This window comes from Ovis canadensis, chromosome 20 (assembly GCF_042477335.2).
Source record: "Ovis canadensis isolate MfBH-ARS-UI-01 breed Bighorn chromosome 20, ARS-UI_OviCan_v2, whole genome shotgun sequence".
In the NCBI taxonomy this organism is placed as follows: Eukaryota; Metazoa; Chordata; class Mammalia; order Artiodactyla; family Bovidae; genus Ovis; species Ovis canadensis.
This window is the reverse complement of record NC_091264.1, coordinates 66,700,091-66,842,413: the sequence shown is the minus strand read 5'-3', so window position 1 is coordinate 66,842,413 and position 142,323 is coordinate 66,700,091. Positions and strand designations below refer to the sequence as shown.

General features: G+C 50.0%; 1 protein-coding gene and 1 long non-coding RNA gene across 14 annotated transcripts; one reads left to right on the top strand and one right to left on the bottom strand.

The window, feature by feature from the left end:
* Positions 1 to 75,619: 75,619 nt before the first annotated feature.
* LOC138425752 (uncharacterized) lies at positions 75,620 to 84,859 on the bottom strand. The gene is made up of 3 exons (XR_011251372.1): positions 83,322 to 84,859; positions 76,912 to 77,000; positions 75,620 to 75,922 (listed from the first exon to the last, which is right to left on the bottom strand). It is a non-coding gene; the product is annotated as an uncharacterized lncRNA (long non-coding RNA).
* DUSP22 (dual specificity phosphatase 22) lies at positions 83,895 to 131,326 on the top strand. 13 transcript variants are annotated; one of them, XR_011251371.1, is made up of 11 exons: positions 84,342 to 84,398; positions 89,342 to 89,387; positions 93,909 to 93,942; positions 94,815 to 94,848; positions 98,586 to 98,668; positions 124,310 to 124,384; positions 125,741 to 125,862; positions 126,512 to 126,683; positions 126,886 to 126,958; positions 128,024 to 128,171; positions 128,699 to 131,326. XR_011251371.1 is itself a non-coding variant. In XM_069564028.1 (9 exons), exons 2-9 carry the CDS (start codon positions 89,355 to 89,357, stop codon positions 128,743 to 128,745), a joined length of 567 nt encoding a protein of 188 aa, XP_069420129.1. In that variant the 5' UTR covers positions 84,111 to 84,398; positions 89,342 to 89,354; the 3' UTR covers positions 128,746 to 131,326. The 13 variants fall into 13 exon arrangements, 10 of the variants coding, with proteins under 10 accessions (XP_069420125.1, XP_069420126.1, XP_069420131.1 ...); XR_011251369.1 differs by lacking the exons at positions 94,815 to 94,848; positions 125,741 to 125,862; positions 128,024 to 128,171 and adding an exon at positions 116,004 to 116,053 and having other exon boundaries at positions 84,111 to 84,398; positions 128,699 to 129,021; positions 130,285 to 131,326; XM_069564028.1 differs by lacking the exons at positions 94,815 to 94,848; positions 125,741 to 125,862; positions 128,024 to 128,171 and adding an exon at positions 116,004 to 116,053 and having other exon boundaries at positions 84,111 to 84,398.
* Positions 131,327 to 142,323: the final 10,997 nt, after the last annotated feature.

Sequence of the window (142,323 nt, the reverse complement as noted above, 5' to 3'; positions counted from 1 at the left end):
GCTGGAACAGCAGGGAAGTCCCTGTCTGCCTTCTTTAGGAAAATGTCTATTCGGATCTCCTGCACATTTTATAATTGGACTGTTTTCTGACTGTGAGTAGTATTCATTATTTTTTTAATTTGGATATTAACCCATTTGAGGTATCATTTGTAAAGATCCTCTCCTATTCAGTAGGTTGTAAGGCACCTACTATTGTGTTTGTCCAACTCCTCATTTGCAAAACATTTTTGTTTTAATCAGAGCTGTCCCCAACTCCAAATCACTGTGATCACTGCATATGTATTTTCAGTGATCCTATGAACTGGTTGTCTCTTTCTGAGCAACTTTGCAACTTCCCTTACTTGATGTGAGAAATGAAACTGGAGTCCCTAATACTACCTAAGTATAGGTAACAATTCTGTATCTTCTATGAAATTTAACGCAGGGCCCTCTTGTTCCTTCCTCATTTGAATGCTAAGTCTCACGTTGGTCGGCCATATCTCTGAAGGTTTCTTTAAAGAAAAAAAAAATCTTCAGGGACTGTCTGGGAATTCTTGTTATTTCGGAGTGTAGCTCTTTTTTTCTGCCTTTTTTTTTTTTTTTAAGAACAAAAGGCAGAAACTCGTTCTCTCACAGCTCTCATACCAGAAGTCTGAGATCAAGGTGTTAGAGAGCTGGCTCCAGCCCAGGGCCCTTGTGTTTTGCTGACAGTCTTCGGTGCACCCGGTCCCTGCCTTCACCTTCCGATGGACCCTCCCTGTCTCCATATCTCCCCTCTTCAGGAGGACTACAGTCACGTTGGACAGTGGCTCACCCTCATGACCTCATTCTATCTGTAAAGACTGTGTCCCCCAGTAAGTTCATATTCGGAGGTTCTGGGCATCAAGGCTTTACCATAGGGACTTGACGGGGGTACAGGTGGCACCATAACAGCGCCCAAGCTAGGAGCCTCAGGCTCGGCTTTCAAGGTCCCCTCCCCTGCTTGCTAGCCCCAGTCTCCAGCCAAGAGTTGTTGCTTCTCTCCATGTCCACCCCCAGTCTGCACCTTCGTATTTGGTGACCCCTGCCCTCTGATTGATCTCCTCCAGCAAGTTCTCCCTTGCAAACCACTGTCCACTGCCCTGAAATCACCTGGTACTAGGTTTGAAAACATTTTTCTGGTTTCTCAGGGACAGAGTGACTCTATATGAATTCGTTTGCTCCATAGTAGCCACATTTAGGGTTTTCAGTGTGTAAATTAAATGAATTAATACATGTATTGTGCTTAGGTGTCAGGGACATGGTAAACACTCTGCAAATGGCCCCTGTTATTATCGGGGCCAAGTCGCAGTTGGGCACAGTTACTGCAGGACATGTTTCCTAAGTCAAAGCCTTGCCTGAGACAGCTCTGGGGGAGGGAGGGTTGCACAGCCTTGTCTGTACTTTCTAGCTTCTGAATTTTAAAGAAGTGGAGCACCTTGGGGCATTCCCACTGACGACTGACTCCTACACACAGCGGGGCATGATTTCCCTAGAACGTTGTGACCAGTCTTCCAGATCGACTACCTCTCAGACCAGCACCTTGCACGTTTCAAAAAAGTAACTTCCTTAACGCACAGCTGTTAGGCTTTCCTTCCTCTCTCCTCCTTGTCTCCTTTTTTCATATTTAAACTTCTGAGCATATTAACAAGAGTGAGAAACTTTTCCCCAGCCCCCTTCTAACTGCAACCTGACTCAGCACACTTCTGATCACTCTTTTATTCTGGATGCCTGCTTTCTTGTGACCTTTTCAGGGACCTAGTTCTGTGTGTTTGCTCTGTGTGACTTGCTGTGTTGCTGGAAATGGACTGTGATTAATTACAGGGCTGCTGCTCTCTTGCCGAAGCCACAGTCACACTAAGGGGCACTTGTCATTTGCCGTCTTTGGGGCACACTTTTGTGGGCTGTTAGTCTGAAGCCAGGACTCAAGGCAAGTATAGTTCTCATAAAGAGGTAGTCGGATGCTGAAGGAATTTGTTTAAGACTACAGAGATAAAATTGGTTTTCCCAACAAATTAGTGCATTGAATTTGATGCAAGAACAAAATGTCAGCAAATAGAAGAAGGCCCAGTTGTTTTGTCACAGTGGAATTGCATTCTTCTTCTGTATCTCTGGGGTTGATGCTTCGCTGACGCTTTCTGGGATGCAGTATTATGTGATGAGAGGTGAGAAGAGCAGGGGTGATGGGTAACGGCAGGTGCTGTTTCCTTCCAGAAGGGAGGTGGGGATCTTTATGGGAGAAAGCAAGAAGAGGACTAAAACCTCATAATCACTCCTAGAAAATATGAAGATGGACCAAGAACTAGAGGCATTACTGTTGTTAAGGATTACAGTAGCTTGTGGTGTCATTACAAAATAAAATATAAGAAAAGCCATGCTGTCTGTAAATACTTAAATCTGAAATATTATATCAAAACTAAGCTAAATAGATTAGAAGAATAAAGACAGAGGTCTCTATCTGACTTTAAGAATTACTATAAAGCTATATTAAAATCGTGTGGTATTGACCTAAACATAGATAAGTAGATCAATGCATTAGAATAGAGAGGCCATCCAGAAATAGAACTATACAAATATAGTCAGTTGACAATTGACAAGGATACATAAACAGCTGATAGATGGAGTCTTTCCAGCAAACATGTACAAAAAGATGAGCCTAAACCCGCACGTCACACGCAGGGCCAAAGATAACCCAGAATGCATCACAGCCCTAGGCGCAAAGCGTCGGCTATGAAGCATCGAGAAGCAAACAGCCCAGCTTTGAGCACTTGTGTAGATGTCTCTGCAGCATTCTATTCACGTGCAAGTGTGTCAGGCTGTACGCACCATGCTTCTAGCCAGCTTTTTGTCACTTAACATTGTATAAATTAGCCTTTCTCAATTTCACTGAAAGTCTCCTCTTGCCTCTTTATTGAAGGCCATCCTCTGGTTCTAGGATAGAGGAGAGCTACAAAACAGGCAATTCATTCAGCACTTTGGGTCCTTGAGTGGAATTCAGAAGCACACTTGGTGACCCAGCTCATCCATCCTGTAGGACAGCCTCAGAATGAAGAACACGGACATTTTCCAGGGGCAAACATCAGAACTGGGCTGGGTCATGTACCACACAGCAAATCCTGAAATGAAAATGCCTGAGAAGAGAGCTGTGCTTCCTGAGTCGCCTTCTGCGACTGTGAGGCAAGAACCCTCTGGCACCGAGAGTGTTTGGCCTTTTCTCCCTTTGGTCTTCCTGTTTGTGCTTTCCAGACCACAGCACCCTGCAGTGTCAGAGTCTGTGCCTGTTACTGTCTGAAGAAAACCCCAAACCACATAAAATGTAATAGATGAAGACATTTTGAATTCTACCCTTTAGGTTTATTATCACATGTAAAATTATGTCTTGGGTGTAGGTTGGTTCATAGCGATGAATTCATCATGGGAAATGGTCATGTGACTTCCTTCTGGAGGAGAGGCCTGTGGGGAAGGGAGTGCTTTGGCCTGAGTCCAGGGGACACAGACACGTCTAGTCTCTCGTAACCATGAGCTGCTGGGGGCGAGTCAGACCAGACCTGCTCCTCTGTGAGTCCCTCAGGTGCCCTCGACCCACTGAGCAGATTCTATTCTCTGTCTCAGGTTCTCCACCCGAATGTAAGATCCATGACGTGGGAGCAGAGGTTAGACCACCTCTCTCCTATTCACCTCTGCATTCCAAGTATCAAGCAGAGTGCTTGACATCTGATGGGTATGAAGTTGAAACTGTGTCAGGTCGATAAATGAGTGGATGGATGGATGGTTGGATGAGTGGGCGGATGGATGGATAGATGGATGAGTGGATGGATGGGTGGGTGGGTGAATAGACAGGATGAGATGGTACTGATTTGTTGGTTCTGAAGTTTAGTGAGAGGGCTTTACTGAAGTGAGGCACCTGGGTGTCACACACCCCACACAAGGCTTCAGCTTGTGCAGTGTTTTCTTAGTCGCAAAAAGAGTGCGGTGAGCGCTCCTGCGCTTTCCGTCTACTCCTCGTAAAGCCCCTCAGGTTGCTCAACCGCAGCAAAACTGCGGCACTCTCCCTGCAGCCCCACCCCTTCGGGGGCTTCCACAGAGCAGGGCTGTCTTGCGGACCGCCTGCCGCTGCTCACGGGAGCCACACGTGTGTCCCTCCTGTCAGGTGTCCAGGTCAACCAGCCACTTTCAGCCCTTTGATAATGTGGGCCAGCCCAACCGTGACACTGCTGGCGTCCACTACCCTCGGGTGCCCAAGCAGGCAGACCCTCCCCTGTGCTCTGGGTCTGTGTTCCTCTGTAGCTGCCAGTTTGCCTCTTTTCTTAGGTAAGAGAAAAGCTTACAAGAGGTCCTAAGAGAAAACAAAGAAAACATACTTTGGGGCCATTTCTGACAGGCACAGGGATGAGGCAAGCCACCTACTGGGCTTTGTAAGGGACTCCCATTGCGATCTCAGCACATCCCTTAGGGCTGCCCCTCGGGGAACCCACGTTATCAGACTCAACCAGCAACATTCAAAAACCACTTGTTTCTAGTTCACCTCAGTGAAGGGTTATTGAGGGCTGGATGTGGCAGGTCACATGAATTCTTGCTTCAAAGGAATCACAACTTGGTCAAGCATAAAAGACGATGGGAGTAGGTGTGATCAGAGAACAAGGCAGACCACCCTCAGCAGCTGCACCCACACGGCCCTGGTCCAAGAGGCAAGGGCGTCTCTCTCTGCTTTCAGGTGGAGAGTCATAAGGCAACTCCTAAAGCTAACCTCTCTATTAAAAAAGGGAAAGTTAAAACGTATATAACACGTAGTGCAGTCACACAGACAACTTACATCCACTCAAATATAAGTCGGAAATGGTTGATAAAATGAATCTGAACTTAAAAAAAAATTCAAAGATTTGGGTTTCAATTTCAACTCTCTGAAATTTAGTTGCAAATTTAAGGGTAAATAATAAAAGCTCTCTGAACAGAAAATCAGATGCAACAAGGTTTACGTACCCTGCAGAAGTGAGCGCCACCTTCATCCAGTTGAAAGAAGTATAACATTCCTGCTTACTAGACAAAAGTACTTAACAGAAGATATTTAAAACAGAAAGAATGTTGCTAGAGATGTAATCTCTGAATTTAAGAAAAGAGCTTAAAGTGAAGGGCTCTATAGCACTATTTTATAGTATTAGGCACAAGGACTCAAAAGACAGAATAAGACATTTACTGCTCAAGCAGCCAGTCTTACAGTTTCAAGGCTCCTCAGTGTAACATGTTTCAAACATCACCCGATTTTCTAATGTGATGCTCTGTATATAACAGTAAGCTACATGTTTGGAATGCTGAGTCACTGCTCTTAGATATAATGGTATAATTGATGATTTAATTTTCAGATTAGCCTCTAAGAGTCAGTGACCTCCATAATGCTACTGTAATCTTTATAAATTGCAAATAACGTGACAGAAAACAATTCTAGAGCCACATTTTAGTTTTCAACATGTGAAAGCCACATGGCAATACTAATAAAACAAGCCCATCGTTTGTTATTCTCCCCAGACTATCACCTTGTCCAGAGCCCAGGCCCGTTTCATGGAGGATAAATCTCCCTTAGGACCAGTACTTTTGCTTAATTTCCCACACAGATCACCGGAGTCCAAAACGGGTAGAAATACGGGCTGTGAGTGTTTCCTATGAAAACACGGAGGGAGGGCTAGCACTTGCCTCAGTAAGGCCAGAAGAGAACCTCAAAGGATGAGATGGTTCAATAGCATCACCAACTCAATGGATATGAACTTCAGCAAACTCCAGGAAACAGGGAAGGACAGGGAAGCCTGGCATGTCACAAAGAGTTGCACATGACTTAGCAACTGAACAAAAATGAACAAATATGGATTTTAAAAGCTTTTCATCCCCTTGACGATCAGGGATATACAAATCTGATAACAAGGCAGCATTTCCACTTATTAGGTGAACACACCTTTAAAAGATCACCAATATCCACTTTTGTGGAGAATGTAGGCCATTGTTTTCATGAGCATCTGTATCAGAATTTTTTGCTGGGTTTATTTAAGACAGTCACCCGAACTTGGAAGCAACCCAGATGTTCTGCCAGGGTTGAGCTGATGAGCAGTGGCACGTCCTCACCAGGGGCACACTCAGCAATGGCAGGAACAAGCTATTGATAAGGCGGCAGCTTGGGTGGAGCTCAGTGGCGTTGCTCTGAAGGAGAGAAGACGGTCTCACGTGTTGCATCTTGGGCGATTCCAGACTCAAGAAGGGAAAAGAAATGGTGGCAGAGAAGACTGGTGTTCACCAGGGGGGTGCGGCGGGGAGTCTGTAAACATAGCCAGAGTAAGCCCACTGGGGTGATGGGACTCTTCTGTACCCCGACTGTGGTGGCCACACAGATCTGCTATCTGTGTGAAGTTCACCACCTCCTCAAGAGTCAAAAAGAAATGGACAAAAAGCTTGTATGTAGCCCACCTCAGACCTAAAAATCAAAATCTGGGCAGTGGAGTTGAGCCAGTGAGCTTTTCCTCACAAGCTCCCAGCGATCCTCATGGACACCAAGTACTGAGCTTGCCTGGCACTCGTAATTATCCATGTGAGTGCAAATTTGTACTACATTCTAGAAGATAATTAGGAATGTCTATCAGATGGTGGAATATGCATATGGAAACGCACGTGAACATGGAAATCCAGTTTTAGGAGTCTACTGTGCGGATCTACTCGGATACACTCTCACGGGTTTGGAATCACATACAAACACGGTCGCTGCAACTCTGCACTAGTGAAAATTAAGAACAACTTGTCTTACCCCAACAGCAAACAGTAAAATAAATTATGCTACAGCTCTATCGTGTGCTAGAAACCAAGCAGTGAATAATCCACCTATAATTTCAGGTACATATTTACATTCTAATACGTCTGGAAGGAAATTCCAGACATCAGTGAATATGAGGCAACCTCAGGGAGTGGCTTCACCTGAACTCACCCTACCCACCAGAAAATGAGAATGCCTCCATTTAAAGAAACAGGAAAGCCTCACATTCAAGGCTGGATGCGCTGTTCCTTCTGAAGGCCTAGGCGCCCCGGCAGCCGGTGTGGCTCACACGCTCTGCCCTTTCCTCAGCACCGCCCTCCTTCACGCTTGTTGTTGGCTGTGGGAGACCTTGAGGCCTGACCCACCTCACAGGCTGCATATGCAGGTGGGCACTGCTTCAAATTGTGTGCTTTGATTTTTTTTTTTTTTTTTTGTACATGAACCTGAGTGAATTGAAATTGATGTGAAAGGTCCAACAGAATGATTCAAATTGAATCAAAATGAATGTTTTTATCATCATTTTTCTTCTGGGGCATCCTCTCTGTGACAAGTCTCATTCTCAAAACAGCCTTAGGATGGATTTCATTATCCTCTCTACAAATGAGGAGGGCTTCCCTGGTGGCTCAGCTGGTAAAGAATCTGCCTGCAGTGCAGGAGACCCCCGTTTGATTCCTGGGTCAGGAAAATCCACTGGAGAAAGGATAGGCTGCCCACTCCAGTATTCTTGGGCGTCCCTGGTGGCTCAGCTGGTAAAGAATCTGCCTGCAATGTAGGAGATCTGGGTTCGATCCCTGGGTTGGGAAGATCCCCTGGAGGAGGGCACGGCAACCCACTCCAGTATTCCTGCCTGGAGAATCCCCATGGAGAGAGGAGCCTGGTGGGCTCAGCCCATGGGCTCACAGAACCGGACACGAATGAGCGACTGAGCGCGACGTACCAGTGAGGAAACCACGGTGCAGAGAGGGTGAGTCGCTGGCCCAAGGCTCCGCCCACCCATCTCTGTCCCCTTGGTCTCTGCCTGCATTCCCAAGTAGGTTCTGTATTGACAAAATGATCCATAAAACTAAAGTGCAGCCAACATATATGCATATTTCCATCATTTCACAGTAATTGAATACACATTTACTGAATACAATAGAAAGCATCTCTTCAGACATTATTTAAACGTTTGAGATGAGAAGCATCCATGCTGTTCTCTGGACCTCACTGGCTATGTCCCCAGGTGAGATCTGGGAGTCTTTTGCTCCTTGTCCGTAGCCCTCTTCCTTCTGACTGGACCGCCGTTCTGACGGTCTGCTCCCTTGCTTGCCGGTGGTGCAGCCTCTTGGCTGCCAGCCCTCGTCACGTGGGTGTTTGCTGTGTGGGTCCTCCCCAGCCCATGCCGCGCCTCCTCGTCCTTCACCTCCGGGGCCATGCCGATTCTTAGTTTCCAGGCATGGCTCTTGTGTCCCATCTCTCTTTACTGACCTTCTTCACCACCCCCTCGATCTAACAGCTCAAGCTTCTGCTCCCATCCTCTGAAAGCCCCCCTGCCCAGCCACCCGGTGCCCCCTTGGGGTCTCCTCTGCCCAGACGGTTCTGCAAGTGCTGGCTTCCTGAGGGTGGCCACAGCTCTGCTTATCTTCCCCAGCAGATGCAGCACCTGTCGCCCACTGTGGGCTAAGTGCGCACGGCTTGACCCGGAATGGCGGGGGGGAGAATGACACAGGGCAGGTGGAGAGTGATCAGACGAACAGCACTTACGAGAGGCTGGGCACGCGGGCACACCTCTGACGTAGCGGACAGTGGAGCTCGGGCTCTGCAACGCCGTCCCTTACCGGGCAGTTGCAGGAGCGGCCCAGCTCGACCCTCGTGAGAGGAAGGGCAGTCCCAGGAAGGCTCTCACAGCTCCACCACCTCCTGGTGCCTAAACAGCCTAGCTGCGGCACAGTTTCTGTCTTGTCCATGAAGTTGCTGCAGACAGACCCGGAAGGAGTACCAGCCCCACTCCCCTCCAAAGCTCTGACAGCCCTTCTAGTGACCACTCCCAGAAAGAGGCGCTAACACCCATTCAAGCCTAGAGTCAGCGGTGTGATGCTAATGTTGTGAGACTGTCACTTTTACCCACAAGGCATCTCTGTGAACTACAAAGCCCACGAAAAGAGGCGCCCGGAGAAAGTAGTGCCGTGGAGGCGGCTCCTCTGAGGCCTTCACTGCACACCTCGAGCCCGGACACCCCCCGGCATGCATCCTGTTTCTTCAGTTGCCTTCAAGGAATTTTCTGAAATTGAATACCTTCTCACTGCCTCAAACTCAGTGTCAAACACAAAACTCAGCCTTCCCACTCAAAACTCAGATGCCACTGTCTCTAATCTCCATCTTCCTGTCTTGGACCTTCGGTAATCCGTCACGCGCCTCCCCTGAGCCCCATCTCTGCTGTGCTTAGTCAGGAAGTGCTGTCCTGACGAGAGGCTCCTTCATGGCAACTCTTAGGCTTGCTTCTCACCACACATCTCCTCGGCCACGAGCAAGCCCAGGCCCTCCTTTCCCTCCTATGATTTCTGACCACCAACGTCTACTGGCAAGGCAGAGCTCAGATTTCACCTCCAGGATTTTCCTTTGCTCTCTGACCCTCTGGATTCACTATATTACACGTCACGAAATGCCTCTAACCTGAGCTTCATTTGCCTGCAGCCCAGGATTTGGGTTCTCACGTGGACCAGCCGGGGCCTCCCCTATGGCTCAAGCGGCAGCAAGCCCGCCTGCCAGCGCAGAAGACGCAGGAGGCGCAAGTCCAATCCCTGAGTCAGGAAGATCCCCTGGATGAGGAAGTGGCAGCCCACTGCACTCAGCGTGTGGTTCTTAGCTGGGCAAGTGTGCCCCAGGGCACCTGTGGCAGTGACTGGAGACATTTCTGGTTGCTGCAGCGGCGGGGTGGGTGCTGCTGGCGTCTAGATGGGGGAGGGCAGGGACGTCACGAGCAGTGCCAGGACAGCCCAGCCGCAAGAGCCTTCTGGCCCCAGTGTTCGTAGGGCGAGAAGGCTGAGGAGCTCTGCCTGCAGGGGCCTGTCCAGCAGCAGTCAGTCCTGAAGCTTCTCAAGTCCCAACCGCTCCCTTAACTTGCACAGCCCCTCGAGTCTACCAGCACCTTCCCTTCCTTAGATCCTGGCCTGCTAACATCTCCTTACCACCACAAACCTGCACTCGACACTCACCAACATGTTACCAAATCATGCATCTGTTTTATCCCGTATCCTCAAGTAGGCTGTGAAATCCTCAAGGACAGCGATATTTATGTTTCTATAGGTATGAGCATAAGGTAAGTGTGTAGTAAATACCTGCTCTCCCAAGTAGTTTCCAGAACCACTGAACAAAATAAGTAAACTGAAATTCTAAGTTGAATTAAGCCAGTGCTTGAAGGATATCAGGATATGGAAGCAGAGGAATCTTGTTTAAATCTAAAAGGGAAGTTCTAGAATTTCCACAGAACTTAAACTTCTTATTCTGAGGAAAATACCTGGAAACGGAACTCAAATACCATCTAGAGCCACAACTGTCCTTTGAAATTTAAATAAAATTTGACCCAACCCTTCAAGGATGGAGGAAATCAGCACTTTTCCCACCAGGGGCCCCCTGGGAGTTAGGCGTCCAGAAGTCAGTCCTCTCCACAGTCTCCTCTGCTGATGCCCGCTCGCCCCTTCCCTCCCAGGCTGCCTCTCCATCCTGCCTGGCCCTCAGCTCCTCTCCCATCTCCTAAAGCCTCCCACAGGGTCCTGAACGAGCATGGAAGTCTTCAGGGAAGGTTAGACAGACAGGGTGGAAAATGAAATGGTAGAAAGTCCTGTTGCTGTTTTTTTCAGACAGCCGTATTTTTAAAAGCCCTTCAGTAAACCCAGTCCAGGAGTTTTTCAGAGACCTGCCTTTGGCCCCAAACTTCAGTCTGTCGACCTTCTCTGCCTTCTGTCCTTTTCCTAAGATCCCCCAGCTCGTCTGAATCACTTCTGCAGAGCAGCCAACAATTCTGCACCCCACACGGGCTAGACTGGTCTGACCCTAGGCAAACACAACTCTCTTCCTAAAAAGCCCTCCTGTCTCCCGCCCCCTCCGCCACACAGACGCAGGCCTGAGTAGGGGGACAGTCGTGTGGGCTCCACAGGAAAGGGCGGGTGTGGTGGGCTGGCCTGAGGAGCGAGGGGCTGCTGGGATGGCTCTCACAGCTTCACTGTGTGTCTCGATGATTTTCTTTCCATCCACACTTTGGAGGGCTGGGGACACCTTTAAAGCCCCTGGGCCCCTCAGAATCAGCCAGCATGCCTCTGGCCACACCTGTGCCCCCGGGATGAATTCAGATAGAAGCCTCGCTCACACTTAAGTAACACAGACAAACACACCATTTGGGCAGAACTCACTTTTGCCGATGTGCAAAAAGTGCTCGGTGATGCACAATGAGTTCTGTGATTCTCATTCTGTAATTGATAAAGCTCATTATATCCTCACTGGGAGAAATTACCTCTGCAAGCATTTTAGTGCATTTTCTGCTCTGAAAAGGGTGCCTAGGAAATAAGAGAAATGCTTGTTATGTTCACTTTTACCCACGAAAATGGCCCTTCTTATTTTACAGGTTCAGAAAACCCATCTTCTCCTACTCCTGGGGAGTGTCACAATCCACCCTTTAAGTTAATGTTCATACATTAACTTAATATACCCCCAGGAAACTCAGAGGATTTCTCAGTCCTCCTGCCCTTTGGAATTGAGCTGTTCAGTGAATATTTACTGAGTGCCAACAACTGTTGCCAGATGCCTGTCAGCGTGACAGGGACCCGAGTGGCAGGCAGGCCCTGGGGTTCTTCCCTGTGGGAGGAGGGAAGGAGGTGGGCGTTTCCTCCATTGCTCCCAAGCAAATGAACTGGGGAGGCTGGACCAGAAATTAAACCTCTTCAGATGGAAAAATCACTGAAATGCTTGTATTTTTTAATGTTTATTTGTTTTTAATTGATTGATGGTTGGGTTATGATATTGGTTTGATTTCTGCCATACATTAACATGAATTAATCATAGGTATACATATGTCCCCTCCTCTTGAATCAGTGAGAACAGCTCTTCAAGGTTCCTTTTTTTATCTTTAAAATTGTAATGAGCTCTGCATTTTACTTCCTGATATGTCCAAGTGTTTTACAATATGAAAACAGCATTGAAAGTGATTTATCAAGGAGTAAAACTCATGCTCTTGGAAAATATGCCTTAATTATCCAATGACTACACATTGACTCAGACAGACACTCCACCTTGAGAAGCAGGACTCTTCCTTCTCTGGCAGAACATGGGAACAATTTCGTCTGACGTTTTCTTGACAGCCGGTGCAGTAGGCAAGATATCCGGACTCGTGGGGCTTGAGGTGGGCAGAAGAAACCACTGAGTGGGAACAAATTTTCAGAAAAGGGAAGCTAAAGACAAACTTCCCAGTTGCGCCTCAGACAGGCCCCGAGGTCTGAGCCCTGTTCCCTCGGTCCTCGGCAGATGAAATGACCTAACGCGCGCCTTACTGCTCCCAGACTCTCTCCAGACCCTGGCGCAGCGCTCACAGCTACCCCGGGAGACAGCTGGTCTCTGTTTCACAGACCTGAAAACACAGTCGAAGAGGAAGGGCACCCTGCTTGAGGCCACGCAAGGAGGGGACTCAGACAGTGCCCCCAAGACAAAACTGGGTGCGTCTTCCCTATACTCCCTCTCTGAGACTTACAATCCCTATCAATTACTTAGAAGGCAGACAAGCTAAAATGGCCCCAAAGTGGCTTTGTGTTTTGCTCACTGTCAGGTAGCAATGACGTCAAACCAGGTGCCCAATGGAAGCCCAGAGGCCATCTGGGAGCCAGCTGACCCAGCGCCCCCGTGTCCCTTTGGCTTGCGTCTAGATGAGGAGCACGAGTCCGTGCTCCACAGGTGGCTGGGGAGCCTCCACGCCCGTTTCTCCCGGCCCCCGCCTCACCAGCAGCCTGGCTAGTTTCAGTTGACCAGGCCCTCTCCCTGAGCCCTTTTCAGAGTAACCAGGATGTGTGAACCCTGCTGAGAATCCTCTAGGAAGAAGAAAGACTTCTTCTTAGAAGAACTTCTTTAGAAGCTGAGCTCTATAGAAACCTCAAGTGCTCTCCACCAAGCAAGGGCTTTTGTCTGCCTGAGTGATCAAGCCACAGCTGCTGGGGTGGGGGGCGAGGGGAGGCACATTAAGGAGCTTGGTGGCATGCTCATAGCATCCTAGCTTCCTGTCAGCCACTGGCCCTCTGTGTCCCCGTTCCCAGGTAGAAGCAGCTTTAGTTTCATAATCTGTAAAGTGGGAACAATAATAACCTACTTCAGTGGTATTTTCCTTTGAGTTTTGAGAACTGAGCCTAATTATCTTTAGCTTCATTCTCCTCCACTCATGTCCCTCATTTGAAATCTGAATCAACAGTTCTCAGAATAATTCAGGTTTGGGTGTGTGTGGTAGGGGAGGGGTGGGGAGCCTGATCAATGGTTTAGAACTTTGCAGAAAGGTTGGCGCTGTCTCATCGACTGTCAGCAGAAGTGTGTGAGAAGTGCAACCACAGAGCTGGGCAAGGTGAGACTCCAGGGAGGTGGTGATGAGCAGGGGCCTCAGGAACACAGGGAAAGAAGGAGAACAGGAGGGACTTTCTCTGTGACCCACGAGGGAGCTTGTCTCTGAGGAAGGGGAAAGCACAAAACTGACCACTGAGCAAACAGCTACATCGCATTCATTTTTCACATACTGGTGAGATCAGTAAAAAGAGAAAGGGAAGGAGACCACATACATCGTGAAACTAAGCCATGAATAATGAAAGTACCAGTTACTCCCTGTTTCTAACTGACGCTTTGTCAGATGAGACAGGTAAAAGGGGGAGCAGGAGACCAAGGCAGCAGCCTCTCTGGGGGACGATGTTACCAACAGCACGTGAAAGCACGCCCCCTGCACCGGTGCGCATGGCGGGCCAGGTGCCCGCGGGGTCTCTCTGGCCTGGAGAGACGCTCGTAGCTCCCTCCTCGCACCTCACGTTCTGCGGGAGGCCGCGTGGTCCCACGGGGTGCGGGCCTCTCCCGGCCACTGCTCTGAGCTCACAGCCTGCCCGGTCTCAGTCCCACAGCCGCCCCGTCCCTCTCCCCACACGGACCCAACATGGAGTGTGTTCCTTTGTGAGTCCTAACCCTCCGCACGTGGCCCCTGATGCTGGGCGTGCTGCTCACACCGCGAGCTCCGTGTGCGGGGGCCCATGGGCCGGGGGCCTGGGCCTGGCGGCCACTCCTGTCGCCAGCCCAGCCTGTGCCCAAGCCAGCCCTCAGGCCACCCCCGCAGACGCCCCCCGCCTCCTCCGCTCTCACGCCTCTCAGGCTGGCGCCCCCCGCCTCAGCCTCAGCTCAGACCTTCCCCCTCTTCATCAGATACCCAGTCATGCCTCTGCTAAAACAAATGGTTTATCCTTCAGTAACATAGAGAGGTTGGCAGATCCTTTGAAAATTCCAGGTTTTCCTTTCTCCCCAGCCAGCTCTCTAGATGCAAGGAAAGTATAGACATTCTCCCATTGGTGACAAACTTTGTGCCTGGTCTTCCTAGAATGCATGAAAATAAGCATTAATTTTGAATAGCCGATAAACACCAGGGAAGTCCTAAGTGAAAAGGGGTCCCGTTAAATAATGCACCATCGCATGACTTGTTCCTAAAGTGACACCTGCTGGATCACAGTCACCTAAATGCTTACTTTTTCTGCCTCCTCAACACCTATTTTCCACGTCCTCCCCTCCACCTCCGCCCCAGGGAGTGTCTCTTCCTCTCCTTCTTCCGCCATTAGAGTCCCACCTTGCCCACTCTGAGATGAACACCTGGCCTCCCGTGCTGGGCCTGCTGTTTGCTCTCCTTACAGTCTTCGTTTCGTTATTTCACGCAGCTTTATCTTCTCTCCTTGATTTCAAATGCACTGCCCAAGGCTTCACCAGTTTTAAGCCTTGAGCTCATTTTCAAATATGTCCACCAGCCACGATGTGTCCTTGGGTTTATAACTCCATTTGATCACCTGCAGAAAGGACATGGAAATAGTACCTTCCTCAGACGGGATGCTGTGAGGATTAAATGAGACCATGCTTCAAAGAACCATGCATGGTGCTGACACAGGAGATATTCTCCCGAAACACCAGCTCATTAGGCTGTGGACGCCGACCAGGTCAGAAGCAGGATGTCAAGATGAGCAGGATGAAGCAGGTGGCAAAAGCCTGGCCAAGGCCGAGGAATACCTGACGGGTCTGGCAGGGGAAGCACGCCAGCCCAGGCAGCCATCTGCTTTATTGTGGGTCAGAAAGAAGCCAGGCTGTTAGCTTGACTCGCTAGCTTTCCAGCCTGTGATGGCATGTTTGGCAGATGATATGGCTTCTTGGGAGACTGTCCAGTCACTGTGAAGAGCACAGTGTGTCTGCTCTGCAAAAGCCACTCTTGGCCAATTGTAAGAATAGGAAGTGATGACAATGATCAGCTCACTGGCCAACTGGAATGGAAGGGGAATTCTTCCACAGATCATTGTAATTCCCCAAACTGACTTGACCAAGTAGCCAGAAGGCTCAAAAGGGGCCTCTCTGCTTGTCAGCCCATGGCAGCCTGGGTGGGTATCAGTATGAGCATTTTCAGTAGCACAGGCTGGCATGTTGCTTCTGACCTGACTCAGGGAACTGCTCATGACCTTCTGACTCACCAGCACCCCTTCCTGCAGCTTCTTGATTCGAGATTCCCTCCCCCGAGGGCTAACCAATGATAAAACTCAGAACCAACAGTTATTAAACGTGTACTAGGTGTCAAGAGCTGCGTTGTTATATCAGCACAGCAACCTTATGAGGAGCCTGCATCCGTTACCCACTTGTATAGGAGAGAAGGCCAGGCTGTGATGTCTGGGTGAGTCGCCCCACATCACATTCGTAGTGAAAGGCAGCTCTGTGCTCCAGGGCTCCACAGTCCGCATTCTTAACTGTTGGACAAGGAGACTGGGCACTTCTCAGCCCAATAAATTTATGGTGAGAGTCAGTATCATAGTTAACAGATTAAATGAGTGCATATCTGATATGATTTGAAAGGCAGTACGTAGTTATTTAAAACAAGCAAGCCACAATTGAAACGTCATCTGGATGTCCTGAAATCCTTACATTTCTCATCTCTTTGGATCAACTCCTTAAGACTCTATGCAGAGTCTTCCCTTGTGGTCCAGTGGCTAAGACTCCATGCTCCGTCTAGATCTCACATGCTGCAATTAAGACCCAGAGCAGCCCCATAAATAAATGAATTAATATTTTTAGAAAGACTCTATGCAAGCACTACCTACAAGGGCAGGAAGGGTGTGTATTAATAGGCATTGCGTGTTCAGTACCTGTCAGAGCTCCTGAGGGATGCTGGGGCACACTCAGGTATGAGACCCTCTGTCCTAGAATCTCTGCGTCACCTGACTCCCCTGCAGGTGACTCAGAACTCCCTCCATCCCGAGCTCCACCCTCACCTTCTGGTGGCCAGACAGCGTGTGCACCCAGCCCTCCCTCAGCCACTCTGTGGGCTCAAAGTCAGACTTCTTTTTACCCTCTCGGACTTCTCCATTCTAGTCGGTGTTGACACCGTGTCTTCTCCACGCAGGCTGGAACCCTCAGTCTCCCGGTTCTCCCTTTGACTTGAGAGAACCAGCTGAGTCCTGTAGATTCTCCTTGGAAGCCTCTGCCCCTGCTTCCCACTCCTGTGATTTTTGTCCTGGCTCAGTAGCCCTTTGCGCTCCAGCCGCCCACCACCCCGCCCACAGCAGCACAGCTCTGGCCACGGCGCTGCACCCCCAGCATCACCATCGGACGCAGCACTGCAGGCTGTCCACAGGGGGGCGTCCCCTTCCACCTTCTCCAGGCCCCGGGCACGTCCTTCCTGCTCTTCCTGCCCAACCGCAGCTCACAGTTCTCTTCTTTGGACTACGCCTGCCCTCTCTCCACATGAACACTCCTGAGTTTTTACTAAGACCCTTTCAAGGCACACTTTCCCCAGGGCTTTTCCCAGTGGCCCTTGCTGCTCTGTCCCAGGAGAGAACCACAGGATTGAGGACAGGACTCCAGAGGCGGATCCAAACCCAGAGCTTAGCAGCTCAGTGGCCACGGAGAAGCCACTCTGCAGAATGGAAGTGAAATGGGATGGGGGTGCAAAGTGGAATAATGGAAACCAGGCTGCTTCAGGCACCAGAAAGACAGCATACACATAGTAATATAATACATAGTAATCTTCAGTCCAGTCCAGTCGCTCAGTCATGTCCAACTCTTTGCAACCCCACGGACTGCAGCACACCAGGCCTCCCTGTCCATCGTCAACTCCCGGAGTTCACTCAAACTCACATCCATTGAGTCAGTGATGCCATCTAGCCATCTCAACCTCTGTCGCCCCCTTCTCCTCTTGCCTTCAATCTTTCCCAGCATCAGGGTCTTTTCAAATGAGTCAGTTCTTCGCATCAGGTGGCCAAAGTATTGGAGTTTCAGCTTCAGCATCAGTCCTTCCAAACAATATGCAAGACTGACCTCCTTCAGAATGGACTGGTTGGCTCTCCTTGCAGTCCAAGGGACTCTCAAGAGTCTTCTCCAACACCACAGTTCAAACGCATCAATTCTTCGGCGCTCGGTTTTCTTTATAGTCCAACTCTCACATCCATGTACGACTACTGGAAAAACCATAGCCTTGACTAGACAGACCTTTGTTGGCAAAGTAATGTCTCTGCTTTTCAATATGCTGTCTAGGTTGGTCACAACTTTTCTTCCAAGAAGTAAGCGTCTTTTAATTTCATGGCTGCAGTCACCATCTGCAGTGATTTTGGAGCCCAAAAAAACAAAGTTTGACACTGTTTCCACTGTTTCCCCATCTATTTCCCATGAAGTGATGGGACCAGATGCCATGATCTTCATTTTTTGAATGTTGAGCTTAAGCCAACTTTTTCACTCTCCTTTTTCACTTTCATCAAAAGGCTTTTGAGTTCCTCTTGACTTTGTGCCATAAGGGTGGTGTCATCTGCATATCTGAGGTTATTGATATTTCTCCTGGCAGTCTTGATTCCAGCTTGTGCTTCATCCAGCCCAGTGTTTCTCATGATGTACTCTGCATAGAAGTTAAATAAGCAGGGTGACAATATACAGCCTTGACATACTCCTTTTCCTATTTGGAACCAGTCTGTTGTTCCATGTCCAGTTCTAACTGTTGCTTCTTGATCTGTGTACAGGTTTCTCAGGAGGCAAGTCAGGTGGTCTGGTTTTCCCATCTCTTTCAGGATTTTGCACAGTTTATTGTGATCCACGTAGTCAATAAAGCAGAAATAGAAGTTTTTCTGGAACTCTCTTGCTTTTTCGATGATCCAGCGAATGTTGGCAATTTGATCTCTGGTTCCTCTGCCTTTTCTAAAACCAGCTTGAACATCAGGAAGTTCACGGTTCACGTATTGCTGAAGCCTGACTTGGAGAATTTTGAGCATTACTTTACTAGCATGTGAGATGAGTGCAATTGTTTAGTAGTTTGAGCATTCTTTGGCATTGCCTTTGGGATTGGAATGAAAACTGACCTTTTCCAGTCCTGTGGCCACTGCTGAGTTTTCCAAATTTGCTGGCATATTGAGTGCAGCACTTTCACAGCATCATCTTTCAGGATTTGAAATAGCTCAACTGGAATCCCATCACCTCCACTAGCTTTGTTCGTAGTGATGCTTTCTAAGGCCCACTTGACTTCACATTCCAGGATGTCTGGCTCTAGATGAGTGATCACACCATCGTGATTATCCAGGTCGTGAAGATCTTTTTTGTACAGTTCTTCTGTGTATTCTTGCCATCTCTTCTTAATATCTTCTGCTTCTGTTAGGTCCATACCATTTCTGTCCTTTATTGAGCCCATCTTTGCATGAAATGTTGTCTAGGTTAGTCATAACTTTTCTTCCATCTTAGCTCCAATCATTGGTAGCTGTGTGGTCATAGTTAAATTGTCTGGACTTCCATTCTTTATAATTTGATTTTCTCACCTGCAAAAACGAGGACAAGTGTATCTCTTTTAGAGAAGTTTTAGGAGAATGAGAATCAACAAATGCAAAGTGCTGAGCCCATGACTCCCAACAATGGCATTTTACTGTGTTTAGTTTGTTTCTTGTCCAATAAAGCCTCACACGCAGTTACAGTGATTACTGCTCTCGGCCCTTTGCACCCCCCTTAAAGCCTTATCTTTCTCTGCCACGTTTTCTACTTATTTTAAGACTGTCTTTCCTTTGACTAAGACTGGAAGAGGGACTACTTACTTGTCATTGCATCTGTTGTAGAGGCTAGCAAAGTGCCTGGCACACAGACCTCAGGAATGTAGGATTTGGTTAAATTTGAGGAAGAAAAGGAGCCTCAGGCAGGCAAGGAGGGTGGGAGGGGGTGTCCTTTGAGACAGAGCAGTGGGGACCTCCGAGCCTGAGAACAGGCACAGGGGAGGGACCCAGGCTGGCTGGGGTCATGGGTTTTCAGAATGTGGCAGCTTCACAGTTTGCCTCCTCGGGATGATGAGAGGCTCGTGCTGCGGTGCTATGTGACGTGTGAGAAGGAAGAGATGCTTCGGTCACCCAGGCTTGGATTCAGATTTGGATTCTGCCCCCAATTGCTCCCTGAGGCTCAGTTCTCTTTCCATACAATGAAGAATACGATGACTAGCTCCGGAGAGTTTTGAGAAGATGAATTCTATGCAAAACGCCTTACAAACAGATTTTCATCTTTGACTGTGATGACTGAGAGATGTGAGGGAAAATGGCCAAAGGGCAGGATTAACCTAATCGATGATCCTGTAGAAACCCCACCGCAGCACACCATCTCTTTGGTTGTAGGAAACCCCCCTCTTGGTCCCTGCCCTCCCATGGGCTAGTAACACAGATTGCAAGTACTGGAAGTGACGCTGCGCTTCATGTGTCATAACCACCTGCATGCAGGGCGTGCCCATCGCGGTGGGGGGTGCAGGGGACACGGGCTGGGGCCCACTGCACCAGAGCCTGAAATGAGCTGTGAAGTCCACCGGTGGCCTAACGCTGAAGGAAGCCTCAGATCCAGGCTTGTCCACCTTCAAAACCAGACTCTCTCCTTGAGGCCGTGTTGTCCCAGAGATGAAGGAGACTTCGGCCCAGTGCTTGGGAAGCTCACAGTCTAATCCCAGCTCTCGGAGAGGGAAGGAACTAATTGATGTGACCAGAAGCAAGAGGCATCACACGCCCTTAATGATCAAAAGTAAAACCTCAAAAGCCCCCAGATGCCTTCCTGATCAACCGCCTTCTCTACTCCAGCCACCCTTTTCTCTTCCCCTCTGAGTAGGGAGAAGGCAATGGCACCCCACTCCAGTACTCTGGCCTGGAAAATCCCATGGACGGAGGAGCCTGGTAGGCTACAGTCCATGGGGTCGCTAAGGGTCGGACACGACTGAGCGACTTCACTTTCATTTTTCACTTTCATGCATTGGAGAAGGAAATGGCAACCCACTCCAATGTTCATGCCTGGAGAATCCCAGGGACAGGGGAGCCTGGTGGGCTGCCATCTATGGGGTCGCACAGAGTCGAACACGACTGAAGTGACTTAGCAGCTGAGCAGGGGAGCTGGGCGAAGACCAGGCAGAAGCCTCTCCTTTTGTCTGTTTTCCAGCATCTATGGAGAGAGGTTCTGCTTCTGAATTAATCAGAGCCACTTGAGAGATTTCTGAATACCATCATGTGACGTGCCGAGTGTGTGTGGTGCTGTTTGGTCTGGGCATCTGATTTTCTGAAACAAATTCCCTTTTAGTGCCAGCATGCACACCAAAGCGAGGCGGCAGCACCTTGCTGCCCTGAGGGGCTGAGAAGGGGCAGCGAGCGGATCACGGACGCTCCTGGGGAAGGGCGTCAACCTGAGAAACAGGGACGACTTTCAGTTTTGAAGATGCTTTGGCTCCTCATGGGCTTACATACTGAGGGTTTACCTTGGAAGAAAGGACCAGGCTGGAAGAAAGAGGGGACTGTGGTGCCCACATGGGATGCACACATGCTGGCTCCTTGGAAGAAAAGCAGTGACAAACCTAGACAGCATATCAGAAAGGAGAGGCACCTCTTTGCTGACAAAGGCCCATCCAGTCAAAGCTATGGCTTTTCCAGTGGTCGCGTGTGAGTGTGAGAGATGGGGAGATGGGCCATAAAGAAGGCTGAGCACCAAAGAACTGATGCTTTTGAACTGTGATGTTGGAGAAGACTCTTAAGAGTCCCTTGGACTGCAAGAAGATCCAACCAGTGAATCATAAAGGAAATCAGTCCTGAATATTCATTGGAAGGATTGATGCTAAAGCTGAAACTCCAATATTTTGGGCACCTGATGCAGAGAGCTGACTCATTGGAAAAGACCCTGAGGCTGGGAAAGATTAAGGGGCGGGAGAAGGGAGCGACAGAGGATGAGATGGCTGGAGGGCGTCACCGACTCAATAGACGTGAGTCTGAAAAAACTCTGAGAGACAGTGAAGGGGAGCCTGGTGTGCTGCGGCCCATGGGGTCGCAGACACATGACTTAGCGAATGGCCCACAACAACAACAGCGACAACAGTGGCAACAGACCCGCGAGCAGCCTTGGAGACTCTCAGTCCAACCTCTCACCTTCCACACAAAGAGACCAAGGCCAGAGAGGGGGAGCAGCATGCCTAAGGCCACACAGCCTCTACGGGCAGGACCCCCATTCTCTTAGCAGCGGTTCCTCACTCTCCATCACATGGAGTCACAGAACAACGCCAAACAGCTCGGTGGGCAGCGTGGAGGCCCAAGCAGCCTCCACAGACCCCAGACCCTCCTCACAGTCGGCGTCTGTCGCCTCCAGCCTGGAGCCAGCGCCCCCGACACCACCCTCGAGAGTCGGCTGTTTCCCGGGGCTCCCCAGCCCCGCTTCTCTCCTGTCGAGGCCGCACGTTGCTGAGACTGGGGGGCGGGCGCGGAGGGCGCAGCCACTGTGCCGGGCCCCGCGCGGCGAGTTAACCGAGTTAACCGAGCGGATGTGAAATAAGAGTCAAGGAGTGAACTGTCTGCGTTTCCTTTTTACAACCTAAGTTAGTATCCTTCCTAACTAACAAAAATGAATGAGTTTCAAAAATATAGACACAAGAAAAAAGTATTTCGCAGCTGCTCACTCTTACGTAACGTTTTTCCCATATTCAGATTATACATACATCCTTAAGCATTATTTTATACATTTTTTCACGTAAGTCCTGTATTTTAGTTATATTTATTCAAATTTTAAAAAAAGTGTCAAACACACAGAAAATACCAAGGAGCACCTATTTTACCTTTCACCCTGGATCGATCGATTGTTAACAGTTTGCCATATTTGTGTTCTCCATCTCTTTCTCTGACAAACCATTTGGAAGTAAGTTGCACAAATCAGATCACTTCACCCCTGAATACTTCTGTTTGTCCTCTCTGAGAACAAGGACATTCTCCAACATGACCGCAGCAGCACTGTCACACCCGAGAATGTTAACATATAAAGATGTACATGCTTTTAATGTGATTTACATTTCTGAGAAATGTAAGCTCACACTGCTGCTACCTAGTCGATTTGAATCGGCAAAGTGTCCTGCCAGCCTGGCTCTGCCACGGCCTCCACCACCTTCCCACCCGACAGATGCTGTTGACCTTGAACCCCTCAGGCACAGGGGTGCCAAAGAAACAGGCGAGAGGAGACTGCCTCCTTTCTCATATGGGGGCTGGCTTCTAGGCTCCGCAACCAAAGCCATGAGATGTTAGTATTAGGCTAGCGTGAAGATGTCTGGGAATCCTGCGGGAGAAACACGTGGCGCGTTTCCACCTGCGGAGCCCCCTGCTTTCCCTCAGAGCCGAGCATTGCGCTGATGTCTTTCCCGCGTGAACGAGGTGCGCTTCCTGGCTGCCTTCTGGGGTGGCGTTTCTACTGGAGGGTGCTAGCAAGGCGCCCGGGTTTGCATCAACGCCTCCGCGGCCCCACGTAGCTCCGTGTGGCCCTGCAGCTGAGTGGTCAGGGCGGCGCAGTGACACAGGGGAGGACGAGCGGGCGCTTCCAGACGCACACCCAAGGGGCTCACCTTGACAGGAGCCACAAGAAGCGTGAAGCAAGGACCGATCTTTCCTGAGAAAGGAGATTAGAAACTTCTAAAAAGCTTAACAGAGCTGGAAAGACACAAAGAAGCAGCTGGCGCCCTGCAGCAGGGTCCCTACAATGCCTCCCTCTCCAGGCTTCCTCAAAGGACAGCTCTGGGGAGGTCGGAGCACACAGCACCCTGCCTTTGGGAACTGAGTTGCTCAACTGAGGGATTAAGGAGCAACTGACAGTGTGCCCCTGGGTCGGCTGCTGGCTTTCTACCCTCTGCATCAAAGGCCTCAATTTCAGTTCTTTAAATGTGTAGAGTGGCATCTGGGGAGAGAAGATGCTTTCTGATAAGAAAGGAAACCCATTTTTTCAGAAACTGGTAAAAAAAAGTTGTCGAGTTTGTAATTCCCAGAGCTGAAAGAGCTATATCACAAAAGGAAGTGAAGACTCTGTGGTCCCGAATTTGTAAGATGACTAACAAAACAAGAGAAAATGAATGAGCTCACAAGCGCAGTAACAGACACGAAACTTCCACTCGGCCTTCTTTCCTAAAAGCTGTTTTAATTTGTCCCAATATTTTCCTCAAAAGAAACGCATGTGAGTAGGTTGTAAAGAAAGATAGCTGGCGTCTGTTAGGGTAGAAACTACCGGAAACGGGGTTTTGTAATTGTCAGAATAGAAACATCAAACGATGCATGCAAGCTGAGAACCTAGCATCAAGGCGCACACGGCAGGCTCACTTTTCAAGAGACAAGCAAAGTTTTAAGAGCCTTCAAATGTAATAGATCTGTTGAGGGTGGAAGTATAGACAGCTGTGTTTGAGCCTTGGGAGGTGGACATGTGCTTCCAAGGTTCTCTTTGTGTGTGTCAAGGGCCAATGGTCTTCCTTTTACCTAACAGTGGAAAATGTCATGATGACATATCCAATCAAGCCTCTGCTGACTCTTCTTCTTTCTAGTATCTGGTTGAGCTCACACAGTTGACTTCCCATGTCCCTGTGTGGTCCAGGGAGTGGAAATTCCGAGAGGCCTCACAGGGGGAGTCCCCTTCGCTCCCGCCACCTCACACCCAAAGGCAGAACAGGGTGCTGCCTGCAGCCTCACTAGCCTGGCTCTTGAAAGGACCTTCTATTCCATGCATTTTCTTATAAAAGCGAGAGGGGAAAGCCGGCACAAAAGTGGTTTAATAAAAAACACATTAGAATTAAGTTGCTTATGCTCTCATGCTTGTGGTTTGGTTCCCAGTTGACGGTTGTCAGGACTGAAGCTGCGGGGTTTTGCCCAGCAGCGACACTGACTAAGCCGTCTCCCTCTTCTGTGTCAGTCTGCTCAGAATTTGGGGAAGAGGGCTTTGGCTTTGATGAGTCCTTCCATCCCAGGTGCTTTATGCAACCTCTCCACAGCCAAACACAATGGCCAGTTACCAGAACAAACTTATGCTCCTACTTCAAACATAGACTCTTTGTTAATATTCATTGTAGGAGATGATGGTTCTCCTGGAAATAATTTTGAAGGATGTCTTCCAGCTCATATGGCCCTTACTAGGCTTACTTGGGGGTTAAGTCGAGCAACTTTAAATGGTTTTGTCACACTGCCCTGTCTCCACAGTGAAGGTTAGGTTTCCTGGATCTCACTTCATCTGTCTCTCCACCTGCAGTGTGGGAAATGACTACCTTGACCACAGTGCAGGCTCTAGAAGGTTCAGGAGGCTCCCTGTGCAGTCTGGATGGGAGGGGCAAGGCTGGGACTGGGTGCTGGGAGTCAGACCCCGAAGGCAGCATGTCTGCCTTGTCTTCAGGAAGCACAGGCGCTTTCTTCTGTGTGCCCCCAGGCTGATCACCTGCAGTGCGGGGCAGCCATGTGTCAGGCCCAGATTAGACACTGTGGATACTGCATTCATTAGGCCTTTACAGTGAGCCTAGAGGGTAGAGAAGGCCACCATCCCGTTCCAGAAGAGGAAGGCCAGGCCAGAGAGGGTTCACGGGGGTGACACACTGAGAGAGGGTGAGTGGGGCTGGAACTCTCTTTGCAAGAGAGCCCTATAAGGGCTGCGTAGTGGATGTCCTCAGGAAGCCTGGCCACAGCCTGGCCATGAGGGTCAGGCAAACAAAATGTCTCATTCCTGCAAGTTTGTATCTGAGTGACCTCATCATGGCCGCATAATACTGACCCTCATCTCTTTTATATGTAAAATAAGGCTCAGAGATTTCATCCCCCAGTTACCAGGTGAGAGCTTCTAACTGAAAGCCAGCCGGGTCTGCCACAGGTGCTCAGCACGTGGTCACTGTGTCCTGCTCATCCCTCTCCCTCCACCCCAAATGCCCAAATGATTTCCCTCGATGTGCAGAGAGTTGTGCCAGCTGCTGTGCCCCGGCTGCCTCTCATAGCCCATCTTCTGCCAGCCTCGCAGCAGCGACACCACCTGCCCTCCTGCTGAGAGAGGGTGTCAAGGTGAAAAAGAGTGTTCTCTAAGGAAAGTGATGTGAAAGATTCCCAGGTGCTGACTTCTATCTTTCAGCTCATTTACCCCGGTGGGAATTTAACAGCTGCTGAGGGGTTTTTTCCAGTGGTCATATATGGATGTGAGAGTTGGACTGTGAAGAAAGCTGAGTGCCAAAGAATTGATGCTTTTGAACTGTGGTGTTGGAGAAGACTCTTGAGAGTCCCTTGGACTGCAAAGAGGTCCAACTAGTCCATCCTAAAGGAGATCAGTCCTGGGTGTTCTTTGGAAGGAATGATGGTAAAGCTGAAACTCCAGTACTTTGGCCACCTCATGCAAAGAGTTGACTCATTGGAAAAGACCCTGATGCTGGCAGGGATTGGGGGCAGGAGGAGAAGGGGACGACAGAGGATGAGATGGCTGGATGGCATCACCAACTCAATGGACATGAGTTTGGGTTGACTCCGGGAGTTGGTGATGGACAGGGAGGCTTGGTGTTCTGCAATTCATGGGGTCGCAAAGAGTCGACACGACAGAGCAACTGAACTGAACTGAGGGGTGCTTAAGGGCTTCCACGACAGCTCGGTGGTAAAGAATCTCCCTGCCAATGTAGGAGACTCAGGTTGGATCCCTGGGGTCCACCAGGAGTCACTTGGTCAGCGTAAACCATCAGGGCTTATGGTGAGCTGCAGAGTCACTCCGGTTGGTGGGGAGGTTCCACGTATTTGGGGGTCTTCCCCAGGAAGCTGGACAAAGCCAAGTTGGAGGCTTTATTAGGCAGGAGTGTGTGTGTCTACATGTCTGAGTGTTCACACACATGTACATGTACGTGTCCATCATCATCCAGGGCATAAGCCACATCTGCTTCAAGGGCGCACGGAGCCCTTCACTCCTGCGCCTCCTCCTTCCCTGCTCCTCCCTCCCTCCTCCAGGACGCCAGGCCCCCTGCCTCCAGCTGGGCTGCTTCTCATCCTCCCTCCATCCTTCACCTCAGGCCCCTGCTCCTCCCCCCCCCCCCCCCCCGGGAAGTCCCTCCCTCACTCCTTCCAGCAGGGCTGATAGTTCCATCTGCTGGAGCCAAAGCTCTCCATAATTAACATTATTACTTTTCTATTTAATTTAATAGGTTTCCCCACTTGATTTCTAAGCCTGTGTACACATTAAGTGGTTTTTCGGCTATAAGTAGTAGAAAAATCTGACTTGAAGTACAAGGGAGCACTTGGTTTACTTATAAAGTCCAGAGAAGGCTGGGTCCAGAGTGCTTCAGCCACAGAGATGCTGCTGAGGATGGGCTCTTGCTGTCTCCAACATGGTCACCTCTGCTGAGTGCTCGGCATTTGATGTGGAAAGATGGCACCTCCCATGGTGCAGGGGTTGTATGTCTTCAAGGGAGAGGAGCAAAAGACTCTTTCCTCCACCATGTCTCTCCATCAGGAAGGAAAACTGTTTTGAGTAGCGCTTAGCTCACTTCCCCCCTTGGAAAAGGCAATGGCACCCCATTCCAGTACTCTTGCCTGGAAAATCCCATGGACAGAGGAGCCTGGTAGACTGCAGTCCATGGGGTCGCTAAGAGTTGGATGCAACTGAGCAACTTCACTTTGACTTTTCACTTTCATGCACTGGAGAAGGAAATGGCAACCCACTCCAGTACTCTTGCCTAGAGAATCCCCAGGATTGGGGAGCCCAGTGGGCTGCCGTCCATGGGGTCGCACAGAGTCAGACACCACTGAAGTGACTTGGCAACAGCAGCACCAGCTCACTTCCCCACAGATCTCACTGGGGAATCAGTTCAGTTCAGTTCAGTTGCTCAGTTTTGTCCGACTCTTTGCAACCCCATGAATTGCAGCCAGGCCTCCCTGTCCACCACCAACTCCCGGAGTTCATTCAAACTCATGTCCATCGAGTCAGTGATGCCATCCAGCCATCTCATCCTCTGTCGTCCCCTTCTCCTCCTGCCCCCAATCCCTCCCAGCATCAGAGTCTTTTCCAATGAGTCAACTCTTCACATGAGGTGGCCAGAATACTGGAGTTTCAGCTTTAGCATCATTCCTTCCAAAGAACACCCAGGACTGATCTCCTTTAGGATGGACTAGTTGGATCTCCTTGCAGTCCAAGGGACTCTCAAGAGTCTTCTCCAACACCACAGTTCAAAAGTATCAATTCTTTGGCACTCAGCTTTCTTCACAGTCCAACTCTCACATCCATACATGACCACTGGAAAAACCATAGTCTTGATGATATGGACCTTTCTTAGCAAAGTAATGTCTCTGCTTTTGAATATGCTATCTAGGTTGCTCATAACTTTCCTTCCAAGGAGTAAGAGTCTTTTAATTTCATGACTGCAGTCACCATCTGCAGTGATTTTGGAGGCCAAAAAAATAAAATCTGACACTGTTTCCCCATCTATTGTTTCCCCATCTATTTCCCATGAAGTGATGGGACCAGATGCCATTTTTCTGAATGTTGAGCTTTAAGCCAACTTTTTCACTCTCCTCTTTCACTTTCATCAAGAGGCTTTTGAGCTCCTCTTCCCTTTCTGCCATAAGGGTGGTGTCATCTGCATGTCTGAAGTTATTGATATTTCTCCCGGCAATCTTGATTCCAGCTTGTGCTTCTTCCAGCCCAGTGTTTCTCATGATGCGCTCTGCATATAAAGTTAAATAAGCAGGGTGACAATATACAGCCTTGACATACTCCTTTTCCTATTTGGAACTAGTCTGTTGTTCCATGTCCAGTTCTAACGGTTGCTTCCTGACCTGCATATAGGTTTCTCAAGAGGCAGGTCAGGTGGTCGAGTATCCCCATCTCCTTCAGAACTTTCCACAGTTTATTGTGGTCCACTGGCGAATGCTGAATCACGCATCCTCCCTCACGAGCCCCTGGCAAAGCAGGAATTTGCTACACTTTCACTGGGGCGGTCACGTGCTCCGTGAGCATAGCCGGGTCATTTTAGGGAGGAAGACGGTGTGAGTGACTGGAGGGCCTCTGACTTGGACCAGATGTAGATTGTGTCCTCAGACAACGGAAAGGCAGCAAGGGTATGGCTGAAGGGAGGAGGGAAGCAAGGAAGGAAAAAGGAAGCAAGCTAGAAAGTCGTGGTGGGAAGGGGACAGAAGGAAACAAGATAAACATTAAACAAAACCCAAAAAGCAAGGTTCTAGCTTGCAGAAATTTTTTATACTGGATTTATATTATGACTAAACATACCATCATGACTTAACTACGGCTTGACAGTTTTCAAGCATTTTGAAGCAAGCAAACTTTTATGTCAAATAAATAAAGTATCATTTTAAAAATTCTATGAGTCAATATAAGACAAAGACAATCCATTTTCCATGTGGAAGTGACGCATCACAGCTTTTAGGGTTATTCCTGATTTGGAGAAGGAGATGGCAGCCCACTCCAGTACTCTTGCCTAGAAAATCCCATGGACAGAGGAACCTGGTAGGCTACAGCCCATGGTGTCGCAAAGAGTTGGACACGACTGAGTGATTTCCCATCCACTCATTCACCTGATTTGCTCATGGGAAAGAATGTTCCTTGCCTTTCAGAGTGAAGATAAGCACTTTCCATGGAGACTGACAAGGATACAGAACAGAATTAAATAATAAATTTCTGCAAATTTAATATTTTTAAAAGGAGAGATTTCTCCCAAGCCCTCAGTGTGTAATGTGCTTGCTGAAGGCCCCCCTCAGTTCTCCAGCAGTGTTGGTGGAATCTCAGCAACCATGCCCTGGGAAGACTGACAGCCCTTCTACGGCACTGGTGTCGGAAGAAGGGCAAGACAGAAGATGCACGCTAGAAGCTGTTCTCCAGAAACCAAAGGACAAAGGTGCCCGGTCACGCCCCTTCCCACAGTGTCTGAAAGCAGAGACTCAGCCAGGCCGTGAGGGGTGGTATGTGGACCTAGTCTTACATTCCTGCTGCCGGGTGGGTCCAAACCAGTTTCAATGGTTTTGAAGTGAAACTCACCTGGGTGTGTGTGGTTCGGCCTCATTAGTCGGTCAGGTTTAGAGGCTCCCCTAGGTCAAAGTGAAACCCTCGAACTGGAGCCTTATAAGAGGCTGACCCTTATAGATTATGCAGTGTGTGCTTCAAATTCCCATCACCTGAAACAGGGGGCCTCTCACAGCCCAACAGGGCCCCCTCGCAGCCAGTGACCTCCTGGAGTTCTGAGCTGACGAGATGACTTTGTGTTTAGTGCTAACTCAGGGGAAGGCAGCTTGGACCCCAGAACAAACCCCCTTTACTCTAGACCCTGCCCGCTTTAACAGATTTCCAGTATTCAAAGACGATATACGTTCATAGAACTTATACCCAAAGGAAATCATTATAACTGTACATATATATATATACATACACGCACACAGTATACATGTCCGCACGCACATACGTGGTTCCGAATCTTGCTTTTTCACTTAATGACACAACTTGAAGACTTTTCCCTATGGTCATATTCAGGTCTGCCTCATTCTGTTTCAGTTCAGTTCAGTCGCTCAGTCATGTCCGACTCTTTGTGACCCCATGAATCGCAGCATGCCAGGCCTCCCCATCCATCACCAACTCCCAGAGTTCATTCAAACTCATGTCCATCAAGTCGGTGATGCCATCCAGCCATCTCATCCTCTGTCGTCCCCTTCTCCTCCTGCCCCCAATCCCTCCCAGCATCAGAGTCTTTTCCAATGAGTTAACTCTTTGCACGAGGTGGCTAAAGTACTGGAGTTTCATTCCTTCCAAAGAACACCCAGGACTGATCTCCTTTAGAATGGACTGGTTGGATCTCCTTGCAGTCCAAGGGACTCTCAAGAGTCTTCTCCAACACCACAGTTCAAAAGCATCAGTTCTTCAGTGCTCAGCCTTCTTCACAGTCCAACTCTCACATCCATACATGACCACTAGAAAAACCATAGCCTTGACTAGACAGACCTTTGTTGGCAAAATACTGTTTCTGCTTTTAAATATGCTATCTAGGTTGGTTATAACTTTCCTTCCAAGGAGTAAGTGTTTTTAATTTCATGGCTGCAATCATCATTCTGTTTAATAGCTGCAAAATACTCCATGGTATACATATGCAGCAATTTATCTAGTCTTCTATTTTAGGAAATAAAATAGGCTTCTTTGTAAGGCTTCTTTTTTTCAGCCTTAAGAATGGTGCTGCAATAAACAGTCTTAGGCATAGATATTTACAGATAGATACATAGATAGATAGATAACATTTACTTAAAAATACATATCCATGTGGTATATAGATTTGCCTTGAAAAGAACATTGCTTTTTAAATTCAGCAGGAATTGCCCACCAAAATTATCGTAACAATTTACTCTCCCAGCAGCACTGCAAGAACCCTCTGGGTAACCCTCACCAAAACTGGACTTTATCAAACTTTATTTGGCGCCATTGTTGGCACAGATGACCATTTGCATTGCATTGCTATTTTGATTTATGTCTTTAATTATGTGTGTAATTGAGAAATCTCTCCCGTGTTTGGTTGCTGTATACATTTTTATTATTATGAACTGGCTGTTGATACACTATTTTTCTGTAGAATTCTTCACTGGTTTTTACTGATACAACAGCTCTTCGCATAGTAAAGAGAGAAGCCTGTGATCTACTGTGTGTTGCAAAATTTCCCCAGTAAATTGTTCATCTTTTGGCTTTGTGTATTTTTTAAGTAAAAGCTTAAAACATTTTTTTTTGCAAAATTAATCAATATTTTTCTTTATTAATTCTGGCCTTCCTTTATCAAGATTATTTTTGAAATCAGCCATCTTTTCTTAGAACTCACAGTTATTACTAATTTTAACAGATCACAAAAATTTTAAAGGTGATTATATAATCTCAGTGGCTCCTGGGCAATGTTCCTGTGAAAGTTTTAGCAGTTGTAAGCAAGCTTGTGTCTTAAGTGACCTTTTTTCAAGGATGACAAAGTCAAATGCCATTAGCTGCCTGTCCTTCCTACCACGACTTTCTGAGGAAGCTGAATGCCACTTAAATAGTCATGTGAACGTTCATGGTAACAATTATCAATTTTCCTAGTTTTCTTTAATTATGAAAGATTCCTGGGCTATTACGGTCCTAACTGAATGTGCAGTGTATCTTATTCAATGGTGGTGTCATTTCTTTTTAATTGGAGTGACATTTCTTTTGCTGAAATACTTTGACAGCGTCCTCAGGGGCACACTGAGCATGCTCAGGCCCCATGTCTGTGGGAAGGAAGGGGGAGGACAGGCTTGGCTGGGCAGCAGCATCTGCATTCAGCACCTCTCTGATGCCCTGGGCCCACGCGTCCCTCCTTTGGAGCACAGCTGTGGCTCCGGAGCTTTAGAGATGGTCCAGGTCATGCTAAAGGCTGTGTGCTGGGAACGCACACCACACAGCGACCGGGAAATGGTTCTCAGTCACTCACAGCAATGCTGTGCCACTTTTTTCATTTCTTTTCCATAATTTCAATCCTTATGTAACGAATCAGTATTAATTTTACTTTTCAAAATGATAGTGGATGTGGGGAATAGTTGGTGTAGAAATTTAACTCTTGTTGGATGAACAGAGAAGATTCCTGAGTTCATTCATTTTGAAGCCAGTGTGGGAGGGTGAGAATACATGAGCTGACAAGGGTCCCTAAGGACCCCTGGCGGTCAGATGTCCTCACGGCCACTGAGGCGGGTTCTGCAGTGTAAGCCACGGGCCGGCAGGGATGCCCAGCAACCACCAGAAGCTGGAACAGAGACATGGCCTTGCCAACACCTTGGTTTTGGACTTCTGGTTTCCGAAGTGTGGGACGATGCATTCTGTTGCTCTAATTTACCCTATCTGTGGCAGCCCTGGAAGCTAATATACTCAGGCTCCTTAAGTAGAAAGTTTGACCAAATCCTCCCAGCCAGGATTCACACTGAGGTGCGCCTGATCCTGAAAAGACTCTTGTTTTTTCTCTACTCCACTCTCCCCATGGGGCCACACGAGGGCTGGTGGTGGCTGGATGGTGCACCTGGCCTCCCCTGCGCCAGTGAAGACACCACGGAAGGAGGCAGAGAGGAGAAGCCGCCTCCAGGATGGTACTGCTTCTCTGAGCTTGGCAGTCCTGCAGGCAGGCTCTTTCTCAGAGCAATGGCTGACACACTAGAGTAACTGTAACTCCACAGTCTGGCTAAGAAATATGTATCTTAGGAACACAAATCAGCTTAGGAAAGGCTCAATAATAATAATAAGAGCTGCAGTAGAAGAAGAGTCCGGTGGAGAGCTTGCAAACCCCGTGCTGCTTATTGCACCTTGTCCTCTAGCTAAACCTACCTCTCAGTGTTTCTTTTATGAGGGACCTGAGTCCCAGGGAGTGTACGTGACCTTCCTAAAGACACACAGCAGAAAGCTGGGGCTGTGACTCTTAACCCTATGAACTGACCCTATGTCAAGCGCTAACCTGATAGAAAGTTGTCGTAAGCGCTGAGCATAGGAGACAGCACCAAGGGCCAACAAGGCCACTGCCGCAGGGCTTCCAGACTAAGGGCTTGCTCTCAGCTCTTGGGGAAGATGCGCTTGTTATCCAGACTCTTGGCCCGGGAATCTTTTCTTTCACTAATTTATGTTGGGGTATAGCTGGTCAGCAATGTTCTGTTAGTTTCAGGTGTACAGCAGCGCGGTTCACTTATACACACACAGGAGTCTATTCTTTGTCAGTTTCTCCCCATGTCAGCTACTGTAGAGCATTGAGCAGAGGCCCCCGTGCTGCACTGTAGGCCCTTGCTGGCTGTCTGTCTTATACGCAGCACTGTGTGCGTGTCAGCCCCAAACTCTCGGCGTGTACCCCACACCCTTCTCCCCTGGCAACCAGAAAGACCCAAAGGGAGTGGCTGTGAGGAGCTGGGGGCTTCCCTCGGGCCCCAGCCTTCAGGGAAGAGGGGCGGGGCCGGGCCTGAGGGACGTGTGATGGAGGAAGGAGGCAAAGCACCCCTCCTGTGCCCCCCAGCATTCATATTAATACTGACTAGTCCCTAATATCCCCTCCTTCCACAATATCTGGGGTTTGTTGTTTGGGACCAAGTACCCCGATATTTCCTTTTCTCCTCCTCTCTATTCCCCTAAAGCTAAACGTGACAGAAACAGGTAGCACTTGGTGAGAGTGGAGTCGGGCGGGGGGAGATCCCTGCAGGTGGACGAGAGCTGCTGGCGCAGGCCCTGGGGGTGAGGGGCCGGTCCTCGCAGGGGTCCCGGGCCAGCCATCCAGGGTGCCAGAGCTTGCTCCACATCATCAGATCTTACTAACACAAGGGTGCAAAGCAATAACCCTCTAACAAAAAGAAATGTTAAAAGAGACTATTTTATTCATAAATTTTCTTCTCTTTTCCACAGTGAAACCAGGAAAGCCTAAAGAGATTTTAAACTCAGGTTTAAATCAAACCTCTGATCAGTGAACGTGAATAATTTCCCATTCGAAAAAGAAAGAAAAACGGAAGGAAAAAGCTTTTGGAAACTTCCCTGGTGACTCGATTTTCCTTCACCTGTGGTGCTCTCTTTCTCAAGGCCTCATTTTCCATTTTTCAGACATCACAAAGCAGAAAAGAAACTTATCTCACATGGACCCACCCAGGACGAGGAACCCACCCACACCCCGAAGGCTGTAAGGGGGATTGTGGTTAATCATTTCACAGAGAGAAACCTCTTTCTGGGGAGAAGAGAGAGAAGAGGCTGAAATGTTCACTCACTTGACACTGACAGAATGAAATTCGAGAACTGGGGCCCATAAGACCAAGAGGGACAGAGAAATGATGAGCGGGCGGCGAGATAGACTGTCCCAGCGGTGCATGCCTCTCACAGCCCCACTGCCCTCTCTCCACGCTCCTGGAAGCCCAGGTCTCTGGGGAATTTTATCTGGGATGTTGATAAGGAAACAATAGGGTTCTGGGAAGAACTGTTAAAACAAACAATGAAGAGTTTGCACTTCTGACCTCAGGCCTGTGTGGACAATAAATGGAACTTACTGTAACCAGAAGCAACTTCTGTTCCCAGACCCTGTGTCTTGCCTTTGGGAGAAACTTGTTCTCAGGCAAGGCAGGCCCTCACCCCTCCCACCCCAAGACTGATTCAGACACAAAGCAAAGCTCTGCCTCCAGCCCAGCTCAGCCGGGCCCTCCACGTTCAGGCGGTCGCCCTGCCGCCGGCACGCTGAGACCTGCAGAGTCCTGGCTTCTGTCTCCGTCTTCCCAGATGCGCTATTTCTATCTTTGCTTTCTTGGTGATTCCCTTTCACCCTCAGTCTCCCTAGACGTCACCTAGGGTTTCAGAGGAAAGCATATTGTGGCACAGAATGCAGTGGGAACTGTCTGCGAATCTGGCTTTTTGATCCTGTAAAGAGAGAGAAATCCAAGTTGCTGCCAGCCTGCCGGATTTTCCTGTCTTTCATGCTACTTCAAGACTCCAAAGCATCAGCTAAAAACGAGTCTTACCACAGAACCAGTAGAAGACAACTTTCCCTATAATATGGAAAAGCAAACACACACACAGCAGCTCTCGGTGCTGACGCTGCAGCCCCGTGGGGGTCTCTTTACTCGTGGTAGGAATACAAATGGCGCACAGCCCCTGTGCTGAGTGATGTGGCAGTAGGCGACAGAAACCCTTACCTGTGTCAAGCACTCGTCAATTACTTCTACTTGGAAAAAAGTTTTAATTATATGTTCAAAATGACATGTATACCCCCAAATATGTGTGCACAATATTTATTAAGTCCAGTGAAGTGAAGTCACTCAGTCGTGCCCGACTCTTTGCGACCCCATGGATCCTCCATCCATGGGATTTTCAAGGCAAGAGTACTGCAGTGGGTTACCTTTTCCTTCTCCAGGGAATCTTCCCAACCCAGGGATCGAACCCAGGCTTCTCACACTGTAGACAGACGCTTTACCGTCTGAGCCACCAGGGAAGTCCAATATTTATTAAAGTATTGTTTAAATAGTGAATGATTCAAAACCATTTGAAAATCCAAAAATGGACTCACTAAATATTTTATGGTATTTTTTTACAATGAGAGAAGTATGCAATCATTAAAATTTGTCGTAGATCAATACTTAACCACATAAAAATGTCACTGATACATTGTAAAGTTCATAGTACAAAATAATATTTATAGTATTGTTTTTATAGAAATTTATATTATGTGATATGAATAAAGCAAAGACAAAAAAATTCCCTTAAAAACTAAAATTCATCACTAGTATTCCTAGATTATGATAAATTAAACTTTTTTTTCCTTTTTCTAAAATGCTCGCAATGTATTTTGTGTCCGTATTGTATACAATTATAACTTTTTAAAAGAAATTCACTGGAGGGCCAGTTATAATATTCTTTATTTTTTAAGTACTTTTTAGTATTTTGTTCTTCATCACAATGTTCTCTCCAACATAAAGCCCATAGAAGGCAGCACAGTGCTCATTTCTACAGACTTCATTCAAACTTGAAGAGTACACTTCACAGAAATGAAAACCATTTGTGTTTCACACACCTGTTGTAAACTGGAGGCTAAAGATAACAGCTCCTGCTGAATTCAAAATAAGTTCACAAAAAACAAAAGCAGTCTCCTTAAGAAACAAACAAAACCCCCACCATCTACCACATACTCTTTCAGTGAACGTGAAATTCATTTTTTCCGGTCGATTGTCCAGTTTCTCCCATGATTCTTCCTGTAAAGTGATCACTCAAACTAGACAGCTTTTATTGATCACTGGCAGCACTGAAATCCAAGAATAGAAACTGCACAAACCTAAAACCAAACCTGCAAAGGACAGCTGAGAGGGCGCCAGCCGAAGAAACTGCGTGTGCACAGAAGCGCCGTTTCAGAATATGAACTATACACGCTTTTGCCTTTAAGAGTCTTTATTATACATGTGTATACATATGCACGTATGTACACATAAGAAAACAACCGTCGCTGGAGTGTCTTAGTGAAGTAAGCGGGAGCTCTGACTATATATCATTACATTGCTATTAATTAAGTTTAATTTGGGGAAGAATGCACTTCACAGAAATAAAATCACTTGATGCTGCAAAATGGAAAGACCTGATGAAGCAGCGTGTGTGTCTGACCTGAGTGGCGGCACCTCTGCTCCCTGCTCTGCCGCACCCCCGCACACCAGCGTCTCCAGGAGAGGAGCTTCTGTACGCCTGGTGACCGACTCTGTGCAGCTACCACCCAGAAGGCACCCCTGACCCCCTGGCTCTGTAGGCCAGGGGGTCTCGAGTTCCCGGGGCCCATGAGACTGCGACAGCTGGAAGGGCAGTCCTTGGCAGACACTGCCCCCAGGGCACCATCAAGACCCTAGGCTGAAACACACCCCAGTCTTTCTGGGAAGGAAGCCTATTCAGCTGGAGGGGTGGGCTCTGGTTTGCAACATTCACAGGGACCTGCACAGATGCTCCCAAGGAATGGAGACTGGTGGATACAGTCTTCGTACTCTGCCTTGCCCCAGATCACAGCATCTTACAGAGAGGAGTTTACACCCTTCTCCGGAACCCTGGTTTTTGTGGCTACTGCCAGGGGCCACCTGTGCTTTTCCTGGCCCTAATGTCCAGCAGGACTTCTGCTTCCAGGTGCCACAGGACTGTAACCAGTAGCAAAGAATACTTAAACAGCTACCACCCCCAGGACACAGCAAGAGGCAACAGACCCAGGAGCTCAGTCTTTCCAGGCAGAGGCCATTTAGCTAATCCTCATAGCTGTAGCTGGAGGGGCTTCTAATTCAGCACACACGCAAGGGCTGACTGACACCTCCGAGGGTGGGCACTCGGCACGCTCGCCTTCTGTTGAATGCCAGAGAGCCAGGGGGCTTTGACACGTGTCAGGTATCCCAGGCTTTATGTCCACACCCTGGCTTTTGCAGCTGCCACTTGGGAGAAGCCCTTTTGCCTTACTCTGTTGGCTGGGGCTTGCATCCCTGGGCCTCACAGGACTGCAACAATCAGAAGGAATATTCCAAGAAGGTTGCACCACTGGTGCCCTGCGCAGAGAGCAAAATGACAGAGGCCTACTTCCTTGTCCTGAAGCTTCAGCTGTAGAGGCGGGCGCACCTGGATCCGTGGACATGCTCACGGGGGACCTCAGGTGCTCTCCCTCTGCCTCATGGCAGCTCAACAAGCTCCCCGGAACAGGGCCTGTGCTCCCACCTGGAGCTCACCTCCCTGCAGCTCAGCAGACTCACCCAGAACGGAGCTTGTGCACCCACACGGAGCCCCAGCTTTGGCAACTGCAGCCCAAGGATCAGCTCCGGATCTCCTGGCTTCAAGGCCAGCAGGGCTCACAAGTGTGGTCGCACAGGACCATATATATTTGCGTTATTTCAGAGCTGCTACCTGATGGCCTGGCTTCCAGACAGCCTGGTCTAAGTGTTGGCCGAGGTCAACACTGAGCAGTCATGGCACACCTTCAGCTACTTGGAGATGTTAAAATACAACAGGTGCGTGGATGGTCACAAAGGCTTAGAGATACCGAAGGGCATGACTAAATGATAAGGTTCTCCTACACAAGGCCAGCCCTTTAAGACTGGGAAAAGCAGCTACTCTAACGAATGCGTAGAAACCAACAGGGAGTCGAGCAAAATGGAGAAACAGTGGAATATATCCTGAGTGAAAGAGCAAGATAAAACCTTAGAGAAACACCTGAATGAGACAAACACAAGTAAGTTACTTGATAGTGAATTCAAAATAACGGTCACACAAATGCTTTCCAAACTTGGGAGAAAAATGGATAAACATAGTGGGAATGTCAACAGAGAGATGGAAAATGTTAGTAAGTTCCAAATATATGTCACAGAACTGAAGAATGCAATAACTAAGTGAAGAAAAAATCACCAGATGGATCAACAGTTACTAGAGGAAGCAGAAGTAAGGACCAGTGAGCTCAGAGGCAGGCCAGGGCCTTATTCACGCAAAGAAGCGGAAAGAAGACAGAATGGGAAAAACAGTGAGGACAACATCAAGCGAATGGACGTTTGCTTCACAGAGAGACCAGAGTGAGAAGAGGGAGAAATGAGCAGAAAACTTCTTTAAAGAAATAACGGCTGAAAACTTTCCTAACCTGAGCAAAGAAACAGAAATCCAGACCCAGTAGCCCAGAGATTTTCAAAGAAGATTTACCTAAAGAGACCCACGCTATAGACACATTCTAACTGAGACGCTGAGAACCAAGGCTCAGGGGAGTGAAGAAGCCCCTGTTTCAAGGCTGAGCAGTCAGCTAGCCTCACAGCCAGAGCCAGCGTCTGAGCCTTCTCATTTCTAGCTGAGAAACACTCACCTCCACCATCCTCTGCTAGATCGCATCTCAGAGCAGAGACACAGCTGCCCTACCTGGAAATGCTCCCCTCTGCATCGCCTAGGCGCTCGAGGCTCTTGACTAAGTACTGCTGCCCAGGAGAGGAAGCGCAGTGACTCAGGGAGCAAGCCCATCACAGCTCACAGCTGGGAGTGCTGAGGAATCTCAGTGAGTATCGTGACCTCCCTACACACCTTGAGTTACCATGCCATCATTTCAGCATCCAGTTCAGTGGCTCGTTTCTTTGGGCAACACTATGAACAATGGCTTATCACTTCCTGTTATTTTAAAATCCGCCTATTGATCTCCCCTGGTTGATTTCTTTGTGGCCTTTGACCTGGAGTTTAAAAATAGTATTAAAGGACCTCTCTGGTGTCCCATTGGATAATAATCTGCCTGCCAACGCAGGGGACACCAGTTCAATCCCTGGTCTGGGAAGATTCCACACGCCACGGAGCAGCTGAGCCCGTGCACCGCCACAACTGAGCTGGTGCTCCAGAGCCCGCCAGCTGCAGCTGCTGAGCCTGTGTGCTGCAGTTCCTGAAGCCTGGGCACCCAGAGCTTGTCTTCCGCAACAAGAGAAGCCGCAGCAATGAGAAGCAATGAAGACCCAGCACAGCCACAAATAAATAAAGCTAAAAAAGAATTATTTTTTAAAAAATCTTATTAGATACAGTAATTCCTATACTTGGACCAATTCCGAGAACTGTGTTTTCCAGAACAGAGAATTAGTAGGGATTGCTTTGGCCTAAGTAGAGCCGAGAGTGCAGTGAAAGTGTTAGCTGCTCAGTTGTACCCAATGCTTTTTGACCCCACTGCAACCCCATGGACTGTGGTCCATCGGTCTCCTGTGTCCTTGGGGTTCTCCAGGCAAGAACACTGGAGTGGGTTGCCATGCCCTCCTCCAGGGGAACTTCCCAGTCCAGGGCGCGAACCAGCATCTCCGGCACTGTAGGCGGTTTCTTTACCATCTGCAGCACCAGGGAAGCCCTGTGTCTGGAGAAACAGCGCCTGCTTGCCTGTGCCAGTGGCCAGTGGTCTGTCTGTCATCACAGAAGGGGGACATCCAGACATACACTACAGACCAACCTCCAGGAGAGGCGAGGAGCGGAGCGACGGAGGGAGACGCTCCCTCTCACGCGGATTTTCTTCTTCTGTGCTCACGGCAGAAAAATGGTGATCATCCCCATGGTAGAAAAAAGGAAACAGGGGCTTGGGGAACTCATAACACCGCAGAGGAAGCCGAGGGTCGGGACCTGCCTCAGCCCCCTCACCTCTGACGAGAGCCCGCTCTCCCACAGGCCCGGGCGGCCCGGGGCCCAGGCCCATGCGACTCTGAGGACCCACAAAAATAAAAGCAGAAGAACCAATAAATAATGGTAAGTGCATAATGTCGACTCCAACCTGGACTCCGCCATTGAATCACCACACCCATAAAATAAGTTTCCAAGCACTTACACGCCAGGGAGCCACAAAGGCCAAGGCGCCCTTCACTGCATCTCGGAGGGAGCCTGTGCTTGATCGGAGGAGGCGCTGGCCCTGGACCCAGCCCCAGGCCCTAGCAGCTCCTGGGCGCCCAGGCCTGTCCCGCGGCTTTCTCAGCGTGCTGTCATGAGTCCCCCAAGCCCCTGTCTCCTTCTTTTCTCTAACACGGGGATGATCAACAGTCTTCGGCTCGAGGCTGCTGAGGGTAGAAGAAAATACGCGTAGGAGGAGGGGCAGCCCGCCTCATCCCTCCACGTCTCCCCTCTCCCGGCAGGCTGACCTGCAGCGTTTGCCGCGGACGTCTCCCTTCTGCGACCTCAGACAAGCTGCTGGCTGGGGGCACAGCTGTCAGCAGCAGCTGCCTCTCTGGGTCTCAGGTCGTCTTCCTCCCTCTCCCTAGTGAGCACATTCGGAACATCCCTAGAACCTCCCTGTGATGACGGCCACTTCACCACAGAGGAATTCACGTCTCCTGGCTTTTGCCTAAACACAAGCTAACCTCCTGTATAGAATAATCCACCTTGAGCATGTTTTTAAAACTTAGCTACATAACAGTTACTTCAACAATAAGAGACAGAGGAGAAATATATGTCCCATTAGTGGTGAAAATAACCAAGACTAATACATTCTGTAGTATCCTGAGGCCTGTCTTGCTCAGCTATTCATTTGTCATAAATATTTGTAAAAGGTTTTCAAGTGGGGAGAAAGTGGGTGAATATATGGTGCAAGTGATTCTTGTCACACAGATGCATCTTGCCACACAGATGCAGTTTAATTGAGCCCTTATTACAAGGCAATTGATCATTGTCCAAGAGAAGAACAGTTATAAGACTATTTGCATTGTACCCTGCTCATCTTACAGGCCCTTATTCCCTCCCTGCCCAGTTCTTCGAATTCTCCTGTGAACTGGCTGTAACATCTTCCTGGTTCCCTTGTTTAATCACTGAGCACAACAAGACCTTTGGTGCCCGTTCATTTCATATTGTGAGAGTCTCACTTTACTTTTTTGAAAATTATTGACATATTTTGTCACCATTGATGAGATAGCTCTTGCCTCCTTTACATAATCTTATCACGTTCTGACATGGACCAAAGCCTAAAACAAGGTCTTTAAATCATAGGCCCATGATAGGCCTAGACTATCCGACAGAAGAAAAAGATGTCAAATAAAATAAGTGTTATGAGAGGAGCGGCCTCGCTACAAGACATCTGGAAACCCAGCCTCTGATCACTGGTTTGAGATCATCAGATACACGTACTCTGCTTTGATACATGTTAGATCTGTGGGTGTGGCTGAACTACGTGAAGTTTCTATCGTACAGGGTGAAACGGCCCAACATAAGCACAGCCACAGCATTCAGTCTCATGTCTATGTACACACAGGTGCTCACAGCACACATTCATACGGAGCCAAGCCCTGAACAGCAGCGGAGTCTCCTGGGCTGACTTCGGAAGAAGCAGAGAGCCACATGTCTTTGTGTTTCTCTGTCTCTTTAAGCTCTTATTTCTGAAACTTTCAGTGAAATGTCAAGAGAAGAGGCAGGATAGTATTGTAAGAAACTTATTAATCCAGGAATTAAAAGACTTTCAGTCTAACTCTTGCTTGAAAATGTTTTCATTCCATTAGTACACATCACCTTAGAAGAACTGTCTTTGATGCGGAAAGACCTTAGTTTCTCTAGAGTACCTTGTTGATCGTCTGTTTTCCCTGAGGATCTGGAATGAACAGGAAGTAGAGCTGGAGCTTGCAACTCTGCTTTGCTTTTGGCTGGTTGGCCTCAGATTTTGAAGAAGATTCTTCATGTCAACTTTTGTCCTGATTGAGCTCCTTCTGCCCGAGAGGAGAGCGGCAAACACAGACGCTAACCGAGAGCCCTTTTAGCAGGGCTGCGGTGGTCCTGAGTTTGACCCTCCTGTATTTTCGTTTCACAGAACACTTGCCCCACACAAACACGCTCGCCTACATCCATCACGGTGAGTATGCCACCCGAGACGACAGTGGCTCGGGTGGCAGAGGGGCACCGTGTCCTGCTCATGATACCACAAGTAGCCTTGGTTCAGTCGTGGCAGAGACTCTCACTGAGTCATCTGCACCTTCTCGCCTTTTCAGCAACGCATGTGACCTTCAAGCACAGACCTTAGAAAAAGGACTAGGTCGAGGGCAAGACAAAAGAGAAAGAGTAAGCACTCTTTAATATAATGGCTTCATTGGGATATTATTTGCATATCATATAACTCAACGTTTTAGAGGGTTATAGCCAGTGATTTTAGTGCGTTCAAGGGGGTGTGTGATGATAGCCACTCGTTTAGAACAAACCACTCTTACTCATTAGCAGTCACTCCCTGTATTCCCCTCCCCCAGCCCCCGACAACCACCACTCTACTTTCCATGCCTACGGACTTGCCTAATCCTCGCATTTTATGTAAATGACTCACGCCGTGTGCGGCCTTTTCTGTCTGACTTCTCTCGCTCGCTGTGTCTTCAGGGTTCATCTGTGTTGCCTCAAGTATGAGCATTTCACTCCTTCTATGGCTGAATAATGATTCATTGTGCGAATAAACCGCATTTTGTTTATCAGTTCATCCATCAATGGACATTTGAACTGTTTCCATTCTTCAGCTATTATTTTAAAAATGCTGCTACTATGAACTTTTATGTAGGTGTATGCTTTCATTTCTCTTGAGTATCTATCTAGGAGTGGGATTTCTAGGTCATGTGAGAACTCTGTATTTACTTTTGTGAGGAACTGCCAACTGTCCTCCTGAATACTGTCTATCCAGATCCATTGTCCAGTTTTAAAAATAGGATTAATTTTCTCTTTACTGTGAAGTTATAAAAATTCTGTATTTATTGTGAACACAAGTCCCATATAAGACATATGGTTTGCGAACAATTTTTTCATTATATGGATGGTCTTTACACTTTGATGGCGCCTTTTGAAGAACAAAAGTTTTAAAATTTGATCCATTCACCTATTTTTTCTTTTTTCACTTGTGATTTGGTATTGTACCTAGGAAGGTTTTGCCTCATTCAAGGATATAAAAATGTACTCCTTGAATTACTTCCACGAGTGTTATAGTTTTAGCTCTTAGATTAAGCTTTTTTACCCAAATGGAGTTAACATTTGTATATAAGTAGGAGGCCAACTTCCTTTTTTGGTATGTAGATAACCAGTTCTCTCAGCGTTATTTGATGAAAAGGTTTCTCCTTTAAATAATTTTGGCATCCTTGCTAAAAATCGATTGACCACAAAGTGAGGGCTTGTTTGCAGACTCCAAGTCCTTTCCATTCATCCCTGTGTCTACCCTTATGCCAGCACCACACTCTCTTGCCTTCTGCTGTTTGGTAACGGGCTTTTAAATCAGGAAGATGAGACCCTCTTTCAAATTTGTCCTCATTTTAGAAGGTTGTTTTGGATTTTCTCTGCCACTTGATTTCCATAAGAATTTGATGCCACAAAGGAAAGCCAGCTGGGATTTTGACAGGCATCACATTGAATCTATAGATCAATCTGGGGAGTATTTTCACCCTAACAATAGATATTGGGTATTCCAACCCATGAGCACGGAGCATCTTTCCATTAGTGTAGGTCTCGTTTCATCTTTTGGATGATGCTTTGTAGCTCTCAGTTTGCAGGTGTTATATTTCTTGTGTTAAATTTGTCCCTACGCATTTTATTCTTTCTGAGACTACTAAAAATTGAATGATTTTCTTAGTTTCATTTTCAAATTGTTAATTGCTAGTGTATAAACTGATTACCTTTTATATACTGGTCTTTCACCCGATAACCTCGATGAGCTCATTTATTAGCTCTAACATTTTGCTTTGTGACTTACTTAAGATTTCTGTGTAGAGGATTGTGCCATCTGCAGATAAAGACAGTACTAATTCTCTCTTCACAGTCTGGATGTCTTTCACTTCTCTTTCTGGCGCGGTTGCCCTGCTGACCCTCCAGTTCAAGCTGGACACACGTGGCGGCAGCGGTCATTCTTGCCTTGATTCTAACCTGGGGGGAAAGCATTCAGCCTTTTACTGTATAGCATAATGTTTATTTTGAATGTTTATAGAAACTCTTTATAACATTGAAATTTTTCCTTTATATTCTTAGGTGTTTGGAGCTTTTCTTATAAAATGATGCTGAATTTTATAAAATTCTTTTTCTCCAACTATTGAGACGACCATGCTGCTGCTGCTGCAGCTGCTAAGTCGCTTCAGTCGTGTCCGACTCTGTGCGACCCCGTAGACGGCAGCCCACCAGGCTCCTCTGTCCCTGGGGTTCTCCAGGCCATGAAGTTTTGTTAATTATTTTTTTTTATTATGGTGTATTACACTGATTGCTTTTACAATGTAAACCAATCTTAGATTCCTTGGGTAAACCTTATTTGAATTAATCCTTTCTGTAAATTACTGGACCTAGTCGTTAGTATTTTGTTGAGGACTTTCATGTCGGTATCCTTGGGGAATTATTGGTCTACAGTCTTGTTTTCTTTTTTGTGGTGTTTTTGTACCAGTGTGATACTGGCTTCATGGGATCACCTGAAAGTTCCTTCAGATTTTGCATTTTGAAAAGTTTGTGAGAAGTTGGAAATGGTAACGCTTTAACGCTCGGTAGAATTCCTCACTGAAGCCATCAGAGTCTATGTGTTCATTGTGGGGAGGTTTTTTAGTCACTAATTCAGTCTCTTTACTCATCACGTGCATGTTCAGATCCTCGTCCCTTCTTCCGTCACGTGTCCGTCACGTGCATGTTCAGATCCTCGTCCCTTCTTCCGTCACGTGTCCGTCACGTGCATGTTCAGATCCTCGTCCCTTCTTCCGTCACGTGTCCGTCACGTGCATGTTCAGATCCTCGTCCCTTCTTCCGTCACGTGTCCGTCACGTGCATGTTCAGATCCTCGTCCCTTCTTCCGTCACGTGTCCGTCACGTGCATGTTCAGATCCTCGTCCCTTCTTCCATCAGTGTTGGTCGTTTGCTTCCGATGCACACATGTGAAGAGAAAACCTTAATCTGAAACCTCTTTCTCTCCCTCCATCTACTTTGTTAATTAGGTTCATCTCCCCTACCGTGACTATAGAAAGAAAGGGAAGGAAAAAATACTATTTAAATATTTCAGATTCCTTTAGATTTTGCTGTGGTTTCTCTTCATATACAGGGCCTCCTTTTAGCTACTGCTCCTTGTCTTGAAAACTACTCAACTATAGACGAACAGAAACACTGGGGTAGGGGAGGGGGAACCCATGGTGGGCAAGAGACGCTCCAGTGAGATCTGAGTCTATTTGCCCTAGCCATGTGGGTAAAAAATGGGCACATCAGATTTCACTAATGGGCCAGCCCACGTGGGCATTTTAAAGCTCTTACAGTGAGCAACTGTTAGAAAAGATGTGATGATTCATAATTTCAGCAGAATTGAGAACATGAAATTCTATATTTCCTTCCTCTTTAGAAGTGTCCAGAGGAAGAGAATACTGCTTCTTCTATGAAAGTTAATTGCACGTTTCCTTTCTTTCTGAATGAAATGTCACATTTATTGATGGTGAGTCACTTTCACAAAGAACTAGGTAAAAGAATGTTACAGTTCTCATATGATACCAAGGTAATTGAGCAAAGAGGCCTTATTAGAAGGAGATGAATTATTTTCCCCTTATTGTACCTTAAAAAACAAAAACTAACCACTACCACCACCACCAAATACTCCTCAAACTTGTGTTTAAACTGCAGTGAGAATAATTGTGTGTGACCCTAAGATAAATATTCATTTTTAAGCTCAATTCTATAGTTTCTCTTACACTTTCTTAAACCTGCCACTCTTTTGCAGTTATGAAAATAATGCTCACTGTGATGTCTAAGTCTCTGAATGAGGCTTTCATGTCGACTGTCAGTCTTGTTCCTCTGGCACCTGTGTTAGAATTTTGCCTCGTTTATTTACTTATAGACGTTACTTTGAAATCAATTCAGATTTATGGAAAAGTTGCAAAAATAGCTCAAAGGACCCCCATTTTTCCTCCACCAGATGTACCCAGGTGTTACTATTTTACCAATCTATTTTGCCTATGCTCATGTTTTTTTAAAAAGCAGTGAACTCTAGGATGGATTATGGAACAAAGGCTCTCATTCCATCAAGCAACAATCAACTGCCAACAAAATGTAAAGCGCTCACAAGGCCGTTGGCTGCTGTTCAGAACTCATCTCCAGTTCTGATCAGTTTTTTTCTTGTTTTCCTTCTTTCTTTGCTTCTTGAACCGTTTCAGAAAGTCTGAGAACACGTGTTCTCATTCATTTAATAAACATTGCAGGACCTGAAAATGTCAATTATTTCACAACTGAAACTAGCGCAAGTTTTAGCCTGTCAAGCTGACATCGTAAGCTGCACACAGGAAGCCCACATTTATTGTGGAATGTAAACAAGGTGTTATTGCTTCTTGTACTCTACAAAATAAGGTTAATACTCATTTATCAGCACATAGAGCTTAACTCGGATATTAAACAAAATAAACAGACCTTTGTTTTCTACCTGACAGTGACAAAGTGACTGTCACAACAGCTGGAACAACAGCAAAGCAGAGGCACCCTAAGTCATAAGATGTTTGCTTTCAAGCAACTATATGCTAATAAAATTCAAATAGTAAATTTCTTTTCCTTTAGATTAAAAAAAAAAAGATGTCTATTTCCTAGTTTACGAGAAACAATGACCCTACTTGGAGACCATAATTACTCTTTCTTTTCCATTTTCTTTCTTGTCCATGGACATTATCTTCACAGAATTAGATTATTCATAATCCTTGGTTCATGACAACTCACCGTTGGTCCGTATCTTGTTGTTGTTTAATTGCTAAGACATGTGCGACAATTTGAGACCCCATGGATTATACCCCATCAGGCTCCTCCGTCCACGGGATTCTCCAGGCAAGAATACTGGAGAGGTCAACCATTCCCTTCTCCAGGGGATCTTCCCAACCCAAGGATCGAACCCGCATCTCCTGCGTTGCAGGCGGATTCTTTACCATTAAGCCACCAAGGAATCCCTGGCCCACATCTGGCTCTCTTTTATTAACTTACTCACTTATGTACTTTTAATTATATAAAAACAGCCATGGTCCCACTGCCCATCACCACCAGCACAGAAGCCTGCACTTTGGCGCGAGTAAACCCCTAGTGCTCTGGCCCCTTGGGAAGTGTGCCACCACTCTCTGTCATTCCCTTGCCTTTCTTTTTAAAGTAAACGTTTTCCTTCCTTCTCTTGATTAAGGTCAACTTATTACACTTATTCTGAGTTCTTCCTAGGTTTCGCTCAGATGTGCCTTTCACATAATCGTGTGTGAGAAAACGCGTTTCTTCATCACTGCTGAAGTAATTAGCTCTTCATTTATTCCCAGGACTGACAAGGGTAGAGCAAAAGCCCCATCTCACTGGACGATAAAACCAGAAGGTGCTTCTGTGAGCTGTCCTGTTGCCTCGTGTCGGGTCTGCTCATCGCACACCAGCTTTGGGCAGCTCCTCCTCCCCCGCTGAACAACATCTGTGGCTAGCCAAGCTCAGAAATGGTCAACACCATGAGTTTCCTTTTCAGGAGTGTTTCTATATGATGGCTGACTTTTGAACCCACACTGAGGAAGTTTTCAAGGGAGGCTGGTTTGGGGGCTATTGTCTGTATCATCCACTGGGGTCAGTGGAGGCTGGCTCAGCCGGAGGGAGGCGCTGAGCTGGGGAAAGCACACCGGCTCCGAGCCTGGAGGCGTGAGTCGCAGCTTCAGTCCTGCTGCTCACTAGCTGTGCGACCTTGGCAAGTGGTTCTTACCTCTCTGGGCCTCAGCTTCCTCTTCTGTAGAATCAACACTTACATCCGATGATTTCTAAGGGCCTTTTCAGAGAAGGAACCTGGAGAAGGAACGGTTAAGCAAGCTGCCAAGAGTCTTGAGGCTCTTCTTTGCAGAGTCAACATTCGGCCCCTTGAGTCCTGACAATGCAGCAAGAACATGGGGAAGAATTCAGCCCTGTGGCTCCTGACTCAGGAGCTCAGAGTCTGGCTGCACTGGGAGGTACTGTGGAAGGTAGTTTCCAATCTGCATTACTGAGCAAAGATCTGCTCACGGGCAGAGCGTCGTGTTAAGACTGCTGATGTGAGCAGCAGAAGCACATTGGCACTACCTTAATCGAAAGAGGGCGCCTGTGCTAAGAACACGGGGTACAGAGTGCTTCATGAATCGTTAGCTGAAATACAATTTGGGAGCCAGAAAAGTCCAGAGACATCAGCTTGGTTGTAGGGGACACCCAGGAGACCACCTTTGTCCATCTTTATCTCCAATTCTCCTGTCAGCCAGCTTCTTTCTTCATTTTTCCAGTAGCTGCCACTTGACAGAAAATAGCTTTGACAATCACCCTGTTCTATATGGAAGGAGACAAGCCTGTTTCCTCTGGGTCTCAATTCTGAATCCCTAGGAAAGAACTGTGGTGGCCCACTTCCATCCAATCTACTGCAGCCAAACTGGAGTGGGGCTTAGGGAGGTTATATCACCCAGGCATGCCTCGAGTTCTTCCTCCACAAGGATGGGATGTGGAGACACGCCTGCGAAAGGCCTTCTGGCGTCAGCTCTGAGATAGGCCCGTGATCAGTGCCGTCACGCACATGTCCATGGGGCTCTAGCCCAGAACGGGTACTCACTACATGCTGTTCGAATGAATGCGCAAATGAATACTGCCGACTAAAAGCAAACATTTAAGGACAGACTCACCGAGAGAACCTCATTTTTTTGCTTTAAAATGAAACTAAAAGAATATCAGCCTAAGAGGGTAAGCCACATGATTCTGAATTAGAAGTTCCTAGAGGGCAGTGAGACTTGACACTGCACACGTGGAACATTGTATGAATCCGTGTGATGGGAAGAAACGCTGATCACGGCCCTTGGGACGAGCATGTGTTGTCTTAAAGGCATCTAACAGAAAGGAAGTGGGAATAGAATGACATCATTTCTGAGATTTCCGTGATTTGGAGGGCTTTCTCAAAGCTCGTTACATTCCTTTAAAAATGCAGATACTGGAAAAAGAACAGCCAAGGCAGACAGGGAAGGCTTGCAGCTTGTCTTCTAGTGGTCATGACCTTAAAGCCAAGGGAAGGCCGCAAACGGAGACCTGTGGCCCTTCAGAGCTGGAATGAGCCCAACCCACATCTCACTTTGCCCTCATTTTATAGAAGAGACTCAACTACTGACTGCCAGCTAGTGGCAGTGACCCAGCCTGGTTTCCAGGAATTAGTCTTTAGCAGCCACTGGTTTTACATGTGTTCAGTACTTAACAGCTGTCCTACTACTCAGAGTAGAGAGGAGAACCGAAGGCAAATGCATAAGCGAGGCTGTTAGCAATCAGGCTGTTGCTGACATAGTCAGTAGAAGTCTGGCCCTGACCCGGACATGCTCAGAGCCGAGCATCATGTTTGCAAGAAGCTACTTGCTGTGTATTAGCTGTATTAGTGCTGCTACAATGGAGTCGGACACTACTCAAGTGACTTAGCACTCATACTTGAGTACTCTCATTCTCCCTGGCCTGTCTAGCAAAGGCTGTGTTAAGCCAGGCCTGAGCCCTGTGGGCCCCTGTGTAGGTGCTCAAAGAGGGTCATGGGTCAGCATTTGTACAGTCAGCCAGCTGGTCAGCATATGAACACGCTGTGGTAGGAGAGCTGCGATCCTGGGTGTGCCCTTGTATTTACCTTTATAGACAGAGATAGATGTGTATATAGATGCGTGCTCACATAACGTATTTATATAGGTGTATATATTAAACATAGATAGAGATATAGACATACAAATATAGAGAGAGACAGCTTGTGACAGGGTATCCTTTCCCTAGAGTGTATCTGTTTTGTACCTCATGGGGCCTTTTAAAGGGAAGGCATATTTGGCATTTTATTTTTAAAAATTTAAAGCTAATCACCTTAAACTAATAATTTCAAAGTTAACTTGGATCTAAAATTCATTGGGGAAGGAAGCTCATGAGAAATGTCTCCGAATGAGAATGCTCCCGTTTACAAAGTCGATGACGTGTTTTCCTCCAGAATACTGAAAGTGTTCGCAAAACACACGTCTTGGAGAAGCGGTTTCCTTTTAAAATTTTATTTTATTTTGCTCCGACTGACATCAGCTGCCTAATGTATGAGAAGCCTCCCCCTGGTGAGGTGACTCTGCCTCTGATGCCATCGCCACAGGGGAGAAACTCCTAATTTCTCTCCAGGAGGAAGGGAGCAAGTGCCCAGGACAGAGACCCACTCCCCGGAAGGAACATCGTCTAGCGCTCAGTTGAATTTGTTGGCTTAAAACTTAATTTTTCAATAAATGCTTAAAAACTGAAACTACTGCTATAATTAGTAAAGTAGGTACAAAACAAAGACTATATTTGTAAGGGAAGCGTGGAAAGCAAATTTTATGGAAATGGAAACAAAAGGCGTGGGCCACATCTTTTGAAAGCAGCCCAGAAAATGTTCTATATCTTAAACTGTTATAAGAGAGTCAACATGTAAAATGCCAACAGTATTATGTACTTGACTATATGCACACAGTATGTAATTTATATCATTACATAGTATGTAATTTGTATCTCTTTAAAAAAAGACAGAACAAACTAGCAAGCCAGCTAGTGAGCTGTGTAGAGAGCACCTCTCCGCACTTAGGATCAGCTTTAACCAAGTCCATCTCTGCTCCCGGCTCCAAACCACCCAGGTACACAGCAACTCCACTTTGACAGTTGTCTGAAGGCAACTGGTAGGGTCTGCCCGGCTCTTGTTTCTCACCCACTCTTGAATTGGTTCCACCCCTCAGGTGACAGAACTTGGGAGGGGACTCTGACCGTGTGCACTGTGCCCCTTCTGCCTCCTTGCTCAGCACGAGGGGCTCACTGGAGGCCCCTGACCCCCCAAGCCCCGCCCCCGCCCCTGCCCCTCCTCACTGACTGTCCTGCAGGGACATGCCTGCCACAAGAGGGGGACTCTGACATTGCCTGCGACTGAATTGGGGGTCCATACTTGCCTGCAAATACAAGCTGTTTCTTTATTAATACATCAGCTCTTCTACCTGATTTCTTAATTGGCTCAAGCCTCAGGTGGGAATGAAATGTGCCAATCATCACATTCCTGCAGAGCCTCTGACACTTGTCTTCCAGGTGAGATGGATGAGAAGCTCCCCGCTTCTCTCAAACAAAAGCTGGCATGCTGGATTTGAGCCTTGCTAAAGCCTTGTAGAATTATTACTTAGAAGTACCAGCTTTTAAATATCTTTCATTTTTGAGGAAAATTGAATCCACTATTGTTTTTGATGTTTGAGAATGCTACTATATCACACTCAATTGACAAACAGACACAGAAGCCAGATGTGGGTCAACGTGTTGGCTTTGCTACTCATACGGTCAGATCAAAAAGATTGGCTTGCTCCCAAAGCCCAAATGGCCTTCAAGCTACCACACACCCACAGGCAGAACAGCTGTAGCCTCCCCCGCAGGGCAGCACCTGGCTCCTTGGGCCCCGGGAGGGGAGGACAGGTGCATCCTGTGGCCAGGCTGTTTAAAAAATGTTGAGAGTGAGAGAGGTGGAGGGAGGGAGAGAGCGAGAGCACCCCGAGGGGACTGGAGGGGGAGATGAAGAGAGCTGTATATGTTGGCCCTGACCTGTAATGGCAGCACCAGTAGTCATCATCGCTCAAGAGCCGGGAAAGGAGAGAGGAGAGGGGGAGGGTTCTCTCCAGCACTTCCGAAAAGCTGGGTTGAGGCAGGGATAGGTGGGGACAGGGGCATGTCTCTCTTGATCGATGGTTTCAGTAGGTCCCTGAGAATGTTCTCGGCCAAAACTGAAACTAGGCTTTGCCTAGCACTCCTTTGCTCATGTTGCCTCCAGCACTGAGAGTCCAGCAGAAGGTTTAAATAACGGTTGGGGAAGACTGTGCGTGCGTGTGAACCTGCCTCCCTGTAAACATTCTGCCACCCACACTGTGGCCTCAGCAAAGGCCATGAGTCCAGACCCCGCCTGGGGCCAGCCTGGGGGCCAGCAAAGCCCACAGGGCCGGTGTCCTTCTGTGGGCGTGGAGAGTGTCCCTCTTCTCCTCTCCGTTGCCCTGCTGCACACCCTGCCGACTCTTCTGACTCTCCTTGTTGCTTGTCTCTAGCATCCACGTTGGTAGTTCAGAAGCTGAAAGTAGAAGAATTCCATTCAAATGTTAGAATTCTCTCTGCACTTACCATGTGCTATTCTAGGCGCTAGAAATGCTGCACTAAATGGAGCGGTCCACATTCCAGCACAAGGAAGCGGCAGTGAGCAAGAGGGTAGTCCCCGGAGACGACTCTGCGTGTATGCGTTTGCTCTCTATGCACTCTCACAGGAACCGTGCGTTAGTAAGACAGGTTTCATTTACTCTGAAGATACTCATTGAGACAGTTCTTCGGGGAGAGATCATCGTAAAGAGGCATGAGCGACGAGTCACAGACAGCAACACGGATGCACACAGCTGAGTTACTGGCCATTCGGGCTGTGTAACAGGCACTTTCGTTTTGAAGTTCGCTGTGTTTGGGGAAGTATATTAAAGCCACACACTGGTTCCTTTTTAATGGTGGACAAGAAAGCTTGAGCTCACATCTCTGCTTAGTTTTAATCAGATAACCAAAAGGGGATAGTAAAAGATTTGGGCTTTTTTTTTTTTTTTCAGATAAAGACAAGTTTGAGAGGAAGATGTTTCAAACTTATTTTATAACCAAGTCACTGTGTTGGTTTCTGTCCAGTGACAGTTGCTTCTTGGAGCCCACTTCCTCCTGCTGCCTATGCCTTTTGCCCTTACCAGCTCTTTATAAACAACAATTTATTTTGTAATCCAAAGAAAAGACACTCACCATATAGCATCCTGCTGTGAGTGTGTAGATTTATAGACTCAACATGAGAGGAGCCTGAGACTCATGCAGTCCAGTCGCACCTGCAGCACCGCAGAGAGATGGCCCCTATCATATGTGCTGGCTGCAGGTCCCCCGGGAGCAGCTGCACTTCTGAGGGGGAACGACTACTCCACTGCTGTCTAGATGGACTTGTTAGGAAGTGCCTCCATATGCTGTGATTAGAGTCCACGTCCTCGCAGCTTCAACATGTGAACCAACTCAGACCTACGTTCTCCTGGCGTGTGGACCCTTCAGAACACAGCAGAGGCTGCAGACAGGCACTGGTGGTGTGTTACTCTTTCTGCATAAGGTTTAATTTTTAGAATAGTTGCCAACACGTAAAAGTTGAAAGATTGCATGTAATCCAGCTGCTCTTTATAAACTAGAGAATCAGGTAACCCCAGGTCTTCAGCAAGTTAGAAGAAATGGATAACTTCCTAGATAAATTCCTAGAAACATACAATCTTCCAAGACTAAATCATGAAGAATTAGAAAATCTGAATAAACCTATTATTAGTAACAGAATTGAATGGGTAATTAAAAAACAACTCCCAACACATGAAAGCCCAGGTTCAGATGGCTTCACAGGTAAATTCTACCAAACACTTAAAGAAGAACTAATACCTATTATTCCCAAATTATTTAAAGGTGGAAGATACACTTCCAAGCTCATTTTATGAGGCCAACATTACCTGGTACTAAAACCAAAGAAACCACACACAAAGAAAATTACAAGCCTATATCCCTGATGAACACAGACACAAACATTCTCCACAAAATATTAGCAAACTAAACTTCAACAATACGTTAAAAATCATATATGATCACTAAGTTGGATTCATTCCAGGGATGTAAAGATGGTTGAACATTGGCAAATCAATCAATGTGATATACCACATTAAGAAGTTGAAGAATAAAAACCATTTGATCAGTAAAGGCAGAAAAAAAGCATTTGACAACATTCAACATCAATTTACAATTAAAAAAACTCTCCAGAAAATGGGTTTAAAGGGAACATACTTCAACATAATAAAAACCGTGCATTATAGTTGAGTTCAGTTCAGTTGCTCAGTAGTGTCTGACTCTTTGCGACCCCATGAATTGCAGCATGCCAGGCCTCCCTGTCCATCACTAACTCCCGGAGTTCACTCCAACTCACGTCCATCGAGTCAGTGATACCATCCAGCCATCTCATCCTCTGTTGTCCCCTGCTCCTCCTGCCCCCAATCCCTCCCAGCATCAGAGTCTTTTCCAATGAGTCAGCTCTTCGCATGAGGTGGCCAAAGTACTGGAGTTTCAGCTTCAGCATCATTCCTTCCAAAGAACACCCAGGACCGATCTCCTTTAGGATGGACTGGTTGGGTCTCCGTAGTCCAAGGGACTCTCAACAGTCTTCTCCAACTCCACAGTTCAAAAGCATCAAGTCTTAAGCGCTCAGCCTTCTTCACAGTCCAACTCTCACATCCATACATGACCACTGGAAAAACCATAGCCTTGACGAGATGGACCTTTGTTGGCAAAGTAATATCTCTGCTTTTCAATATGCTATCTAGGTTGGTCATAACTTTTGTTCCAAGGAGTAAGCATCTTTTAATTTCATGGCTGCAGTCACCATCTGCAGTGATTTTGGAGCCCCCAAAAATAAAGTCTGCCACTGTTTCCACTGTTTCCCCATGTATTTCCCATGAAGTGATGGGACCAGATGCCATTTTTCTGAATGTTGAGCTTTAAGCCAACTTTTTCACTCTCCTCTTTCACTTTCATCAAGAGGCTTTTGAGCTCCTCTTCACTTTCTGCCATAAGGGTGGTGTCATCTGCATATCTGAGGTTATTGATATTTCTCCCAGCAATCTTGATTCCAGCTTGCGCTTCCTCCAGTCCAGCGTTTCTCATGATGTACTCTGCATATAAGTTAAACAAGCAGGGTGACAATATACAGCCTTGATGCACTCCTTTTCCTATTTGGAACCAGTCTGCTGTTCCATGTCCAGTTCTAACAGTTGCTTCCTGACCTGCATATAGGTTTCTCAAGGTATTCATAGAACCATTCAAATTCAGCTTCTTTGGCATTATTAGTTGAGGCACAGACTTGAATTATTGTGACATTGAATGGTTTTCCTTGGCAATGAACATTCTGTCATTTTTGAGATTGCACTCAAGTATTGCATTTCAGACTCTTGTTGACTGTGAGGGTTACTCCATTTCTTCTAAGGGATTCTTGCCCACAGTAGTAGATATAATGGTCATCTGAGTTAAATTCACCCATTCCAGTCCATTTTAGTTCGCTGATTCCTAAAGTGTCGATGTTCTCTCTTGCCACCTCCTGTTGGACCGCTTCCAATTTACCTTGATTCATCGACCTAACATTCCAGGTTCCTATGCAATACTGTTCTTCACAGCATCCAACTTTACTCCCATCACCGGTCGCATCCACAGCAGGGCATTGCTCTTGCTTTGGCTCTGTCTCTTCATCCTTCTGAAGTTATTTCTCCACTCTTCTCCAGTAGTGTACTGGGCACCTACTGAGCTGGGGAGCTCATCTCTCAGTGCCCTATCTTTCCCCTTTTTCATGCCGTTCATGAGGTTCTCAAGGCAAGAATACTGTAGCAGTTTGCCATTCCTCGCTCTAGGGGCCCAAGGTTTGTCAGAACTCTCCACCATGGCCCGTCCACCTTGGGTGGCCCTGCCTGGCAAGACTCACAGTTTCATCCAGTTTTAGAAGGCTGTGATTCATGCGATCAGTTTGGCTCATTTTCTGTGACTGTGGTTTTCATTCTGTCTGCCCTGGGAGGGATAAGGATAAGAGGATTGCGGGAGCTCCCAACCATCCTTCCCACAAAGTTACCCCTCCCTGTCTTTCTTCTCTTTGGAAGCGAGCCATCAAGCAGAGCCCATGCTAAAGAGGGGTACGGGGCAGAGAGGAAGAGAGCCGCGTGTCTGCACAGATTCTTTGTCATTCCTCTGTGTACATGCGAGATTCTTTTCCTTCTTTCCTCCCTTTATTTCTTCAGTTATTCATTCATTCAACTGCTTATTTACCTTAGTGTGGAATCACAGACATTTACTTCGCACCTTGGGTTATAGTCCAATTCTATGTTATTTATTCTGTTGCTCAACATACTCCTTTCCTAATTTTGAACTAGTCAGTTGTTCCATGATTGGTTTTAGCTGTTGCTTCTTGACCTGCATACAGGTTTCTCAGGAGGCAGGTAAGGTGTTCTGGTATTTCCATCTCTCTAAGAATTTCCCACTGTTTGTTGTGATCTACACAGTCAAAGGTTTTAGTGTGGTCAATGAAGCAGAAGTAGATGTTTTTCAGGAATTCCTTTGCTTTTTCTATGACCCAGCAGATGTTGGCAATTAGAATGGAGATAAATAAAATCAAGAACAGAAAAATAGAAAGTCAACAAGATCAAAAATAGCTTTTCCAAAAAAAATGACAAAATTGGCACACATTTAGCTATACTGACAAAAAAAAAAAAAAGGGGAGAAGACACATATAACTGAAACCAAAAGAAAAAGTGGGGACATATATTTTACAGAAATAACAAAATTATAAGTGAATACTCTGAACAGTGGTAACCAACAAATTAGATAACCCATACACAAAAATTAATTCAAAATAGGTCATGATCTAAATATAAGGGTGAAAAGAATACAACTTCTAGAAAGAAAACATAGGAAGAAATCTTTGTAACCTTGAATTTGTTAATGAATCCTCAGATAAGACACCAAAAATGCAAGCAACAAGAGAAAAATAGGTAAATTGAATAGCAAACATTTTAAATTTGTTCGTCAAAGGACATTATCAAGAAAGTAGAAGACATGCTACAGTAAATGGGAAGACATTTTCAAATCAGTGTCTGATAAGGGATAGATGTACAGAATATATTAACAACCCCTACAACTCAACAACACAAAAACGGAAGAACAAATAAAATCAGTAAAAGGCTTGAACAGACATTTCTCCAAAGAAATACGATATAAAGAAATACAACTGGTCATTCAGTTCCGTTACTTCGGTCACTCAGTCGTGTCCAACTCCTTGCAACCCCACAAACTGCCAGGCTTCCCTGTCCATCACCAATTCCTGGAGCTTGCTCAAACTCACGTCCATCTAGTTGGTGACGCCATCCAACCATCTTATCCTCTGTCTTCCCCTTTTCCTCCTGCCTTCAATCTTTTCCAGCATCAGAGTCTTTTCCAATGAGTCAGTTCTTCACATCAGGTGGCCAGAGTATAAAAGCAAATCAAAATGGGCTACCACTTTACACCTACCAGGATGACTATAATTTCTAAAATAGAAAATTACAAATTTCAGCAAATACGTGGAGAAACTAGAACACTTTTACATTGCTGATGGTAATTTTAAATGGTTCAGTCATTGTTGAAAACAGTTTGGTAGCTCTGCAAAAGGTTAAATGTAAAATAGAATTACCACATTATCCAGGAATTCCAGCCCTTAGGTATATACTCCAAAGAATTGAAAACAGGAACACAGATAATTTATGCCAATGTTTATTGTAGCATTATTTACAATAGTAGAAAGGTGGAAGGCATTCAAGTACCCACCAATACATGAATGGATACATAAAATGTGGTATATACATTCAGTAGAATATTATTTGGGCTTAAAAGACTTAAAGCTCAGATTCATGTCACAACACAGAAGAACTTTGAAAACAATATGCTAAATGCAATGTCACAAAAGGACCAAAAAAATCACATGGTTGCTCTTATTTGCAGTGTCTAGAGTAGGCAAATTCACAGAGATAGAAGTAAATTAGAAGTCATCAAGGGCTGAATCAGGGTGGAGAGCCAAAAAGGGGTTATAGCTTACTGGGTTCTGTTTGGAGCAACTGAGAAAGCTTGGGAAATAGTGATAATGGTGGAAGACAATTGTGAATGTAATCGATACCGCCGAACTGTACACCTAAAAATGTTTTAAATGACAAATTTTATGTGTATACTTTCCACAATTAAAAAAAAAAGAATAAAAAGTGGCCTCAAAAAAAAAAAGTGGTTAATGTGTCATTTTTCCACTTGTAATTCTCAGCTGCTATTTGTAGTAAAGGTTTTAAACAAGCAACACATATTTGCTTCTATACACACACGCAACTGAAGTGTATCTGGGACTCCATACAAAATTTGAGGACACGGGCTGTGTTTTGAAGGGAAGCAGAGAAGAGATGACAGGAATGCTTTTCATTATATACTATTTTGTTTCTTTGAATTTACTATTTGTTTCCTTTAAATACAAGTGGATCACAGCAAAGCTTCTGAAAGAGAACCCTGCCTTGTGAACAGTGGCATTAACTCAGCGGGTCCGGGTTATCCAGGCTTGTGCTTCTCAAAGGAAGGTCCAGCTACTGCTGGCCTCCTGGGAGTTAACTTCTAAGTTCTGTCAGTCAAGACTGCCTGAGGCCTTACCAAAGGGCTTATGTTGATATTCAGATTTATAGTTGGGGCCTTGAAACATGCGGTAATAGCTTGACCTCTGGAAGGAATGGTCATCTGAATTAAACGCCCCCATTCCGGTCCATTTTAGTTCACTGATTCCTAAAGTGTCGATGTCCACTCTTTCCATCTCCTGTTTGACCACTTCCAATTTATCTTGACTCATGGACCTGACATTCCACGTTCCTGGGCAATACTGCTCTTCACAGCACTGGGCTTCGCTACCACCGCCAGCCACACCCACAGCTGGGCACCGTCTTCACTCTGCTTCGTCCAGCCACTGTTCCTGTTTCCAGTCATCAGTCTGAGCAAGCTCCAGGAGTTGGTGATGGACAGGGAAGCCTGGTGAGCTGCAGTCCATGGGGTCACAAAGATTCCGACACGACTGAGCGACTGAAGTGAACTGAACTGATGTCTATGTGAGGAGTCATCGCTTGTGTTGTTGGATGAGGGTGTTTGCTGTGACCAGTGTATTCTCTTGGCAAAACTGTTAGCCTTTGCCTGCTTCAGTTTGTACTCCAAGGCCAAACTTGCCTGTTACCCCAGGTGTCTCTTGATTTCCTACTTTTGGGTTCAATCAAGTCAGTGATGCCACCCAATCATCTCATCCTCTGTCATCCCCTTCTCCTCTAGCCTTCAATCTTTCTCAGCATCAGGGTCTTTTTCAATGAGTCAGTTTTTCATATCAGGTGGCCGAAGTATTGGAGTTTCAGCTTCAGCATCAGTCCTTCCAATAAATATTCAGGGTTGGTTTCCTTTAGGATTGACTGGTTTAATATCCTTGAAGTCCAAGTGACTCTTTTTGTGACCCCATGGACTATATAGTCCAAGGAATTCTCCAGGCCAGAATACTGGGATAGGTAGCCTTTCCTTTCTCCAAGGGATATTCCCAACCCAGGTATCAAACCCACGTCTCCCGCATTGAAGGTGGATTCTTTACCAGCTGAGTCACAAGGGAAACCCCACATAGAAATCACCTGATGGTCAATACTGAAATCAGATTGATTATAATCTTTGCAGCCAAAGATGGAGAAGCTCTATACAGTCAGCAAAAAGAAGACCTGGAGCTGACTGTGGCTCAGATCACGAGCTCCTTACTGCTAAATTCAGACTTAAATTGAAGAAAGTAGGGAACACTACTGGACCATTCAGGTGTGACCTAAGTTGAATCCCTTACAATTATACAGTAGAAGTGGCAAATAGATTCAAGGGATTAGATCTGATAGACAGAGTGCCTAAAGAACTATGGATGGAGGTTTGTGACATTGTATAGGAGGCAGGGATTAAAACCATCCCCAAGAAGAAGAAATGTGAAAAGGCAAAAGGTTGTCTGAGGAGGCCTTGGAAATAGCCAAGAAAAGAAGGGAAGTGAAAGACAAAAGAGAAAAGGAAAGATATATCCATCTGCACGCAGAGTTCCAAAGAATAGCAAGGAGAGATAAGAAAGCCTTCCTCAGCAATCAGTGCAAAGAAATGGAGGGAAACAATCGAATGGGAAGACAAGAGATCTCCTCAAGAAAATCAGAGACACCAAGGGAAGCTTTCGTGCAGAGATGGGCTCAATAAAGTACAGAAGTGGTCTGCACATAACAGAAGCAGAAGATATTAAGAAGAGGTGGCAAAAATTCACAGAAGTACTCTACAAAAAAAGATCTTAATGACCCAGAGAGCCACGATGGTGTGATCACTCACTTAGAGCCAGACATCCTGGAATGTGAAGTCAAGTGGGCATTAGGAAGCATCACTATGAACAAAGCTAGTGGAGGTGATGGAATTCCAGCTGAGCTATTTCAAATCCTAAAAGATGGTGCTGTTAAAGTGCTGCACTCAATATGCCAGCAAATTTGGAAAACTCAGCGGTGGCCACAGGACTGGAAAAGGTCAGTTCTCATTCCAATCCCAAAGAAAGGCAATGCCAAAGAATGCTCAAACTACCGCACAATTGCACTCATCTCACATGCTAGCAAAGTAATGCTTAAAATTCTCCAAGTGAGTCTTCAGCAGTACATGAACCAAGAACTTCCAGATGTTCAAGTTGGATTCAGAAAAGGCAGAGGAACCAGAGATCAAGTTGCCAACATATGTTGGACCATAAAAAAAGCAAGAAGATTCCAGAAAAACATCCACTTTTGCTTTATTTACTATGCCAACGCCTTTGACTCTGTGGATCACAACAAACTGTGGAACATTCTGAAAGAGATGGGGATACCAGAGCACCTTACCTGCCTCCTGAGAGGTCTGGGTGCGGGTCAAAAAGCAACAGTTAGAACCAGACATGGAACAACAGACTGGTTCCACATTGGGAAAGGAGTACGTCAAGGCTGCATATTGTCACCCTGCTTATTTAGCTTGTATGCAGAGCACATCATGTGAGATGCCAGGCTGGATGAAACACAAGCTGGAATCACATTTGCTGGGAGAAATATCAATAACCTCAGGTATGCAGATGACACCACCCTTATGGCTGAAAGCAACAAGGAACTGAAGATCCTCTTGATGAAAGTGAAAGAGGAGAGTGAAAAAGCTAGCTTAAAACTCACCATTCAAAAAAGTAAGATCATGGCAACCAGTCCCATCACTTCACTGCAAATAGATAGGGAAACAATGGAAACAATGACAGACTTTATCTTTTGGGCTCCAAAATCATTGCAGATGCAAGGATTTCATGCAACCGTGAAATTTAAAGATGCTTGCTCCTCAAAAGAAAAGCTATGCCAACCTAGACAGCACATCGAAAAGCAGGGACCTTACTTTGCCGACTAACGTCCGTCTAGTCAGGGCTGTGGTGTTTCCTGTGGTCATGTATGGATGTGAAAGTTGAGCTGTGAAGAAGGCTGAGCGCCGAAGAATTGATGCTTTTGAACTGTGGTGTTGGAGAAGACTCTTGAGAGTCTCTTGGACTGCAAGGAGATCCAACCAGTCCGTCCTAAAGGAGATCAGTCCTGGGTGTTCTTTGGAAGGACTGATGCTGAAGCTGAAACTCTAATACTTTGGCTATCTGATGGAAAAGACCCTGATGCTGGGAAAGATTGAAGGCAGGAGGAGAAGGGAATGATAGAGGATGAGATGGTTGGATGGCATCACCAACTCAATGGATGAGTAAGCTCCGGAAGTTGGTGATGGACAGCGAAGGCTGGTTTGCTGCCGTCCATGGGGTCGCAGAGAGTCAGACATGACTGAGCGACTGAACTGAACTGAGCTCATCAGCAGTCACTCCCCATTCCCAGTTCCTGCCCCCCAGCCTGAGGCAACCACGAATTCATACTTGGTGTGTAGATTTGCCTGTTCTGGATATTTCATGTGAATTGATTCACACAGTATTTATCCCTTTATGTCTGATTTCTTTCACTCTACATAATGTCTTCAAATTGTTTTCAGAATTTCCTTTTTGGATTGTTTATTGCAAGTGTGTAGAAAAGCAAATTATTTTTGTGTGTTGATCTTGTATTCTGCAACTCTGTTGGAATTATATGTTAATTCTAACAGTTTTTGCTCCTCACTCTGTATGTATGTGTAAAAACTTTAGCATTTTTGACCAAAAAATCTTATCATCTGTGAATAGATGTTTTGTTTCTTCCTTTCTAGTTTGATTATTTTTATTCCTCTTCTTGACTAACAGCTACGATTATATTATGGACCAAATGCTCCCCCCAAATTCATACGTTGAAGCCTTAATCCTTGATCTTCTGATATTTGAGAGGTAATTTGGTCATGAGGGTGGAGTCCTCATAAACACAATACAAACCCTTATTTTCTACAAAAGACACAAGAGAGATTCACTCTCTCTTCCTCTCAGCAATGTGAGGAGGCAATCTGCAAACCAAAAATAGAGTTCTCATCACGGCGCAAATTGCCTTTGATCTTAGATTTCCCAGACTCCAGAACTGTGAGAAACAAATGTCTATTGTTTAAGCCACTGGATTTATGGTGTCCTGCTCTAGCAGCCCAAACTGAAAAGAAAAAAAGTTTAAAAGGCCAGAACGTACAATCCTCTGCCAAACAGAAATGGTGAAAAGGAACGTTCTGGTCTTGTCCCTGATTTCAGAGGAAGAGCTCTCAGTATCACGCCATCGAGTGTGAGCTTAGCGGTGCATTTTTCATATATGACCTTTATTGTGTTGAGCAGTTTTCCTCTATTCCTAGTTGGCTGAGTGATCCATGAAAGAGTGCTGGATTTTGTCAAATGCTTTCTCTATGTTAGCTGAGATGATCATGTAATTTCCCCACATTGTGTTAATGGGTGTGCTGCGTGAAAGATGTTCACATGCTGGAGCATCTTTGCATTGCAGGAATAAATACCACTTGTCCATGGTGTATAACACTTTCAGTATGCTGATAAGATCAGTTTGATTATATTTTCTAGAAGAGTTTTGGATCAGTATTCATGAGGGACCTTCATCTGTAGTTTTCTTTTCTTGTAGTGTTCTGTGGCTTAGGTATCAGAGCATTGCTAGCCTCTCCCTGATAGCTCAGTTGGTAAAGAATCTGCCTGCAATGCAGGAAACCCCAGTTCAATTCCTGGGTTGGGAAGATCCCCTGGAGAAGGGATAGGCTACCCACTCCAGTGTTCTTCGGCTTCCCTTGTGGCTCAGCTGCTAAAGAATCCGTCTGCAGTGTGGGAGACCTGGATTCGATCCCTGGGTTGGGAAGATCCCCTGGAGAAGGGAAAGGCTCCCCACTCGTTTTCTGGCCTGGAGAATTCCATGGACTGTATGGTCCATGGGGTCACAAAGAGTCAGACATGACTGAGCGACTTTCACTTTCATTTAGAATAAGTCTGGAAGTCCTCTCTTCTTAATTCTCTGAGTTTGAGGGGGATTCGCGTTACTTCCTCTTCAAATGCCTTCTGGTCCCGGGCTTCTTTGTTGGGAGACTTCTTATTACTGGTTCAGGCTCCTCGCTAGCTCCGTCTCTATTCAGATTTTCTATTTCTTCATGATTCAGTCTCGCTAAGTTTTGTGTCGCCAGGTTTTTGCCCATTTCGTACAGGTTCTCCCGTTTGTTGGCGTACAGCTGTCCGTGCGCCCTCTCATGTTCTTCGGGATACCTGTGGCTTGGGAGTGATGCCCCCACTTCGATTTCTAATTCTAGTGATTTGAGTCTTTCTTTCTGACTTACGCCAGCTTGCTTCAGGTTTGTCAATTTCGTTGATCTCTTTGAAGAACCAACTTCTGCTTCATCGAATTTCTCTATTGTTTTCTATTCTCTACTTTATTTATCTCTGCTCTGATCTTTATTGTCTCCTTCCTTCTGCTAGCTTTGAGGTTAGTTTGTTCTTCTTTTTCTAGTTCCTTAAAGGATAAACTTGGATTGTTGGTTTGCGATCTTCTTCTTTTCTAATACAAGCACTTACAGCTCTTAATCTTGCTCTTTGCAGCCCATTCACTGCATTGTATCCATTTGACACACTGTGTTTTCATCTTTATGCACTTCTAAGTATTTTCCAGTTTCTTCTGTGATTTCTTCTTTGACCCACTTCTTATTTAAGACTATACTTTTATATTATTACATATATGTAAATTTTTTCTATTTTATTTCTGTTATTAACTTCTAATTTCAACTGTGTTTAGAAAAGGCATTGTGCGATAGCAGTCTTCTAAGAAGATCTGTTGAGACTGGTGTGTGGTCTAGGGTATGGCTTCTCTCGGAGAGCGCGCCGTGCACCCTGGAGGGGAGCGTGCATTCTATTTCTGCTGCTGTAGCTGAAGTGTTCTGTATATTATGTTTGGCAGATCTGGCTGGTTTATTGTGTTGTTCGAGTTTCTATTTCCTTACTTATCTCCTATCAGGTTGTTCTATTCATTACTGAAGATGGGAAATGAAATCTCTAACTGTTATTGTAGAACTGTCTATACCTCCCTTCAGGTCTGCCAGGTTCTTGTTCATAGATATTTTGAAGGTCTGTTTTTAGGTGTGTAAATATTTATAATTGTTATATAATCTTGCTGTATTGAAACATTATTATACCGAGATTTTTTGTCTCTCACAGGCATTTTCGATTCAAGCTTATCTTGTATGATATTAGCATATGCTCCCAAGCTCTCCTGGTTTCTATACATAGAATATCTTTTTCCATCTTTTCACTCTAAATCTTTTTATGTCTTTGAATCTAAAGTGAACCCTTGTAAGCAGCATACAGTTGGATCATGTTTAAAAATTCATTCTGCCAATCCTGTCTTTCCTTTGAGAGTGTGATCCATTCACATCTAGACTGTTTACCGGTAAGGAGGGGCTTGCTCCTGCCGCTTTGCTGCTCGTTTCTGCAGGGCTCCCTGCATCTTTGTCCTTCGTTTCCTGCATTACTGTATCACTTTGTGTTTGATTGAAACAGTTTCCTTCCTTTTTCAGTTTCCTTCTGTACACACACTATAGCTGTTTTCTTTGTGGTTACCATGGGGATTACATTTAATATCCTAAAGTTTTAACATTCTAATTTGAGGTTACACCTGTCTGAGTTTAATACAAAGCAAAACCTCTGCTCCTATACAACTCTGTTCTGAGTTCCTGTCTAACATCCTTTTATTTCAACCTGGGGGATTTCCTTATCATTTCTTGCAGTGAGGTCAGATGCTAATAACCCCCCTCAGCTTTTGTTTATCTGGAAACATCTTAATTTTTCCCTTATTTCTGAGGAAGAGTTTTCCTAAGTGTAGATTCCAAGTTGGCAGCCTTCTTCTTTCAGCACGTTGGTGGTCTGAGCTCATTGCCTTCTGGTCTCCAAGGTTTCTGGTGAGAACTGTGCTCATTTTGTTGGAGGTGCTGGGTGTGTGTGATGAATGACTTCTCTCTTTTACTTTCAAGATACTCTCCTTGTTTTTATCTTTCAACAGTTTGAGCATAACTTGCCTCAGTGTGGGTCTCTTTGAATGTATCCTGCTTGGAGTCCATTGAGCTTCTTGGATCTGTGGATTCTTATCTTAGTTCAAGTTTAGGAAGTTTTATATCATCATTTCTTCAAGTATCTCTCTGCCCCTTTCTTTCTTCTCCTTCTGCAATGATGCCTCTGTCCCTTTTCTTGATGATGTTCCCCAGATCCCTCAGGCTCTATTCCCATTTCTTCAACCCTTTTCTGTTCCTCAGACCTGATAGTTTCAACTGTCTTTTCCTCAAGTCTAATGATTCTTTCTTTTGCCTGCTCAAACTTGCTTTTGAATCCCTTTAGTGGGTTTTTCATTTCTGTTACACTTTTCAACTTCAGCATTTCTTTCTGTCCCTTCCATGCTTCATGTTTCTTTATTGACATTTCTATTTTGCACACACATTGCTTTTCCTGACTGGCCCACGTCTTCCTGTAACCCTTGAGCATCTCTAAGAAAGCTGCTCTAAGGTCTGTGTCTAGTAAGTCTGCATTTGGTCATCCTCAAGAATCATTTCTGTCCATTTAGTTTGTCTCTCTGCATGGGTCATACTTTCCTGCTTCTTATATGCCTTGTAATTGGTTGTTGTTGACACCTGGATATTTGAGCCTTATTACATGGTGGCTCTGGAAAGTAGATCCTCTCCATTCCCTAAGGCTTGCTGTTTTGTCTTTTTCCTACAAAGAAAAGCAGACAAACTTTTGAAATATTGGGAACACTGTATGCTAAGCACTGTAACCTTTACATATGAATGTTTGTTGCTGAAAACTGTTTGCAAAGTGGAATGAGATCTTTTCCTTATGTTAAAAGTGTAACAAATCCTTGACAGTTGCTAGATTATTTTGAGATATTTTCCATTTCCCCAAATTTGCAACTATCTTTGTATCATAGCAGTTGAATTTCTTTGGAGGTCATCTCACAAAGAACAAAGCTTTAACCTATTTATGGTGATAAGTAGAATACAACAAACTGTAAATGAAATTTGTGTGCTTATCAGTGGTAAAGTACACATATCAACTAAGTAACTTGGTTCTACACATTGTAAAGCAAAAATGATTCAGATTTCCCTCAAAAAAATTATACATGACCATGAATTGAAGACCTTTGACATCTCTCGTATTTAATCTTTAAGCCCCATTGTACAAATGTTGACCATAAATAGCATTTATATTTTTTCTTTGTTCATCTTAGTTTTGTCTCTCTCCCTCCATTCTTCTGTTCTTACCTCCATCTCTCTCTCTTTCTCTCATAGTTAAAATAATCTGAGCTGCTTATTTAGGGCAAGCTTTATCATTGTGCTTAATTTTAAAAAGTCATGGCAGCCTTAATAAAGGTAACAGAACCCTTATATTCTGTACATAAAAACAACTGCCAAGCACTCACCATGTGCAAGACACTGAGTGGCTTCCATGCTTCTCTGAGCCTGCATACGCAGTGCAGCCTCCCAGGGGATCTTTCAAAACTCAGATGCCCAGGCCTAGGCTTGGACCTGCTGATCCAAAGGCAGGTAGCCAGTGGACTCCTGAGTTCCTAGCTACACCAACCTCCTTTATACGCATCTCTTAATCCTCGCAACTGTGTGAGGCTGTGTCTTGCCACACACTATGCTCGAGGTGATTGACTCCCTTCAGTAAGCTGCCAGGGTTGCAGGTGTCCTTTTCTTGTTCTTGATCTTAGATAAAAAAACTGTCAGCTTTTCACCATTGAGCATGATGTTAATAGAACTCCCACACAGGTAAACATACTGAGAGGTGAACAGGTAACTGCAAAGGTTACCGATTCTGAAATCTCAGTGTGGCATGCTATTCACATGCTCCATAGTCTCGGCAGCATCGTCGCTGCACACTCCCAGCACAATAACTGTAGCTCTCTTAAAGTTGGATGAGATGCAGACATGAGTGTGATTCTGAACGTGCTTCAATGCCATTCGGTAAAACTTTTGGTGCTGCATTGCGTTGGCCACCAACATCACATAATAGAACCGTGACACAGTCATCTAGTTAGAATTTCAAGTGTAAGTTTCATTCATGTTTACTTTTTTAATGTAACAGACATCACTTGACTAAAGGTTTATCCCATAATTAACATTTCTCTAGAATAGTCAAAGCACAAGGTTAGATTTCCAGCCATATTTCATCTACAGTAAATGTCCCTGAAATCAGGGATAATTAATAAGCCCAGTGTATGCATCTGACCCAACATGGGCCAATCAAAGTTTTTCTCCCAGGCATTTAAAGTCTGGAAATGAAAACCCAGATGTTAAGAGTTCCTGGAGGAGAGTTACATTATCGCGCTATCTCAGGGAAAGTTCACAAACTCCTGTTGCTCGGGAGTGCTCCTGCTCCTTGGGAGTGCTCCTGTTGCTCGGGAGTGCTCCTGCTCCTTGGGAGTGCTCCTGTTGCTCGGGAGTGCTCCTGCTCCTCGGGAGTGCTCCTGTTGCTCGGGAGTGCTCCTGCTCCTTGGGAGTGCTCCTGTTGCTCGGGAGTGCTCCTGCTCCTTGGGAGTGCTCCTGTTGCTCGGGAGTGCTCCTGCTCCTCGGGAGTGCTCCTGTTGCTCGGGAGTGCTCCTGCTCCTTGGAGACATGCTGGGTATTTCTCTCCTGACCACCGGTTGCTTCACTTTTGCTTTGAGTCTGAGAGAACTCACTGTTCACTGCCTAGTCAAGAACCCTCCCTCACTCTTCTTTGCTTAAACCCCTAGATCTCTCTCGTGACCTTCTCATGAGGTGATCTCTCTCGTGACCGTCTCATGAGGTGACTCAGAGTTGCTCTAAGACTTTCCAGACAATGTAGTTTGTCTCCACCAGACAGTCTATCTTTCATCCTTTCTTGCAACAAAGGTGGCCATTTGGCCCCACACTGACCAAAGACGCACGGGAAAGCCTGAAGGGGAGATTCTGCAGTGATTCCCTCTTCCTTACGGCCTAGAAAGCAGACACAGAGCCCGGCTGCAGCACCAGCGGCAAGGCCGAGACACTGAAGGGGCTGGAGTGGAAAGGTGCGAGACGAATCCCCTGACGGACCACCCAGATCTAACCTCGCTGAGACTCCATCTTACCGCAGAAAAATAATTTCTATCTCTTTAAATTGCTATCAGTCATGGTTTCCACGTTGCTTTACACAGCAAAATGCACTCTGCTGCTGGGATTAAGGCTAAAGCCTTGGACTAGAGATATTATCCTGACCCAGTCTAAACATGTGAACCCTTTAAGGTGGAAACTGAAAGCAGAGTGTTTCAGAGAAGCGCAGCGTGCAGGGGACTGGCGCTGCTGCTGCTTTGAAGATGGAGGGAGGGGTCCAGTGACCCCCAGAAGAGGAAACGGTCCTTCGCTTGCAGCCAGAGGTGCTTCCCTGATGGTTCAGATGGTAAAGAGTCTGCCTGCAGTGCCAGGGGCCAGGGTTCAATCCCTGGGTCAGGAAGATCCCCTGGAGAAGGAAATGGCAACCCACTTCAGTGTCCTTGCTGGAAAATGCCACAGACGGAGGAGCCTGGCGGGCTACAGTCCGTGGGGTCACAGAGTCAGACACGACTGAGCGACGTCACTTACAGCCAGAGAGAAAACACAGACACAGGTTTCACAACTGCAGGAACTGACTGCTGCCAACTAACTGATGAGAAGGAGACAGATTCCCCTCTGCAGCCTCCAAACAGCAATGCCCCCACCAACACCTTGATTTCAGCCCAGTCAGCCCTCTAACCTACAGAATTGTGTAAGTGGTAACTCGTTAAAGCAGCAGCAGATTAGCGCATACACGTAACATCTCAGTTCAGTTCAGTTCAGTCGCTCAGTCGTGTCCGACTCTTTGCGATCCCATGAATCGCGGCATGCCATAACCTCTCAGTAAATTCACTTTATCTCCCCTAGAACTAAAAGAGTTTTTGCAATTCAAGAATTTAGGTTCCTTAAATTAAGCCTATATATTCTCTGAGTTAAAGAGAGAACACGCTCTCCCGAGACGCTCAGATGCGTGCCCAGCATCATCGTGCTTCTCTCGCGGTCGTTGTTGGTCTGCACTCTAAGACAAGGGAATTTCCACGTCGTTCTCTGCTATTCTTCAGAATGATATCTGGAATTGTGGTTCCTCTTTGCTGCTTCCTCCATCAACTTGGATACACTCAGCCAATCAGAAACAAATATTTGGCAGAATTAATTAGAATCACAGTAGATGTCTAGAAATAAGTGTATGAAATGAAAAACAATAAATTCTAATCTGTGATTATATTATTCAGCTCAACATATGGACAATTCATGAATATTATTAAAAGTAACTTTATTATTTCAAAACGGTCATTTGAATTCCATGTGGGATTGTTCAGTAATTATCTCTAATGGAATGCAGAGTAAGCATGCATAATACAGAGAGTTCGCACTGGAGTAACAGTTGAGTGCTGGCCCCCTGAAGCCACACCGCCTGATACAAATATCACTCTCTCTACTTATTCAGCACATGATTATACGGAGTTAGTCTCTTTCAAGGCTTCCCAGGTGGTGCTTGTGGTGAAGAACCCACCTAACAATGCAGGAGACACGAGAGATGCAGGTTCCATTCCTGGATGGGGAAGATCCCCTGGAGGAGGACATGGCAACCCACTCCAATATTCTCGCCTGGAGAATCCCACGGACAGGGCGGCCTGGCAGACTACAGTCCACAGGGTCACAAAGAGTTGGACACAACTGAAGCAATTAGCACTCACACTCTCTTTTAACTTTAGTTTTTGATCAGTTAAAATGGGAGTGCAGTAAGTGAATCATAGACCTGTAGGCATCAAATTAATAACCCATACTAATGCTAAAAACTATGTATTGTGTATGCAAAACCAGTCTTTTTTCTGACCACCCTAGCCACCCATGACCTACCAAAGATATGCAGAACAATGTGACGCCCTGGGAAGGGGGGGAAGCCCAGTCCCAGAGCCGCAGGCACACCTTCTGAGACACACGGGACCAGCAGGACAGACTTTCCCGTTTTGAATCCGAAGGCAGCGAGCGCTAAGGAACAAGAAAGAGCTGTCTACTCCTGGGAGGTGGCATATTTACACAATTTTTATTGTTCGTGTGAAACTCAAATTTAGCTCTATTTTTATGGCTAAATCTGGTAATCCCGTGTGTTGCAGTCCCTGCCCTCTCCCAGTGGCAGGAGATCCTGGTACAGGGTCCTGGGCAGGACTGTCTTCTGTCCTTCCCCCAAAGACAGAGGCTTTATTTCTAAACCTTCTTCAGACACAATGCATGTTCACTGGTGCCCCAAGGCTGACAATGTTTCAAAGCTCTCCCTGTGACACAGAGCTTCAGTCACACAAGGAAGAAAGATCTGGATGGGGCTCGAGGTTCTCCTGGAGTGGAAGCACCCCCTCCTCCATGTCTGCACCCCCGCGGGGAGAGGGGGCTCTATTCAATCTCCTGCCCCTCCCGCCCCCGATCGCACTGCTGGGAAAGTGGTGAAAGTCTGTGGGATGAGCCTGCGGAAGGGCGCAGGCGCTCCTCGTATCCTTTGGAGACTTCTGTTACAGAAAGTGTAGTTCTCACCTACCTGTCTGGGGCCTGACATCTTTCCACTGTGTCCCCCCACTGGCGGGCAAGTGCTGGTGTCCTTCTGCCCTTGAAACGGCCTACCTTTCCTTGGATTCAGAGCTGTTTGGTTAACCTATGACCTCAGGTCTTTGATGGGTTCAAGGAAAGTTATAACTGTACAGTTTATCTAGATCTCACTTGTTAGAGTAGGAGAAACACTCCTTGTTTTCCGGATGTTTACAACTCCTTGTCCTTCTGTTTTTATTAGGACATAAAAAAGCACACAGCATTTTATTGTAATAAAGAAAATACAATACTTAGTACCTTACTTTCTTATTAGTCAACTATATATTAGGGGCACTTTTTCACCAACAGTGTAACCACACAAAAGCTTCTGCCAAGGGCTTTTAGGAGCACTGAAAGCTATTTCTCTCACATACTTCTTGGCTCCAAGGAGCATATGCTGACCACAACTAGGGATATCAGAACTACCAAACCGCTGAGGTTGAGATGGATGATAAAATAAATGATTCCAAGTTAAAATCTCACAGAGCCATCCTGAAGTCTCCTATTCGGAATACACAGGCATTCTTCGTATCTCTGCGAGCCTCAGTATTGCACAGTTCGCCTCCTCGCTGGGCGCTCCTCTCTGAGTGGACTTGAAATGTTGCAAGAGCAAGACACCTCCTGCACAACGCGCATGACCCGCTCCCCGTGGGGCTCAGAGTCGCCTGTCTGCTCTTTATGCCCCTGCTACTGTCTTTTTTACAAAGACACTACCCTTGGTCTTTAACTCTTTTGGCCGTGCTGGGTCTTCTCTGCTGTGTGAGGGCGCCCTCCCGCCGCGGTGAGCGGGCTTCTCGCTGTGGTGGCCCCTCTAGCTGCGGAGTCTGGACGCCGGGCATGTGGGCTTCAGCAGTTGCAGCACACGCTCACCGCCTCATGGCATGTGGAATCGTCCCGAACTAGGGATCAAACCCGTGTCTCCAGCATTGGCAGGTGGGCTCAACCGCTGGACCACCAAGGCAGTGCCCTCGCTGCTGTTCCCTGCAACATACCTGGCTGCGGCTTCTGAGCAGCTCAGCCGTCACTCGCGTTCAGTGGGGAAACAAGACACGTCGCGCACGCATTTGTCCCATCCGCTTTGGGTCGCTCTTTTGCTTCATTGCTATAACTCCACCTGCTATTCCTGGAAGACTTCATTTTATCCAGCTTTCACTACTATCTTTCCATCTCCCAATCCCTATTTTTAGTACTTTACGTAAAATTGGAACAATAGTTTCATGTTTTAAAAAAGTATTGAAATAACATGCTTATAACTATGACCTAATCATGGTGGTATCTGCTTACCACTCAGAACAAAGGTAGGAAAAATAATCACTTTCTAGAGCAACCAAAATGTCGTGATTTATGTTGTAAGATGCAACAAAAGTTACCACTGGGGTTTCTGTATTTCCTGGTGTAATTTAGCTCTGTATTTTCTACCTGGATGACCCAGAGGCATGTGAGACTCAGCATACCAGATGGCAGTTGTTGCCGCCCCATCAGCGCTCTTCCTCCTGTGCTCCCACCCTGCAAACGGCATCACCGCGTGTGCACACACCCTAGCTATGAGCCTGGGGCAAAACTTTGGTCTTCGATTCTTCCAATTTCCTGCATCTAAGTCTTCAAGTCTTATGAATGCTCCCTCCTCCCCTTTCCCCAGCCAGGCCCCACTGCAAATCTTTATCGAAGATTCTCAGTATTTGTCATCTGACAATGGCCTTCTAAGAGATCTCCCCATCTTCACTCTCACTTGCTAAAATGGTATCTTCCATAAAGCCCTCAAGATGCTCGTTTTAAAATCCAAATCCTGCAAAGGGTCCCCAAGTTCTCTGAGGAGCCGGCACTTCCTGGCATGGCATATGAAGATGCCTCTAAGCTGCCCGGCCCCCCTTGCACTGGTGTCTCTAAGCTGCCCGGCCCCCCTTGCACTGGTGTCTCACCTCTCTTCACTTTGCATTCCTTGTTGTCACCTTGCTAAACCTCCTCAGATCCCCAGCGTGCCACTGTCTCTCTTGTCAACATGACTTTTTGTCTATAATACCCTCTTTCAGACTGCCCTTCACCCAGGCTTCATCATCTGGCTGACGGCTACCAGGATGCAACTTGGATGGGCCGCTCTTGAGCTGGGCAGGCTTGAGGCAGGATGAGCTGTTTGCTCAGCCTCTTGTCTGTAAGAAGGGAAAGCAATGCCAGCCTTTCTGCACTGCTAGGTTGAGCTAGAAATAGTAAATGCAAGGGTCTGGTGGTGAAAACAGCAGCGCACGTAACTCATACTGCGGCAGAAGAAATCTAAGTGCTTTACGCCTATCAGCTCCTTTATTATTCCCACACTCAGTTCAGGAGTCACCTCCTCCATGTAGCCTTTCTTGAGTTCTCAAAACTTGATGAGATGTCTTTGCTGATCATTTTCTATTTGTCCCCCTGAATCCATTCTCGCCCTTCTCTGTCCTGCAAAGCCCTGGGAGAGTACACATGTGGAGAAGTCACGGGCTCCTTGGCCGGCCCCCAGGTTGCTTTTTTAAAGCGAGATCACAGAGCTGTTGGAGAGAGCGGCTAGGGTGCCCTTCCCCACGGCCTCCCTGACGGTCACGGCTCTGCCGTGGCTGCTCCCTTCTCTCTATTAGTTTGTTGGAACTACTGCCATATCGAAGCACCACAGCCTGGACAGGCAACAGCTGCCATTTCTTCCAAGAGCAGGACACCCACGGCCCACAGTCCTGTAAGCCAGAAGCCCAAGGCAAAGGCGTCAGCTGGGCTGGTGCCTTCCGCGCCCCCTCCTTGGCCAAGTTCTCCCTGTGTCCTCCCCAAGAAGTACATCCCTCTGCGTGTCTGTGTCCTGGTCGCCCCTTCTTATGAGGACACCAGGCATGACTGACCCTCCCACAGGGCCTCATTCTACCTTAATCACCTTTGTACAGACCCTCTCTCCAAACACAGTCACATTCTGAGGAGCTGGTTGACTTCGACATACAGCTGGGGAGCACGGCCCAGCCCACAGCACCTCCCCGCCTCAGCCCTCGTCAGGGGTCCTGGCGTCGCGGCTCCAGCCTCCACTGGGCTTCTGGCGGCCTCCCTTTCAGGCGCAGGCGTGGCAGCGGTGCCCCCGCGCTCCCCCCTGCTGCCGGCATCTGCTGTGGCCCTCAGCCTGGGTACACTGTCACGAGACAATTCCTCACTGTGGCCTCATGAGCTAGCCAACTGCACTCCATTTCCTGCTGGGACGCTGATGAGGTGCTACTCTGGGACTTCCCTCGCCTACCCTCAGCACTTACGTCACAGTACGGCAAGTGCTGACCCCCGTCCGTGTTCCCTTTGGAACTGCAAGTTCCTCGGGGATAAAAGCCATTCCTTTTAAATTTCGTGCCTCTGGGTCTGTACAGTAGGTGACCAGTCTGCTGTGCAGTCTAACCACTGGCTGGTGCTCCCTGCTGACTTCGCCTGCACCCTCTTGCAGTCTCACTTCCTTAGAGCACTGGCACATCGCCCCAGGCTACAGAAGCAGCTTCTGAACGGGTCTCACCCTTTCCCATCTCTTCCTCCATCAGTGCTGAGGACAGGCTAACCTGCCTAATCAGTGATGCTCAGTGGTGTCTATCCTGTCCTAACCTACTCTGCCCATCACCACCACCCGCCTTGCAACCCAGAAAAAACTTCTACCGCCGACTTTGGCTGCTGCGCACGCACCTCTTTCCACCTGAAGCAGCTGCCTTCCTTGCCTTCAGCTGGAATCTCACCCAGCCGTCTAGGGTGGGTGTTCAGGACATCACTGTATCATAAGTACTGGCCCCAAACTAGATGAGCTTGGACTGGGAGCAGGGCTGAAGGGCTAGGCTGTGGTGAGTTGCCCTTCTGGTCACTGGCTGGGGGGAAGGTGTGTGAGTATCTGAGGACGGGCCGGATAACAAGGGAAAGCCTGAGACAGCAGGTGTGCTCTGCTACTGCTTATCTGTGTGGCCCTAGGAAACCACTGTTCATTCTGGTGCCTCAGTCGTCCAGCAGCTTAGACTACAATCTGACGGCTCCAAAGGCCCTTCGAGTTCTGCGACTCAGTTTTCTTCAATATGCACCGGATGTGATTTGCTGATTTAGCTCATGATAAACTTCTATCTCTTAAGGCCACATTTCCCTCAAGAAAAAGGAAAAGAGCTTTCTCTTCACAGGCTGAATGTTTCCCAAACCTGTATGTTGCATGCCGCTTTTATTTACCTGCAGTTTCTGTACGTCCAGTCTTGTCTTGAGAATGGTACCTGTCAGTTTTGGCTCATAAGCAAGAGCACAGTCTAGGGCTGCCCTTGTTATGTCCAGTCCTGAGGGAAACGCGTCATTCCATACGTTCCAACACTGTTGAAAATAATATTTTATGAACTGAGAGTTTCTGAATGTGGCAATAAGACAAGCCCTAAATAACCAGAACCTCTGAGCCTGAAACGCACACAAGTGTATGTGTTTGATGAGAACTTGCACATGAATGTATGTGTTTGAAGAGAACACGCACACGAGTGCACACGCTTGACGAGAACGTGCACACACAAGTGTACATGCTTGACACGCTTGACGAGAACGTGCACACGAGTGCACACGCTTGACGAGACACGCACACACAAGTGTACACGCTTGACACGCTTGACGAGAACGTGCACACGGGTGCACATGCTTGAAGAGAACACGCACACGAGTGCACACGCTTGCTGAGAACGCGCGCACAAGAAATGGGAAATGGAAGGACACATACTTTCACAGAAAAGAAGAGTCAGCTGAGGCAGTTCTGAGCACCTCCTCTAATCTCCTAAAAGCAAGCTTTACAAGCTCAGAGTATATCACGTTACATGGAAATCATTTATGTATTAAGTCCCTATTTCCAAATAACTCATGAATGAATGTGAATTAAGGATGGGAACAGTTTTGTTTTCATTTCTGTATCCTCAGCTTCTGGCACAACATGTAGAACACAGCAGGCTTCCAACAAATGTTAGTCGAATGAATGAACATGCCACCTCAGAGCTCGGAAACGGGGCCGCAGAGGACACGTAAGACGGCGCTCCCTGCAGAGCAGTGACTGGGCTGAGGACAGAGAGCAAGCAGTGAGGGGGTTGAGAGGAGAAAGAAGATTATGAATTCAAACACTTCTGTACCCAAACCTCCTGCTTTGTGAAAATCTAACCACTTTTAGGAGTCTGTTTCCCTTGAAATAAATACTCATTCAAGCATTGTGATCTCTTCGATTTAATATTTTAAGGAAAATCTATTAGGCTTTCAGGGTTGCTCCAAGACAGTTTCTGTGGAAAATACTCAAATTGAACCTAACACAACTATTGATTTGTTTCGGGAAATATCAATATGTATTTTTCTTCAGGGAGAAATACCACCATCGACTTTTCTTTAACCAATACTTCCCTTCTGGCAAGTGCCAGCTGCCAATGATGAGGGCAGAGGGGAGACCAGTGCCTGCTGGAAGCCGCCAGACCCACCCTGTAGGGCAGGAAGCAGGGCCCCTGTACACCTGGAGCCACTTGTAAACAATTGAAACCAACTGCTTAAACAATAGGTACTGTCTCTCATCTAAAGCCAATGTATATTCTCCCAAACAAACCACAGAGCAAGGGTCACCAGCTGTCCTGCGGCCAAGGAGTAAAGGGTTTCCAGGACGCAGGACATTCTATTCCAGAAAGAAGGGGACCCTGGGCAAACTGGACAAAAGGGTCCACTCATGAAAGACACTCTATCCTGAGTACAAGGACCAAACTTCTCCTCTTCTTTATCTAACAACTAAACATTTTATAAATAAGAAAATGTTTAAAACTAAAAGGAACAGAAAATGACTGATACAAACTAAAAGTATTTCTTCAGAAACTAGGTAAAGAGGGCTAAGGGATTATCACTTCCACTCTGCGAAACTATGCAATAACTAAGCACAGTCTGCCCACCACGGAGGAGGCACCTCACCTCTGAGCCCGTCACAGTCAGCTGTGCGACTGGTGATCAGAACAACACTTGTACTGACTCTGAAGTCCTAGAGCTGCTATTACTCAAGGAAAAAACCACACACGTACCTTTATAACAGAAAGAACCTTCATGCGCGGCTTGAATAAAACAACCACAGAGCAGAGGCCTTCCTGCCCCACTGGCTTGGCTGTTCTGACTGCAACGAAAACAGTGAGATTTTAAAAGCAAACGTTCACCTTATATTGTGCATTTTCATGATGTTCAACAGTTTGCAACAGCCTGTAATGAAACATACTCTGAATTTGTGTGTGTGTGTGTATATATATAACTGAATCACTTTGTTGTACACCTGAAACCAAAACAGTGTTGTAAATTCTATACTTCAAAAAACTGGACATGTTTTTGAAAGTACTGCATTGAGGAAAGATGCCCACAGATCATACTGTCTTAGGATCAGTTATCTGTGTCTCTAACAGACAGCGCACTTGTCCTCGGTCTGCCCCACAGACTGTGACAAGCGGGAGGGGATTGCCATTTAAAAGTCACAAAGTTTTCTCTGTTTAGAGACAGAGATCTCATATCCCCTTCAAAACTGTGCCTTTGATAGGGTTAAAGCACCATCGTGGATGCTTTAATTACGAAAGTGGTAAAATAAGCACCCCCTTGTACTTTGGAGCAGAATGGGAGAGAAATGGACGTCAGTATAAAGTCAAGTGCAAGTGTTTTTAGATGGAGAGCTGCTCCAGCCTGTACAGTGTGCAAGCTGTGTGTTGGTGAACCAGGGTGTGCGTGGCCACAGGCCCCCTGCCCTCGTTCAGGGGTTACTGGATGTGAGAGAAATACACCCTCACTTCCTGCTAACTGAGCACGGCCCGTTCTGCAGTAACCCTACCCTCCCTGCAGCAGCTGCTCCTGTGCTAGCGGCTGTGCCTGCCATCCGGAGTGGACGCGCTGCACAGAGAGGGCACGCGGGTCTGGCAGGGCTGGCAGAGTGCAGGAGACAGCACTGGGAGGCGGCTTTGAACGGCAGCACGCCGCGCTGACAGAACCCGTCCTGTCTGGGTGGAGGCAGGCAGCCTCCTGCAGACCGAGAGGTGGTCAGCGAGAAGTCACCCGTGCCTTGTTGTGGGTAAGAAAACGACCCCGGTCTGCCATCTAACCCGAGGAGCGCTTCACGTACAATGGTCTTTCCGTAAGGCACAGGGCTTTAACGATGAATGACTAATCAAAATACCAACAAATATTAGTAAACTGTCAACAGAGTGTTGAACAGTGACACCATTATGTAATATGAAGTGGACTTCCCCCTCACAATAAGTGAAATTTCTCTTGGGACATTCCATCCTCTGAGGAAACCCCCTTCTCCCTCCAGCCCCCCACCCAGACACCTTCTAATGTCTTCAGATCCATTCAATTTCTGTTTCACATAAAAGGGGAAGAAAACAAACAAACAGAGCTGACCAACACGAGCTCTTCAGTAGGGAAGAGCTGCAAAGCAACCCTTAGCAGATGGGGGCAGTTTCTCTGAAGGGGGCAGCGCTTTCCTTCTCTCTGCCGCTTTGGGCTGCCCCAGCCCCAAAGGCATTTGAAGAAGCAGAAGTGTGCCTCCAAGAGGGCAGTGGATGCGCAGGTGTGGTGAATGCAGACCAACAGGACCCTCTGACTCGGGACACTCAGGGAATATCCCTCGCCACTGGATCGCAGTCATGTGGCCACTCTGAATAGGATTTCATGAGGGTTCGGAGATCATGAAGATAGAACTGCAGAGAGTGCAACTGTCTGTGCGCCCAGACGAGCCTGCGTGAGAAGCAAGGCCCAAGCTGTCAGACATGGGTGAAAAAGACAACTATTCGGCTAATCTAGAAAGACACTCGTTGTTCAGATTTTGTCAGATACTTTGGGCTGGGACCATCAACTGTGAAGACTTTTTTGGTTTTTTCACCATGGAAAGTTTTGAAGGACCTGTTTGTTGTCTCAGGTAGACCATCCAGATAGAAGGAAATGCAAACCATCCCAGGCAAAAAAAAAAAAAAAAAGAACCACAGCCAACCGGCAAGATGATGCTCATAAACCAGGAATGCTTCCTAACCAGCGCTCAGAGAGCAAAGGCGGGCAAGGGCAGAGCTGCAGACTGTGCTGGGCTCTGCCGACTGCAGCCGTGGCTGCAGACCGGGAGGAAGACCACAGGGCTCTTAAGACACTGCGGGAAACGCCTCCCCCTCCCGTCATCCCCTCCTTTGCCTTCCCACTTCTGTCTCTTTCTCTCCAGTAGACACAGCATCGATTTCAAGGGGACTTCAGTCACTCCCAGATCACAGCCATCCCACTTGGAAACCCGCTGCTGTAGGGAAGCCGCGCCTGGCTGACTCAGCATTGGCAGAGGGGCTGCCGAGTCAAGGGATGAGTTACTTGTGAGCCTCACGGCTGGGTGACTGCAACAGCCTCTCAGTCGCATTTTCTCTCTTTAGTCAACAAACATCTAAAAGCTTCCCCACACAGCAGGGCTTATTTCAGGAGTTGGACACTGAGACTGAGGACAGCTTGTCCCTGCTCCCGTGAAGCGTGCAATTTTGGAAACCTAGTACTACCTATACACAGACACACGTGCTATTACCGCAGGCTGACACCACCATCACCTTCCTCCAGCATTAGGGACCTGGGCTCTGTCTTACTCCCCCTTGCCCAATGCTCTGCTCTGTAATCTGCCGAACAGCTGGCCGTCCTCTGCCAACTCTGTTGGGGACTCCATGTGTCAACAGGCTCCCAACTGCATGCATGCCAGGGGCCCCCCATTTACCTCTCCCAGGCTCTCTCTCACATCTCTCTGCCCTGCTCACCTGCCTGGGTGTTCATTCCTCTTGGTGTCTTTCCCTGACACCACCCTCTTCAGAAGTCAGTGCTCTGAGATCTGAGGTCTCCAAACTTCTTAAGTGGAAGGAGGAAACCAAGCTCATATTCAGGAGAGTGTGTGGAGGGCTGGAAATCAGCGGCCTTTTAAAGGCTGAGGTCATTGAAGGGCCCATCCTCATGGTCAAGCAGTCGACTGGACGCCCGCTCTCTTTCTGGACAGCTGGGGAGGCAGAGCAAACGTTCTGTGTTCGCTGCAGTGGTTATGGGCTCCACTTCCTTTTACTTCTGTCCACAATTCACTGGGTTCGGGCTTTTAAATAAAAAACTCTGTCATATTTGGCTAATTAGCTTTTCATTTTAACTTCTTCTTAATTTGCTTTAATCTGACAATGTGGCCTGAGGCTTCTGCAGAGGGCTGACATCATCTATTAGTGTGTATTTAAGTGGTTATCAGTGGGAGAGACAGATGGAAAGAGACACCGATAAAGACATTTCATCCCTAAAAGATATCCCTGTAACCCCACTGCACAGAGGGTAGTGGCAGGAGGTGCCCCTGCTCTCTGGGGCTGGAGGCTCTTCCGACAAGCCTCTGGGGGAGGGGGCCCCTGGCACACAGGAGTAGAGGCCAGGGGCACTGCTGAGCATCACACTGCACACAGGGCAACCCCACAAGAAAACAAAGATGCAGCCCCAAATGTCAGCAGTGCCGAGGCTGAGACACTCTGGACCACAGTACATTAAAAAAGCCAGGGAACGTTACTTAACTACTTCCCGCTTGCACCAAGGTTTATCTCAACTCTCTGAACTGTCAGTAACACCCCAAAGGGCTCGGCTGCCTCTAATGGCTGAACTTCTGCTTGTGGTCTTTTACCCACTCCCACCTTAAAGTTCAAAGTTATTGCTCACTGAACTCACCACTAACTGGTTATCTTTAACCACATGTGCATGGTTCTTGTTGGCCCACATGACTAGTAACCGTTCCACATTACGCACACATGAAACCTTTGTTGGGGAGTTGCTGCCAAAATCTGTGATGCTGGCTGTGCTGAGAGACATGGAAATAGCAGGAAGATAAGTAAAAGCAAAAATCTCGTGTGGCATGAAATTCCACTAGGCTTATGATGCCTTAACAATTTATTAGAGAACACTAAGGAACAAATTCTACCTTAAATGTGACAAAAGTCAGCTGCTTCTAGGCGTCTTTGTCTCTCCCTTCTTCCCATTATCAGGGGCTATAAGGAATGAGGAGGAAGACAGGAAGGAGCCTGGAAATTGCATGACACCAGCTCAGCATGAGAGCTGAACCTGAAAATCTCTGGTCTACGAAAATGAAAAGAGAGAACCAGGACCTGTCAGAATGGGCCAGACTTTCTCTTTTCCTTAACTTGAACTGCAAGACAATGGCGATTACTAGGTGGGGTTAGGTTCAAGGAGAAGGTGGATGCAGTACAGGGAGACTCTCTTATGGAAAACCTTCCCCAACACACACACACTCACACACACACACACACTCACACACACACTCATGCACACACTCATGCACACACACACTCATTCACATACACTCACACACACTCATACACTCACACACACACTCATACACACACATTCACATACTCATACACTCACACACACTCACATACACACACACTCATGCACTCACACACACATTCTCACCCACTCATGCACTCACACACACACTCACACACACATACACACACTCACACATACACTCACACACACTCATACACTCACACACTCACATACACTCATACACACACACTCACACACACATACTCACACACTCACACATACACTCACACTCACTCACTCATACACACACTCACATACACTCACACTCACACACACCCACACACACACTCACATACTCACACTCACACACACACACACTCCCCCCCCCACACACTCACACACACTCACATACACTCATACACACACACTTACAACACTCACACTAACACACACACATGCACACTCACATACACACACACTCACATACACACATGCACACACTAACACACACTCACACACACTCATACACTCACATACACTCAAAGTTACACACACACATACACACTCACACACTCACTCACACACACACTCACATACACTCACACTCACCACACACACTCATACACACACTCACACACACACTCACTCACACACACACACACACACACTGTGACTCTTCTGACTTCTGATGCTAATGCTTTCACCTTTTCTTACTTAACCAAAAATCAGAATTTGAAATGCGCTCTGGGCATATGAGTCTTGTAGGCCATACTGAATGTAGGCCAGAGTGCCACTTCTGACGGTTAGGAGGCAGCCAGAGCTGGTTCCGAGCTTAAGAGAGATTGCTAAGCAGCTGATCTGAGCTAGAAAAATAAATTTATGAGAAATAAGAGAAAGAAACTGTCCAAGTGAACGGCAGAAGAAAACGTGGGTGTGGACCTGTCATTTATGGGCAAAACACCGACTTAGGAATTGTGATCTCACACGCTCATCTGACTGCGAGAAGCAGCAGCAGCACAGCAGAGAAGGAGAATAAGCGTCACTCGCTGATTTCGGGGTAGGAGCTTTGTAAATTTTCAGGAGGGGAAAAAAAAATAACAGTTCAGAAAAGTTGATCATCTTGCCCAACAGCACTCTGAGATTTAGGATCAGAGGTTGGTCTTGGGATTCCCCAGGCAGTCCAGTAACCATGCTGCGCTGTCTACACAAGAACGGTGCAGAGTAGAGGAGGAGCTGCCCAGGTGATTGGGAGGTCAGAGGGAAAAGAGGGTGTCAAGGCAGGAGGGAAGGAGCACTCCAGAAGCAAAGGGCAGGGAGGGTGCTGTCTGGTCTGGATGCCATCCTGCCCACGGGGGCCACGGTCGCAGCACACGGAGGGGGCGCTTCCTGCACAGCGCCTGCTGTGGCCCAGAAGACATCGACAAGGAGGGAGATGACTACGATGGGGTCTGCAGGCTCTTTTCAAAGTGTCAGCACTCCTCAGAATGACACAACTGCCCTCTGGAACGTGTTACCTTATTCAACAAGCATTTACTGAACACCTGTTTTGTGCCAGGCACTGTTCCTGGCCATATGAATAAAACAGATCCTTAAAAGACAGGCCCTTTTCCTCTGGAGGGTCTTCTAGTGAGATATAGGAAAATGAGCAAATAAATATGAGAATGTCTGATCATGTTAAGTGCTATGAAGAAAACTGCACAGAGTAATATGAGAGGGACTGGAGGATCTCCTTTGGACTGGGTGGTTAGGAAAACCTCTTTAAGGAGGCGGCATTTGAGCTGAGCCCTCGAAGAGAAGAGCCAGTGACAGGTGAGACCGCTGGTTAGAGAGCACAGCCCATGCGAAGGCTCAAGGACAAGGTCAAGTGGTCATGAGACCAAGGGTGGCAGGTTCAAGGAAACACAGAGAGTCCCTGTGGCTGTGACTCTGGGAGGGAGGAGGAGCAGATGAAATGAGGTCACTGGGGTGAGCTCAGCCATACCAGAGGAATGCATCTGTCCATTTATCAATTATCAAGCATCCACTAGGTGCAGGGCATTGCTGAGGATATAAAAAGGAAAGATGAAACCCCTGGTTCGAGGGTTCTGTCTGCAAGGAAGAAGTCAGGAGTTTAGCAGGTGTGCAGAATACTTACACAGTTGTGTTAGAGAGTATTCCACTCCAGGCAGAAACACGATGTGGACATGACCGTGGTGCTTAGCAAGGGAAGGGGCTTTCCAGAAGCACTTGAATCAACACACCCATGCACCTACTCGAGCCAGTTTATAATCTGAAGAAGGGAACGCACTAGCCGTCCAAAGTCACGGTATGAGGTCTCAAATCCGGACATCTGCTCCGCTGGGGTCGGGAGGTGAGGTCATCCCAGAGATGAGTCACCGAGCCCACCTTTCGCCACCGGGTGAGCCTTCTCGGTCTTCGTGGGTGGGGCAGGGCCATAGGAATCCCCCCACCCGGCCTAAATCGGGCGCACTCAGAAAACCCAGACAGGGGAGCTGCCAAGCCCAAGGCTCTGATTAGCACCTGATTCACCCAGGCAGTCAAGGCTGGGCGGCGACTGCTGGTAACAGGCCCCCAGTCTCCCCGGGGAAAGGCCTGCGGGAGTTTTGGTGACCGGGATCCCAGGGGAGCCTCCGTGTCACTCCCCACCGGGTAGGCGCGCGCCTGCGCGACCACCGGCCCCGCCCAGGCTCAGAACGCGCCCGGCGGCGGCGGCGGCGGCGGCGGCGGCGGCTGCGGCGCGCGTGCGCCCTGGCCCGGCCTCCGCGGAGCCCCCGTCCCCAGGCCCCAGGCCCCAGGCCCGGCCGCCGAGGCGCCGTCCTTCCGGAGGGCTCCGACCCCAGGGGCCTTGTCCCCGTCCCCGCCCACCACCGTCCCCGGGAGACAACTCCCTTTGCCCTGGCCCAGCCTCCAAGGAGTCGTGTCCACTGTCCGGGGGTCCGGCGCGACAGGCGCCCAGCTCACTGGGGGGCGGTGGGGGGACGTCGCGAACCCCTTCCCGCGGGGGCGCTGGCGCCTCTGCCCGGCGGCCGGGGAGCCCAGGGGCGGAGGGCAGGCAGCAGCGCAGCGGTCGGACCGGCCGGGCGGTCGCGAGCCCAGCCCGTGGTGCGCGGGAGCGCGCGCCTCCCCGCCCGCCGCACAGGCCCTGCCTGCGCCTGCCGCCGCGCCCCGGGCGCCAGACCGCGCGGCCGCCATGGGGAATGGGATGAACAAGGTAACGGGCCGCGCGCCTCCCGGGGCCCCCACCCCGGCCTCCCTGCGCGGGGCTTTCGCTGCGGGGGGCGCCCTGCGCGCCCGGGCCCAGAGGGCGGGGGCCGCGTGCCAGCGCCGCGAGGCCGGGCCGCGCTTCCGGGCGGGCGGCGCCCGACCTGCGCGCCGGGCCGAGCGGGGAGGGCTGTGGTTTCTGCCTGCTTCTCCCCCGCCCCTCTCCCTCCGCTGCACCCCCAGCTCCGCTCCTGAAGCATCGCCGCCCAGGCCGTTACTAAACAGGAGGAGATAAGCGTCCCCTCTTCCGTAATGCCTTCTTCCCAGGTTTTTTACCGTGTGCGGATAACTTTTTACGGACAGAAAAGTTGACAGAGGCCTAAATCCTGGGGTGCCTGTAGCTGCCCGGGCGCGGGGCACAGCTTCGAAGCTGCCTTACCGCGGTCGTGCGGCTGCTCCCCGCCTCCGCTCGGCCGGCCCTCCAGCCCTCCCTGCCCAGACCCCTCCCGGCTGTGCCTCTCGTGCGGGGAGGGGGCCGGACCCCAGCGGCCTGGGGCAAACACGGCGACTGCCGGCCTAAAGAAAAGAACACAGAACTTTTTTTAAAAAGCCCTCATCGAAAGCTGTCTGTTCTCGGGTGTTTGAAGCGGGCCTGGACCAAAGGGTGGACTCTGTCCTCTTCTCCTCCCCGCGGACCCCACTCACCCAGGGTCCTGCCGGGGGCGTCCATGGCCGACTCGTGGGCCCCGGGTTCCTTCGGTGTCCGCGGCCGAGGCAGGCAGGGAAGGTGCCGCAGGGAGTACCCTGTGTACCTGCCTAACTGCTTACCTGCCACGTTCACCGTGTCATTGAGACTCAGTTTACGAAAGGGCGAGTATGCGGTTTAGGCCCGCATACCAGAGGATTTTGTTAACCAGGGTCATACCCTGCGAGGGCTTTTCGGGGGGAAGGCGGGTGACAGTAATCAAGTTTGGAAAGAGACTGTTTCTTTCCTGGATAAATACTAGCATTATGTCTCCATTAGCACTGGAAGCCATCGGCACCGTGAGTTTTTTTTTTTTTTTTAGTGAAAGCAGAACCTCGAAGGGTCCTCTGCGAGGCTGTGGGGTCTGTTTGCCTTCCCATTAGTTGTGATTATGCCTCAGGTTTATTTTGGTGTTTTTCCTAGTTTTCTCCACTTGAGGTGTTCACTCCCCACCTTTTTCAGCATTTAATTTGTAGTATTTTTCTATTAAAACTGAAAGAACATACTTAGGGATACAGATCATTGCCTAAGTGTTCAAAATTATTTTCAGATTTTTAGCCAAAGCTGTCTTTTTCATACATGATTGTTACCTTTCAAAGAAAGCAGTATGTTTCTTATTAATGTTATTAACATAATCATCTTGTACTGTAAGTAGAACCAGTATCTCCAAGGTAGAAAAGGGGAAACGTGGGTGAAGATTTAGAAACGCCTTTACATCAGTGAGTTTTTATTGTGTGCTCACTGTTAGCCAGGTGCTAGTTGTGGGGGCCAAAGGAGGGTGCCGTGGTGAATGACACAGACAGGTCTTTCATGAAACCTTCAGTAGAGACCAGCAGTTGCCCAAAAGAAATATAATGTGAGCTATGTGTGTAATTTAGAATTTTCCAGTAGCTACATTAAAAAAGTAAAAGTAGTTAAATGATATATTTTATTTAACTGAAATATATTGTGAATATTGTCATTTCAACATTTAACTAATAGATAAAATCACTGTTTTGTATATATATTTTTTGTACTAAGTCTTCAAGTCTGGTGTATATTTGATGCTTAAATGACATCTCATTTGGGATCAGCCACATTCTAGGTGCTCAGAGCCACTGTGGGTAATGGCTGCTGTATTGCATGACAGCATGTGTGTGTGTGCATGTGCACGTGTGTGTGATTTGAGAGAGAGAACAAACACACGGTCCGGAGGAGTGGAGGCCCCAGAGGATAGAGAGTCAGAAATAGATGTGATGAGCACAGCCTGGACGCAGTGTTCAGTGCAGGCCAAGGGTCATGTGGAGTAAAGATGTTTAAGCTGAGATCTGAAGAACTGCTCAAAGTTGCAAGATTGTTCAGTGGCAAAGTAGGCTGCTGGAAGCCAGAAATTAAAGCCTTAACTAGAACGTGTTCGTGTATTATTGTGTAACTTGGAACTAGGCTTCGTTTCCTCTGTAAGAAAAGGAGTGGTTGGTCTGCAAACCCAGTGGAGGTAGTGTAAGGTGCTGGCCGTAGAGATGCCTTTCTGAGAACATTCAGCGCCTAGAAACACAAGCCCTTGGAACTGAAAACTTGATTTGCAAAGTGTGTGTGGGTCCTGAGGTGCCTGGCACAAGATTTATTTCCCATTTCACAAAAATCGGTCATCCTTGGCCAAGGAGAGCTTATGAGCCAAACAGTGCAGATTCTGTTCTCACTGTTTGGAACACAGCAGGTTTTATTTCTGACCCGTGTCCTTGTGGAGGGTCTTCTCATCGACGCGTGCCAGTCTGCTGTGTGGCAGAACTTGTGCCCATGCCAGCTAGGTGCGCGTGGCATTCTGCGCAGCTCGAGAAGGGCAGGGGAATCGGCGTTTGCATTCTGTGCAGTTAAAGATGATGAGCAGACAGAGAAAAGAGTGCAGCAGTTGTTGACTTTTGTTTTGAGTCTCATATTATGTGCCTGCAGCCCTAGGATGTCAGTAGGCCTTATCTGACTATTTGTGCAGATTGGGAAATGGTCACTCAGATTAAGTGGCATGACTAAGGTCCTAAAGCTAGGAAGTGGCGGAACTGGTTTTGAACCCAGCTGCCACTGATTTTGATGATAGTAGAAGTCTTTACTTTAAACTAGAATGCCAGTTTAATCCAAGTGATTTCTAAAGATGCTGGAAAATAACCTGAAAAGAGCTCCCCAGAGTCCCAGATTAGTTGTAAAATAGGAAAAAGCCATCTCCTGTCTTCCTTCATGTTTGATATGGATAAAGAGGAGATGGGAAGGTTAGGCAACCAAGACTGGCCAAGGTGTGTGCCAAGGCCTGTTTTGAACTTCACCACGTAGGGTAACTCACCGAACCCCCAGACCGCCATTCCATCCCTAGGCATTTACAGGTGCCCAGCCCAGAGTCACCCACTGGGTGAGTGGCAGAGCCTGGACTCAAGGCCCGGTGGCCTGGCTCTTTTCTTCATACCGACTGCCTAGCTGTGCTGCTAAAGACCAGTCTGGCAGGTGCCTCAAGTAGGATCAGGTTAAACTCAACAGGTTGCTGCAAGCAAATGTGTTTCTGTGGAGTCTTTGAAAATTCCTAGTTGAGTCCAAGCTCTCTCCAGGGTCTGACCACAACATCTTTTGGGGAAGGACCTGTAAAGAAAAGTCCTCATTCTCATCTTATCAGTCTTAAGTACAATGATAACTGATTAAAAACAACAATCAGATCTCTCTGGCTAAGCATCATACTAGAGAAATGTGCACGTTTTTATCTTGTCAGCCAGAACCAATGACCTAACAGTGGGCTGGAGCATTGCCCTCCTGGGGAAGCTTGTGAGCACCAGGTTTGGCTCAGTTCATCACTCCTGTTCAGGGACCTCTTTCCTCCTCAGTGCCCTGTCTTCCCTGAAAGCAGCCTACCTGGTAGAAGTGATGCCACCCTAGCCTTTCATGGGAGACTTGCTCTTGGCAGTGGGAGGTCGACCCTTCCCTGAGTGCATTGCCTTGCTATGAGACGTGCACTGTTGTGAAAGAAAGGGGCACAGCTGTCAGAAAGCCTGATGTGGGGTGTCCACCACCCTGCTGTTCTGTGGGTGTGTTCTTGAAGGAGTCACTCAGTGTTCCTAAGCAGCAGTTTCTTTATTGCCCTCGATTAGTAGGGATGGTGGTTTGCTTAGCTAGTCTCCTTATTTGTTTTAAAATGAGTACAATGTTGCCTCCCCCAATTACTACCCAGATTCTTGGAGAAACAGATGAGAATGTACAAGAAGACAGTTTCTGCAAACTGCAAAGTACAGATTACTGTTGTTGTTTAGTCGCTAAGTCCTGTCCTGCTCTTTGTGACCCCAGGACTGTAGCCCACCAGGTTCCTCTGTCCACGGGATTTCCCAGGCAAGAATACTGGCATGGGTTGCCATTTCCTGGAGCAGTCATCTCAAATGAGATCTGAGTGACAAGCAGCCATCGGGTAGACGACGGGGCACCAACGCCCTCATCAGAGGGAAAGGACTTGCTCCCTTAGAGCCTAGGACAGCCTCACATGGCACGCACAGACCTTCCTTGATCTGTCCTCACTCCACGCCACGGGGTGATGACTTCACTCCCACTGTGTGCTCAATTCTGGCTTGAGTCCCAGCTCGGTGATGTCACTGATCAGCCACTTCGCCCTCCATGAGCCAGGAGGAGCCTGAGCCTGCTGGAACATTGTTTCATTTATTTTCTCTTTCTTTGTCCTTAGGGATTACCAGCAGCAATTATATTGGGGAGATCTATTGGTCAAATATTTAGAGTTTTAAGTTTGAGTTGAGGCTGACTGATGTAGACATTTAAAATTTATGGGCTTTTTATTCTCCTTGAAAACAAAAATGTAGCTTCTCTCCCTGTCAGTGCCCAGTTCTCCAGCTTTCCTGGATCTTGTTTTGTAGCTCTATATGGAAGAAACTACAGAAGTTGGGATTGAGCAGTTGGCTCAGATGGTAAAGAATCTGCCTGCAATGCAGGAGACCTGGGTTTGATCCATGGGTTGGGAAGATCCCCTGGAGGAGGGCATGGCAACCGACTCCAGTGTTCTTGCCTGGAGAACCCCATGGACAGAGGAGCCCGGCAGGCTAAGTCCGTGGGGTCGCAAAGAGCCAGACACAACTGAGCAACTTAGCATGCAATTTGCTTTCTATTTCCAGCGCTTGAAACTGTAATTTACTCTCCCAGTCTGGAAAATGGAGTTGAAAGTTTACTCATTCAACTCTGTCCTCTCTTTACAGTCAAAATATTTGAATGCATATAAATGAGCAGCTCGCATGGTTTCAGGTGAGTTGCCTCCCTGATGTTGGTGAGGGCAGACCTCTGTCCTTGCCGGCGCTCGGCCCTGGGCGCTGATCTCCTTCAACCGTCCCACGCCCCCAGCCGGCGCAGCTGGCACAGTGTTGTCAGCCTCGACCTTCCCAGAGCAGAGAGGGGCAAAGCGGGATCTCTCAGGCCTCACCCACAGTGGTTTTCTGTCTCTCTCTTCTTTGCCTGGCCCCTCCCACCTGGCTCATGTTGCTCATCCATTCACTGAAGAGACATTTCATCCATTCACTGAAGAGACATTTCCCTAAGTAGTGATCGGCTGATCATGGAGCAGCCACTCAGGGTTAGAGAAAACGTATTCACAGATACGATGCAGACAGCATACAGGGTCATAGTCATTTACCCCAACATTTGAGGTTTCAAAAATATACAGTTGACAGTGTTTGAAGATGGAGATGTTTCCCATGAGACCTAGATGCTGGAGCTGGGGAGCCTGACTTGTGTCTCTGCCTCATCACCTCGGGGTGTGGGGCGGAGGCTAAAGGCGTCAAAACCTCCATCCCTGAAGGACAGCCCTTGTTGAGGTATCTAATTTCCCAGAGCTATTTGGAGCCCTGGGAAGAGTTTAATCTGGAGTCACACGGTCAACTTGGCACCTTGAAGGCAGGTTCAGGAACCCTTTGGGGGACAAAGCCAAAGGTAGGGGGATCTCTAAGAAGCTGTGTCAGTAGATCAGATGGGAGCTGGACAAAGGCCTGCACCACGGTTTCCAGAGGAGCAGACTGGTTGGGATTCCAGGGAGGTGTGGAAGCCGTGCTGACTAAGGTGGGAGGGACGCCCAGAGAAGGGCGGGCTCTCCCGCTGGTCCCTGAGGTGCCGGCGGGGCTGCTCTCCCAGCTGGGCGGGGCTTTGCTGCCCTGGGACTTGCTTGAAGATTTGTGCAGTTTATTTACATTTGTGCATTTTTCTGGGTTGAAAGGCCTACCAGATGCCTAGTTGTAAGCAACAGAATCCAAATGAGTCTGCTTGAGGTGAAACAGGGCAGAAGGCCGGGAGGGCTGGAGAACCAGATTCAGGCAACTCTGCCAGGAGCAGATCCTAGGACTGGTCTGGGGAGAGCATCTCTGCAGCTGCCCCAAGGTGCTGCCGCTGCTGGCACTACCAGTGGGCTCTGTGGGTTCTGGCAGCCCTGCGCCCCCGCTACCAGGCAGGGTGCTGGTGGGTGCTGCGCTGTCTCTGCTCCAGCCCGGAGCAGCCACGGAGGCCTGCTGCCGCTGAAGCAGAGAGCCAGTGGGCTGAAGGCTGGTGCTGCCTACCAGGCTCCAAAGTGGGGTCTTCCAAGTCTCGGAAACCAGTACACAGCTGTCAGTTGCAGGGTTTGTAACTCTCAAGCAGACCCGTGGGATGAAGGGCCCCAAGCAGTGAGGGTCTCTGCCTTCTCTAGAGAGAATGCTGGGAGCAGAGCAGGCAACTTTCCAGGGTGGAGCTGCTCGGGGAGCCTGGGCTGTCTGGCTTGGTGGAGACTGAAGAGAAGTGGGGTCCTTCAGGGGCAGGAGGCCACGGTGAAGGTTTCCGTTTGGCCTCCGTTTCCTTTGGAAAGGGTTAACCATTGAACATTTTGATCTAGAAGAGGACCCAACGAGAATATGACTTTCAAAGGTTGATTTGATGAAATAGATAAGTTCAGTGGCTACTTCTGCAGCCTATGAGGTTCCAGACTGGGGTCCTTGGCCGCATAGCCAAGGGCCAAGGGCTGCGATGGGGCTGGGGGTAGTGGAATGCAGGGGGCTGAGCATCGAGAGGAGAGCTCCAAGGGGTTCGTTCAGCACCCGTAGAGTCGTGGTTCGAGGGTAGCAGAGCCCAGAGGTGAGATATCACACACCCCTGTTTCTTCTGTTTAAAGATAATACGAAACGTATTTGCTTTTGTTTAGTAGATAAGGTAGTAGAAGTACAAAGAAGAGAAGGAAAAATGGGTCGTAAAATCTTTTCCCCAGTTAGGCCCCTTGAGTTTCTGAAGAAACTGATTGGAGTAGTGTGTGCACTATATGGCAGCGTGTCCTTCCAGGCCTCCAGACCCCAGCTCCCCCCCGGGGTGAGCACCAAGGAAGGCATTCCTTCGTACTCATTTTGATGTTTCTGAGATACAGTAAATACGAATACTTCCTTCTAACCGCCCCGCACACCCAGCATCTCGGTGGCATTTGACCTAGAGCCCTGGACACCTGCAGGGCTGCCCGTCTCTGCACCCTCCGTGTCACCTCCTCCACGCCCGCTCCCAGGAGAGACCCGCCTCTCGCAGGGCTGGCCATCTCCACCGTTCCGCTGCCCATCCTCCTCTCTCCCGGCCCACTCCTCTGGGACATCAGGGCCCCCACAAAGGTCCTTGGGGACCCTAGAGGGGCCACGGTGCCCCCTCCTCCCTGGGCGAGGGGCTCAACAAGGAAAGTGGGACGTTGGCAGGCCGAGCCTGTCTTGGTCAGACTGCGTCCCCAGTGCCCAGAGGGTGTCCATGTGTGGCTGGAGCTCAGTAAACCGTCCGTCCACGGGAGCCCATTCGGCTGCTCTGGGGAGGCAGACCTGCTCTGTGACTATGGTGTGGTCTGTTGTAACTGGCAGCTGTTCATGGTCAATGTTATGAAAGAAAAATAATTTCAGCACATTACAAATGACAATGAAGATTTTATTCAAGACATTACAAGTGAAAGATGGGGTTCTGCCCCCAGTACAACAGGGGCAGGTGAGTGGATGGAAGATCACTGACAGAACTTGGTTAGATGCCAAGGGTGGAGGAAGAGGAGCTTGGCTGATACTAAGAGCGGGTGGATGCTTGACAGCTGGCTTAGCAGGATTCTTTGCTAAGTGTGGCCAAGGACCAGGCCTGCAGAGGAGACTCAGAGGAGCCTGAGCTACGCTTAGTCCGGGAGGCTGTCTTTGTCCCCATCAGTGAAAAGAACTGTGCTGGTTTTGCCCTCCAATGTCTCATAAAGACAGGACACGCCCTGGGGGATGGGAGATGGTAATGACAAAGCCCCACACAGGCAAGAGCTGCCAGGGAACGCAGTTTGAGCCGTCTCCTGGATGAGCGTGCACTGTTCTTCCATTTTAGAACAGGAATTGTGAACTGTCTGTTCCACCCTTGCTCCCAGGAGAATCCCGCAGACTGTTTCAGGAGAGACCTGCTGAGCGCTTTATCTCCTTGGCAGTGGATGCCGGGGTTTCCTCTGAGACACGGCTCTGTATTTCCTGGTTCCAGGGAGAATCCTGCCTGCCTCAGTCTGTGACTTCAGGCGGCAGCAGACGCCCTCAGTCCCCTGGGGTGCTTTCCAAGCCAGTTTTGGCTCCCAGCGTGTTGAGTCAGCCAGACTGACCACAGGGCCCAGTGCCCACGTCCCTTCTGGGTCTTGCCTCTTGTCTGGAGTGGTTATTAACAGAACCTCTTTTCACTCTCATCAGTGTCCCGTCTTGGCCAATTAGTCCCACGGTTCCCAGCACAGATGCTGAGCCTGTGTCCTAGTAGGTCCCCGCAGTCACTTTTTGGCAGCAGCTGGATGTCAGGAAGGTGCTCGAAAGAATCCACACAGCTGATGAACATTACTGCCCCTGCTCTCAGCTTTCTTACCAGGAGCGGAGGGAAGAGGGAGTGCGAAGCCGGGTGGCTGATGGGGGTGTCGCCAGGGCACGGGGCTTGCGGTGAAGCTCACCACAGCCAGTACGCTGTGTGCACTTGGAAATCACATCGGCGGTGTAGCTTCCCGGGAGGTGTCTGTATTTGAATTTCCGAGTTTCCATACAGAGTATTGCAGGGCAGAGTTGGCTTCGTACTCTGCAAAGTGGAGGGCACCTGTGACCTGCAGTCACCCATTCTCACCTCAGATCTGCTGAATCTGTGTCGAGCCTAGGGCTTTCCAGAAATCTGATTCTGGCTTGAGAACCTTAGAAGAAGTAGACGTTCTGGAGTAAATGTGTGTGCTTCTTAACTTGCACGTTTAGACAGCTCACTCATTTAGCAACTCTCTACTGAATGGTCGTCATGGGCTAAGCACTGGGCTGGGCGCTGGGTCTGCAGCCCAGCAGAGGGGACTGCCCTCCACCTGGTGATGCCCACGACAGCATCACGTGAAGGGAGCACAGAGGATGGGGGCGCTGAAGCAGGAGCCCCCAGACATGGGGGTGGAGCTCAAGTCAGGCCTCCGCAGGTTGTGAGTTGGAGCTGAGGCCCAAAGGATGGGGAGCAGGAGGGGAGGGACAGCAGGTGCGAGTCCTCAGACGGCGGCGGCCGGGTGCTGGAGCCGGAGCAGAGGGGCTGGGGAACAGGAGGCAGGACGGGAGGAGGGGCTGTGGAGACTCTGGTTTGGGGCTGGACTCAGAATGTGGCGAACACTGTGAGGCCGGGAGACAAGGAGACCTTTGGGTCTGTCTGAGAAGCTGCTGGGAGGTAGGTGTGGTGGGCACAGGCCTCGGGAGGGCCCAGCCTCTGTGTCGAGTGCCATCAGCCTGAAACCTGTAACACTCCTGTCTGGTCTGTGTCTCCCCATAGATCCTGCCTGGCCTGTATATTGGCAACTTCAAAGGTGAGTTCTCTCTGCGTTATTGTGGTAGAACATGCAAGAAACTATTAAATAAGCGGTTGTAACCTTTTTTACGCGGCAGTAAGTACATTCTCGCTACTGTGCAGCCGTCACCCGTCCCCAGCCCGCTTTCGCTTCCAGCCGAGTCTCTGTCCTCACTAGGCACTACTTCCTGTCCTGCACGCCAGCCCTTGGAAACCACCCTCCCGCTGCTTGTCTCTGAGTCTGACTGCTCCGGGGCCTCGTGTGAGCCGGCTCGTGTGGTCCTCCTGTGACGGGCTTACTTCACGGAGCTTGACGTCGCTCTCCCGTTGCAGTAGCTTGCGTCATAATTTCCTCCCTTGTTAAGACTGAAAAGTAGTGTGCGGATGAGCCACACTGTGTCCTTCGCCTGTGGGTAGACACAGGTATCTTTTGCCAATGGTGAGCTTGCTGTTTTAAAGCTCAGCTTCAGGCTCTCATGCATGACGGAGTCGAGGTGTGGACTCAGTGTGTGCAGTCTGGTCTGGACAGGACCACCACTGGTAGCCTTATCCTTGTACCCCAACATCTCGGCCCATGGCTCAGAGAGTGGTGTAGAGAGCCCTGCAGGGTCCACCTTGACCTCTGACCTTCATTGAACTGTACAACATGTTGGAGTTTTATTATCAAAAGAGGATGGCTAAAAGGCACATTTAGCAGTATTATAACTTGTTTCTCATCTTTATCACTTTTATTTTCTAGTTAGTAATACATTTTCAGAGACCTATTTTTTTAGTCACCTGGGGAAAATAACTGGCAGTTTCATCTCTAGCCGATTATTCTTATCACACATTTCTCTGCAACTTCTTTGATATTTACTGATATGCTATTAGCTATTGACTTTTCATTTTTAGCTTATTTGTCTCAAGATGCTCTGAGGTTGCAAAGGTGAGTAGAAAGGCACAGAGCGAAGTGTGCGGGGAGGGGAGGGGGAAGGGGAGGGGGCGGGGCTGGCCCCACCGCCTGTGAGTGGGGGGAGGGCGGGTGTGCTGTCATGGATGGGCCGGACACAGGCAGCAACCAGCCTGCCGTGCTGGTGGGGAGTCCCTCCTCACCACGCCTCCCTCTCTGCACACACGCACTGGAACACACTCCTGTCTGTTTCCTGGTTGTGTAAATCTGCAAGTTCAGGTTCACATTGACTCTTAAAACAGTCTCTGACATCTCTGCCCTGATATTCACGTCCTCTTCCCCGAGCACACTGGACTGACAGCATCTCATTGCTGCTAGAAGGTGTTAGAAATAGTCCTGGAGTTGCTAAATTACTAAGCTCTTCTGTTCTGAGAAAGCAGCGAGTGCTTTGTGGCAGGTAGGCGAGTTGGGCTGGAATGCATGAACATCTTTTGGTTATTTAATGAGTTGTTATTAATGGTTTCGTGGGGAGAGGGGAATGTCTTTGAGTTTGGAAACAGTATGGAATTTAGGATAAATTCTTGGATGTAGAATTGCTGGGTGAATATTTTTACAAATCAAAAACTGTTATTACAGTTTTATTAAACCCAGCCAAATTTAGGGCTTCTGCCAGGTGTCCCAGCACACTTGCAGATGGCAGGCCTTGGTCTGGGCAGCAGAGGACTGAGCTCCCCGAAGACTCCCTGCTCACGGAGAGCTTGTGCGCATGTGGTGGGCGGGCTGAAGCCCCCAAGGCCGGCCCGGCTGCACGTGCGCTCCTTTCCGTAGTGCCCGTGGCTGTAGACAGCCGGGGGCATGCCATCATCGGCAGTGCATTTACACGTGTGGACAGACACATGCTCTCGGGAAGAGCTGTCCCAAGGTGTGTGTGTGCGGATGGCGCCACCGCAGAACAGAAAGGCTGGGACTGGACCGGGAGCGCGGGCAGCAGAAGGAGCAGCAGCGCCTCCGGGGCCGCTTCTGCGCTCTCAGGGGCCCAGCAGGCAGGGTTCTGATCTGTGGCGCCAAGGGTGGTTGGGTTCAAAACAAAGTGATTTTGGCTTCAAACCACCTTTTTTGTTGTTGTTTACCTTAATCTGTGTTACAAGTGTATATTCATGGGGCGATGAAAATAGTCTAAGTTTAGGTTGTGGTGATGGTTAGACAATTCTGAATATACTGAAAACCATTGAATTGTACACTTTAAAAGGGTGAATTATCTCAGTAACACTTTTTTTTCCCACTTTATTTTTTAAATTGAAGGATAATTGCTTTACAGCATTTTGTTGTTTTTGGCCATACATCAACAAGAATCAGTCATCGGTGTCCCCTCCCTCCTGACCTTCCCTTGCACCTCCCTCTCCATCCCACCCCTCTAGACTGTCACAGAGCCCCTGCTCGGGTTTCCTGAGTCACACAGCAGATTCCCGTTGGCTATCTGTTTTGCATGAGGTGCGGTAAGTTTCCACCTCACTCTCTCCATACATCTCTCCCTCCCCACCCCTCATGTCCTTGGACCTGTTCTCTATGTCTGTTTATCCGCTGCTGTTCTATCTCACTAACACTGTTTCTTAAAAAAAGGAAAAAAGAACATATATATAAACAATTACTATGGATATAAGTTTGAGCAAACTCAGGGAGATGGCGATAGACAGAGAAGCCTGGTGTGCTGTAGTTCATGGGGTCACAAAGAGTTGGACATGACTTAGCAACTGAACAATAACAAAACAATTATTGATTTTCCAACTTCGTTCCTGGGTGGAGTCAGAATCTGGAAGATCCTGGCCCACAGTGTCTCCTCCAACTGTGCAGACCCTCCCCAAGACCCTGCCACCCCAGCAGCTCTGAACGCCTCTCCTGCTGGCTGCCTCACTTTGTCTGGGAGCCTAATGCTCCAGCTTGACCGTTTCACTACTTGTCCAAAATATACAGGCTGGTGGGGATTGGAAAATCACATTTGAGTTAAAATGTGGGGGATGCCTGTCTCTGGACCCTAAATAAGTCCAGTTCCTGCCAAGTTCAAAGCTCACCTAGATCACAGCTTGGTATAGTTGGGGGCTGGGGGGCTGGATGAGTCCCCATGTAATGGATTGAGAGGCTGTTTGAGGTGGTTGGAGCAATTAAGAGAGTCAAAATAAAGTCAACATTTTTATATTACTTTTAAAGATTATTTTCCTGACTTTAGAAGTGGTCTGTGCTTATTGAAGAATATTTTGGAACGGTGCTTCTTCGTTTCCACCGTTACTCACTAAGGCTTACTCGGAATGTGGCCCTGCTATAGACCTTGAACTAAGTTGGAGCCCAGGAATCTGCCTTTTTTAAAAACTCCGGGAGGTTCTTAGGCATGTTGAGCTTTTACAGCCATCTGTTTTGAACACACACACACGCAAACAATAAAGAAGAAACAACATGCATCTCTGTCTCTTCGGATGGCCGCTGCCTCTTCCTGCAGCCACCGCCCCCGTGCTTGCTGTCTCTCTACGTTCACAAGTCCGTATTGGGCTTGTAGTTTGGCGCCTGCTCCCCTCTCCCCTGTTTCATGCTACATCCTGAGCAGCTCTCACAGCGCTAACATTCTCCAGAAACAGAATGATCAGACATCCGGTCCAAAGTCATCTCACCCTGTGTCACTTTAGAAGACATGTCCCGGGGCATGGGCCTCCTTGTCTCCCGCGGCACCCTGCTCTGTAGGTTAGCAGGAGTTCCAGCTTGAGGGGATTTGCATGGCTTTCTTCTCTGGGTAGGTTCATAGGAAGGGGATATAATTTGGTATCTTCTTAGTTTCATATGCAGATAATTTAATAGCCAGATGACTTATGAATTACTTTGTTTGGGCTTTCCAGAAAGTATCCATTTTTAGTTTAGCATAAGTGGATATAGTTGTAAACCACGTCACGCCTGCATCTGGGCCCGTTCCCTGCTGCTGGACATTACAGTGGGTTAGTCTCTGGCAGGTTCCTGTATCTTAGACAGAAGATTGTTTGTATTTAATTTTACCCTAGATTACTAATCATTAAGAGGTAATTAAAAATATTTGAAAAATCTTTCTTTTTCCATGTTCCGCGTGAATAGCTACCGTGAGGGTGTGCAACTAAATAAGCACCAGCTGCAGCATGACTTAGTGGCTCATTCCCTTCAAACAGCAATCATCATAATATTTATCAGTCTACATACTTTTCAAGCTCTGTATGACCACTTTGTATCAAAAGACTTGTCAGTCAGAACTAAACCGAGTTATCTTCAGAACACCTAAGAGCAGTAACTCTAGATTCCCTTTGTTGTTCAGTCGCTACGTTGCATCCAACTTTTGCAACCCCATGGACTGCAGCACGCCAGGCTTCCCTGTCCTTCACTGTCTCCTGGAGTTTGCTCAAACTTATGTCCATTGAGACAGTGACGCCATCCAGCCATCTCGGTTGTCCTCTCCCCCTCCTGCCCTCAATCCTTCCCAGTATCCGAGTCTTTTCCAGTGAGTCGGCTCTTCGTGTTAGGTGACCAAAGTATTGGAGCTTCAGCTTCAGCATCAGTCCTTCCAGTGAATATTCAGGGTTGATTTCCTTTAGGATTGATTGAGTTGATCTTCTTGCAGTCCAAGGGACTCTCAAGCACCTCAAGCACCACAATTCAATTACGAATTTTTAAGAAAGAAACATGCAAGTAATTTTGTGTTTTTTCCTTAAGGAGTAATTCACTTGCAGAAAATACTAAAATGTCCCCCCTTTCTTCTGTGGCAGATGCCAGAGATGCAGAGCAATTGAGCAAGAACAAGGTGACACACATCCTGTCTGTGCACGACAGCGCCAGGCCGATGCTGGAGGTGAGGGCGCTGGTCATGCACCTGTCCGTGCGGTGCCCCTGGGCGGGGGAGCTGGGCAGGCAGCGTGTGCGCGGCAGCGACAGCTCCGTGTCCTGGCTGCGCTGAGCCTTGCTTGGCCACGCCGGGGCCTGGGCCTCGGGCTGGGCTGGGCCGGCAGGGGGTGCTTCTTGTTCTCACCACCCTCCTGTCATGTCACTACCTTGACTTTCTCGGCTGAACACCGAAGAACAGGCTGATGCAGTGTTTCCCTCTAGATTTTAAGGACATTTAAAACCTATTTTCATTCCTTTCAAAATTACCTCCTGTTGTAGAATCCCAAAGATTTCGTGCTGCTCGTTTCCTGCTTTCTTTTTCCAGTTGCGCTCAACTATCATTTGCGCCTTGGAGGACAGATTGTCCCTAGAGATTTTCTAGTGCTTCTCTCTGCAGACGGTCGGTGAAGAAGCTGCTGTTGTGTTTCAGGTTTTAAAGTAAATAGGATGTGTCTGCCTGTACACTGATTCCAAAAACATCTTCAATTTTACCCTAATGGATGGTTTGAGCTGTTGGCTGGGAGCACAGTCTCTCACTGTTTATTAGCCTTGACAAAGCCCAAGCTACCTCTTTTCAGAAAATAGTGTGAATATGGTTGTTCAACGTGTGTGTGTGTGTGTGTGTGTGTGTGTGTGTGTTTCTATTTCAGGGTGGGGTATTGGAAGGGAGGTGTGGCTCATTCTGGAAGAGCCACATTCATGTGGCTCATCATTCAAGCAGTTTTCACTAAAATTCATATTATACAAGAGTAGGTCGTATATTCTTATTTCAAAGTCATCAGTTTTACCTGGCCATTAGAGCTGCCGGATTTCAGTCAGTGTCCAAAAAGATGAGAACTTGGAGTGATAAGCAGTTCAGCTGGCATCACCGTGAGAGCACCGCGGGAGCCGAGCAGGCTCTTGCTCTGGATCCGAGCTCAAAGTTCCCTCTGCTGCTTTGCCTCATGGTTTTGTTAAGGCGCGATAATTTGTGCTGCAGCCTGGTTTTATTGGAAACCACAGCAACAAAGCATCATTGTTTCAGAGGCCGACATCTCCTTTGAAAATAGGTATCCATTTTCCATGTATCAACAATAGTTTGTTAAACCCACGGCCAAGCGATGGCCTAGGTGATAAGTTAAATGTAAGCTGGTCATGACTGACTTCCTCTCCAATCGCAAGATGAGGCTTAGGTTTCCTTTGTTTTAATAAACTGCATCAACGTCCTGCCTACCCTGACCCTCCAGGCTGCCTCGTGGCGTTGTACCCCGCTGCCCACAGCCGCCATCATGTAGGAAGCCAGCCGGGAGTCTGTGCCACCGCCACTTCTGCCCGCAGAGCTGGCCTTCAAGTCTCGGAGGAAAGAGCCCCACCCTCGCTTGTCCCACCCCCCACTTTACACACAGGAGCAAGGGCTGGAGGGCTGGCGAGTGGAGCCCGTGCGATTGCACCCTGGTGTAAGCAGAACGTTGCTGATGTGAGAGTGTCAGTGCCCTGGGCAGACTGTGCCCCTCACCAGCCATGACTGCGTGTCCTCTTTACTCTCTGTGAGAAGCAAGGGGCACTGTGCCTTTTCCCCATGAGACTGCCTCTTTCATCCGGAGATGTCCTGTCTCAGGCCTCGGGTGCTGTCATTATCTCAGCCAGTAGGTACTTTCCTGTGATCCCGTGTTTGCTCCAAGCTAGACCTCTGTTTTACAGCATGGCATAGTTTATCACTGTCCTTATTTTATTCGTTTTTAACTTCACGAGTGATTCATGAGTATGTTCTTATTTTAAGCATTAAAGCAATAGATTCTCTGATGGCACAAGTGGGAAAAACGGGCGCTGCAGTGATGAGGATGAGCCTGCTCGCCTTCAGCGAGTGGACAGAGGGAGTCTGCCAGGGTCCCGAGGGCTCTCGACCTTCCCTGAGCCCTTTACCTGATGCGTAAATGTAGCCGTCTCTCCTAAATTCCAGACTCAGTTCCAGAAGCCCTAGTCTCTCTAGGCTGAGACGAGTCTGGGAAGTCGTCTCCACGTTGTGCTCTTCCCGACCCTCGGAGGCGAGCAGGACCAGGATGGGATCAAAGGGAAGAGCGTGTCCCGTGCTGAGAGGCAGCCTGGTGAGGGCAGGCGGGACAGGGCCGCTGCCTCCTTCCCTGTCTGGGGTCTTCAAGGCCCAGAGTGTTTATGGGATGTACCCCGGCTTCCTCTGGGCAGACCCGGGCTGGGGCGGGCCAGACGTAGGGAGGCAGTTACTGTCTAAAACTGAGAGGTTTTGGTCCTGATACATCCTAGTGGAAGCTCTAGGCACCTGGAGACTCTGGCTGGGGGAGTGCCAAGTCACGCCTCCTGGCGGGGCCCTGCCTCCATGGGACCACCTGCTCATCACCAGGGCCCGGGAGCCCAGCCCGCACAATGGCAGCGTCCTGGCCGCTGTGGCGGAACCGGACCCGGGGCCCAGCACGTCACCTCTAGCAAGTGGCAGAGCTGGGGAGGGGCCATGGCCTTGTAGCTTAATTTCAAATAGGAATTAAGCCCAAACCGTAACTATAACGTTGAAGGAGGAACATCCCTTCCTCTGACTCCACGTTGAGGGCCGGGCAGGGGAGCTGCTTCTGCTGAAAACATTTCCCTTTTTTGTGAGATGTGTCTTCAGCGCCTACTGGTTGCTCCAGATTTGAGGGGGTGGTGAAAACTGCTGTCACAAAGACAGTGCTGTTTCAAATCAGAAACCCCATGTTGTTTGTAGGTGCTGAGGAAGTAATATTGAGCAATGAAAGGTTTCTCCCTTCCCCTGAGAAAAGAACCAGAGGCCTGTCTTTCTAATGTAAGAATTTCAGAGTTTGTTTCATTTTTCATGTTGGTATTTAACCAGAGCACCTGCAGGAAGCAACTATTTTCCACTTTTAACAAAAATACTTTTAAAGTATTCTCATTCCTTCACTGGGCTAATGACACAAAGAATTCAATTTTAAAGTGATTTCTATTTTCAGATTAAATAGAAAAAAATAGTTTGCATACGTATATTCACAACAAGGCATGTGTGCATGCCGGATAGGTATTTTGAGCTTGAGTTCAGCGTGAATATTCTTCCCATTTTGAGTTGTGACTTGTATTTTGAACCATTTATGCATTTGTTTTTGTTTTCAAGATTAGGATGTTTTCATAGGCCAGCATTTATTCCTGGCGATTCTGTTTTATATCTCCTTTAACACGAAAACCATTTTTTGAGGTGTCCGGGCTCAGAATTTAACATTGTTGGTTCTGTTTGCAGCCGACCACTTCTGCTGGCTCTGATCCTTCCTGTGGCTGTGTGTCTGTACATACAGGTGTGTGTCTCCCAGAGCCGCTGGGTCTGTGTGGACGGTGGTCCTGAGTGCCTGAGGGGCTCCTGGAGGGGCTGGCCCCCTGCCACCTGTCTGTCTGGTGGCCCCCTCCGTTTCTCGCCCTCAGAGGTTTTGCTGCCTTCCCAGATCTATACAAGCCCAACCAAGGTGTGCAGGGGCCCTTGAAGTTTAAGAAACTTGCTTCTGGGGCCACGTCTCTCTCTCTCCCTCCTCTTGCCCCTGACCCCGACGAGTCCTCCCGTCCCGCAGAGCTGGGCCCAGCTCTCGGTCCGAGAAGGACACTCCAGGGCCCACCAGCCTCAGGCCTGCTGCCCTTTCCCTGTAACATCTGCAGTCATCAAATGGCAGTCTGACCCCTGTCCTCCTGTGCTGGTCCTAGGCCACTGCGGGCACTGGGTTTCTCGGTCTCCCCAGCACTCAGCCCAGCTCTTGCTCAGAGTGCTTCTGACAGGCTCCGTGCCGAGTGCTTTTGAGCTTCACCGCCAGGTGAGAAGCCATGTCTCTGGGGTTCTGTGACTGACTGCAGGGTGTGGAAAAAGAGTGGAGTCTCACCACAGCGCCCTGTGAGGTCAGAGGTCGTGTAGCGCAGGGCTGCCTCCCCGGGCACCCCCACTGTCAGGAAGCCTGGTGTGCAGATGCTTGGCACGCGCAATTGGTGTGGCCTGCAGTCCAGAAGAGCCTGTTGCTAAGCCCCCGCCGCCGGCTGACGCTCCTGTGACTCTGACGGGCCTGTCTCAGCGGTCTTCCGGCTGCCTTGGGTCTGCATCAGAAGCCTGGTCCTGCAAGGACAGTGCCGTCTCATATACAGACAGTGGGTGATTAATTAAAAGAAGACTTCCCACAGCAAGGCAGGTGAGGTGGGGGCAGAGTTCTCTGAGACCTCGTCTCAGGCCCCGGGGGCTTGGAGGCAGACCGTGGGAAGCTGAGAGGACTCCCCGGGCTCCAGGCCTGCGTCCCGATCCACAGGGAGAGCTGTGCCCCCTTGTCTTCCTCAGAGGCTTCCTAGGCAGAGCCAGCTCTGCCCTCCTCCCAATCTGGTGACCTTGCCAGCTTGGCTCTTAGCACCCCGAGCCCCCTCCTGTCCATGACCTTCACGTCATGGGAACTATTGCCACACGCCACACGCCTCGTCCCAGGCACACGGGTGCGGGCAGGAGGCTCCCTGCGGGTCTGCTTGTGAGCCTGTTGGATGCCACACGCCTCGTCCCCGGCACACGGGTGCGGGCAGGAGGCTCCCTGCGGGTCTGCTTGTGATCAGGAAGCTGGAGCTGGCCCTCACACCCAGCAGAAAGGCCCTGGCCAGTGGTGCTCTGTAGAAAAGAAATGCTCTGCAGCCATTCAAAAAGAAGAGGAGGGCTTATACGTATGCAGAGGAAACAGTTAACTGCTAAGCAAAAGAAGCAAGTTGTGGAATAATACCCACACTATGATCCCATTTATGCACATCACACATTAATAATGTACTGCTGTATATACAAATATGGGGCTTCCCAGGCGGTGCTAGTGGCTAAGAACCCGCCTGCCAATGCAGGAGACTTGGGTTTGATCCCTGGGTCGGGAAGACCCCCTAGAGAAAGGCATGGAAACCCTCTGCAGTATTCTTGCCTGGAGAATCCCATGGACAGAGGAAACTGACGGGCTGCAGTCCCTAGGGTTGCAAAGAGTTGGACACAACTGAAGTGACCTAGCACGCATACACGTCCATATATGTGTGTAAAGGCACAGATAAGAGTTTGCAGGGACCGTGTCATACTCCTAGGATTGACAGAGGGGAGTCAGTTAAGAGAAGAGGGTGGGAACACAGAGTGTCACTTTTTTCTTACTTATTTTCCTCAATGGGAGGGTCTTCATAGTATCTTTTTGGATGGAGGGATCACGAAAGGAAGATGAGCAGGTGGCCACCTCTCAGAGTCTGGACCAGTGAGAGGCAGGCTGCACTTGGATGTCTAGGCGTGGCTCGAACGGGCTCTGTGGCAGCAGTGTCCCCCATGGATTCACATGTACGTGTGTGACCTCAGACGTGCTGCGTGCTCACCATCTGTGGCCAGTGCCCACAGAGTGCCTCTTTCAGACATCCCGATCTTCAGGGGGACAGCCCGTGGCACACCTTCTGACTACGTCCATCTTATTTTCAGCATCAGTTGTGTTTCCCTTCGACTGCTTCAGTTGAGTGAGTTGATGCCCTTTTGGAGCTCACGGATCCCCTGGTGACGCAGGTTGGACCCTGGGCAGGAAGTCCTGTTCGGAGTGGCTGGCGTGGATGAGTTCGGTCACTTACTGGCATTGCCACCCGCCACACTCTCGTCACTGCTGCTGAGGTTCAGGGCCTTGAAAGCTGCTCGCTGTCGGGCCTGGGGCAGCTCTCAGCTTGACAGCCGTTGCCATCTCTCCACTGAGTCCTTGAGTGTTGGTGACACGACCTGCACCGAAGGCTTGCAGGTTTCATGTGTTGAGGTAAATTTGTTTGAAGCCAACCCCAGACTTAAATAGAAATGACTCAAATAGAAATGATTATGGTAGGTATCGAAAACTGTCTAGTAATCTCTCTTTCTTAAATCCAGCTGTGTCTGAGTTCCGTGTGTGGGGGCAGTCAAGTGCAAAGAAGGTGGCCCCCCACCACGCCGGTCCCTGGCTGCTGGCCTTCTGTGTCAAGTGGAGGTCCAGAGCTGGAATTCCAGCTTGGGTGGGCCAGAGGGGCAGAAGGCGTCAGGGGTTTGTTGGCTCCAGAGAGGAGAGAGGCCTTCTCGTCTCTGGGTGAGCGCGCCGTGCTAACCGCCTGGCGCCCTGCAGCCCCTGCCCTTCAGCTGTGGGTGGTCTCTTGACTTCACACACTTGCTAGTCAGCCTCTCCGTGCAAGTGAAGACTCGCACAGCTCTCTCCTTCCTAGACGTTCCTCTCAAGGCCCGGTTTTATGAGCGTCTCCTGTTGCGCCCCCTGCGCGCTCAGACCTGAGATTTGTGCCGAATCTCAGAGATTTGTGTCTCCTCGTGCGGAGGTGGGGGGTGCACCTGGGTCAGACTCCTCCCAGTCCTCTGCGGGGTGTGACGGGTAGGATCTGCCGGGACTCGCAAACCAAGGGCTCGGGAGAGGTGAGGACCGTGCCCTCTGCCTGCTGCTCCAGCTGGAACGACAGCCTGGATGCACTGCGACAGGACGGCCTGCAAGAGCCGGAGCAGGTGGCCGGGGCGCCAGCTGGTCTGTTCGTGAAGAGCCTCGTTCCGTGGGCTGGAGGTTGGGAAGCCTTTGTGAAGAGGAGTGATGAGGCAGCCTGGCAGGACTGGTATGTCCGGTTCAGGGGGAGGTGTGTCTCAAGTGGAACCAGCCCTTCCTGAATGGTCAGGAAGGGGGAAATGAGCCCTGGGGCCGTAGGACACGTGTGGATGGCGGCTGGGTACCGAGTGGCTAGGGTGGTCAGCACGGTGGGACTAGGGTGGTGCCATCTTCAGTTCTCTTTTTGGCTAAATTGGGCGTTATTCCTCGCGTTGAGCAAATGCTGGTTAAGTGCATATCTCGTAGCAGGGATTGGATATAAAACACAGTGAGAAGTAAGGTGCGGCCCAGCCCAGGAGATGGGCTTGGAGACCCTAAAACCATGCAGACTCGTGCCTTCACTGCAGAGCTGAGGGGCTGGGGCCACCTCCCTACCGGGTCCTGTGGGCCTCGCCACGGGGCCGGCACCATGGAGTGACCCTGGAGGATGAGGGGGCCAGCTGGGGAGGGGCAGGACCTGGAATCCGGGCAGCACCTGCAGGGGGCCCAGGTGTGCAGGCATAGGCAGGCTCCAGGACGCCAGAGGGCTCAGCTGAGCAGGTCTGCAGGGAGCCAGGCTGGAGGGGGCACAGGGATGATCAGGGGAAGTTTCATTTGTCAAGCTGAGGAGTCTGAGCTTCATCTTGTGTGAAGCAGTCAGCAAAGGTTCACGAGCAAAGTCAGGGGACACACTCAACGTTTCCTTCCCAGGAAGTGGGAGTCGGTAGAGCTGAAGGACTGTCGGCGATAAGACGGAGGGCGTACTGCCCTCATGCCTGAGGTTGATGGAGCACACGCTCTTGTCTTAGAAGGGCCACAGCCCGAAGGGACTCCCTTTTGTGGGGACTTACCTTCATGGGGCCTCAGTCTCAGTGCAGCAGAGCGGAGGGAGCCCACGTGTTGTGGCGGCCGGTGGTGGGCCCATGGGTGTTGGGGGTGTCACAGGCTCCTTGGGAGAAGGGCCTTCAACTCTATAGTCAGAAGTGTGAATGAGCAGTTAAAGGTGGTTAGTTGGTTAAGACCCAAAGCAGAGTTAAACGGCTCTATGGGGGCCGTTGTTGTTTTTAGCCACAGGAAAAATACTGATTTAAATGTAGCCTGGTTTACTGAAGACTGGTTTAAGCAAATCTGCTACCTGCAGGTGCTCCTCTAACTCATTCTTAGGTAGCTGCTGGCCCTGGGCCCTGCGTCTGCCCGGCCTGCAAGGGAAGCGGGCCCACCTGGCCCGAAGCTTGTGGGGAGCAGCGGCCCCAGATGGTAGGCTGGCCTCGCTGTGGCCGAGGTCCTGCCGTCCCCTCTCTTGCTCTGACTCCTGGGATGGTTCGGAGCCTGCTTGTGCCCCGAGGCAGAGGCTGGTGTCGTGCCCCAGGTCTGGATGGAGAGACTGTTCCTCTCCCTTCAGTTGTCACCACAAGGAGCACAGATGTCGTTTCAACATTCGTAACTGGGCAGGGTGTCTCCACCAGCTCTGCCCTCTCATCCGAGGGAAGACCAGTGAGTGCGTGGTGAGGGGGCGGCGGCTGCTGCAGCCCTGGCTACCAGAGTGGACGCTGTGCATCTGGGTCTGAGTGGGAGCCTCCTCCTCTGGAGCGCCAGCTGTGGACCTTGTCCCAGCTACAGGAACCGCGGAGCCTGAGAAAGGAGAGGCCGTCCAGTGTTGCTCGCCTAGCTGGGAGGGATGCTCCCCGGACCCGTGTGGTTGCCTGGGATCCGGGGCAGCAGAGTGGAGCCCGGACCTCAGCTTCGGCCTTCTGGTCTGGGGAATGGTCCTTAAGCCAAGACATTTAAAGGTCATTGCAGAATGTGCTGGCTCTCACAGTAGTAGGGGCCTGGCGATGATGGGCCTGGTCCAGCCTGAATTTACCTGTTCAACCAGACCAGTCCCCCAGCCTCCAGGTGGAAGCCACACCCAGATCCACAGATGGACCCAAATCGATTGAAGTCAGGCTGCGTCCATACAGACGCCCTGACTCGCGCTCCCAACTCGTGCGCCTGAGCTGACCCTTCCCCCACGCTCCTGCTGCAGCCCCTGCACTCGCTCGGGCTTCTTGACCAGTGCTTTCCGCCAGGCATCTTTAGGTCCTGCCCACCCCAGGGACTGCTGGCCTCCCCACACTGTTCTCCCCCTGTGCCCACTGCGAGAGGATGCAGCTGTCAAAGTAAAAATAGCCGTCAGATTGCTTTCAGTGGCAGCTGGTGGGGAGGGAGGGAGGGCTTGGTGAAGACTGCCCTTCAAGGAAGGCCTGGGATGCTGATCAGCCTTAGAGCCGAGTGAAGAAGCCCCCGGTCCTGTTGGGGGCTGGGCACCCACACTGCAGTGGGACCCATGCGCCAGGGAGCTCAGTGGCCTCTGACCCCAACACGTACCCCCCTCAGAGAGAGAAGACGCACTTCCTGATACCCAGGGGAGGCGGGAGTCATGGGCTCAAGTACTGGCCGCATTTGTGTGTCCTGATCTGACCCTGCCCCCACAGGACTGGCTAGCTGCCAGGCTAGGGACAGCGCCCTGCTCTGGGTCTGTGTTTACTCACCCTTTTGGGGGTCTAATCCCACTTGGAGGATGCGACGTCATGCCCAAGGGACCTGGAATGCTGCTTAGGAAAAACTGCTCAAGTTCTGAGGCTCAGTAATGCACTGGAGGACGTGCGGCGGCCTGTAGGAAGGTCTTGTCCCATCGCAAGGGGTGGAGTCTGGACTCAGGGGCTCAGTTACCTGTGAAAGGGCACAAACAACATCCCAAATGCTCTGCTCCTCCCCGAGGCAGGAGCCAGCACCGTCCTTCCTGCAGAAGGTGAAAATGGTGGGCCTCGTGTAGTCCAGGCGGCTGGCACACGATCCTCCAGGCCCCGCTACCTCTCTGCAGCCTGATCTGTGCTGGCAACAACACACGCCTTGTTCCTTCACCAGCACTTCCAGCCACTCAGCACGTCACACATTGAATCTTGTCTCCTTGTTTAAAAGAGTCCTGTGCCGGAAGGAAACCCCTCGGCCCCTCTTTCTAGGGAGCAAGACGCGGGGCTGAGCACGAGCGGTAGTTTGGAGTCGGGCGACCCCGCCGTGTCCCCACGCCTCCCGCACAAGAGACAAGCTCCCGGTTGTCACGGGACTATGGGAAGCGTCTCCATCTGAGCAGGGCTCGGCACACGTCCGTCAAGGGCCTGGTGGTGAGTGCATCAGGGTGCTCTCTGCCTCCCCTCTCACCCGTGTCGTGACAGGAGCCGCGGGTGGCACGCAGATGGCAGGCGAGGCTATGTCCCGATGCACGTAGGCCTGTGTGTCAGCTCCGGTCCTCATGGCTGGGTGGCAGGGTTCGCAGCAGGCACACCTCAGTGACAGAGCCTGCGTGTTCCTGGAGCCCGCATCAGGCTTGAAGCTTGGGGCTACTGTGTCCCCAGTGCAATGCACACCTGGAAAGTCCTGAGCACCCGGCCTGCCTCCACTGCAGGGACGTTTTTCCACGGTTAGTGGGTCCAGCCCATGCGTCCCGTGGAGCCATTCAGAGCACGCAGGACACGCACACGGAGGCTGTCAGGCTGCCTGGCCGGGGCTGTGCATCCTGCCGGCCACAGGGATGCTGGCTCCCTGGACACAGGCTCTCAAGGCACGCAGGAGTTTAAGATCCGGAAATGGATCCCCTCCCTTCTTTCAGTGACCCATTATTGATGATGGCTGGAGAGAGAGGACCTAGGCTGCAGCAAGAACCGAGCAAGGACCCAGCTTGACGGGGACGGCCTGACGGGGAGCCCGATCCTCCCACGCCAACACTGTCCTGTCCTGGCGGCAGTTAAGGCAGTCTCTAGAGTCCACCTGGGGCAGAGAAGCAAGGCAGGGAGGGCTTTCTGAGGAAGCATCCCGCCCCCCAGACTCCTGAGGGAGAGAAGGACCCACAGGACCTCGGGAGCACAGGATGCCTGAGACACGGGCAGCCAGGTGGCGAGCTGTGGGGGGGAGGGGGATGGCGTTGTGATGGAAGGTGGGGCTTGGGAGGGTCTTCTTCGCTTTGCTGACGGGCTGTTTGACCAGCCAAGATGGACAGCTAGATGAAGCTCCGCCTTTGTGTCTTTTACAGCGGACTGTCCACTGATCACTCCCAGAGAGAGCTTCATCCACAGCAGCTGTCAGCGTGGCCTATGAGTCAGCACCTGTTAGGCGACCCTGTAGAATTGCTCAGTTTGGGGAGATTTTGCCTAAACTGTTCCATTTTCATGAGTCACGTCAGGCACACCCCCCAGCAGGAAGAACCCAGAAGAGGGTTGGGTGGTATGGCTGGCGTGGCCTCCCCATAGCCCACCCGTGAGGCCCAAGGAGCTCAGACACACTGACTGTGCCCACTTTAGCAAAAGGAGTTTGAGCAAAAATGAGCACTTGGCTTCTCCATCTGTGGACCTGGCCAGTCAAATGCATGTCATCTTTTGACTAACCTGAAAGAAGCCAACAGGTGCTGGAGGGCTCTCATTTGCATCTTCTCTCACAAAATCAAACTGAAGGCTAAATCTTGTCTCTCCACTCTGACCTTCCCACCCCTCCCCACCCACCGGGCACCACAGAGTTCTTGGAAGTTGTTATTTGTGGTAGAGTTTCCTAAATTTAGCCGGCGCAGAACAATCAGTGGCCAAGGGGGACGTTAAGAAAATGCATCGTCAGTTTAGAGCCGGGACTTCAGACGCTGTACGTGCAGCTGAGGGAGCATTGCCTTCTGCGTGGCTTTCTACAGTAGTTTCTCTGAGACTTTTGCTGGGGTGTCAGCAGCTAAACAGAGAGGTGGTGGGACCCCGCCCTCTGGACCTTCCCTGCTCAGTGTTTTATGCTGGTATCCAGATGCAGTCTCTGTGCATATAATTTGTACTATTTCTCCTTAAAACACTAGCTTGGGACAGTTCTTAAACTGAGGAGAAATACTAGTCAATGTGCCAGGACTTGGGTCTGGCTTCCACGTATATGAATGATCTGGGCATCCACGTGGGCTTTCTCCACAGTGAGACTCTGCCAGGGTGGGGGGCGGGTGAGCAGTAACAGACCGCGGGGCTGTCAAGCCTGGCCCGTCTGTCCGTAAGCAGTTTCAGGTCAGCAGTTGCCATCTTTTGGGCCTGTGACCTTTAAGAGTGTGCCCAGACTGATTTTTTCAGGGTTTACCTACCTTTAGGTTTATATAAAAGTTCAGAAGCTATCAAATTCATAGGGAAAGTAGAAGGTTCTGAGGGGCTGAGGCAGGGTGGGAGTTAGGGTTTAGTGGGGAAAGTTTCTTTTCGGGAAGATGAAAATGTTCTAGAGACAGATGGTGGGGATGTGAATGAGCACATGTAATGCCAGTGAGCTGTACGCTTAAAATGGTTAATCCTATGTTACGTATATTACACCACACAACAAGTGGAGACCGTGTCTCAAGGAGACAGACTTTTTTAAAATTAGTGGGCTTGCTTCTGATCAGGTGTGAGACAGTTCAAGCTGGATTCTTTCTGGTTTTCTGCCTCTGCTCTGGACTCAGCGTTCTGGGTGAAACTAGCTCTCCTGGGGTCTCAGCGTGTTTTCTCAGACTCTGCAGTGCAGCCACCAAGCGAGCGGTCGAAGGAAACCTGGTCTTTTCGGGGGACCCCGTGCACACCCACTCTGCTGCTGACACTGCCTGGGAGAAACGAGAAAGCGAGGCTTCTGATTGCGTCGTTTTGCCTGTATTTCCCGATATCCATCCCATAGGAGTTCCTTCGCCTCCCACTGACGTTTCCTCGTAGGTTGTAGGTAGGCACAAAGGAGTTGTGTTTTCTAAGGGGTCTCCTTTAGCCTTCCTGGGAGAGAGAAGACAGCTCTGCAGGGCTTGACTTTCCTTTGAAAAGTAAAATGTCAGCAAGGTTCTTCAGAAGACTCTTACTTATGATGTGTCAGAAAGAAAAAGGCAGTGAGTTTTAGAAATTGTACTTGAAACAAGCGAGAGTTTGATCCCTTTACTAGTCCTGAAATCAGACCCTTGGCCCTGCTTTTCAAGTACTTGCCTATGTATCATTTTAAGTGTCATCTTTAGTTTCAGGCCCCAAGAAAGGCGAAAACCCTACTCTTGGTGGTTTCTGTGCTTGCTGAAACAGAAAACTGAAAAGTATTAGAACTTTTGAGAATATAGTTAGAAAGCTCTAACCTTTTGTTCAAGACGAGCCTCTGGAATGCTTTCTGAACTTTCTTCTCACTCAAGTGCTAATTCCTGCTTCTTTTAAAACCTAACACAGAAGCTTCATCCAAAACGCTGTCCTTGGCAACCCCGCCTCACTCTGCCTTCTTCCCTGTATTTCCCGACGTTGTGCCACACTAACTGATGCCACTTGCATTGTGAACACTCAGCACATGCGTTTGTTGCCTTTTCTCCCCTCTGGCTCCCATTTTGTCAGTATTGATGCCATTCTCAGGACATGTGAGGACATTCAAAGTGTCATGGAGCCCAGGGAAACCTGTCTTTGCACTTCAGGGCCGCTCTCTACACTGATGGTCTGTAACTTGACATTTATCAGCTCCAAAAAAGCTTAATGTTAATTGCCTTTCCACCAATCACTTTTTGGAAATACTGAATTTTTATTTATTTGGTAAGAATTTTATTTCAAAAAACATAATTGATTTTAGGGTTTTTAAAATAATAGGGGTAATATGAGGGAGGAAATGCCACCTAACGGATGCTATAATGGAAATATTGGTGCTATTTCTATTACGAATTTTTCAGATTGTGTAGAATTTTGCCCTACAATAAGATATCCTTTCTTTTTTGCTAAACTTCCCATAACTTAGCTAAACACACCATGGCCCTTATTCCTGTCTCTGCGAACTCCAGCACTACAGAGTGGGCCTTTGTTTAGGTCCAAGCAGATGAAGAGTCTGTTCCCAGTCACCCTGGAACATTTGCAGAGCCCTGTCCTCCAGTGTCGGGTGATCTCGAGTGTGTCCAGCGTTCTTGTGAGCGCGGAGGCCCTTCAGGCTGCCGGCACCCTGGAACATTTGCAGAGCCCTGTCCTCCAGTGTCGGGCGATCTCGAGTGTGTCCAGCGTTCTTGTGAGCGCGGAGGCCCTTCAGGCTGCCGGCACCCTGGCTGCTTTCTGAATTAGTAACTAACTGAACTGTACACGTGTGCCGGCATCACAGGCCTTCTTTCAGGCGCCTCGTGCTCTGCACTCTGGCCTCCAAGGAGATGCTTTGTGCTTTGTTAATGACTAAGCCAGGATAAGCAGACGTCCTGGGTGGTGCGCACTGGAGCCTTGGTCACGGTGCGCGGCTGGGGCGGGCGGGCTGGAGGCTGACTCCTGTGCCCCCCGCGTGGTGTGGCTCTGGTTCTCCTGACCACCAGAATGAGGCTTGCATTTCGCAACAGCTTTCTCTCCTTCTGCTCTGCTTATAATAGGTTTTCACCGTGTCCTCATCATTCACCAGACGTCAGTAAGGACCTGCAGTGCCAGGCGTCGTTCCAGGGGAGGCTGTTATTGTTGTCATTGTCTTTGAGAGAACAAGATCTTATCTTTCCTATTTTCTGTGCCTTTCTTTGAAGCAGAGGGTCCCCAGATTTGTGGCCAGGGCTGCGTGTCCGTCCGCAGATGCGTCACAGACGGGATGCCGTAGCAGCCACACGCCCGTCCCAGCTGGCCCGGCCGAGGGCCCCGCGGGGCCAGGAGCAGTCTCAGCCTCTGTGGGGCCGGAGGGGGCGCCCTGGGCCACGTTGCCTGGTTCTCTCCTGCTGTGTGGGGCCGGCCCTTTCCCTTTGTGCCTCAGGTACCACCAAGGGGAAGGAGACCCTGTCAGGGAACCTCGGAGAAGCAGAGTGGGTCCGGCACACCACGCTGGCGTCGAGCGTGGGCCGAGAGCTGTTCAGCCGCCCCCTTCTCTTCCTCTGCTCCATTTCCCTCTCTCCTCCAGACGCATGGGCTGGGCTGGCCCTGGATTCTGCTGGAATCGAGGGGCTGTGGGTTGGAACATGTAGCGGGAGCTGTCGCCTTGGTTACTAGGTACCAGGTACCAGGACCCTCTGCGTGTGGCTGGGTAGCCAGCCGCTCAGAGCAGCGGCGCCAGGAGCACGGCAAGTGGAGGCTCTGGAGGACCGGTCGGCAGGGAGCGGGGGACGTGTGTGGGAGGGGGGCATCTCACAAGCTTCTGGGCCCGATCCACAGCCAGCCCTCCCTCGGGAGCAGGAGGAAAAGAGAGAGCAGGTCGTTTCAGTGGAGAATTATGAGCTGATCAGCGAGCGCGTCTACGCCGTGGCTTGTGTGGCCTCGGTGAGGGAAGGCATGAAATGACGCCTCCAACAGTATCGCTTCCTTTTCGCTTCTCCTTCTTAAATCGGGGCTCTCGACGTCTGTGGTCAGGAGGTGCGTTAGAACTTCAGGCAGTTGCCTCGCTTTTTCCAGTGGAACAGAGGAGCCCAGGGAGAGGGGACAGACAGAGGCAGGAGACAGCGGGCGTTGGGGGGAGGCGGGCAGCCTGTGGCTCACGTTCTTCCCTGCAGCTGACCTTGCATTTCCCCTTCGCCTGTGGGGCATTTGGCCCCCTGTGATGTGCTGCTCTGTGGATGAGTAGCAATAAAACTCATCTTCTTTAAAACCCAGAAGGCCTTTGTTAGAAGGTGTAATGATTGACTCAAAATTTAAAATGTGTGTATGTGAGAGAGAGAGATAAGCAGGAAAAATGCTGTTTCTGGCCTCTCTGATGGTTGGAGAGAGAGAAGCAGGAAAAATGCTGTTTCTGGCCTCTCTGATGGTTGGAGAGAGAGAAGCAGGAAAAATGCTGTTTCTGGCCTCTCCGATGGTTGGAGAGAGAGAAGCAGGAAAAATGCTGTTTCTGGCCTCTCCGATGGTTGGAGAGAGAGAAGCAGGAAAAATGCTGTTTCTGGCCTCTCCGATAGTTGGAGAGAGAGAAGCAGGAAAAATGCTGTTTCTGGCCTCTCTGATGGTTGGAGACAGGCAGGGGCATTGTGTCCCCTAACCCTGGTGACTCATTTGAAAAGACCCTGATGCTGGGAAAGATGGAAGGTGGGAGGAGAGGGGACGACAGAGATGGTAGAGTGGCATCACTGACTCAATGGACGTGAGTTTGAGTAAATTCCAGGAGCTGGTGATGGACAGGGAGGCTGGCATGCTGCAGTCCATGGGGTCGCAAAGAGCTGAACATGACTGAGCGACTGAACTGAACTGAACTGAACCCTGGTCTTAGCTGCAGACAACAGTCTCCACTCTGAGCCATGTGAGCAGAAAGGGGCCTTTTAAGAAAAAGTCCAGGCTTGTGGTCTCCTCAGAAGAGCTGGACAGACAGGCTGTCTTCTGAAGCTCCAGGGACAACATGCAGGCCACAGGGCACAGCTGCCCGTGGTGACCTGCTACCACACCCACCCGGCACTCCCCACCCGGGGACTGACGCACAGCGGCCATCATGACAGGGCTTCCGTCCTCCCTGCCCAGGCCGCCACCTGCACCTGCTGCACAGGTGCCCTCCACCTGTCTGACTCTTCCCGTGACCCGTGTCCAAATCTGCCTCAAGCGGGTGTGTCAGACGACGAAACCAGGCCCCAGGTCTGCACCCCAACAGCAGAGGCTGAGAGACAGTCCGTGTAGCTTCTGTGTTGGAGGGTGGGGTCTACAGCACCAAGGGCCACGTGCTCCTTACAAGGCAGCACTGGCAAGCGCAGCACGAAAGCCCCTGAGCGTGTGAGCTGACGCTGCAGTTTCAGTGCCAACTGCAGGAGCGCAGAGGACTTAGAAATGATAGTCTGGCTTAAATGCTGAGGGGCTTGCGGTTGTCAGCACGACGGCTCCACATATCTCTCCTTTGTGTACTCTCAGGTTGGCTGCTTTTCGAGTTTCTGGTATGTCCCCCCCATTGATTTTTTGTGACATGGTGGCTATATTCTGTTTGATTAGGCTATCATGAGAAAAAGGTTTAAAAGTGGTTTATTCATTAATAAGTCTTCATGGAGCCATATTGCTTTGAAAAGTTTGCTGAGATTTCTGAACTCTGTACTTTCACCTGACACTGTAGAGTTTTGGAACTGTACCTTAAGTCCCTTCAAAGAAGAGGTTTTATTAAAATTCGAGTTCAGCATGATTTTTATAGCACAAATTTGCATAAACATTTTTATAGATTTTTATAGTGAACAATATGAAGTTCATTTTTTTTCAAACTGAGTCATTCTTGTAAAGAAATTAATTGGGATATAAACTTTTACAAGCAAAACAAATCACTTCCAAAGTGTGAAGGTCCAGGCGCTTCTCCAGTGCCTTATGCTCCCTGTCCCTTATGCTCCCTGTCCCTTATGCTCTCCCTGGCCCTTATGCTCCCTGTCCCTTATGCTCTCCCTGTCCCTTATGCTCTCCCTGTCCCTTATGCTCCCTGTCCCTTATGCTCCCTGTCCCGGGACTGACACACAGCACGTCGTCGTGACGAGGCTTCTGTTCTCAGTGCTCCCTTGCTGGCCATTCAGGGTCTCCAGCGAAACAGACTTAAAAGTGGAGAATATGAACGTGCATCGGAGGGGATAGTTTTGAAACTCAGCAAGTGGACACTTACTGAGAAGTACTCTAATTATTTCGCTTTTCGTGTGCATATGGTCATGGAAAGTAACCAGGAACCTTAATTAAAGTTTCCCCCCAGTTCCTTGGCAACAAAGGATGAGTGAAAAACTTCTCCTTTTTATTTTTTATATTTTGACCCGAGTAAATAGTTCCTTTAAATATGTTTCTCCACTAAGTATCATCTTTTTATTTTATATATTTTTTTGTCATTCCACAGGGGGTTAAATACCTGTGCATTCCAGCAGCGGATTCTCCATCTCAAAACCTGTAAGTTGGTTTCTTTCTGTATTATTTGGACATGTTAAAGGGAAAGGACGTGCAGTCACAGAGCGGAGGAACCTTGGTGCCTGGCGGCTGCCCTGCTGCGAACAGGAGGCCCTCCAAGCCTGAGCTCCGAGTGGCTGGTCCTTCCACTGAGCAGCTCTGGCAGTGTGTGTGTAAGGGACTCATTTTGTAAAGGGTGTCTCAAACCATGCTTTAGCATGCTCACCTTTCCCTGTAAGCTGTTGCATTCTGTGCAATAGAAGCAGAACATGAGCCACAAATGCAAGCTACACATGTAAATTTAAATTTTCTAGGTACCACATTAAAAAGTAAGAAAGAGAGAGGTCACAACAATTTGAATAGTACGTTGTATTCAACTCAGTATACCCAAAAGTACAGCCAGTGCAACATGTGCTCAGCATTTTACGGATGAGGTATTTTACATCATTTTATTCATACTAAGTCTTCAAAACCTGGGGTTCTGTTTACACTTACAGCACTTTCCATCTGGACCAGCTCTGTCTCAAATGTCCAGCAGCCCCACGTGGCCAGGGGCTACCCCAGGGGCCAGAGTACTTGGGAAGCTTGTCTGAGTTGAGAGACCAGGCTTTTCTGATTAGGAAGGTCCTGCCCTCTCCTTCCCACAGCTGGAAGCATCTCCATCCAAGGAGAGAGTCATAATCGCTCTCCTTTCCAGATCCCCGTGGTCATGTGAGGCCCGTGCGGCTGGGTTTGGGTGGATGGGGGACAGGGATCACAGACCCATGAGGTAACAGCTGGGACACCACCCTGTTCAGTGTCTGGAGGTAATGTGGGCCAGTTGACTTTTTCCTGAGCCTGGATTTGAGCCAGACAGCTGAGAGGCTCAGGAGCTGAGGTCATGGCTGTCCCAAACGTCCATCGACCAACTCGTTTTTGCTGTCTGTTTTCAGTCAGACACAAGGACCCTTCCAGATGACACATAGCTGTGTTTCAGCAGGAAGAGCCTGTGTAGTTTGAGGATTTGGGAGTCCAATGGCTTGTCGGCATTCAGCTTTCGTGGCTCTCAAGCTCTATTGCCTACAAGTCCTATATTACAGAAATGTAGACCGTGAAAAACGTACCCCCTGAAGGTTCTCCACTACTGAACATCAGCCAGCCCTGGTTTTCCACTGCTGGAGAGCAGAGACATCTCAGGTTAGGCCAGAATTTTGTGAGATCCTACCTGTTTGGAGAAGGGGGGAGCATAGTCAGATAGGCTGATGTGGGGAAGACCAGGGGTTGGGGCAGGGCGGGTGGTGCAGGTCAGGCCAGGAAGGGCAGGGGAGCCTGGGTGAGGGGCAGCAGTTCCCACCCAAGGTCGTGTTCCCACGCTGACTCTCCGTGTTTCACAGGAAAAGTCCATCTTTAAGACTGAAGATGACAGAGGAAAGACTTTACAGGGTCACTAGGAAAACAGTAGTAGCCTGGATATGGGAGGAGGAGGAGTATCAGAGAACTTCCTTGGTTACTAGTCGTGTCGAGAAACAGAAGTGGTTGGAGGGCATGGTGTGTACGGAAGGAAGTGAGCCACTGCCTTTCTCTCGAGACCACAGCAATCTTCTGCCCATGTTTTGGTGGCTATTTTTAGAATGGTTGCTCTGGTCTTATCTCAAACTGAGATTCTGACATGCTGTTAAACTTGTCAATACCTGACTGGCCTTCTGACTGTTTGGAGGAGTCTGATTGCCGCACCCCTCGGCATTTGTATTCGGGGCAGATGGCCGCTGTGCTTGGACCACCCTGCCTGCCAGGACTCTCCAGCTTTGGTGCTTTGGAGGGGGCAGCCCTGGGCTTGATGTCCAGGGGTGAGGACCCCGACCCTGCCCTGTGCAGACATTAGAAATCTCAGGTTCAAGGCCAGCTCCATCAGCCTTGGGCAGGTCGTTCTAAGGCCCCTGAGCCCCAGTTCTCTCATCTGCAAAGGGCTGCCTTAAGCATTTGTGGAGATGAGGCCATGTGTGGAAGTCTTCTCTGTGACCTCCAAGCACTTTTGAAAACAAGAGTGTGTTTTTGTTCAGAGTGCATTGGTGTAGCCTGAGAGTCAGGAAGGGCCATTCTGGTGCTCGGGAGGATGTGCCCCAGGAAGGCCAGGGACTGAGGCTGCCGTAGCCTGTCCCCTGACTTCTGGCATCTCCTGGGTCTGCTCAAATCTTCTGGCAAAACCAGCCCAGCGACAGTCAACCTGGGCCCAGAGGACTAGCTCGTAAGATTTGAACTAGTTCTCTCCTGTCCCAAACATGTACAGAGGTCTTGTAAGATGTGTGGTTTGCCTTGTTTTAACTCTTTGCTTGTATCTGGATGAGAGGGTGGTCGACAGGTGTGTGCTGCAGTTGGAAAAGGGGGTCCAGACCATAATTCATCAGAGACGGCGGTATGCTCATAGGCTCGCAGGCATGTGGGTGAGTCTTTGGGGAAATGTTTATTTTTGACCCATATAATAGCAGAGCTTACACACAAGCAAGGCTTTGGGTGCACAAGTGTTCATGGCTCTGTAAATGCGTCTTGCTTTAGTGAAGTCCTGTGAAGATAGTGAAGGGAGGCTTGGAATTCGAGTGCAGTTCACATCTGGAGAGACAGCCTATGGAGCACCTTGAGTTTCTCCTTGCCTGTTACAGGTGTTCCATTGGAAAGCACAGCCTGCACTTTACCGGTGAGCATGCGTCCGCGACGCAGAAAGTCTACTAACACTGGCAAGCAGAGCCCTTGACTGTGTGACCTCCTCCCTGAGCTCGTTACTTACCAGATAGGGGAGCTTGTGAAGGCTGACCATAAGCCTTCAGTTTCTGTATCCCTAGCCAGTGTAGACAGTCAGGACACAAAGCCTCCTCAGGCTCTGGGACCCGGCTAGAACCAGGGCCCTTCAGGTGAGCAGTTTCTTCTTGGTGCCTAAGAGTTCTTACATTTAGGGACAAAATACATTCTAGAAAACTGTATTGCTTATTCAAACAGATTTTAAAAGTTGTTTCCAACTTAGGATAGGATTTAAGGTTAGTATCCTAAATCTTTCCCCATACATCCCTGGAGGAATTCTTCTTGCCACGTACGTCAGTCAGAAGGCCATGACCTTTGGAGAATAACTGCTTTCAGTCACTGCAGAGGCTCCAGAAAGGTCAGTTTTCTGGCTTGGCCATCTCCTCACAAACTCCCCCTCTGATCTTCCAGGAACTTAAATTGCAGAAACCTGGTTTGAGATGACAGTTAACACACAGAATTTTAGCTCGGTTCCCCCAACCACCCTGCCTCGCAAAGTCAGGAAACATGAAAGTTCAAGGTCTCACAGTGGCGACAACCCCAACCCAGGCCAGTGTGTTCTGCTTGATTTGCAGAATCAGAGGCATCTAGGCTTTGTCTCAGACACACACACCTCCTGCCAGTGGCTGACGTGCAGTGGTTGAGTGAACCGAGGCTTCTGGGAGTGTTTGCTTTTGCTTTCTCTGTGTGCTTCCTCGGGCAAGTCATTGTAACCTCATTCTCTCCTCTGTGAAATGTCTATCTCACACAATTTCTGTAGCTTTAGGTGAGGTGGTGAAAGTGTTTACAGACCCTAAGTGTCTCCAAAGAATTAGCTTCCATTTCCCGCTTATTCAGGAAAGGAGTGTTCACGTGTCTTGAGAGTGAGTGGTTGGAAGTATCACTGCTTATTCATTCTTGTTTTAATATTTTTCAAATTGGTGCCTGTATTTAGACACCATAAGAGAAGGGTTATCATTTTGTCTTCTTTGAGGAGCTGGCAGGTTTGCATCTTCACAGCAGAGCCTTGATGACAACAGAGGCTTGAGAGTCAAGCAGGGTCTAAATTTCTTGGGGTTTTTGTGGGGAGAAGAGGCGTCAGTGAAGCAGAGAGCTTGTAATAAGCAGCAGTAGACCCTTCTTGTCTGTCCCACCTCCTGTCTTTTTGTGTGTGTTTTCTTTAGTTTAGCTCATGTCTCTTGTACTTCCAGCTCTCTTTTTCTCTCATTTACATTTTTCTTTAATGTTAAAAAGCAGTTTTGCAAGATCAGAGGTAGGTGGGCCCTGGAGTACTGTCCTATTTCCAGACAGAAATGCACATCCGTAACTCCTGAGGACTTTGTAGCAGAAAGGAGAAATGTGTAGAAACTATGTGTTGCTTTCTTTGTAAGATTTCACCTATTCAACTTAAAAATCTAGTTTTTAGTCTTAGACTGTCTCTTGCTTTTTGGGGGTGAAACTGTTCTTTGTGAAATGAAGAGATAGTAGGTGGTAGAGAGGGTTTTTTGTTTAATTCTTTCTAAAACAACCTCATCTGGCGCGCTGACATGCACACCACGCATGCTTTGCCTGACTTCGCTCAAGTGCCGGCGGTGCAGGAAACGCAGGACTCGGGGACTCCTCGACAGAAGCACGTTGAAGGCCGCGGGGCCTGCCGGGTGGGGAAGTGCCTCTGTCCTGCTCACCTCGGCTGCGGTGAGAGCTGCACGGTCAGTGCAGGGCCCCGGGGGTGGCGCCAGGGCTGGACGGCTCTACAGGAAGAAGAGCTCGCTGACCTGAGCCCACCCTCCAGAGCCGGCGCCCAGGAGAACACGCCACCCACGTGCTTTGTTTTCAGCATCTTTTCTGAGGAAAAACCCCTGACGATGCTGGCCTTTCCTGGGCTTTTTCTCCTTTGCTTTCCTGTATACATACTGCACACACTTGTACACACACTTGTACACACGCATGCACACGTGCACACATACTGTGCACACACACTTCTGGACTCTGACGAGGGTCAGGAGAAGCAGCCTGGTCTGTCTCTGCTGGCTTTGGGGTAGCCCAGCTGCCCACATGGTGCTGAGCCAGACCTCCCCCAAGCAGAGTCCTTCCCGCCACAGACCCCTCAGTGGGGGTCACAGCCCGCAGGTCCTGCCATCTTGGAGTGAGAAGTGACTGTTCAGGTTCAGAGGATGCGCATGGCATGGCGTGGCACGTCTGTGCGGCCCCGTGAAGGTCAGGAAGACCCTGCTGGCTCTGCTCTTGGCCTCTGGGTGGATGCCCTGGCCATGAGGAGGGCCAGCACTGACCGCAGAGGAGGAGCCAGGGGTGATGGCCGCTGCCGGGCTGTTTGCCAGCCCCACGGAGGACAGCACTCGCCAGGCCCACAGGTCTGCTGCGCTGACGGAGCTGCACACTCACGTGGGCATGCTTCCTGTGGGTGCTCCCTGCCGGCTCTCCCCCGACCGAGCGCACCCCACATCTCTGCGCAGAAGTAAAGGGACAACGTGGAGACCAGGAATAGGGAACCTGCCGCCTGTGGGGGTGTGATTCCATCTGGGCTTCTGCTTTGATCTGGGGTTGAGCAACGCGAGGCCTGAGCCCTGGGGATTTCCCGTGATGGGGGAGGGGCTGCAGTGACCAGGCCTGGGCTCCCGTCATGAGCTTCCTCGGAAATGACCCACCCTGGGGGCCCCGAAAATGCCTGCCTCCTGGCTTTCCTTGGAAGAGGCACTTCTAGGAATGTCTTGTCTGGCGCGGCCTCATGCCCAGTCCTGTCCATGAGTCAGGTTTCACGGCGGGGCTCTGAGCAGGCCTTCTGTCGGCGTCCTGACTCTCCTGCCCTCGTTCCAACACAGTGGTGGGCAGGAGCCATATGTGGGCTTTTCCTGGACTTGACGCCTGATGCAGACAGAGGTGACGGAAGAAAGGCCAGTGGGACCCTCCTCTCGCTTCCTCGTCTAGGGCCCCTCACATGCTTGCTCTGGGCTCAGGTCAGTCTGCTGACCACACCCCCTCCCTAGGGGTTCAGGAAGGGGGCTCAGCTGTCATCTGTGCAAGACGTCAGTGACCTCACAGGGCCGACACGTCCACAGGACAAGTCTCTGGCCTGGCGTGGCCTTCATGGTGTATTCTGAGGCCACCCATGTCCTTCACAAGCTCAGGCTACTGTGTCTCGTCTCCTGACTCCCTCTTCCGTTGTTGGTAGGAGGCCCGTCCCACCCACGGAGGACCACAGAGCGTGGGCTGCAGTGTGGCGAGTCCTCTCAGGAACCCTGGTGCTGCAGTGTGGCTGGGCTGAGAGACAGGCGCCTGCCCTCGGCCGCCAGCTACAGCAGGCATGGGCCTGGGGTCTGGGCACATGGCCCAGCTGTGGACTTACAGTCAGAGCTGTCCGTCTGCTGGCCTGTCTGCAGGGGAGGCCGTGGTCGGCGGAGCCACTCCTCGGCCATGGGAGAGGCTCAGTGTCCTTAAATTGTGCACTTGTTGATGTCAGGTAGATGGTGCTTGGCTGTACATAGCAGGATTGACGGTCTTTTAAGTTATAAAGACATTGATTTACTTCGTTCCCTGCCTAAAATGCACAGGGCAAGTGCCCCAGGTCTGGGCAGGAGCTCCCAGAGCCGCCGTTGCGCTCTGAGGCCTGTCGCCTGTGGTCACAGGGCAGCTGGCACAGCTTTGGGCACCAGCTGGCCACCCAGCACCCTGCAGGAAGCCTGAGGCAGAGACCCTCCTTTTGTCAGGAAGGGAGCCCTCCTGGAGCCCAGTCCCAGCCTCCCCTCTGCTTCTCTGAGGCTGGAACTGCTCGGAAGATGGGAGCTTCTGACAGCCTGGGAGGGTGCAGACGGATGAGCCTCCCCCCTTGCCCCCTCCACCCCCAGCCTCAGCACTTGCCATCAGAAGAGCTCATGCTCAAGGCGGGTTTTACCTGAGATACAGGATGGACGCACCCCACCCTGGACGCTGTGCTCAGCACTGGGCAGCCTGGTCCCTGGGGCCACCGCACCCCTCCCTGCCCTCTGCCCGGCCCCTGCTCCGAGGTCTCTGCATGTCGGGGTCACCGCAGTGTCTTCCCTTGCTTGTCTTACACCACGTCGGTTTAGGGGTGGCACTTTAGTGCCCAAGGTCGCCATGTGCACTCACCCTGCGAGCGTGTGTGCACAGGGAGGTCAGCAGAAACACCCCTCACCTCACCCTGCCTTGTGGTCTAGTTGGGTCTCCACTCAGAGTCTGGAGTCTGTGGCTGGGACCCTGGCCCCTCCGCACATGGTAGCCTCAGGCCATGTGAGAGATGCCTGCACCGAAGTCCTCTGCGCCTGCTGCCCAGATCCAGGACGCTCAGCTTGCTGAGTTTCTTCTGCAGTCCACACCTGGCTGCGTCTGTGTGCCCCGCCTGAATCCCCTGCTCCTCAGATTCGTTCACCCGGTCAGCCTTCATGGAACCGCAGACCTGTGTGTGGCTGCGAACCACGTTCTATTCCTCTCTGAATCTCTCCAGGCTTAGCAGAGTCCCTGCTGCACACTCAGTGCTCAGTAGCTGGTGTGCTTTCAGTCCACGGGCAAAATCCACTTCAAGGCAGGAGACTTGGGAAAGCACAGGCTCTGTAGTTCCCCTCAGAGTTTTCCTCGACCCACCGCATGGTCTGGATGACACTGCTGGGCGTGAACCGGGGCGGGAGAAGAGGGCTGCTGAAAAGTGAAAGTGGCTCAGCCATGTTCAACTCTTGCGACCCCATGGACTATAGCCCACCAGGCTCCTCTGTCCACGGGATTCTCCAGGCAAGAACACTGGAGTGGGTTGCCATTTCCTTCTCCAGGGGATCTTCCCAACCCAGGGATCGAACCTGGGTCTCCTGCACTGCAGGCGAACTCTTTACCGTCTGAGCCACCGGGGAAGCCATAAAAACTAAGGGTCCGGAGAAAAGATCACAGGCTCACGGTCACGTGGGGCCTCAGAGTCTGCGAAGCCCCGTTGCTGTGTGTTTCTCTGTCCAGGCCTGTGAAGCCCAGTTCCCACTTCCCAGTAAAGCTAAGGGAAGGCAGGTGACGTTTCCACACCACACGTTCAGTCAGACCCCTCGGGCTTGGGGGCTGCAGTTCTGCCCCAGCCTGGAGGATGGGCAGTCCAGACTTCCTCCCAAAAGGTCATACGTGAACTGGAGAGCCCACACTGGGAGGGTATCTCCCTCACCTGGTGGGTAGTGAGCAGGTCAGTGTGGGGATCACCACCCCGCTGGGTGTTCAGGGGCCCAGACTGACCGTGGGGCTGGGCCGGACCTGCCCCCAACGTCCATGTGGCCCCTGCATGTTTCAGGGGTTCCTTGCAGAGAACTTCCAAAAATCCCAGTGGATGGGCCGTCCCCTCCCAGCCTCAGCACTGCGGGTCAGATTCAAAGCCCTGGACAGTGACTGGGATCTGGACCTGTGGACTCAAGACCTTTTCAAGAACCCTCAGCGGGTTTTTCTTTTCCTCATATGTTGAGTAAAGTAGAGAGATGTCACTTCTCTCTTTTTTCCTCCCCACAGGACGCGACATTTCAAAGAAAGTATTAAATTCATCCATGAGTGCCGCCTCCAGGGCGAGGGCTGCCTGGTTCACTGGTACGTGTGTCCCTGCCCGACAGCGAGGGCCTGCTCTGCCCTGCTCAGGGTCTCCCTGAATGTCCAGCACCCACCCACCTCACCCCGGCTGCGTGTCAGCCATGGTTGGCTTTTGTGCAAAGAGAGCCAAACAGTTTTTCCTTCCTTGTCACTTAGCATTTTCATTTTCTCAGTTAGGTTTTTGCAGGGACTGTCAAGGTTACTGGAAGAAAGGAGCCCCTTTGCCAGCCTCTCCCAACATCCTTTCAGAACTTGGCTCTGCTCAGTAGCCATTCAAAGCACTGTTTCTTGCTGGAGAGTTTTGGCTGCATATGTGGGTGTTTAGCATTGTGTTACTGTCACACCAGAACAACCATCTCTCCTCCATTTACAGGTTGGGGCTTTTATGTGTTTGGAGCTTGTACTTGGCTCTAAGCAGAGCTAAACAGACTTTTAAAATTCAGCAGGTCTATGCAGCTGTTGCCTGCATTCACACACTGTGTGTGTGGTATAAACACATACACCTGTGTACACGTTCTGTGGTGAAGGCTGCTGCTGGGCGCAGACCCCAAGGACAGTGCCCCCCGCCTGGCACAGCCAAGCGCTCAGAGGCCTGCAGGCCCTCATTGCATCACTGCCAGCGCTCCTGTCATTAAAGCACAGATCAAACAGGCCCCCTCGCTCCTGAGTGAGGTTCATTCTGGGTTCACGAGGGAATCTCAGTCATCTGAGTTCCCCCAAGGAAGCTGCTGTTGCGGGGAAGGCTCTGCAGAGTCACACAGCCCACCTCTGGGGGTGTTGCTGCCCCACGGAGGGCTGAGGGGCCTGCCGGTGGACCAGGGGAGCCTCATGGAACCCCCAGTCGGGCAGAGGGCACTGGGTAGACTGCCTGTTTTAACAGTGTTGTTCTGCAGTCTTATGCACTTGAAACTGTGGATTTTCATTTTACTTTTAAGAAGAGCAGGATGTGTAATAAACACAAAGGGCAGGTTTGTGAGGTTCCCTTGCATTTGCTCCAGCACTCTGCAGTGCAGCTAGAGCTGTTTTGGGGGGTGAACATCTCCCCAGCTGCACCCCAAGAGGATGTGAGTTTTTTAAAAGATTTATCAGTATTTCTGATATACAGCCCAAGGGAAGAACCACTACTTGAGAGTGGTTTTTATTGTTATTTATATTTGAATAAGTGCAGGGCTGATATTCTAGGAATTTGTGTTTCATTTGGTTGTGTCAATCTGAAGATAAGCTTTTCTAAAAATGAGAAATTTGCTGAACTTCCCCATCTTAAACCGTTGCTGAGCACTCCAAGTCTGACGTAGCACAACCTCTCTGTGACCGCCTTAATTTGCATGCACATTTAAAATTGGTCCCCTTATTCAGCCTGCTGGAGAAAACTGGCCATTATCACCTGCAGAGCGTCCCCACCCCCACCCCCCAGAGCACGTGGAGTGTGCCACGCGGGTACTCTGCTTGGGTCTGTGGAGGAGATCAGAGAATGTTGGGTAAGGGCGTCTGTATTTAATGAGTTTTTTAAGTGATGACCATTATGTGCCTAAGAAAGTGTTAGTCACTCAGTCATGTCCCACTCTTTGTGATCTCATGAACTGTTGCCCAGAAGGCTCCTCTATCCATGGGATTTTCCAGGCAAGAATATTGGAGTGGGTTACCATTTCTTCCTCTAGGGGGTCTTCCCAACCCAGGGATCAAACCCGGGTCTCTTCCACTGCAGACAGATTATTTACTCTGAGCCACCAGGGAAGAGGTACCTAAGAAAATCAGACTTTTAAAGTGTGAAGCTGTCTGAATGGCTGCGGTTATAACTGACTTATTGCTGGGTTCCTGGACCCTTCAAGTTCCCAGATGTCCTCTCGCCACTTTTCTGTCCAGGGAACGGGGACTATCTGAAGGGAGGTCAGGAGAAAGAGAATCATAACACGGTGTCTGGAGCCAGTAGACAGCCGACCGAGACTGAGGCCACGTGGGGGAGGAGTGCCCGAGACCCTAGTGTGGTAAAGCAGAGAGCGCTGGTATGCTTGCGAGCGATTTCCGAGGACGCGCTGGCTGGCTGCCCACTCGTAACCGAGGACAGGCAGCTTCCCAGGTGCGCCCGCTGGCCGCCCCGTGCCACACTGAATAGCTCCCAACTTGCAGCCTGGCGGGGGTCTCCAGGAGCGTGACCCTGGTGGTCGCCTATATCATGACGGTCACCGACTTTGGCTGGGAGGACGCCCTGCACACCGTGCGCGCAGGCAGGTCATGTGCCAACCCCAACCTGGGCTTCCAGAAGCAGCTGCAGGAGTTTGAGGAGCTCCAGGTCCACCAGGTAACTGCACTGCACCTTCACCCCCGGGCCGGATGGCTCACAGTCTCCCTCCAGCCTCTCGCGGCCTTGGCGCCCACTGGACGCCTCAGAGCTGACTGAGGCCACGTGCAGGCCCCGCGCCGCTGAGTGAGGGCCTGGGGCGGGCCGGTGAGGGCGCGGGGTCCGGGCCGCGCCGGGTGACGCCCCGCTGTCGCCTCCCCAGTTCCGCCAGTGGCTGAGGGACGAGTACGGCGAGAGCCCGCTGCGGGACGCCGAGGAGGCCAGGAGCATTCTGGGTAAATACAAGGAGCGGGGCCGCGCGGAGCCCCCGGCGGGCGCGCGGCGCTGGCCCGGCCTGCTGGGCCCGCCCCCGCTGGCCCACGGCAGCTACGCCCCGGAGACGTAGCCCGCGCCGCTGCCGTCTTCCGCCGGCCGCTCGTCGCTGCCTGGCCTGAGGACCGGACGCGGGCGTCCAGTGGATCCAGGCTCCTCTCAGAGCCCCCAGCCGCCCCCCCAGCTTCCGTGCTGCCAGACTCTGCTGACTGTTATGCCCACGGGCGGGCCGGGGGGTGTGACGCGGGGGTCTGTGTGACACGGGGGTGTGCACACAAGTGTGCAGGGCGTGTGTGACACGGGTGTGATGTGTGTGTACACAGGTGTGGGATATGTGTGTGAGACATGGGTGTGGTGCGGGTGTGACAGCACATTTGCACACGGGTGTGTGTGTGACACGGGTGTGTGTGTGACACGGGGGCATATACACATGGGGGTGTATGCATGGATGTGTGTGACGCAGGGGTGTGCGTGTTGGGGTATCATCATGAAGGCCACACTCCCCAGACTGATCTCGTGGCCTTTCCTCGTCTGAGACCCACTGGGCGGCATCAGGAGGTGACTGTGGAGAAGCTCTTCTCCAGAGCATCCTGGGCCTGCCAGCAGACAGCGAGGAGAACCCTGCGGCCGTGGGGGCAGCCTCCTGAGGGTGGTCCTGGGGTGTGGAGGGGTGAGCAAGCCTCCCTCTTGCCAGCCCTGCTCAGCCCTGCCCTTCTCAGAGTCCCACTTGACTCTGTCCACCTGCACTGGTGTGGTGTGGGGAGCACCCCAGACGCCCGCCCTCAACTCTCGTCCAGCTCCTCCCTCCCGGCCTGCTGCCGCCCTCTTCCTGGGCCTCTTCGCAAGGCATGCATGCACCTTTGGGATTTGGGAAGAAAGAGTAGTTATCAGGCACGGTCACAGTTTGCATTTACGAATATGTTTGAATGCCTGTGAACTCATTAAGCAACCTATGTCTGCCGTGGATGTGAGATGATCTCAGCTACCTCATTAAATGGTCTCTGAAAAGCTGTTTCTCGTCTTTCCAGTTGTCTCTGCAGCCTTGTGCTAAAGTATGTGGTCACAGTTGCTTTGGAAGCCAGAGGGAGAGGAGTGCGTCTCTGGGCTGCTCGAAGCTTCCGACTCGGGCTTTGGGAGCGCCTGGTGGTGGGTGATTCTGACGCCGGGCTGTGCTGGGTGAGACCCACAGTGTGGCCTTGGGTGTGGCCCTTTGTGTCGACCCACGTGGTTTAAGCACTCAGAGCTATCGAAAAAACATGCTCGGCCTCTCCCTATAAAGCTTTCTCTGAACCCCACCACGGAAGGAACCCTGAGTAAGAACAGCTTTCCCTGCCTTCAAAGGGTGGGCCCAGATGAACCCCTGGGCCCCACACGTGTGCAGAGGGCAGGCCCAGATGAACCCCTGGGCCCCTACATGTGTGCAGAGAACGGGCCCAGTGAGCCCTGGGGGCCCCACAAGTGTGCAAACCCCAGCTGGACAGCGGGGAAGGGAAGCCTGGCTGCGAGTTCCCCACCAATAGCCGAGACAGTTTGCTCTAAAGTAATTTTTTTCCTTAAGCCAAAAAGGAATGTGAATATGTGAACAGGAGTGTTTAGGAATCAGCGTGAATGCTTCAGTGCCTGCTTAGTGTGAATGCCCGGAACATTCTTGCCCCTGAAATGCTGTTTCAGTGCTTGTCACCTGTGGCGTTCTTTCTCCACAGCCGCCCCAGGCATTCTGAAGTCCTGGCCCTTTCTCAGAAGACCATAGCGCACCTGAGACACTGCCAGAGCTTAGGTGCTGCCGGAAGAAGAGCAACCAGAGTCCAGCTTAGGTGTCCAGACGCCATGTGCGAGCGCGCACTTCGTTGCTCCACGCTGGGAGCTACGCACCCTCTTTGACAGGAGAACAATTCTGGCCTAATTCCTTGTTTGCTGGAAGCTGTGCTGCCCCCAGGCTGTCTCAGGGCCCTGCCGGGCGCACCCTGCTCCTCGGGACTGTCTCTCGGGCTGTGTGGCCCCAGGCACCTCCCCATCCTCAGCCCGGGTATGGAGCCCACATGCTCCTGCCACAGGCACCGCGAGGCGGGTTTGGGGGCTGCCCTGCTGTGTTTTAAGGCCACTGCCCTCCTCCAGAAGGGAGTGCACCAGCAACAGGAGACGAGAGCTCCCTTCGCTGAGCAGCGGGTGCCCTGTGCGCAGGGGGACATTAGAGAGGGGGTGCGCCGGGCTCCTCAGGGACTTCCCCTCATTCCAAGCTCGGCTTCAATCCAAGAATGTTAACTGGTGTGGACAGCAGTTTAAGACAGTTTCCCAGTGTTTTCTCATCTAACTAGCGGGGGGTGGGGGGCGCAGGGGTTGGGTGGAAGGAAATGTGATTTTTGCTTGAAGGAGAGGTTTGGCTAAATGGAGGCAATCGAGGGCTCGTTGGCTGAGGGAGGCTTGGCCCGTGCCCTGAGTGTCCAAGGCCGACGCGCTCCTGCCACGGGCTCAGAGAGCACCCTGTGCCGGAGCAGGCCTGATAGGTGTGGGATGATGGGTGTTAAAAATGCTAATTCTGACTCGGCAGGCCTGCCTGGGGGACGCACAGGTGGTCCCTGTGTAGCTGCTGGGCCTCGAGGCCTGAGGGTCCCCTGGGACCCGCCTGTGGGTGAGGGCAGGGGCAGAGCCTCGGAAGACCCGGGCTGAGCACAGGGCGTGAGGAAACAGCGGCAGGATGGCTCCTGTTGGGACCCCGCTGCTCGCGGCGCCAACAACAGCCGCCTAGTGACTGGTGCTCTGCAGGTCACACACTGCCCCGTGAAGCTTGTAAACCACAGAGCAGATATTTCATTCACTCGAGGCTCAGAGAGGCCGAGGAACTCACCGGAAACTGCAGATCTTAGTGCGCTTTGCCTGAGCCTGGTCTTCTGGTCCTGAGTCAGTGTCAGGGTGAGCGGGAGGAGGGAGCAGTGCCCCAACCCTCAGTCTCAGGGGCTTGTGAGGCTGGCCCAGGGCCCAGGGGAGCTGGCAGCCCCATGTTCACTCGGAGCATAGCTTCCTGCCTGCTCCCCCAGCCTCTCAGGGGGGTGGTTTGGGGCGTGGTAGGTGGTAGGCAATTCCTGTCCTCACCAAAAGCTCATAGACATTTCCACTGGGATGGTGTTGACCACACTTAAATGTTAGAGGTAGAGGCCCTTCTCCATTGAAGCCCAGACAGGTGTTTAGTTTACATGGAAGGGGAAGGTGACCCACCTGCCTCAAGGCGGAGCAGGTCGTGGCCCTGGCAGCTTCCTTAGGCTCTCTTTTCTGTGATTTCCTCCAAACGCAGGCATGTCCAGCCTGGTCTCGGAACTGTCGCCGATGGTGGAGGAGACCCTCGCTGCTTCTCTTTGTTCAGTCTCTTGCTGGTTCGCTTGAGAAATGCTTGTCCATCCCGGTAGGCGCTCTGGGACCCAGGCAGGACGCACAGACCCGCCCTGAGTCTCAGAAACAAAGGCTGGGGGTGCTGACAGTTGGGAGGCCGGCCATGAGCACTAGTGTAGGTGCTCCTGGCGCTGCGTTTGGGAGGAAACAGGCCATCCCGGCGCGGGGTGAGGGTCGTGTCCTGGGAAGGCGTCCCAGAGACGGAGGCTGGAGCCCAGGTGCGGGAGTGGCTGCACGGGGGAGGGGAGTCTGGCGGGGCCAGCACATACGCAGGAGAGAAGGCTCAGCCACTGCGGACCGGGCGAGTGTGGCATGCGCGGCGGTGACGGGGCAGACGCAGGCCCAGGCTCTCCGTCTGCGTGGTGCTGCCATATAGCGACTGGCTGGCTCAACGAGCCCTGGAGCTGCAGGGCCGGTCCCAACATGGAGCCTTTCGAGCGTGTGGACGCCGTCCTGTGGGCGCTGCGGGGGGCTTGCCAGGCGTTCTGGGTGAGCAGGCGCTGTGATGGGTGTGGGGGAGAGTGCACAGGCCACGGTGACTGCTCAGGGGGCCGCTATCACGGCTGTCCAGGCGGTCACCACAGCCCGCGGCGGGGCTGTGGGTGGAGATGAACAGGCCCGAGGGAGCGAGGGGGCTTAGGGAGGCTGAGGGTGGGCAGCTGCTCCGGGGCTGGGCCTCTGGGTCAGCCCTCTGGGTCGGCCTCTTCCACAGTGGGCTCTACCGCGTTGAGGGCAGACTGAACGGGGCTGCCAGCCTGAGGGGTCGGCAGGGCTGCCCCCGCTGGGACCCAGCTTTGCAGGCGAGGTGCTCAAGTCTGTCCATGAACCCGGAACTGGCTCCCAGGAGCTAGACTTGTGATGATTAACATCCAGTTTAGATATCCAATTTATTAATTTATTGTGAAAGAGAAAATACTGGGTTAATAAAGACTAATTTTACCCCCTAACTAGGTTGTCTTTCATTACCGGATTTTTGGGAGCCAGTGTGCTCTACACCTTAACAGACACGATGCTCTAAGTTAAATATATCTCAATAAAGCTGAGAAAACGAGTAAAGCATCCTGTGAACTGGTCCTGAGACATCACCCTGCCCTCCTGATGTGGTCCTGACAGATGCTGTTGCCGTAGCGCCCGGGAGCACCTGTGCAGCCTCCAGCCGCAGAGGTCTCTGTCTGGCCCCCGGCAGCCGCCCCGGTGCGTGCTCCTCTGCCCACACTGGCTCTCTCAGGGTGCCTTTCTAACCTTTGTTAAGCAGGCTTCTTCCTGGCAACGGTCCCTGCAAGGCTTTATTATTTATGGCGTGCTGGCTCCCCAGGTCTGTCCCAGCAGGGACCCCCACTTCCAACTTGTGGGGCTGCTCCTGTTGCTGCTGCTTAGAGACAGCCTGTGAACCCGTGTGTGTGCACTGCTGTGTCTTAGAGGACTCCTCAGCCTTCAGGGGCACCACGTGTGCAAAGCCAAGGGGCGTGTCAAGCCCAGGTGGCTTGGGCAGCAAGGGGAGATCAGAGCTGTTCATGACCTGCCGCCCTGCACACCAGCATCTAGTCTTGAAAACAGGGAAACACTTAGACACAAAATCCTGTGATCCCATGTTAGGCGACCCCTCCCTGCCAACACTGAGTTATTAATAATTTTATCAAGAATGTGCTTTCAACATGCCTGTATTTATAGTTGTGCTTAACAAGAAATCACCGAGACCTCGGAGGGAAGTTCCTCTTCCCTTTCCTTTTCATTGCCCAGAGGAAGGGAGAAAAAAGAACAGCAGTCTCTGACTTGTCCCTGAGGCTTGAGGACGTTCACTGTCCCTTCTGAGGATGCACTGGGGTCTCCTTGGGCTTTCAGGGGCTTGAATTCAGGGGTGCGGCTGCATTTCAGGGGCACGTTTGCCCTCTCATTTCCTCCCAGCTGCAGTGACGGGCTGTGACATTTCGGCCAGGAGCGGGGTTAGCATTCTTTCCCACCCCCGAGGCCCCCACCTCGACAAGGGCTGCAGGGCTGGGCTGGGCTCGCCATCCACGGCTGAACACCTGCAGCTCTGGGGTATTTTGGCTCCAGGTGAGGTCGATTACGAGGAGATAGCCGTCTGCGGTTCCCTTTCCTAAAGCCTATGTATGGTTCAGTTTGAGAGGATGTGAGGGGCGGCGTCGACCAGCGAGGGAGCCAGAACGCCCGTGCGTGGACAGCCTTACGGCGTCCTTCGTACCAGGCCTGTTTAGGAGACCCGGGCACAGCGGGGGGCTGAGTCGGGGGAGCAGCCCCTCTCGGGGTGGCAGGATGGTTTCTGGAGACAGTGCGGGTCACGCCAGGTGCGGTTGGTGAGCTGGACCCAGGCAGGCGCCCAGCTTAGGCGCTCTGTGCACTTCCCTCAGAGTCCACTCGCCCCCGGACGCGGCAAGGCCAGCACAAAGAGGAACCACGCTCCCTGGCGAGCGGGCCTGCTCCATCCTCTGCCAGTCACTCTGGGTTTCCCCGGGGCGCTGATGGCAGCCTGTTTAGAACAGAAGAATCAAGAGGCCTCCACGTGTGCCCCAGAGAAATGCCACCTTCTGCTTTGCAAAGGGTGCGCCCTTCACGGCAAGAGGCCGCAGGCACCCAGCTTCCTCAGAAGGGCGTCCAGAGAGGCCCCTCCTGCGGGATGTTCTGTTCCCCCGGTGTGTGTGCAGCACGCAGCAGCCGTGACAGGGCGGCAGGCAGGAAGGCGTGAGGCCAGCTCCGTCTTGGGGGCGCAGGGGGCGTCTGGCTTCCCACGGCACAGCGTCCCCTCCTGCCTCGTCCACCGCCGGGAGCTCGGAGCTGCGGGTCCTGATGTGTAGTTGGGGTGGCGGTGGTGCAGGGCAGGGAGAGTGCGGCATGGGCTGGAAACCAAGCGGCCGGCAGGGTCCTGGAGTCTCTTGGAACACCTGGGGAAGCCCCGAGGAGGCAGCTCCTTCCCGTGGAGAGCCTCTCCACGGGGAGACTGGCGTGAAGGAAGCCCCTGGGAGAGCTGGGGTGGGGCTGGCCGGCGCCCTGCTGCCCTAGGGACCCCCTTGTGCACCCCGCCTCCCATCTGGAGGCCAGCGTGGCCAGCCTCTGGAGGGCCAGCGGCCACTGAGCACCTTGTGTGTGGTGCTTCCCTGAAGTCACCCCTCTCAGCAGTCTCGTCACATGGATTTTACTATTATCCCCAGTTTTTGGATGAAGAGGCCAGATTCTAGAGAACTTGAGTGTTGCCCAGTCTCAGGTCAGAAAGTGGCCATGTGAGCCTGGAGCCCTGGAGCCTGACCAGCCACCCCAAGGTCGTCTCCCTTCTGAACACCAGCGTCCCTGGAGGCGCGGGCATCCCTGCCGGCGCACTCTTAGGAGGCCATGTGGGGAGCGGCCAGCACCTGGTGAGACCTGTGGTGTCAAGAAGTATGGAGGGCTGCCTCCCGTCCTGACTCCCAAACCCGAAGCGCAGCCGCCTGGCGGACGTCCTGCTTGCTGTGGGCCAGACTCCGTCCCCCTGGCCAGGCCCTCCACAGGGGAGGGCCGGCGACCCCGTGACAGGACGGAGGACGCGCCCCCGGCTTCTAAGAAGTGTAAGTGTGGGCAGCTGGTGCTGAAAGTGGGTTCTAGAGAGAGGAGCCTGGTCGCCTGCACGCTCTGCCCCAGCAGTGTGGTGTCGGGAACCGGCCTGTGACTTACTGCCCTCGTCTTTAGAAACTGTCCCTGAAGCGTCCATGCCTCCTGGTGGGGCCCCGACCTGTACTTTCCCGTGGCTCACCTGGACGAATGACCCCCCTCTGAGGGAAGGCCAGCGGGGTCAGGAGTCATCTGATGTCTGCTGGGAACCGTGCCCTGCCCCGTGAAGGTGGGGCAGGACCTCGGTCAGGCCTCGGTCAGGCCCCAGTGCCCACCTGCGCAGGTGCCCAGGACTGCCTGGGGGAGGGGAGGAGCGCAGCTTGGCAGTCCTGTTTCAGAGGCTTTTCGGTTGATCTGGAGACAGGAGGCAGTCACTCCAGAATGTTCTGTGAACAAACACGCTTAGAAGCACAAGTGCAGGCCAAGAGGGTCCCCGGTGCAGGGTATGCTGGCTGCGGTTGGGAGCCGGGGGAGGGGCAGTGACGAGCATGCGGGGTGGGGGTGGGGGTCAGGGGCTCGGGCATGGCTGAGCCACTTGGAGGCAGACATGTGGAGGCTGTGACTCACAGGCAGGGTGGGCTGGAGGCAGGGACTAGAGCTGTTGTGGGGGTGGATGTCCCATGGGATGCCCACAGGCCCTTCCCAAAAGCCAATCCACCAGGCAAGGTGGTGGGCGCAGGTCAGTCTCCGGCACCTTGGCATGGCAGCAGGCAGTGCCAGTTTGGCTTCCCCAGAGCAGAAAGCGTCAGGTGCCAGAAGTGACTGGCGGGGCAGCCCCTGTGGACAGAGGGCTGTTGGGCCGCAGAGGTTCAGGTGGGAGAGGCCAGGAGAGAGCATGGGCACCCTGGGGCACCTGGCACCGAGGTGTGACCCTCAGAGGAACTTCTGCACGGAGTCCCCGTCAGGGGCTGCCGGGACTCCTCACCCGAACTCCAGGCTCCAGTCCTGGCGCTTCCGGGCTGCGTGGTCACCGGATGCCCCTGGCGACCTGAGTGCCCGCCCCGCCCCCAGCATCGGGACTCGGGAGCTGGGGTCCTTGCGCCCCGGCCGCAACCCCGCCACTCCTGCTGGAGGGGGAGACACACCGGCTACAGAGCACTGATGACGCGTGCCTCGTAGTCATGAACAGCCACGGTTCATCTGTCTCCCGTTACCACCGAGAGCCAGCAATCCTGAGCCATACAAGTGCTAAGAGACTCCTCCTCCCAAATTTCTGTGGGTGATCTACGTCTCAGTAACCACTGTGTGTGCGCCGTAGTTTTAATAATATAATGGCAACCTCAGACATGGTCGTTTTAAATACATACCCTTTAATTAACAGCGTCTTCTGCATGGACGTGAACATGGAGAACTTCCGACTAACAGACAGCACCGGCAGAGAGAATAAGCCAGTCTTAGTTTTGTCCTTTTCTTCTTCAGCAAATTCAGAAAATGGCTCAGACACTAAAGAATCTGCCTGCAATGTGGGAGACCTGCGTTCGATTCCTGGGTGGGGAAGGTCCCCTGGAGGAGGGCATGGCAGCCCACTTCAGTGTTCTTGCCTGCAGAGTCCCATGGACAGAGGAGCCTGGTGGGCTGCAGTCCACAGGGTCGCAGAGAGTCGGACAGGATGGAGCCATTAACACTTCGCGTTCAGAAAGACTTGGGATCTGAGCCCCGTGGGGGGAATTTGGTCCCTAACATGCAGAGTAGGTTTGAAATAATCAAGGGCAGCCCCTCTGTACAATTACCTACCTAAACGACATTGGGACCAGGAGGCATTTGAAAGCCACCAGAATTGGTCCCAAAGAAGCACAGTAGCTGCTGCGTTCAGTAGTGTCCGACTCTTTGTGACCTTCTGCACTGTAGCCCACCAGGCTCCGCTGCCCATAGGATTCTCCAGGCAAGAATACTAGAGTGGGTTGCCATATCTTCCTCCAGAGGATCTTCCCGATCCAGGAATTGAACCCAGGTCTCCCACATTGCAGGTGGATTCTTTACTGTCTGAGCCTCCAGGAGAGAACTATGGACTTGCTGTTAATGGAATTTGACATCAAATGGGATTTCTATGAATCTCTCCCAATCTTATCCTTTTAACACTTTTCCTATTTGTTACTTAACATGAAAGAAAAATTTCAAAATTAAAGCACAAGTGGTCTGTGATCAACGACGAGTAAAGATAGGCTGAAAATCTGACATGAAGAGAAATTTAGCTTTGACACAATCATCTACAAATTTGCAAAAGTTAAAGCTTTAAAACAGACTGTAGTTACTCATTAATGTGAAGGACCAACACAGAGATATATATGCATTTTCCCATTTTTCAAAATATATTTTTATTGCAGTTGAAAGTCCATGACTTTTTCTATCCTTTTTAATTTTGTCCCCGTTTACTTATTGGCATGATGCTCGACGTAAAATTCAGTGAGAAGGCTCCTGCAGCGCGCTTCTCTCCTGTCCCGTGTTCTTTTTCGTTTCATTTTGTGGCCGTTCCCGGCTGTCACGTGGAGACTCCCGGTCGTCTGTGCTGTGTTAGGGATCCGAGGCCCTGAGACTGTCAGTGCCACTTCGGCCTGTGTCGGGGGCCAGTCCCATTCTGATCTGCATCTTTCACATTCCCTAATAACTGGGGCGTGGCCAACGCGCTCCCATCTCACTCTCTGTAGAGGCTGGCTTCCCCCGTGTCAGTTTCCTGGCCCTTTCTTCAGGGACAGTCGCAGCGCACTGCCGCTCTCTGAGGGCCCCGGAGAGAAGCTCTGCTTCCTGCGCAGCGTTCTCCTGTGGTGTCCCTTCCACTCAGAGGCTCGGGTACAGACACGTGCATTTCACAATGAGGGCCCCGGAGAGAAGCTCTGCTTCCTGCGCAGCGTTCTCCTGTGGTGTCCCTTCCACTCAGAGGCTCGGGTACAAACACGTGCATTTCACAAGAGGCTCGGGTACAAACACGTGCATTTCACAAGAGGCTCGGGTACAAACACGTGCATTTCACAAGAGACTCGGGTACAAACACGCACGTTTCACGAGAGACTCAGGTACAAACACGCACGTTTCACGAGAGACTCAGGTACAAACTCGGATGTTTCACAAGAGACTCGGGTACAAAAGCGTTCGTTTCACAAGAGGCTCAGGTACCAAAACGTTCTTTTCACAAGAGGGGACCAGAGTCTGAAGGACCCCCTCTCTCCTATCATTGCATCTTCAGATTGCTGCCTGTCGGAGTGCATTCCAGAGACTCGGGTATACAGTCATTCTGCATACATACAACTTCCTGTCTCCTCTACTGCAAAAATCACAAAGCCCCTCTGTTTGCTGTTGGAACCTAATTTAAGTGTTTATGAGGCTTTGATGAATACCAGCCGTAACGCATGCCTTTCCTGGGACTTCCCTGGTGATCCAGAAATAAATGTCTTTTAAAAAATTTTAAAAGCATGCCTCTCTTCTTTGTCAGAAATTACCAAGTGCATTTCTTCTTTTTTTAATTGAACTTTCGTCGATTCACAGCATTGTGTTGGTCTCAAGTGTGCAGCAGAGTGACTCAGTTTTATATACGGTGCTTTAAGGGATTTATTTTCCATTCTAGGTTATTACAAGAGACTGAGTAGAGATCCCCATGCTGTTTGGTAAATCCTTGTCCCTTGCATTTCTAAGGTAGGGGTACAGCCTAGGCCAGAGGACCCTCAGCTCCTTGGGGGTGGGGCCTGGCCCATAGCAGGAGCCTGAGTCCACCCCCTCCCCACCCCGGAACCCTCCTTGGGTGCTCCTCGGGCCAGCAAGCCCTCAGGCCCCAGCTTCTGCCCCCCTTGTCCCCAAACCCCAGGGCACAATCTGTGCTGCATCCTGCTCCTGGAGTGTGGGCTGAGCCATCGTCGGAGGACAGGACCCCCTGCTCCTGCTGGCCCGCCCAGGCCGAGGACTGTGCTCAGGGCCTGGTCTGCATGCAGTTAGCACCGTGGGAACTGCGGGAGTCAAGCCTGCCAGGTGCCCACACCGTTCGTTTCCAAGCCCTTTCTTTAAGAAATAAATGCATAACAGTCGAATGTTTTGAGAATGGAATTTCAGCCTCTTTATTTTTATCAAGGCCTCACAAAAAGGCAATGGCACCCCACTCCAGTACTCTTGCCTGGAGACTCCTACGGACAGAGGAGCCTGGTGGGCTGCCATCTCTGGGGTCGCTAAGAGTTGGCACGACTGAGCAACTTCACTTTCACTTTTCACTTTCATGTATTGGAGAAGGAAATGGCACCCCACTCCAGTACTCTTGCCTGGAGAATCCCAGGGACAGAGGAGCCTGGTGGGATGCCGTCTATGGGGTCACACACAGTCGGACACGACTGAAGCGACTTAGCAGCAGCAGCAGCAGCACTAGCACCTGAATCTTGTTTTATTTTGCTTCTCAAGCTAAAAATATAATTCTGCTGACATGTTTACTTCTCTGTACGTAAGTTAATCAGTCAAAACCGCTAGTGGCCCCACTGCGCCCACAGCCCTGGGCCAGGCCCCGCCCAGCCAAGCCCACGGGTCTGCGAGGGCCCAGGCTGCTCTGTGCACAGAAAGGCCTGCTCCAGGGGCTCCTCCGGGACCCCCTCTGCAGCCGGAGCCCAGCCCCGCTTCTCTGACTGCAGATGCGTTCTTGTGGCTGGGACTTCCAAACACAGCTCCGTATTATTTCTCACAGTGTCACCGCCCTCCGTCTTGTCACCTTTCACTCGGATCCATGCACTTGCTATCTGATAGCCCTGTTCTGTTTCCTGGATTTCTTCAGTCGCTGCCTTTCTCACATTTTATATTCATTTCTCAGAAGAGGGTGATGCTGATTGTTTGCTGTGAAACTAGCTCTGGACAAAGTTCACGGAACCAGTTGAAACGGTTGCTTAAAGCCATGTTTCTTCTCTCCAGAGAACCACGGCTGGTCCTGGCACCGCACACCTCTCTGGAAAACACGCGGACAACGTCGGCAGGCACGCTGAGTGTGCCCAGGCTCGGCGCGAGGTGCTCTGCTGCGTCACCGCGTGCAGACGTGCCTGCTTTGTGGCGGCGCCCTTTCTGGCGGCACCAGGTTTCTCAGGGAAAAGTCTACACTCTAGGTCGTCTCTCCAACAGGCTCTTCCCGAGATTCTGAACATTTATCCACCCCCGCCCCCTCCCCCGTGAAAGGCATCTACAACAGCATTCAGAAGGTCACTCTGGCTTAATTGGTCAGCTCTATGACGCTTCACAAAATGCTCCCATGCAGAGAGCACCTCCAGGCACATGTGTTCATTTTCCCAGCAGAGCCGCGTAGTGGCCAGCACCCGTGTTCAGCTGACCTGGAACTCAGGTCCGACTCCTAGTCCAGTGCTCTTTGCTCTACACCACGTCAGAACCAATGGGCTCTCTGTGTGAGCCAAACAAAGATGACCGCCAAAATAACTGGGCACAAAGGTTGAGGCAGGGCTGCCATATGACCCAGCCAGGTCCCGGCGGATCGACTTATGATCTGATAAAGCAGAAATGAATCGCAGAGTCGCAGGCCACAGTTACCTGGTCTCCACACGATCCACTCACGCAGGAAAGTGTCATTCTTCGAGGACTGTGGCTTTGAAACTGTCTTGAGGCTTGTAGACGAGGTGATTGTGTCAAAGACCCACTGACGAGGCCCAGAGAAGCCAGTGGGCAGAAGGGCAGCAGGTAGAGAGGGCACCTGCTGGGAGAAGCAAGGCAGAGGTGCAGACAGTGAGCTAGAGGGGAGCGGCAGCGGGCGGGCGGCCCGGGAGCCGGGCAGACAGGCAGGGGGCGTTGGTCTAGGGGAGGGACGGACCAGGAGGGGCTGCGGCCCTGGGGACTGCCCAGGAGGAGCGCAGTGCGCTGCCATTGCGCGGGACGGGCCAGCGTGAGCCATGCGTTCTGCAGCGCAACTCTAGACCAGTGGCAGCTCCAGCCTATACCGAGGCATCAGGCATACCTCAACATGCCTTTAAGACCAGAGACTCGGTCTCCTCTCGTCCAGAATTTTTTTACCGTAAAACTTAAAAAAAAAAAAAAAATAGGTCTCAGGTCCATGGAAAAGAATTGACTTTTTCAAGAGAAAATTTGGATAGGAAAAGAAACCACGGGGCGGTTGGAAAGTAGTTACAACAACCAACCTGAAGAGGCAACGGCAACTGTTCTCATGGACGATGGTTCAGTTCGGTGGTGACTACGTCTCTGACTCTCTTAGCTAGAATAAGCCTAGTTGAGTTGTTGAACCAGTAACCTTGCCTCCCACTTTGGTTTCTGTAAGTTTGAAACTTGAAGCGTAGAAAGCGAGCCACCGGTGTGCTCGTGACCTAGCTCACATCAGTTGGGCAGTGAGGGCCATGCGGCTCACTCCGGCCATGGCACTCGGCAACTGCCAATATTTGGAAAGAGAACTTTCAAAATTACTCCTGAAGCTTATCTTTATGTATCTGTCAAAAAGAGGTAGGCAAGAAAGCCCTGACTTTGGGTCTGCTCTAGCAACGTCGCCTTCTCCCCCACTGTGTTAGAACATGCTTGTTTTTAACATGTGTTTGTTGCCCAGACCCTGCTCAGCAAAACACCGCTGTAAAGGGGTGCATATTTCACAGAATATGCGTGAGACAACCTCCGTCTTTCAGTCTTTCCCTGCCCATTGTTCTGGCTGATCAGCAGGTCAAAGAGAACATTCTACATGACACTTTCTAGGAAACCAGAGGGATTTAACCGGTAGGTCAGCATCCTTCCTGCCCCAACCTTTGGAGGCTGGGCCTAGTCAGAATTATTGATCATTCAGTTGCTTTTCCTGAGACGTTGGCAGGTGTTATGGGGTGAACCTCCTACTAGCGCCTTCCATCGGGGCTGGTGTGAGTTCCCATGTCCTCAGTTTGCTGGCCTTCAAGCAGGGACAGGACTTCTCAGAATTTCACTGTCTTGTAACATATCAGATGTAGAATCATTAAAACAGAAAGTTATCTTTTTGCGTGAGAGGCCTTGGGGGAAATTTAAATTGTTAAATTTAAATTGAAAATGAAATCATCTCTTCTCTTCCACAAAGTCCCCACAGCTTCCAGCCAAAGGGAGTGGGGGATGAATTCACTATCAACACCTTTATCCAAAACTTGGCCACAGTGGAGTCTTGGGATAATTTACCCAGCAGCCTCCATTTCTAACCCACTGTTCATGCTTCACACGTCCATTAGAGCTTAAGATTCTAGAAATGTCAAGTGCTGCCTCACAGAGGGTTGAATATGTATTGGGCATTTACAGTAGGCAATTATAACTTCACCAGGAAGGCTCCAAACCCCTGGGAATAACCAGGATCCCAGGTAAGGGAGAGCATTTCTGTTCCCCAAGAAGAGGCCCCAGAATTGTTTGAATAGCAACAGTAGCTGTTGTTTAACACATAGCAAAGGAGACAGGCTTCTGTCTTCTTTCTTTTGCTGTGGCAGAGGTTTGAGTCTGCCATGGGGGATTCTGGGGGGTTTCAAGCCTTTTCCCCTTTGCATCTCCTGTCACAGTGGGCATGCTCCGTCATGAATGCCCCGCCCCCCCCCCCCCAAAGAAAGCGCAAGGTCCTACGGGCAGAGCCCACGGGCCACCTGTCTTCTTCCTGGCCAGGTTGGACATGGCTGACCATGCGTACACACTGTTTTCCATAGAAAGACACACACAAGCACTGACTACACAGCCCGTTGAGCTGCATCAGGTGCTAACAGACGGTGCAGCTGTTTGACCGGCAAAAACACCTTGCTCGCTCTAACGGTCACTGTGGTCAGCGGCATGCTGGGGTCTGGCCTGGGTTTGGGGAGGCCACGGCCCGGAGTCCAGGGAGGCCCCCGGGATCAGGCTGCCCGTCCTTCTGCAGTGGTTTACCTTCCTATTGTTTTGTGTTTTTGTCCACTTTTTAAAAACAGCTTCACTGAGGTCAGATTCACATACTAAAACCGTCACTTGTCTGAGCATTCATCTCAGTGAGGCTGAGAACCCCAACCTGGCTGTGCAGCCATCACTGTAAGCCAGACACGCCGTCTCCACCAGCCCGCAGCCCCCTGCCCACGCCGACGCCCACCCGGGCACGGGCGTCCCCCGTGAACTGCCTTGCAGAATGTGCCGTCAGAACAGGCCCACGCAGTGTGTGGCCTCTGGGCCCGGCACCCTTCGTGGCGTAAAGCTTTGAGGGTCATACATGGTGCAGCATGTGCTGCTGTTCCTCCCCTTTCTATTGAACAGCCGTTGATTTAGTTTAGTTTTGCTTTGCTTTTTGCCAGAGTGAAGGGTTCGCTGATGGCCCTCCACTGGGATGTCTGGGGGCACCGTATTGCTACGTGTGGAGGCAGGCTGCTCCCAGCACCTGCTGGAGAGGCTGGCGACGCTGATAGACAAGCCCAAC

What these genes read in the sequence shown, in the direction of transcription:
- DUSP22 (XM_069564024.1), top strand. Translation starts at nt 89,355, where the DNA reads ATGCATATAAATGAGCAGCTCGCATGGTTTCAG. An exon ending in AGCAGCTCGCATGGTTTCAG is followed by an intron (nt 89,388 to 93,908) that starts GTGAGTTGCCTC and finishes GTCTCCCCATAG; the next exon opens with ATCCTGCCTGGCCTGTATAT. An exon ending in GAGGGCTGCCTGGTTCACTG is followed by an intron (nt 124,385 to 126,511) that starts GTACGTGTGTCC and finishes CCCAACTTGCAG; the next exon opens with CCTGGCGGGGGTCTCCAGGA.